The sequence below is a fragment of the Vigna umbellata genome, chromosome 2, assembly GCF_029865625.1.
Source record: "Vigna umbellata cultivar VRB3 chromosome 2, Vumbellata_1.0, whole genome shotgun sequence".
NCBI classification, from domain to species: domain Eukaryota; kingdom Viridiplantae; phylum Streptophyta; class Magnoliopsida; order Fabales; family Fabaceae; genus Vigna; species Vigna umbellata.
Genome location: NC_142166.1, coordinates 13,250,033 through 13,394,211, shown reverse-complemented (window position 1 = coordinate 13,394,211; position 144,179 = coordinate 13,250,033). Strand labels below are relative to the sequence as shown.

General features: G+C 32.7%; 8 protein-coding genes, 1 long non-coding RNA gene and 1 pseudogene across 15 annotated transcripts; 9 read left to right on the top strand and 1 right to left on the bottom strand.

Annotated features, from left to right (window-relative positions):
* Positions 1–605: 605 nt before the first annotated feature.
* LOC124841732 (putative alpha,alpha-trehalose-phosphate synthase [UDP-forming] 9) lies at positions 606–6,555 on the top strand. 5 transcript variants are annotated; one of them, XM_088106218.1, is made up of 5 exons: positions 606–958; positions 1,929–2,000; positions 3,056–5,099; positions 5,512–5,785; positions 5,862–6,555. In XM_088106218.1, the coding sequence occupies exons 3-5, from the start codon at positions 3,115–3,117 to the stop codon at positions 6,198–6,200; spliced, it is 2,598 nt and encodes an 865-aa protein (XP_087962344.1). In that variant the 5' UTR covers positions 606–958; positions 1,929–2,000; positions 3,056–3,114; the 3' UTR covers positions 6,201–6,555. The 5 variants fall into 5 exon arrangements, with proteins under 5 accessions (XP_087962344.1, XP_047174016.2, XP_087962345.1 ...); XM_047318060.2 differs by having other exon boundaries at positions 607–958; positions 3,016–5,099; XM_088106219.1 differs by lacking the exon at positions 606–958 and adding an exon at positions 1,050–1,165.
* Positions 6,556–22,161: 15,606 nt separating this feature from the next.
* On the top strand, positions 22,162–23,246 carry LOC124825028 (uncharacterized). Its single transcript, XM_047297565.2, has one exon. It carries the CDS (start codon positions 22,538–22,540, stop codon positions 23,066–23,068), a length of 531 nt encoding a protein of 176 aa, XP_047153521.1. The 5' UTR covers positions 22,162–22,537; the 3' UTR covers positions 23,069–23,246.
* Positions 23,247–34,657: 11,411 nt separating this feature from the next.
* LOC148203461 (uncharacterized) lies at positions 34,658–36,094 on the top strand. 2 transcript variants are annotated; one of them, XR_015784564.1, is made up of 4 exons: positions 34,658–34,968; positions 35,077–35,461; positions 35,544–35,624; positions 35,707–36,093. It is a non-coding gene; the product is annotated as an uncharacterized LOC148203461 (long non-coding RNA). The 2 variants fall into 2 exon arrangements; XR_015784563.1 differs by having other exon boundaries at positions 34,658–35,461; positions 35,707–36,094.
* A 5,551-nt stretch (positions 36,095–41,645) lies between these two features.
* LOC148203460 (uncharacterized) lies at positions 41,646–49,524 on the top strand. The gene is made up of 3 exons (XM_088107610.1): positions 41,646–43,844; positions 44,406–44,582; positions 49,180–49,524. Exons 1-3 carry the CDS (start codon positions 41,646–41,648, stop codon positions 49,522–49,524), a joined length of 2,721 nt encoding a protein of 906 aa, XP_087963736.1.
* Positions 49,525–54,649: 5,125 nt separating this feature from the next.
* On the bottom strand, positions 54,650–107,491 carry LOC148203458 (uncharacterized; annotated as a pseudogene).
* Positions 64,898–66,122, top strand: LOC124822209 (polygalacturonase inhibitor-like). Its single transcript, XM_047294190.2, has one exon. The coding sequence runs from the start codon at positions 64,921–64,923 to the stop codon at positions 66,001–66,003; it is 1,083 nt and encodes a 360-aa protein (XP_047150146.1). The 5' UTR covers positions 64,898–64,920; the 3' UTR covers positions 66,004–66,122.
* On the top strand, positions 72,599–73,881 carry LOC124822210 (polygalacturonase inhibitor-like). Its single transcript, XM_047294191.2, has one exon. It carries the CDS (start codon positions 72,615–72,617, stop codon positions 73,737–73,739), a length of 1,125 nt encoding a protein of 374 aa, XP_047150147.2. The 5' UTR covers positions 72,599–72,614; the 3' UTR covers positions 73,740–73,881.
* On the top strand, positions 75,907–78,510 carry LOC148203459 (uncharacterized). The gene has a single exon (XM_088106213.1). It carries the CDS (start codon positions 76,220–76,222, stop codon positions 76,889–76,891), a length of 672 nt encoding a protein of 223 aa, XP_087962339.1. The 5' UTR covers positions 75,907–76,219; the 3' UTR covers positions 76,892–78,510.
* On the top strand, positions 79,638–81,812 carry LOC124822208 (BURP domain protein RD22-like). Its single transcript, XM_088106212.1, has 3 exons — positions 79,638–79,799; positions 79,887–79,992; positions 80,717–81,812. The coding sequence occupies exons 1-3, from the start codon at positions 79,761–79,763 to the stop codon at positions 81,652–81,654; spliced, it is 1,083 nt and encodes a 360-aa protein (XP_087962338.1). The 5' UTR covers positions 79,638–79,760; the 3' UTR covers positions 81,655–81,812.
* Positions 107,492–113,614: 6,123 nt separating the features above from the next.
* Positions 113,615–117,649, top strand: LOC148203457 (uncharacterized). 2 transcript variants are annotated; one of them, XM_088106209.1, is made up of 4 exons: positions 113,615–113,678; positions 113,767–113,870; positions 115,000–115,105; positions 115,820–117,649. In XM_088106209.1, exons 1-4 carry the CDS (start codon positions 113,642–113,644, stop codon positions 117,529–117,531), a joined length of 1,959 nt encoding a protein of 652 aa, XP_087962335.1. In that variant the 5' UTR covers positions 113,615–113,641; the 3' UTR covers positions 117,532–117,649. The 2 variants fall into 2 exon arrangements, with proteins under 2 accessions (XP_087962335.1, XP_087962336.1); XM_088106210.1 differs by lacking the exons at positions 113,615–113,678; positions 113,767–113,870 and adding an exon at positions 114,352–114,912.
* The last annotated feature ends 26,530 nt before the right edge of the window (positions 117,650–144,179 follow it).

Sequence of the window (144,179 nt, the reverse complement as noted above, 5' to 3'; positions counted from 1 at the left end):
CATTATACTTTAAATTAATCAATTTGAAGTTATAAATAAGAATAAAAAAATTAAATTCAAATAATTACTTACTTAATTTTATATACGAATACATTAAATCACATAATCATAATCCGATAATTATCTACTAATGGTTACAACTTAAATATTCAGAGGCAACAATTACAATAACAGTAAACCCTATTGATGCACCCAATCAATTAAATTAAAAAGACATCATTACAATAGAATATTTTTGGTATAAATATTTATATAATAATTTAATGTACAAAATATCTAAAGAGTACACATAATAAATTTATTAAAAGTTTGAAATAATGAAAAATTAACAGCTTGCATAAGAATTTAATGCAAGGGCAGTTTGGGAAGAAAGAAAATGAGAGGAACTGGATGACAGTGCCAGCTTAAGACCACCTAGATTGAAATATATCAACTGTGGCGTTTCTTTCTGGCTCCATAATAATAATAATAATAATAATAATAAATTAAAATCTGTGTCCAACTATTTTGCTTCTATTTTCTGACTTTCTAATCGTTGTTTCTTTCCGACAGCGTCCTTTGTTGAACAAACACTTTCCAAGTTGACAAAATAGAGGCACCCGAACCAAAGGGAACTTGGCATACAAAATTCCCAACATTTTTTTTTTTCAATTTTAATCAAAACCATATCCTAATTAACACCTATTTTCATTATTAATTATATTTTCTTTTGGGGTCGGTTTAGATGTTAGAATCCGTAAAACTCCTACAAAATCTCACCAGCTTCGAACCTAACACACTTATCCCATATTTCATATTTATCTAGAAACTGGAAAGAAACAATCTTTTCACTGACAACAATTCTTTTCATTCTTTGCAACTTCCTTTCACAATTCAATTTCACACCTGTATATTCTGCTCCAGTTATTTCAGTACATATCCAAAGGTCTTGCTGGTTGTTGAGATAGCGAAGAAGAAGGTAAAATGACTATTTCAGATTTCATTGACTTGTTCTCTTTTCCTTTGAATTATCTTCTCCAGGATAAGACCCTTTGTTTCCATTTCATTAGCTTCCTCAGGAGATTGCGCGGACATTACTTTGTGAAACCTGCTTTGTTTTTCTTCTTCTCTCTCTGTTTTCTGTGTGTTATCCTTGTCTTGCTTGGATCAGTTTGATGCTATTAAGGTAAATGCATGTTCTGTCCCGTGTTCTTGATTCTGTTGTTATTTGCATGGGGTGGAGCTGATTGATTGGTGAAAGGTATTTTGCTCTGCAACAAATATGTATGAATGAAAAAAAATGCTGCCATTTGTTTCTTAGCTTGATGTTTTTAAATGTTGTAATAACACAAAATAAATTGTACTGCATTACGTTAAATTGTAAAATAAATCTTTTATAAGCCTGCTTAACAATTTAGCTTATCCTCATTAACTATTATCGGACCCTGCTTCAACTTCCCTTGTATGGTTTGCGGGGGGAAGTTTCCATCCTTCATCCTTTATCCCTTCACCATTGCATTAATTCAGCATTTTTTTTTCCTGTTTCTTTTATTAATTTCAGTTCTTATGCAGATGTTTTTTCCTGTTCTGATTTGTTTGGTAGTGAGACACTTTTATTTCCATTTTAGAGCAATTGGGTGAATTTATTTCCTTTCCTAATTGAGAGAAGAGATTGAGGGTTTTTCCCGAGTTTAATTGATATATATTTGAATGGAAGTGAAGAAATTGACACCTGCTTAGCAGTGTTGTACCTAGCCGTCCTAGAGTTAAATGCCTTCTAGTCCACAGGCTTCGTATGAGAGACAAGGTAAGATTGAGAAGCATGTTCTTGAGTGAAAATCCAATCTCGATATACTTACGAAAGTTTTTTTATATATTTTTGTATTGTGAGTAATCTCTTGTTTTTAGGTTTTTTGTTCTGTGTTTCTGATTAAAATGTGCTTCTGTAGATTTGGGTGATCAAAGTTCGGATTCGAAGAGACCTTCATGAGATTAATCGCCTGAGTCTGAGATAAATTAAGGTAAATGTGTGGTTTATGTTATATGCAATTTAATCTTTTGTAGCTTTTTGTTTTGCTCTGATGACTATGGATTTTTGGCTGAATCTGCTGAAAGTCTACTGTTGGACTGGACCCACTAAACCCACTTTTTTTTATCTATGGTTTTTGTCTTTTTTTTTTTTTCTGAAACAGAGAATTCAATTGATTTTATTTTGAAGATTGGAAGATTTAACAAAATGTTTGCAATTGAAAAGGTCATGATCTTAATTTTTCACTCCAGAATATATCCCTTAGAAGATATAGTGGTCTTTTGGTGGGCCAGAGATGTACTGTTATTTCCTTTGGACTTCCTACACAAAGCTAAAATCATAGTATAGATACATAAAGCGTGTATTTGGTTTCTGCCTCGTGTTGAAACTGTAGAATGTGTGTGAAAAACATGTAAAAGTTAGCCTTCCAGGAAGTTTCCTTATTACCAAGGCGAAAAAGAGCTTTTTTTTTTCTAAAAGTAGCATAGAACATACTGAAAATCTGGTGATCAAAGTTATCTAAGACTCAGTTTTCTACTTTTCATATTCTTTAGCTTTAGATCATAGTCATCTTGATTATTGTATTTAGTAACTGAAAATTAAGTTCATGTTTCTATTTCTTATGTAATGTACAGATTTCTTCTGCTAAATTAAATGGTTGCTAATTACTGAATAATGCTTGAAGAATTTGTAACTGAATTGCTGTGTCTAACATGCTGCTTATATGTTGGTAAGATTTAATGATTCTGCCACTTGTTGGACTTCTAATTTCAACAATCAATGATTCAACCATAGTAATTATAACTTTGCAAGTGTTTGTCTCATGTCTAAATAACATAAATTTGTTCCACACTTTCAAATCAATCCATGGAGCAAACACATGTACTGAAAGCAGTGAGATACTGAAAATTACTGAAGCACTGAACTTGTGGAGTATGAGTGTGTAATGTATTTATGTCCTATCCTACTGCATTGTGAGTAGATAATAATTGCTTCTTTTCTACCAGGTAACTGCATTTCTGTGGATTGATTTCAAGATCTTTTCAGGTGTAGATACCCGTTTCTAAATCACACTAGTTTATATCTTTAAATACTTTGAAGTAAAGATGGTGGCAAGGTCATGCTTAAATTTGCTAGACCTGGTATCAGGGGATATGCTAAATTTCCCTCAAACTCCCAGATCTCTTCCGCGAGTTATGACTGATCCAGTAATCGTTTCTCATGGAGATGGCAAACAAAGTAATGATGATGATTCAGGTGTTAATTCATCTGAACACCGTCGCAAGATAATTATAGTATCAAATTCTCTTCCAGTCAATGGGAAAAGGGATAAGGTATCTGGCAGATGGTGCTTCAGTTATGATGAGGATTCAATTTTTTGGCAGTTAAAAGATGGTCTTTCTCCTGATGCTGATGTGGTGTATGTGGGATCTCTGAAGGTTGATGTTGATGCAAGTGAGCAAGATAAAGTTTCCCTTCAGTTGATGGAGGAATTCAACTGCTTGCCTACTTTTATTCCTCCAGAACTCTACAAACAATTCCATGATGGATTCTGCAAGCAACATTTGTGGCCTCTATTCCATTACATGTTGCCCATGTATCCAGGCAATCGCCGCTTTGACAGGTCACAGTGGCAGGCTTATGTTTCTGCTAACAAGATATTTGCAGATAAAGTCATGGAGGTCCTTAATCCAGAAGATGATTATGTATGGGTTCATGATTATCATCTCATGGTACTTCCCACTTTTCTGCGAAAGCGTTGTAGTCGAGTCAAGCTTGGTTTTTTCCTCCACAGTCCATTTCCTTCATCAGAAATTTATAAAACTCTGCCTGTCAGAGGTGAAATTTTGAAAGCACTGCTTAATGCAGATTTAGTTGGTTTTCACACCTTTGATTATGCTCGCCATTTTCTCTCCTGCTGTAGGCGAATGCTAGGCTTGGAACATGAATCCAAGAGGGGTTACATTGGGCTTGAATACTCTGGTCGCACAGTATTCATTAAAATTTTGCCTGCTGGGATTCACATGGGTCGACTTCAATCTGCCTTAGAGCATCCTTCCTCTTCTGACAAAGTCAGAGAAATCCACCAACAATTTAAGGGAAAAAAACTTATTCTTGGTGTTGATGATATGGACATATTCAAAGGTGTCAGTTTAAAATTCTTGGCCATAGAACAACTCCTGCAACAATATCCAGAAATGCAAGGTGAAATAACACTGATCCAAATTTTAAACCCCCCAAATAGTGCTGACAAAGATGTTGAGAATGCAAAGGAGGAGGCTTACATTACTGCCAAAAAGATAAACGAAAGGTTTGGTTCGGAAAGTTATGAACCTATCATCATCATTGACCGCCATGTTCCTTTCTATGAGAAGGCAGCCTATTATGCTTTGGCAGAATGTTGCATTGTGAATGCAGTTCGGGATGGTTTGAATTTGGTTCCATACAAGTACACTGTTTGTAGGCAGGGAAGTTCTAAAGTGGATGAGGCCTTAGAAATTGCTTCTGACTCCCCGCGTGCAAGTGCACTTGTTGTTTCTGAGTTTATAGGTTGCTCACCATCTCTTAGTGGAGCAATAAGGGTAAACCCATGGGATATTGATGCAGTAGCCGAAGCACTAAATTTGGCAATCACAATGCCCGATGGAGAGAAGCAACTTCGACATGAGAAGCACTACAGATACGTTAGTTCACATGATGTGGCCTACTGGGCTCGAAGCTTTGAGCAAGATCTACTGTTTTCATGCAAGGATCACTATAGGAACCGTTGCTGGGGCATTGGCTTTGGTCTCAACTTCAGAATTTTGTCTCTGTCTCCTAGTTTCAGGAGGCTATCCATAGATCACATTGTCCCTGCATATAAAAGGAGCAGTTGCAGGGCAATCTTTTTGGATTATGATGGCACAGTTGTACCTCAAGCATCCATCGTGAAAGCCCCCAGTCCTGAAGTCATATCCGTGCTAAATAATCTTTGCAGCGATGTTAACAATACTGTGTTTATTGTTAGTGGCAGGGGAAAAACTTCATTGAGTGAATGGTTTGATCAGTGCGAGAATCTTGGTATAGCAGCTGAGCATGGTTATTTTATAAGGTAAGTGGTTTATAGTTTATGTCATATTCAACTATTAATCATAATGACTTCCCTGAAATGACTTCAACAGTACCTGAAGATACCCCTTAAAGGAAAAACAGAAAAAAAGTGAAAATGAAAGTGGCTTTTATCCAGGGCCTACAGCATTTGCTTATAATGTTATGTACTGTCAAAATTTGAACTCACCTTTTAGTACATCTTTATGTAGGTGTTTTAGCTTTTCATGAGTTTGTCTGGTTAGAATAGATGGTACTTATGTTTGATCTTTTCTGTAGAGAGTAAATTTGAATTCTCCTTGTAGTAATGTTCATATATATATATATGGGTGTTTCTGCTTCTTATGGCAAAGTGGTTATCATGTCACTGTCAAGTTCTTTAAGGTGATGTTATTCTTGTTTGATCTTTACTTCAGGTGGGGTAAGCATGCTAGTTGGCAAATGAGTCATGCAGATACAGATTTTGCATGGAAAAGGATTGCGGAACCTGTGATGAAATCTTATATGGAAGCCACAGATGGATCCTCTGTAGAGACCAAAGAGAGTGCCTTGGTATGGCATTACAGTGATGCAGATCCTGATTTTGGATCATGGCAAGCCATGGAGCTGTTGGATCACCTTGAAAATGTACTTGCAAATGAACCTGTTGCTGTAAAAAAAGGACAACATATTATAGAAGTCAAACCTCAGGTGCTCTACTTATCACTTCTCATCTCAAGTTATTATTTTTCTCAAAATCTAATATTGGCTAATCAATGCATTACAGGGCATTACAAAAGGGTTAGTTGCACAGGAAGTTCTTTCTACCCTAACAAAAAAGGGTAAATTGCCAGATTTTGTACTGTGCATTGGTGATGATAGGTCTGATGAGGATATGTTTGAGAGCATTTTAACCAGATCTTACAGTGCTACCTCCTCCTCAGCACCAGAAATCTTTGCATGCACTGTTGGACAAAAACCAAGCAAAGCTAGATACTACCTAGATGACACCATGGATGTGATGTCATTACTTGAGGGTCTTGGTGCTGCTTCAGTGCCTAAATCAAGATATTCTACAGAAACCCCTTTTGAGAAAAGAGAAGTATGTTTTGAGAATATCCTATAAAGTAAAGGTACACTTTAGCTGTGTAGACTCCAGCATAGGAAAAGGAAACAGTTTTGATTGGTTGTTTTTGGTATGATGTACAAAAGCAGGGTTTAAGGGGAAAAAACTTTGAATCTGACTTTTGATTATAGAAAATGTTGGTAGCAGCTTTAGGTCTCAAAAAATGAACACGGGATAGAGTGATTGGTTTTTTTGATTGGTAGGTGGGGACAAATGGGTGTATCTGTAGCTCTGAAAGGATACTGAATATGTTGATAGATACAGAATCTAGGCATTCTTCCCAGGAATTCATTGGTTGTATATTTGATGGGTTCTTTTATACATTAATGTCACTTTAGTATTTTTTGGAATTTCATAGGTTAATTGGAGATATATAATACTAAGGAAAACGTTTTTTTAACAATTTTTATTGACAATTTTTTTACAACTGCTAGTGTGGTACTTTGTGATTGGTCTGTTTTAAATAGATGGATCAATAAAATAGTGATATATAGTCTATTGTCAAAAAATTGTTAAAAAAAAGTTATTAACATATCATAGTCCTAATCTGAATGGAATTACGTAAAGAGATTAACCGCGATCGTTTTAACTTAAAATTTTAAAATAATGAGTTAATAGATTTTTATTTATATATAATATTTTTCTTTTATTTCTCTTGTGTACTTAGATTTATATTAAAATTTTTCACAAAACTTCTTTTTAAACATGCATTGCATTGAAATTTGGAGAATGTTTTTAAAACTAGGATTCACTAATTTATGTGAAAATGAAATAAGGAAGAAAATAAAAGAGAAAGAGAAATATTAGAAGGACGGATTAAAAGGGTTTAGGTGAAAATGAAAACAAGGTTTGACCTAGCTTGTGGAGAGGTGCAGGTAACGAAAAATTAATTTTTTTCTCCCTAAATTCATGGACTGTAGCTGGGCTGACCTATAATTGCATCAGAGGTGGTTAGTGGTTGAACCAGAGCGACCTGAAACATGGACTAAAGGTGAAGATGCCTCAAAAGCCTGCAACCTTTGAAGAGAGCCAATTTGTGACCAAACAGAGACCCAATTGAAGAACATTGGCTCATTGGAAAGGGAAGTGCATTAGGATCTAGTTAGTTTTCTTTTTCTTTCCTTATATAATGAACAAAGTTTGAACATGTTTAGCAAGGAGAGCCCTTGAGTGCAAAGTAACCAGGGGAGACTTGAATCTGCTGTACGAGGCTAGGATTGCTTTATAGGCTCTTGTGAGTACAAAGATACCTCATGAATCTGTAATCTCCTTGTACCAATTTCTTCTTGAATTCCATGCAACTGGGTTGATTTTTCTATTATCTGATTTCAATTATGTAATTTATAGAATTTATATTTGTCAGTTCTTCAAGTATCAGGGTTATTTCTTCATAATATTATTCTCTAAATCTCATATTCGTTTATATTTGCTCATATAATATTATAATTGATATTATAAACGACGTTCAAACCTTATTTAAGTCCAAAATTTATTGATACTAAGAATAATCCTCATTAAATCGTTAATAACTTAATATCTTAACTAACTAAAAATATAACATTTAATGATCCAATCATTATCTTATTCATAAACATCTAATCAAAATATAATATTAAACTCAATATTTAGATTTATACACTTATTTTCATTCTAGAAAAGCTTTACCTTTTCATATAAAATATTAAAATATTTGGTGTTACAATTCCAATAATGATCCCTTCTATCATAACAAAGTATGTTCACTTATAGCTTAAAAAAATAGAATCCATGACTCTAAAATCAATTATAAACATCCTTCTCTCTTCCTTACCTAGACTCCATGCATGGAGTTCATGGAAGCATAGATGAATCACATGCTAAGAGAAAAGAAAAACATAAATTGAATTCTTAGAAACAAAAAGACTTACTCTATTATTGATTGTGATAGGTAAGATATATACAGAGCTCTCTACAGTAATTCCAATGCAAAACTTTTATGAGAAAATGAACAAGATATGAAGAAAATACCAAAAAGAAAATAAAAAAGTTGTTTCTAGAAAAGAAATGCTCTTTGGAAAAGAAAATGATACTGTGCGAGTGTTGGGTTTTCTTAACAGAAAGTCTACAAATCTTTCTTCCTTAGGTTAAAAAAAGGTTTAATTGCTTCCTTTGTCCCCAGTTTGGTTGAATTGTGTCAAATTCATCCTCATTTTTAAAAAAGTTTCATTGTCGTCCTCACGTGGTATAAAAGTGTCAATTGAATCCAAACATAGAAAAAATTTGTGTCAAAGTAGTCATTTTTCCTATATATCTGTGTCTTCCTTTCATATGTCACTTCTCTGGAGCTATGAAAAGCCTTAAATTGGATAAGGTAAAATGAATATCTGTACTTGATTGTATGAAAGGAAGACACAGAGATATAGGAAAAATGACTACTTTGACACAAATTTTTTCTATGTTTGGATTCAATTGACACTTTTACACCACGTGAGGACGACAATGAAACTTTTACACCACGTGAGGACGACAATGAAACTTTTTTAAAAATGAGGATGAATTTGACACAATTCAACCAAACTGGGGACAAAGGAAGCAATTAAACCTTAAAAAAAAACTCAACTTTTGAGGGTTCTCACAAGTTTATAAGATAAATTTACATTAACTTGTCATAAAAGTTTTCTTTCTAGTAAAGAATCCGGATTTGAAAAATTCTATATATATCTATATATATTCTTAGTATCTAATCAGATAAAAGTATTTTTTATTTTGTCAATAATTAATTTTCTTGGGAAAATAATTAAATTTTTTAATGAGACATTTTATTCAAATTATTATTTAAGTAAGGAAAGTGAAGATATTTGTCATAATACATTTTATACTAATGAAAATATCATGGTCTCATTCTTTATACTATTTTTGTGATAATCAATGAAATATTTATGAATTAATTTTTCTATTTTTAAGCAATGATCAAAGCATTTTTAAGATAACAATAATAATTTAAGGAAAAACAATGGATGTTAAATGGTTTATAAAGCTAAAATTACACACTTTTCTTTTGATAAGTTAACATGTCCAGAAATAATTTAAGATTTGAGTTTGTAGAATAACTTCTTCCACAGATAAAATAAGCTTATAATGATTTATTTTATAAAAAGAATATTTTACATATAAAAAAAGTTTGTTTTTGGAGCTTTTATAAGGGAATTTTAGAAGTTTTCAGTCATTTGAATGTTTTTTTATAATTTCAATGTCTGGTCCTATGCTTGAAGGTATCAAATGTTTGATTTAGTTTCTTTAGTTGAAATTGCTCAAATACATTTTTTATATTTCAAAAATTAATGCAACTTAAGATAAATAGTGGTGATCAAATAGGTCAAACTAGATAATTAACTTCCAATAAACTAAAAAGATAATAATGATACACATGACATTTTTAGTTGACTAGTTTCTAAAATAATTGTTATAATTTAAAAATAAAATAAAAGTAATATCATTTTATTAAAATTTATAAAGTTTAAAATTAATTTAGCTTCATGTGATTTAAATTTTAAAAATATATTTTATTTTTTGCATTTTGAAATTAAGTTAAAATTATCTATTAGCTTGAGATAAGGATGTGTCAAACCTAAAAGTTTTAATTCATTTCACAAATAACTTATATAAATATATAAGTATGTTTTACAGTTTTTTTTAATGAGATACAATGAAAAACTAGCATGTAAATAACTCATTATGTACTTTAATAAATAGTTAATTAATTAGCATTTTTAAATTTATAAATAGTTTTACCTAAATTTATATATATATATATATATATATATATATATATATATATATATATATATATATATATTAAATTTTATTATGTACAGTGGGTAGGAATTTACTCCTATTAATCAATCGTGTTCCTTTCACGTGAGACACATGGACATTGTGAAACTCATTCCTTTCACGTGAGCACCCTCCTTCAAGTTGATCTACTTCATCAGCCGTACACTGCAGGGGGCGGAGGAACGATATTCTCGAATCGAGAAGCTCGCCTTGGCCCTTCTCAACGCCTCTCGACGACTTCGCCCGTACCTCCAGAGCCATCAGGTGGTAGTCCGTACGGATCATCCCATAGCCAAGATCCTCCGCAAGCCAGATTTGGCAGGGAGAATGGTTGCCTGGTCCGTGGAACTATCCGAATTCGGACTCCGTTACGAGCCACGCGGATCCATCAAGGGTCAGCATCTGGCAGATTTCGCAGCTGACCTCACATCTACACCGGCCGACTCCCCTACCACATGGCTACTCAGTGTCGATGGTTCCTCCGACAAGAGGGGAGGTGGAGCCGGGATCGTTCTAGAAGGCCCGGACGGTGTGGTCGTAGAGCAAGCCATCATATTTAAATTCCCTGCCAGCAACAACCAAGCCGAATACGAAGCCTTGGTTGCAGGCTTATCTTTAGCCCGAGAATTCTCAGTCGATCATTTAGAGTGTCGGATGGACTCAAAGTTAGTAGTCAGCCACGTCAACGGCACCTATCAAGTCAAGGATAACCAACTGCTGCGATACTTCCACAAGGTTCAAACCTTACTACAGGGTTTCGTCACAGTTAATATCATCCATGTACCCAGGGAACAAAACGCAAGGGCTGATCTATTGTCTAAGTTAACTCATTCTAAGGAGCGAGCACAGCTATCATCTGTTATTAGAATGACCCTCGACCATCCTGGGGTAGAAACTTTCGCCACCGATGTGTCGGCGCCCGTAACCGACTGGCGACAGAAAGTCAAAGATCTTATGGAGCAGCAGGACAAAGGAGGTAAAATTACGGCAGCCGACTCCAAGAGAATCGCGCGTTTTGTATGTATAGGCGACGACCTATATCGTCGTGGTTTTAGCTATCCTCTATTGAAGTGTATATCCGCGGAGGAGGCAGACTATGTGATACGTGAACTACACACCGGGATATGTGGATTTCACTCTGGCAAGCGGACCCTGAGAGGCCGTGTTCTCCGTGCTGGATATTACTGGCCCACTCTCGACCACGACTGTGAGACATTCGTCAAGAAATGCATCTCCTGTCAAGCACATGGCCACGATATCCGTGCACCTCCCGAAGACTTGCACAATATTGTCTCTCCTTGGCCATTCGCCCAGTGGGGTCTCGACATAGTGGGACCACTGCCAGTCGCCAAAGCACAAAACAAATTTCTCCTCGTGGCGGTCGACTACTTCACAAAATGGATCGAGGCGGAGCCCTTATCCATCATCAGTGCGCAACGAGTGCAGAAATTCATTTGGCGCCTGATCTGTCGGTTCGGTCTCCCTAAAAAGATCATTACCGACAACGGTCGCCAATTTATTGAACGCAAGTTAGAGGATTTTCTCAGCAGTTTGGGCATTAAGCATGTCACGTCATCAGTCGAACACCCTCAAACAAACGGCCAAGCCGAGGCCGCGAATAAAGCCATCCTGACAGAATTAAAAAAGCGACTCGGCGAAGCCAAAAGTTTATGGGTAGAGGAGTTGCCAGAGGTCCTGTGGGCATACAGATGCACGCCCCACGGATCTACAGGTGACACGCCATTCAACTTAACATACGGCACCGATGCCATGCTCCCGGTCGAGATAGGCGAACCCTCATTAAGACGACAAATCACTGATATGTCACTTAATGAAGAGCAATTACGGACAAACCTCGACGTACTTCCTGAACGTCGAGAGGTTGCCACCATCCGCGCAGAGGCCCAGAAACGCATACTATCTCGAAGATACAACACGAAAGTCAAACCCAGAGCCTTCAAAAACGGCGATCTGGTATGGCGAAAGCGGGGAGAGGCTCGGAAGAATCGAGCCCATGGCAAGCTTGCAGCTAACTGGGAAGGACCCTTTCGGGTTACAGAAGACATGTCGAACGGTGCATATCGCCTCCAACAGCTTGATGGACAACCAGTCCCCAATACCTGGAACGCCACTCATCTTAAATATTATTTTAGCTAATATCCGTTTATTATTCATTTCTTTTCACAACTTTATCAAGTTCAGTTATCAAATAAAGATTACATTTCATCATGTTTATTGTCTCGATTCATTTATCAATGTCATGATGTCGAGTCCCAAGGCTGTCGTACAGGATACTTCCACCTATAAAGGATTTAAGAGCAGACCCATTAATCGATGTTCGCCCTTGAACATCCAACACATGTGGAATACACTCCCATTAATCGATGTTCGCCCTTGAACATCCAACACACGTGGAATACACTCCCATTACTCGATGTTCGCCCTTGAACATCCAACATATGTGGAATACACTCCCATTAATCGATGTTCGCCCTTGAACATCCCACACACGTGGAACACATTCCCATTAGTCGATGTTCATCCTCGAACACTCAGTATTTTCTCCACTCAACCATCAGTCTCAACTGTCACACGACATGCTATCAACACACCCGACACTCACACTTAGCGATCACTACAGCAGATACATTGCAGAATCAGCTAAGTTAAAAAGCAAACCGTAAAGTCACCAAACATACAAGTCGAGCATTCATAAAATTATCAAAGTTTAGCATTCACAGTCGTCAACCAAATATTCAAGTAAGTATGTATCTACAGACCTTCCCTACATCCTAATCTATTACAATCTTAGACGAGTCGCCTTCAACAGCCTCAGCATTCTCCTTGGCGGGCTCGTCTACTTCCATCGCCCCTTCGGGCTCGTTGTTGATGGCCACCTCTTCATCCTCTTCCCCCTCCAGGACAGCATCCTCTGGTATTTCTTTCAAAGGCTTCAGGTGGCCTTCATGCACGTCCTTACGGACGTCAAATTCAACTCCTTTGGTAGATACTTGAAGCAAGTGCCCAACTTGCCTCAAGGCTTTCCTGAAGCCCTTCCTATGTTCATCCATAATCGCATCTTTCAGCTCCTCAATCAACTCCTTATGTCCAAAGGCCTCTACCTTCAGCGCGTTCCTCTCTCGAGCCACTACCAGCATGGAATTCTTTGCTTGCTCCAGGTCCCGCGCCATCTGCTCGCGTTCTTGTTGGAAGGCCACATCAGCTTCCTTCAAACGTATCTCGCCCTCCTTCAAACGTTCTTCCATACGCTTCTGCCTAACCTCACAGCCAGCATGGACCTCGCCTAGTTCTTTCAGTTGGGCGCGCACCTTTTCCAACTCGGACCGCATCTGACCCCTATCCGAAGCATACGCCAAATGCCAAGCCAACGCTTGCGCTCGCGTATTCATCTCTAGCAAGCCATCAGCAATTTGTTGCTCGCTCATATTCTCGAGCACCTTCTTTTCCGAAGCATCCAGATTGAGGTCCACCCTATGGCCTGGTATGAAGGCACGATCCCATATTCCCAGCGGAAGGGGCCGTTCAGTGTCCTCACCCACCTCCACCTCCTTACCTTTCTTTGACGCCTCGCGTTTATTGTCGGCTGCCTTGGCCTTCCTTTTGCGCACGAGGGACACCTCAGCTTGCGTTGTTTCCTCAGCTGACGCCACTACAACTGCAGGTACCCCAACTGGTGGCACCTGGGGGCGTTGTTGCCCAACAGACGACCCCGGACCGGCGCTTTCATCCCTCTCGTCGTCAATGGTTTGAAACCAGTTGCGACCACTTCCTTTCCTCCCCATTATCTCTGCAAACACCGAAACACATACAAAATGGTCAGCAACAACATAGCGATTTTCAAAAGTAAAAAGCAAAGACACATACCAAACACCCTCGCCCCCGCGTCATCGAACTCGAGACATTCAATAATCTGACGAGAAGAGAAGGGGCGTGGCAACGAGGTCAACACACTCAAAGCCTCCAACTCTTCGATCGTCATCTTATCTTCTGACCACGATGTAAATCTTAGAGGATCTTGGGTCCAGTATAAAGGAAACCTGGGATTCCCCTCACCATCGAAAAAGAATTGTCGACCCACATCGTTGATCGACACCTTGAAAAACTTTTCCTTAAAACCCCTATAGGATTGCAAGTACAGCTCTAGGAGTGCATTACCCGGGTCAGAAATTAGTGATACCCACCCTTTCGTGGCCAACGGTCGACACCTAAAGAAATACAAAAACAAACTTACAGTGGGCCTAATGTCTAACGCCCGACATACTACGGCAAAAGCCTGCATATACCCCCAGCTATTAGGATGCAATTGACTCGGTGCAACATTTAGGGTACGCAGAACATCCATTTGGAATGTGGTAAACGGCAACCTCACATACAAATCGTAAAACAAGGCAGCATAACAATAGAAGAAATCATCAGAGGCATTTTCCCTACCATAGCATACCCTTTCGTCATCTCGACAAGCTTTCAACTTTATACATGTTTGATACTCTAGGGTTCTTAACAGGCAACTATCCTCAATCCAGTTTGTTAATATAGCCTTACTCCTAAATTGACTCCTAAGCTCTTTCACCTCACGCGCAGCCCACGCGTACTCATCTCCGCTAATCAGAGATATTGCACGACCCCCGGGGTCCTCACCGCACACATTTCCGTATATAAAGGCCTCTTCCCCATGAGGTATGGTGGTAACCTCAGGGTATCCCGCCGTAGATGACGGCCCCGGCATATCGCCACCAGTATCCTGACCCTCTCTTTCCATTATCAATAGTAAGCACACTAAGACAAAAGAGATTCTAGGGTTACCTGGTTGTTTCTCGTAGTAGTGAAGGCAACGAAATTGACGAAGAAACAATCTCTTTCGCAGTATACACTCTCAGTATTTGCTCTTCTGCCAAAGTGAATAACCCTCTTTTGAGTCGTGTTGAAGAAGCCAAACCGTTTAATTATCAGATGCCGTAGGATTATTTTTAATCTAACGGCTCCTAGCTAGCGTCCCCTCCTTTCTCTAAAGGAGCGGGAAAACCCTAAAATTCGTAACGCCGCGCACAGCTGTCATCCACATCTCCTCGTTCCTTCCACGTCTCCTCGTTTCCTCCACGTCACCTCGATTCTTCCAACAATACTCAAAAGCCCTTCGTAACTCGGTCCCCTATTTACTCGGACTTGGGGGGCATGTACTGTAGGATACTTAATTCCCCACAGGTCAATCAACAGCCCGACAACAGTCGATCACCAATAGCCCGACAACAGTCGATCACTGTACTATGGGACACCCAATCCCCCAAAGGTCGACCAATAGCCCGCCAATAGCCCGACGACAGTCGATCACAGAGCATGGTCGACCGCTTAGTACCCGACAACCAACATCGCGACAATTAACAGTCACACGACACACGACATGTCGCCTAGCCATGTCGACACACAGTATGTCCGACATACAGGACGCAATGTCATAGAGGGCAGCTACAAATAAGCAGTTACACATGCTACACATAATTAGCTAACCAACACCATGAATCACGGAGGTAGTTGACTCGGTATCAATACACAATCTGGCAGTTACAACTCCGAGGCAGTCAGCTTCGGTAACTGACCGGATTGCCAGGTAACGGTTTACTATTACTGTTTTAAATACACAGAACATCTCAGAAAAAAGGTACGTTTTTCCCCTAAGAAGAAAGATATTCTTAATTTTCAGACAACACCCTTGTTGACTTGAGCGTCGGAGTATCTTTGCAGGTACCCAGCCGGCCTTGTTCAAAGGAGACAGAAAAAAGGTAACACTGTGAAAGCAGCATAGAGAGACAGCGCAGAGCAAGTTTGTTAGGTTCGTATCTCGTTCTCCACATCCCTACAGAAACAAGATATTTTTGTGTACTACACATTGCATATCTAGAATAATTTATACTTCAAGTAATTATTTATATTTTTATAAAATAATCATAATTTTTTATATAAAAGCAAATCAGTATTTTCTTAGGGGAAAACAAATATAAATGATGTTTGTTGACTGTGTGACATATATTAAGTTATTTTATAATTTATATATTTTTATCTGTTTTTCCTTTTCTGGATGCGGGCCATGGTTTTCTTATTGACTAATGCGGCTCCTCATCATGTGTCCACATTGAATGCTCGTTTTATTAATAAATGAATACTAAACTAGGTGATATAGTATTATGCTATATTAACTATTAATTTTTTATTTTATTTTAAATATATTATTTTTAAAATTATATATTTAAATTTAGCAATTGTTGTCGTTCATAATAAGTGAGAGTAGACAAAAATTAGAATGCCAGTATATTTGTTTTCCAATAAAAATAAATGAATTCAGAAGAATATCTATCTATCTATATATCTATACATATATATATATATATATATATATATATCTCTCTCTCTATATATATATATATATAAATGTAAGAAACATCATTAACTTTAAAGTTAATTGTGAGGCATATATATGTTTTATAATATGATGTAAGTTTTAATTTTATGTCAAGCCTAGGCTCTAATGTCTTAATAAGAATAAATAATAGTATGTTTGGTGTATTTAACAAATATATCAATGTAAAAAAAAGTATTGGATAAATATAAACTAATGTGAGATGGTTTATTATAAAGCTTAGACAAAAACTTTGAAGTATAAATAAAATTGTCCGGCGCATAATAAGATAAGACGAAATCATCGTAACAATATGCTAATATATGCAATCTTCAATGTCTTATATAATACATCTTTAAAACGAAGCTTCAACATGTAAAATTATTAGCTAATGAATGCATGATACATAAAGATCTACGTAAAGAAAGTGAAAAGAAAATATCAAGTGTTAAGTAGAATGATAACCAATTTAAGAGAACTCATGTTTGTAAACTATTAATAACACTAAAACTCTATAAACAACGAGTATTTATTTGTAAATTTTAGTGAGAGTTTCCTTATATAAACACTAAACAACATATTATTATATAACATATTATTATATATCTTAAAGAAACTTTGTATATTTAGTATGTAGACTTAATAGTTATTTGGGATTAACATATATAATTTAGAGAGACATTATACACTCTTATAAGCCAAAAATGGCAGAGAATCATACTTGTAATATACGCTTAGGAAAAAAATCTATTCAAGGAGGAAAAAGTTCACTGTGAATTCTGTTGGAACTTCTGTTAATAATAATGTTGAGTAAGCAACGTCTCTTCACGTAGCGCATACCACCTCGTTGATCCAACTCCATATGAGACAACGTGTGAAGGATATAAAGCGGCAGGGAAAAAAGTCTCGACCATGTCATCTTTCGAACGCTCAACCAATAAATCTAAGAGTTAAGAGTTGTCTGATTCGATATGTGAACTTCACAGTCCAAACCTACGATTGTAAAACCATTAAAAAAACCTAGAATTACCGATGATTAATATCCATGGATGATAATAAGAATATAATGGTTAGAGCTATCAAATGAGCCTCTTTAATAAGATTTGGTCCTATTTCATGTGGGTTGGGATCAAAAAAGCCGACAGGACCAAAAGAATTCTTTATTAAAAAAGTTCACAAGGCTAAAAACCCTAAAGCCCTATAGGTCAGGACCAGGAGCTTTCCTTTTTATAAAATTTAACGTCCAGAAACATAATATCATCATACAAGTAATCACAAATCATGTGTATTTTTTATCCAGCTTTCATTCTATCTTTGTTAGTAATAACTTATAACCATAATTGATTCATGTGTAATTATATTTTTTTGCCAATAAAATTAATTTTCTACTTCATAATTGTTTCTATATTAATTAGTTTAATAATAATGCTTTTATACAATTATTCATTAATTTTCAATTTTTGTTTTGATAATTTTTTCATCTTAATTTTGGTTTGTAAATTTGACGGTTCAGAGATATCAACATAAAATAAGTTTAAAAGTTAAAAAATTTAATTTAATTTGTAAAATTTTGATGAACTAACGAATTTATTTATAGATGGCAATCTATTTTGTCACTAGTTTAAATCAATATCATTCGATTAAGATTTGTGATCAAAATTACATTATTTTTAATTGGTGTGAACATGTTAAAATTTTGACTTAATAACTTTTTAACATTTTAAATTTTCCAAATTTAATAAAATTAATATTTATTATTTATAAAGTTATATAATTCTTTTAAATTTTTTTTATGAAACGTATAATTTAGTCATTTACATCAATTTATATATTTTTGTATTATATTCATTTGTCTTTTTTATTAGTTTCTTATTAAGAGACATTGATGTAATTTATTTATTATTATAATTATTATAATTTTTATTTATTTTATATGTTAATAATTAAATACAATAATAATTTTAATTTTAGTGTTATAAATTATAACATTATATTTATTTAAAAATATTGTATCTATTATTTAATTATTATTATAATCGGTTCAATTATGATAAATAATTCAATAAAAACGATCTTTGTTGGATAAAGATAAGTCTGATTTTAAAATATTAATTTAATCTAAAAGGTTAAAAAAAATCTGATTTTATAACCACTAGGATTACATCTAGATCTTGTATACTAACATATATGATGTTTATAACAATTTTGCCTAACAAGCATTTTCACTAAAAAGTTACTTCTTTTATTACGTGAAATTAATTTTAAACTTTATAAAGTTTGTGGTTTAATTTTTTAATGTATATATATCTATACAAAACATTCAACAAAAGAATTTTATATGACAAACTATAAAAAATAAAAATTTTACACCGATATTAAAAATTCATCCAATCAGTAGATTTGAATTTAAAATCTATCCATAATTAATATTTCAAATATTTATATAGATATCAGAATTCGATTATTGAAAAATCGAATTTTCAACTGTGTTACTTTTATAATTTCTTTTTTGAATTTTTTTTCATTTTCTTTTAAATAAAAATAATAAAAATTTTCTTTTTTAACTTTCCAAAATAATAAAATTATATATTTAAAATATACTTATAATTAAAAAATTATTTTAAATAATTTTTTATAAAATCAATATTTATACATTTATATTTAATTAAAAATATATTAAATATCATGTAAAATTTGGAAATTATTGAACTTGTAAAGTAAATAAAAGAAATAACTAAAAAAACATTAAAAGTGAATTAATTTAGTTTGGGGGCTAGTCCCATCCTAAACCTACCCAACCCACTTTATGTGGGGCTTTAGGGGTTGGGGGGCTTTTAAAAAGCCCCCTATTAAGTGGGCTAGAAGATTGAGACTTGATTTTAGAAGGGGTCAGGGTCAACCCATGAGCCAAGGGCTCAAATGACACCTCTACTAACGGTAATGAATGTTTTTCAACGGATTGCTAATAAGCAAAATTCTATCGCAAATAGCATTGTCGAAATATTTATCGACAAATATTGACCATCTTATATGTCGATAATTATCGACGGTCAAAATCTATCGCTAAATATGTGAACAAATACGATGCATTACCCATAAATAAATTCATCCGTAAATATGATAATGGATTCAAGTGTAATAGACAATATTTTCTATCCCACCACAGTCAAACCTCGACATAAAACCAACCAAACATAAAATTAATCAAACAATGCACTAATAATCAAATCTATAACATTTATAGGCATAGAAACATGTCTATACATAGTGTCATTAATACAAATATAAAAGTTTTAAAGTAAATATTTATAAATTAATAAAGTCCTAATAATCAACATAGTCATTCAAATATTTTTCTTCTTCTCCATCGTGTTGTTGTTTTTATTGTGGAGATGACTGAACTCGGGTGGGCTCGATTGGAGAGGGTCATTGTTAGGACGATGTTGGACTGTACTGAGGCTGTGAAGTTTGTGCTAAAGAAATTGTTGCTTAATAGACCTTGTGATGGCCTGAGAAGCAACTCTAAAAGGAAAAAAAACCTAAACATGAATACAAAAAAGTTATCAAAATTAAGGCAAAGTAAAACAAGTTATGTAACAGAAATTAGTTATAAAAATGATTTGTTATTACCCTCGACCACAAAGTTCAATGATTGGTTGATCATGGAGAGGAGGGTTAACTCCATCAGTTGGTCAAGAAAGAACATATGATGGATGGATGGTGTATATCTAGAGATGATATTGAGGATAAGGTGGGTATAGAAGGAGTGTGATAAGTAGAGTGTGTGAGATCCATAGGAGGGTCTGGTCTAGGGACCAAAGTAGTGTGTGGTGCACGTGATGGCCCAACCTTATGTGGAGATAGGACAATTGTGGATGATAGTGTTGGATGAACCCTTAAAATGTTGCGAGGCTACCTCCTTGTTTTTGCTACCCCATTTCCTTTATCAGCACGAGATAAACGTTCTCCTAACATTATTGCAGTGAAACTATATAAAATAAAGCAAAACATTGTAGAGGATTAAGTAACGTATATATTTTGAAATCAAGTTAAACAAATATGTATATTTATAATCATAGAATCTAAAGTTTATCTATAAAACTTTCTACTTGCTATGGACTACATCTTTTTATTTCAATTTAAAGTTTGGCAAAACACAATGGATTTTCTAATTCAATCATCGTCATCATGATTTTCATCGTTGCTGGACTTGTAATTGTCATTATCATCATTAGCTAAAAAAAGCTAACATTTTATCCACCGCCTTTTCTTCTACTTATAATAAAGAGGCTTAATTAGTTATTTAGTTCTCTAATTTGTTGGTTTAAGTTCATTTTGGTCCCTTATTATTTTTGGACTCAATTTAGTCCTCTATTTTTTTTAAAAGTTTCAATTTGATCATTCATGTCAAGTTAATGTTAACACCGTGCCCATACATGTCATGTGTCAATTTGTGATTTTTTTTTAAATTTTCTTAATTTAAAAAATATAAACTGTCACTTGTTAGGTCATGGTCATGTCACATGCCAGTGACATTGTCGTGTGTTAGTGTTTTTGTCACATGACAATGGTTATTTTCAATTTAATCTCTGTTTAAAATTTTGATTTAATTTAGTTTCATTATTGTTTAAAACAATCTAATTTTATGCTCCCCAATTTGAGACTAAATTAATAATTAAGTTTAACTACAACTTAAATATACATGTTAAAATAATTTTTTAGAATTTATACATCAAATCACTATACCTAAATATTTAAATTATTTTATTTTTTATATTTTTTCACTTGTATATATTTAAAATTTTTACACTCATAAAAAATAAAATAATTTGAATATATAAGTTGTAAACTTATTTTAATATGTATATAAAATTATAATTAAGCTTAATTTTTGGTCTTAAATTAAAAAAAGGTAAAAATTGGTTCGTTTTGAAAAATAAATGACTAAATTAAATCAAAATTATAAATAAAATAATATAATTAAATTGAAAATAAACATTATAATGTGACACGACTTAATACATGATAATTTATTGTCTAAATAATTAAAAAATTAGAATTTTGAAAGTGACATATGACATATACATATACAACAATATAATGATTAAATTGAACATTTTTAAAAATTAAAAAACTAAATTAAATTAAAAAATAATAAAAATATAAAATGAACCAAACGAACAAATTCCTGAATTAAATTACTAAGCCTTAAAAAAAATTATTTAGCCTTTGCAATCTTAATTTACTTAAAATATTATATACTGTTTTGCCATTTTTTTATCACATTATTGATCGGCTGTAGATAAATTAATCAGTGAAATGAATTATTGGATGTCGGTTGACTCGTGTTCAGTACTTTTATTTCTCTTAGGATTCCCCGCGCAACAGACATATACATTTAGTATTCAACATCTATACAGATATTTAAAAGAAAATAAAAATACTTCTATAAAATAAAATAAAAGCACTTCTATAAAATAAAATAACACAACCAAAAAATAAAGAAAACATATTCCCTTAAACACGACTAATTGAAATTTATTCATTTCGTTAAATATTATTCTTTTCATTTAATAACTTTTACTTGATATTTTTTATACATTATCGTTAATTAATCATATTCTCAGTATGAAGTATTTACTGAATTTTTATTAACAACTAATATTGAATATTAATTTTTATAAATTTTGCAGTACTTCTCTTAATAATAGAAAATAAAATAAAGTAAAAAAGTTATATAAATAAAGTAATAATTGTGGATCCAGCTGTGAAGTGGATATGTATGAAAATTCGACCGAGACTCTGCCACCTAACAATAATATACGATCCAGCTCACGAGATGCTGTCAACGATACAGAGAAAGTCTTCAACTTCAACGGCTCCCACACCCTTTGAGATCCAATTACGAAAGTACCCTCACCAAACAACAATATAAAACAATCAGCAATTATAAATCTAACGTTCTAAAAGCCACACTTGTATTGTGGGCGCTGACCAAGTCGCTAATAGCGAATCATTGATTAGGTTAATCCATGTTGCAGTATATTAATTAGACACTCCTATTGCATTGGTATCACACTCTCACTGTAACGGCTATAGAACAGGTTCTAGTATGTCCAATTCGCAACCCTCGGAGCATGATTCAACCGGCGGCGGGGACGAGAGGTCCAACTCTCTCTTAGCCAACGCGCGCTGCAGCTTCTGCTTCACCTGTTGTTTCGGTTCCCGGCGCCCCTCGGCGGCCGTCGAATTCGCGTGGTGGGAGCGCGTGCGGGCCACCTCGTCGCTGTCCGAGTCGCACTCCGAACCGGCGACAGGAAGCCCCACTGCCCGGCGCTGGTGGTCGCCGGGTGCAACCGCCTTCATGAAGGTGCGCGAGTGGTCAGAGCTCGCAGCAGGGCCCCGGTGGAAGACCTTTATCCGGCGGTTCAACCGCAGCCGGAGTGGCGGTTCGCGCCACGCGCCAGGGAAATACCAGTACGACCCCTTGAGTTACGCCTTGAACTTCGACGAGGGGCGTAACGGGGATTTCGACGATGAAGGTTACGACGGGTTACGGAATTTCTCCACCCGTTACGCCGCGGCTCCTCCGTTAAAGTCTGTCCCCACGAATTCCAATCAAGACGTCGCCGTTTTGGGCTAGAGAAGCTGCACGGATTATGCCGTGTGGTGTCGATTTTTGGAATTTCACTTTGATAAGTTACAAGTGCAGTTTTGTATATTTTACTATAATATCATTAGTCATAGCGTCTTAGATTTTCTTACTGTATACTCCTTTACATTTTTTTAATTGATACCTTTTTAAAGCATTATTCTCCGTATATACTCGTTTCAATTTTCATTTTTGGTGGATATTTTTATATGTACAAACTCATAGTTATCCATTATCGATCAAGTCACACACGTTCTTTCTAATGGTTGATGACGTGTATGAGACGTCGTGTTGATAAACCAGCGTGAGTGCGATGTGCGCTCGGATTAATTACAAGGCTGTTTTTTTGGGAGTTTTTTATATTTTTTTTTAACAGAGAGATTCCTAGACATAATTTTTCTTTGAATTTAATAATACCGTTATACTATGTACTTTTAAATATGTTAATTAGAGTTGGGAAAAAAAGTCAATTTATAATTATTTGAATTTATGTTATTTTTAATTTATTTTAAAGAATTTATTTCAATTTAAATTCATATATTTTGGACTTTAATCCATTTAATTTTATTTGCATGTGATACATTTTTTCAGTTTTACAAATTTTAAATCAATTTTTTGTTTGAATCTATTATTAAATATTAAATTAAGTCAAACTAAATGAGAAATGATGATTGAATCCTAAGTTGAACTAGGTTGAAAGCATATCATATCAAGTTGGATTAAATAATAAACTTGTTAAGTCGAACTATACTGTAGTTAAGTTAAACAAAATTAGATTCAAGATAATTGATTCTAATCAAACTTAAGTTTGACTAAGTTAGGTACGTTCAACATTAAGTTAGGTAAGACTTATGTCAAGTTGGTTAGACAAACCTAAATTAGTTTTGGCCAAGTTAAAATTAAGTTAAATTAGTTTGTAGTAGAATAATGTCTAGTTGGTTAGCTTGAGTCCAAGCTAGGTTGGGTGGAGCTAGGCCATGTTAAGTTAGGCTCGGAACTATATTAAGTAGAGTCGAGCCCAAATCATGTCAAGTTGAGTCAAAGTTCGAACCGTGTCAAACTGAGTTGAAGCTTAAACCAACTCAAGTTGAGTCGATGTGAATCTAAGTTAGTTCAAGTCAGTAGAGCCTAGGTCAAGCTAAGTTTAAGTTGGATAAAATTGAGCCAAACTAACATTAATATATATCAGACCAAGTAAGCTCAATCCATGTTGGGTTGAGTCATCTTGAGTTAAGTGGATCCAAGATTGAATTGAGTCAATGTTGAATTAGTCAACCTTAGTATGCATCAAACCTAGGGAGAACTAAGTTAACCTAATTCATATCAAGCTTACATCAAGTCCAGACTAAGTCAACCCAAATAAGGACCAAATAAACAAAACTCATGTCGAGTAGAAATGAGTTGGATCCAACACTACAAGAAATTATGTATTTTATTCATTCATTTATAACTTTGTGTATTTTATGCATACCTATTTTATACATATATTTATAAATTTATTGTATATTAAAAACTATTTTTAGTTTTTAAATCACTTTCTTTTAAAGGTAATAAATTTGGTTCAATATAGAACTAATTTTCTTTTTTAGCTAATATAACATTTATTTACTATTTTGATCATAATTTTTTTTTGTAAATACTATTTTTGGTTGATTCTAGTTACATTGGATTCTAAATTTTTAGGGTTTCAAAATAGAAATATGCTTTTTTTTGGATTTTTAGTATTATGTTATTTTCTGTAATTTCTGTTGAAACAAACTTGTTGAATTTTAGTATATAAATATATGTAGATTCAATTTCTTTATTTTAGTTTAGATCTTTATAACTGAAATTATGAAACTAATTAGTTTTATCCTTTTATCTTTAAAAATTCCTTGTCATAAGAATCTCGTATGGAATTAATTCCATCACCACATCTAGCTTATAAAGGTTGGATGCAAGTTCTCCTAATTTCAATCAAGTAGGAAATTGTTAAAACAAAAAATACATCCAAAAACAATTTTAAATTGTAATGTGTAAATATAATTTCTTAAAAAGAGACCATTCATATATTTTTTATTTTTATATTTTATATATTAGTTACATACTTGATGTAAATTTCATCGATGTTAATCGAGAAAGACTTTGTACATTGAATTTTAACAAAGGGTTAAATATTTTTCTATCCTTATTTTTTTCGATATGAGAGTCCATTTTTTCAAGTGTTCAATGTGATATCAAATTTTGTAATTTATTTTTAATTTGGTCATTTTTTATGACGTCGTCTAAATTGTTAATGATAGATTGTACACGTTGACAATGTTTGAATGAGCTGTATGATTTTTGCGCACGTGGCCAACACAGGGTGTTGGATTTGATATGTTTTATTATTCGTAGCTCCTCCATCTTCATAAACTAATAAATCTGATAAGGATTCCATCAAACAGAGACTCCTCACACACACACCTAACTTCTACAACACATAATCATCTTCATCCAATTTATCTCCAACACAGTTAAATTCAAGCCACTTCCTAGACTTCAAACATTCATGAAATAATATAAAGCAATCCCCAAGAAAGCTTAAGAAGAAACTAGCCACATACACAATTTTTGAAGCCACAATCATGACATAAATCAAAAGCATAGAGGGTACCAAATAAAAAAGTCGAACCATCACCATTGGAGCCACCACGAACAACAATCAACCACAACACCATCTTCACCACCCATTCATGCAAACCATTTTTGAATCTGTAAAACCAACTCGCGAATCCACCTCATGATAACAATTCATTCCACCATTGAACCCTAATTCGCTAAGCCCAAATCATAGATATGCAAAATCATGAAAACCACCATTGAAACACAACCATAACCACCACTGTGCGAAATCTCTTCCACCACCACCACAAGACACAAATCAAAATTGTTGTTTATCCAACGCGCCACCCAAATCGCAAAACATGCATCAAAGCCCTAAATCACCACCACTGTTTTTGCACAAATCTGCAAAGTTGCAAAATGTAAGATTTAAAATGCACATATTAAGAATTTCAGTGATGATAAATCCCTTTGATTTTCAGTGAACGATGTCTAGGAAAACTAAGAAGACAATGACCTCCTCACGATTTTCACGAACATTCTAATAAAGCTGATTAATTAAATCAAATCCAACTCATACTATGTTAGACCGACCACATGTGCAAAAGTCATATAATGCATTCAAACATTGCCAATGTGTACAATCTTACGTTAACGATTTAGACGGTGTCATGAAAAAAATATTAAATTGAACATAACTTACGAAAATTGAAACCACAATAAATACTAAAAAATTAGTTCCACGTTAAATAAAATTGACCAAAATAGAAAAAAAAAGTATTTAAACCTTTTAACAAATGTAAAACTTGAAAGTAACTTAGAAAAGGAGAATTTGAAAAGAGACGATGAAAACACTTAATTTTAACTTTATGTGAATTTTAATATTTCTATGCATACAAAAACTATATATAATATATAATATTTAACATTTAAAACCTGTATAATTAAAAAACTTTGGAATTGGAGTTCTAAAAAGGAATATGCACACAAATTACATAAAACTAAAAGTAACAATAAATGACCTCCTAGCTAACTTGGTGTCTCTACCAACACCTGTATTATATATTACAGTATAAGTATGATCACTACATATGCAAGGTAGGTTAATTAATATTACAAGATTGAAAATTTACAAAAATATATAATACACACGCATCCAAATCATTTCAGTTTACAATTTAACATTCAATATTTTGGTCACACATTAGACATTATCAAAAGACTAATATAAACATGTTGGAACAAATACCAACAACATTTGATCCATTAAGATCGTATTGGAATATGCGTTCAACTCCATTATTACATAGTGGTGCATTGCATGTTAATGGTAAACACTCAGTCATGATATTCACAACATAAAAGGAACAAAAAGACCTAGAGCTTGGATCAAGAGCTTACAAGAGGTTTAAGCTCTTTTGGGCTTCTAATAGTCTTTATTAGACCTAAGATCATCTTTGAAGAGGTCCACTCTAGAGAACAATAAAATATACAAAAGTAATTATAAACATTTGAACTTTGTATTTGGGTTAAGTAGTCTTAGGTTGTTTGAGCTTGTAATTGGATCAAGTAGAGTTTTTGGTCCTGTAATCAGGCCTGAATAAGAATTTAAGCCCATATATGTTAGAAACAAATTTAAGCTTACAGGGACATTATGCAAGAAGTTTAGGACTGAATAAGAATCTTTTCTTTAAAAAATAAGAGTATTGGCTATGTAGGGAAGAGAGTATAGTCTTGAGTAGCTGCTAGAACCCTAACAACAAAAGACAAGGACTAATGCATAATATCATATGTTCACTCTATTGGGCTGGGAAGGAAATCAAAGCAGAAACACTAACAGAGCTACATCACTTTTATGACAACGAGCTCATTGTATTTGTGCTCTTTTTTTAATTACCCAATCTTTTACTAAACAATGTTAGTTGAACTTGGATTAGTAAACATAATGTTGTTGAGTCTGGAAAATCACTTGGCGTGTATGATGGTTCTGGAAGTTTTTAGATGTTTTATCTACTTTAACTAAGATAAACAATATTTGTACATACTAAATGTTCTGTTAAATATGTTTCATTCTTGATGATAAGAATAAAACAAAAATAAATTTGGAGGTATTCGTATGGCCAAACAGCTATTCAACGTTCGTATTTAGTGACTTTTCTTTCTTTTCCATTTAGTGAAAAGTAATTTTACATTGGGTTTTGTTCTGAAATTGTGGCACAAAAGGGATTAAAGTTAGCATACATGGATTCAGATGTCCACACTCAAACGTCATCTCATCCAATAAATGCAGTAAACTCAAGCACATGTTATGAATACATGAACAAGGATGCTGATGTAGTTTCTTCAATTGGAAAAGACGCACAATAAGTGTTATCAAAGAATAAAGCTATCAATATAACTTGCTAGAAAAAGTTGGAAGTGCAGTGCATAACAAGAATGCTTATTTCCATTTTACTGATTAAGTGAAAATTCAAAGCCCAAGGGGCTTTCCATCAATATGTTTCATGTCAAAAATAAAAATATTCACCACTTATCAAATTCAAAGAGTAAGGGGCTTTCCAACTACTATAATAGCAAAGCAATATTGACATTAAGTAATTTTAGAAGCTAAATAGCATAGCAAGTTACCTCTGAAGTCATAGCTAAAATTATTTGTAAATGATGTTGATTTGTAATTTTTTTGGCTTAGCTGGAGTTGACAGAGATTTGGGAATCCAACTGATATTATGTGAGATATTAATGGAGACTTGGTTGTTTAGAAATATTCAATTAAAATTTTACGGTTGAATTAGTTTAAAATTGTAAGAGAATCAAAGTTAACTTTTATCATTTAAATAAAACAAGTTTCATTTTTAACTTAACTGAAACCAAATCGCTTATGATTGAAATTTTAAAAAAAAATAAATTTAGACATTTTATGATTAAAACATATCGACGCAGGACTGTATTTTTTTTTTTAAAGAAAATGAAGTTAGATTATTTTTTTATTATATTATTGGCACGTGATATTATTCCTACGAATTATACAATAGCATTTGCATGGACAAATAACTATTTAATAACATTATTTTAAAAAAATTAAGTTATTTTAGAGATTATAAAATCATTTATGCTTTGAGCTGTATGTTTGGAACTGAAAACTAAAAAAAAAAACAGAAAAACATTATTTTTATGAATATAAAAAAGTTTACAATTTAATTATCTTATAATAGTTTGTATTGTATAGAGATTTTTTTTCACTTTTCAGAATAGTTAGAATTTAATGGGATTAAGGAAATAAATCCCACTGGCTGAATGTAAAGATGTTACAAGTTTAATGGGATTATTGTTATCAAAATATATAATATTATGTAACAAAGATTCACTAATAATTTTATTTTTATTGGAGGTTATTCGTTTATAATATATTTGAGATTTTATTATTCTGAACTAATTAGTTTGGAGGTTATTTGTTTATGGTATATTTGAGATTTTATTATTCCGAACTAATTAATCATTATTAGGATAACAACGGTCGAGTCGGATATCCGCAATTTGATATTTGATATGTAAAATGCAAATTTCATCTGCATTTTATCTGTTATCCGTGTGATACCCATTTCAAAAAAATTATTTGATTTTTTAAAACTTATAGATATATGCAGTTGGAAAATATTAAAAAATATATATTTTATAGATTTTTAAAATAAAATTACAATAAAATATATAAATTTTAATATAAATATAATAAAATATAAACTAAAATTTAATTTTAATTAAATCTAATATAATATGATATAAATTAATTTTATTTTAACGTTATCAGATATTTTTGTTGCAGCCTACTGATTTTCTTATTTTGTAATCATTCGTAAAGCTCTCTTACGAAAAGGTTAACCCATCCATAAAAGGTCCACGACAGAATTTACAGCAACGAAAGAGTGTGCTTCTGAACTATTGCTTCTGAACTATTGCTTCTTCCAATGCCTCTTCTTAAAACGAAGGTAATTTTCTAATGAACTGAACTATTTTTTATAAAGTTTTGGATTGTTCTGTCTAATTCCATTGACTTGTCATTGGTTTATAGAAGAATCATTGAATTCTGAATTCTATGAACTCCTGAATATACCCGTACGATATTGTTCGGTAGCTATCTCATTTTCTCCACTTGGATACTTTCCAGCAATGATCTCAACCACTGGTTTTAATCTAATGATTATTAAAATTTAGAGCGTGAAAAAATTGATTGTGTAAATAAGTGTGAAAGGTTATTATATTGTAGAAAAAGTGACACGGTCGAAAATTTGCAACATAATAATGACCCAATAGTAAAAAGTAAAAACACAAAAAAAAAAAAAAAACGGAATTTAAAGTACAGAAAACCTTGTCGCAGATGTGTAAAAAAAGCAACGAAAAAAGAGAACGGAATTCCTTATCTCTTTTTTCTTTTCAAGTAAACTTTAATCTTCACTTTGTTACTCGTATAAAATTAGGGGTTGCCAGTATCAATATCATTTAGTATATTTAAAACAGAAATTATTGTCATATCATTTAAATTTACTAATTTATTATTTTAATAATAACAATTACAACAATACAATCTAATTTTTATCGTAACTCATTAGGTAAAATTTGACTACCTTATTATTTTTATATATAAAATGAAAACAATTATTAACACAAAAAAACAAACATATAACTTAGTATATATATAAAACATAAAAGTAGAAGTTTGGTTTAAGCTCAATAGACTCGACAACAGAAAAACACTCAGACAGATTCAGTTTTAGTTCGACAAATTTGATAAATTTGGTTTCAACTCAAACTCATTAAGATCGGTAAGCTGCATTCCACAATAGAACTCGTTATCAATATAGACGATTTTAGTTCGAAAAATTATGAATTAAAATAATAATGAGTCAAGACAAATTAAAGTTATCACCACTTAAGATGATATTTATAAATTAAAAGTCATCATCACTTCTAATGACTTTCGTTTGACATGTTTACAAAGAAGTTATCATTTTTAATTTGAAAATTCTCGTAACTTCGTACAACTTATTTTTGTACTATAATTTTTAAGTCACTTATCTCATTTTTCTAACTTTTGAAGTAAACTACCCATTTTTATAAAATTTTATTTTAAATTCCACACCTAAAAAAATTAGGTTAAAGTATCTTTTTAGCTTTTCTTGTGTTCATTGCAGGAGGTAAAGTAGTTTAAATTAGACTCCTAGATATCATTTAAAAATTGCCGTGGTACATATTTCACAATGTATAAAGATTTTTCTTGAAAATTATAACAATAATTTTAATTTGGGTTAAATATGTTTTTAGTCCCTAAACTATTGGCCGTTTCTGGTTTTCGTCCCTCTTTCAAAGTAAGGTACAATTTGATCCTTATTCTTTTCGAAACGTTCGTTTTAGTCCTCGAAAACTAAACACTGTTTAAAAATTTGGTCCTCATTTAGCAACAAATGAGGACTAAAACCAAAATTCCGAGGACTAAAACGAACGTTTCGAAAAGAATGAGGACCAAATTGTACCTTACTTTGAAATAGGGACGAAAATCAAAAATGACCAATAGTTTAGGGACTAAAAACATATTTAACCCTTTTAATTTTAAACTATGAACAGTTAAATATAAACACTTGCTATAAACACTTCTTAAAAACACTTATTAAAAATAAAATTAAATCTGTTTTAGTTTCTTAATTTTTAATAAAAAATAGGTTTAAACCCTTGGATGGTCCTCGTATTTATATGGGAATCTCAGATGGGTCATCGTTTTTTTTTGTCTCAATTGAGTCATATTTTTTGTAAAAATGAGCCAATTTTATCCTAACCGTTAAATGCTTTCAGACGACGTTAAGTTTAGCTGAACTGTATTTTATATTTTGATGACGTGACATTGTTCATTAAAATTGAATGGCTGATGTGTTTTAAAATTGTTCACGTCACATCTCAAATCAACTTCTTTTTCTGTCTCACCACTTTCTCTCTCTCCCATCTCTTCCAACGCTCAAAAGCTGCAATCTTTCTTTGTTTTTTCCTCTTCTACTTCATCTTCCAACTTTTTCAGTCCTTTTCCATTGTTTTCCATTCTGCAATGACACCACATTGCAACAAAAACCATTTTGATATCAAAACAACAAAACCCAATTAAAACCCAAAATTCACGAGACATAAAAAACATTGTTATCTTTTTGAGAAAAATTGAAATTGGAATTGAATGGATTTGGAAACTACAGAGGCGCGAGAATGGCAGTTAGATCAAGACTAAAATTTCACAATTTTAGCTCAACTTGTCAGTCAAAGGGAAAAACTTCAGATTTCTTTATGATAAAAAACCCTGAAATTTCTCTCAAAGTTTTTCTTTTTAATCTGTGGCGCCACGTTTATAGGCGAGACGATGCTACGGCTCCTTCACAAGCAACCCTCTGATCAAATATCTGGCAGCAAAGCTAACAGTTGGAGATTCTGGAAATCTTAGAGGCTCACCAATTACATTGAACAGAGTTGCACGATTTGCAGGACCTTTGAATACCAAACAGAAGCTCATACAGGAATATCCCAAATGTCCACCAGTCCACAACACTTCCATGCCCTTCACCCTTGATGATCTATGGGGCCAAGTACTCGTGTGTTCCAACAAAGGACATTGATCTTGCATTTGTTGGCTCGACAATTAGCTCAGGAAGAGGGGTCACCTGGTTGTGCACATCATTCTTTGGTTTAGACTTTTTGTCTTTCTTGGATTTTCTGGATAGAAAGCGCAGTGTGAAGCACGCAGTGTGAAGCGCATAAACGGCGGAATCCTTGTGCGTCCACGGGAGGAGTCTGCATCAATGATTGGAGGAAGAAGAAGCACTGTAGCCACGGAGATCTGATGATTTTAAAATACATCACCTATTCAATTAAATTCAATTAAATGTATAATGCCACGTCATCAAAGCAAAAAATACATCTCAACTTAATTTAACGCTGTTTGGAACAACTTAACGGTTAGGGTAAAATTGGCTCATTTTTACAAAAAATATGACCTAATTGAGACCGAAATAAAAACGATGACCCATTTGAGATTTCCATATAAATACGAGGACCAACCGAGGGTTTAAACCTAAAAAATAAAATTAATTTTTTTCGAAACTTTAATCTAATTTAATTTTTTATTTTTATAACAATTTGAATTTTATTTCAACTTTCAAACATATTTTTTATTAATATTAAAAGACAATTATGTCAAATAATATAAACAATTCAAATAATATTAAAAAATATATTTAAAATATTAAATAAATTTCATAAAATTTGGTTAAAAAAAATTAAATACATCCATTCCTAAAATTGAAAGATTAAATTAAGTTAAAATTTTTGAAAAATACTAATTTTAAATTTCACTCAAAGTTAATTACCATAAATATATTTAATCCCAAAGAAAATACAGTTGTCGAATTTCTTTTTTATTAAATAATATTTTGTGTTTTTAAGTGCCTTTGCTTATATTTTATTTTTTTGGCGTGTATCTGCCAGCAGTAAGGGTGTGTTCACTTGGACGTAATTCACTGTTTATGTGTGTTAGCGGGCGATGGATTGCTGAGAAAGTCGTGTTCACTTCATGGAATTTGCAAGCGAGAAACCGGATTGAATTGCGGGATGTAGATGTTTTTTGTCACCTGCATACTTAAGAAGATTTGAAGGGATCCTAAGCTTAATTACTCGTATGCCCCCCACATTTAAAAAATTTCCAACTCAACTGTTGCATGGGAAAGTAATGTTTAATATAATATTTGCAAGTTCGAAGCTACTGTAACCTATGTTTTATATAATATTTGGAAGGTGCAAGGCACTGTGCAGTCACGCGACTAAACTCAAAGGCCTAATTTGCCTAATTTTAATAATAATTTATTTTACTAAATTATAATTGAATTAATTTTTATAAATTATTTTTAATAATTATTTTAAATTTTTTTCTATTAATAAACATATTTACAAATTAATATAACATAAACAAATATCATTTTATATCACCTAAATACCTAGGGGCATTTTGGTAATCTTAAATTTTTACCAATTAAACAAATTTTTTAAAACTGTCACATCAATCAAATTCTACACTAATTCTCACAAACTTTACTCCTAAATTCACTCTCAATCACCTTCAAATCCACTCAAATAAACACAAAAAAAAATTATCCTCAAATCCCCTCAAATCCATTCAATCACTCTCCCCCAAATCATCTCTCCCAATCAACTCAAGTGAACACACCCTAAATCACGGGCACTACTGTTGTGGGTAGTAAACCCCACAGGTGATTTTGATGTGTGATTGGCCACTAGGACTGGATATTATTTCCAATATGGAAAACATGAAATGACACTTGTCCTGCTCCGTTGCATCGTTCTTTAAAATGAGAGGAATCAAAAGCACGTCGATGTACCTCTACAACACAAGTTGTGACTTCACATTCATAAGCAAAATGCGAAACCGGTTAATGTTCACAGGACTATGCGTCCTAGTGTTGTCCCCATTTCCAGTTGCATTATCGGAGCGGTGCCACCCACAGGACACAAAGGTGCTCCTCCGCTTCAATAAGGAAATCAACAATCCTTACTTCCTAGCTTCTTGGGAACCAAAAGAAGATTGCTGTCACTGGTACTGCGTCAGGTGTGACGACGGAAATAACCGAATCTACAAAGTATTTCTAAAATCCTCAGTTCCAGACACCAATCTCACTGGCCCAATACCACCCTATGTGGGTGACCTCCCTTACCTCTAGTACCTTACCTTTCACAAGCTCACCAACCTCGTCGGCCTAATTCCGACAACCATCACCAAACTGAAGTCTCTCTCTACATTAGTGAAAAAATACCTTGACGACCGATTATGATGGATAAAAATTATCAATAAGACATATTATAACGCGGTGGCAAACTCGTAAATAAATTCAAAACGTATTATTACATAAATATGGATATCTGTCATAAGATTTTCCTCTCTCATTTTCCACATTTCCCTTTCCCTATCTCTAATTTGAGGTTCCCTCTCACTCCCGTTCCTCTCTTCCTCTCTTCCTCTTTTCCTCTCTAAACCCTCCTCCAAGAACAATGCTTCCTCTGCGCCCGTGCTTTTCTCGGCTCCCCCACCGCTAACGAAACCCCCTTAATCAAACTGCTCCAGCAATGAGTCCAGACCTTGGAGAGAGTGGTTGACGCTGCAATCACCGCTACCGCTCGCGTTTGCTCTAAGAAACGACAAGCCGAGGCCGCTCGAAACGTCGCTGAATCGCGTGCTCAAGAGCTCACCGCCGACCTTGAAAACACCACAAGTGTCATCATACTTTGTTTTTACTCTTCTCAATCATTACATTTCACAAGTTTGGAATGGTTCTGGTCTGTGATCCGCGAAGCTAATCGCTTCTTATTTCCTTTAATAGAGGTGTTTGAGTTGCACATGGAAGAGCTGCACATGGAAGAGCTGCGTGCGAAGCAAGGAGAAATCGAGAAGCGAGACGACGACATCAAGTTTCTCGAAGCTATAATTCGAAGATTTGGAGGAAAGGAATTCCCAACCCTTTCGACTCCAATTTTCTTTTCACCGGACAAGACCAAACCCTAACCCTTTCTTATTGTATGATATGAGATTGAGATGTAGTTTTCGTGTTAATTTGTAAATTCTTTCTGGTTTAGGTTAGATTGAGTTTCTTGAGTTTTAAATCGGAGAGATGAATCACCACCACAACAATAGAGCGAGGTACCCTCTCGGAATGGGGCTTGGGTGATTGAGATGTAGTTTTCTCTCGTCTTCATCTTCATCTTCAGGTTTCTACGTTTCCCATTATCATCTCATTCGTCGCTTTCTTCACGCACAATTCATTAATCTTTTATTTTTCTCATTTTTCAGGGCGTTTCTTCTTCTTCTCGTTTCTACCTTCACATTTGATTTTTCAATAATCTGCGGAAGAAGGACTCATCCTTTGATATGGTGCGTTGTCTTGTTTCTTTGTGTTTCAATTTGTTTATTAGTGAATTGTGAGAGAAGTTAGTAGTTTTCTGTTAATTGAAAGGTCTCCGACAAGAGCTGGTGGAAGAACTAGGAATGAGCTTGACTTCCGAAACCGAAGAGCGCTGGGAAAGGGTTTTTTCCATTCGCTCTCTCTGTTTAAGCTATTGGAATTTGCATATTAAAATTTACATGAAAAAGAAATTTCAAGCAATCTTCACCCCCATATTTCCTTTGCCCTTCCCATGCTGTATAGAGAATATACTATCATGGTATTTGAATTATTTTAATTGCCCTATTTTTGCTATTACATAATTTCTTTATGCAAACTGTGGTGTATATTGTTGCAAGTATCTTGTTCGTTGAGAATCCTTTTTCCATGTGCTTGTATTATTTTTTCTTTTTTGCAATAATACAGAAGTTATGGTCTGCAGAACCTCTCCAAATTCCTTCTCAGTTACATAATTTTGCATGTATCTCAGTATTTGAATTTGTTGGGGGACAGAGAGAGTTATTGTTAAAGAATGGAGGGTCTATGAGAGAAGAAAGGGAAAATAGAGGACTTAACTGCTAGTCAGTTAAGTGGGTTTGGGAAAGAGGCCTATATAAGGACCTCTTTGTTGTATCAGTTAGTTAGTTAGACATTTGTTGATTTGTTGACCGATCATAGCATCTGGTGAAGGAGGTTAAGCTCCTGGACTATTCTGTATTCTTGTTTCTTTCTTGTGAATACACACCCATTATTCATCCCATACTATGTGTTGTTTGTTTCTGTGAGCGTAAGAGTGTGAGTGAGTTAGATTTCTTACTTGAATCTCTAACAAAGTGGTCCGACCTGCCAGATCTGTGCGGAGGAGAGAGGGTGCTATGAAGGGAAGGATGAACGTTGTTGAGGGGCGATTGGAGCACATCGAGATGGCTGTGGATGGGATGAAAGCGGAATCAGCGACGAATCGACAAGAATCTATTGCCATACGCAAAGACATCCAAGAACTAATGCGGATGATGGGGGCTCGCACCAAAAAAGCTGATGACAATTCTGACGGGAGCCAAGGGTCCGTCAACGATCACGGGAGTGGCCGTCCCAATGATGGTGGAAGAGGAGGAGACGGGGAGCGTCCCGAAACGCTACCCAACTGGAGAAGAAGGGTGGAATTGCCCACCTTTGAAGGACCCGACCCTTTGAACTGGATTAGTAGGGCGGAGAAGTTTTTCGCTATCTAAAGAGTTGCGGAAGAGGAGAAAGTTGAGCTGGCGGACATTAGTATGGAGGGGAGCGTCGGATATTGGTTTACATTCTGGCAAGATAAGGCGAAGGATCAATCATCGGAGGGGCTGAAGGAAGCGTTGTTGATACGATTTGAGAGCCGGCACCATGGGGGAATTTTTGAGAGGATGGCGGCGATCCGACAAACGGCCATCGTGGAAGAATATGTCAAGGAATTCGAGGTGTTAGCGGGACAGACGAAGGAATTCTCTGATCACCAGCTGTTGGGATATTTTTTGGCGGGATTACGAGAGGAATTACGAGGTCAGATGAGGCCACACGACCCACGAGATCTGATGACTGTGATAAAGATCGCGCGTGACGTCGAAGAGGCTCTTCGGGGCCTAGGATTGATGGGATGGGCCAGAACCAAGAATCCATCTCCATGGGGGCAACCTTCCGGCGGAGGAGCGGTGGTGGCTAGGACCGAGCCATAGAGAAGCACTTCGGGAAGAACTAGTCCAGCCGAAAGTAGTGGGTAAGTGAGACAAGACAGACCGACGGGGAATGTGACGACGAGAAGCGAAAATGTTGGTGGAGGAGAGAACAGGGGAAGAAACACATGTAACCTACCTTACCCAGAGTTTCTGAAACGCCGGGAAGAAGGTCGGTGTTTTCGCTGTGGGGGACCTTTCAGCCCTGGCCATCAGTGTCCGGAGAAGAGTTTGAGGGTGGTGTTACTGGCCGAAGATGAAGAAGGTGAAGAAGAGGGGATGGAGGGCGAAACAGAAACCCCATGCATGGAGCTGTCGGGGGATTAACCCAGCCCAAGATGCTGAAACTGCAAGGTCGAGTGGGGAAGAAGGACGTTCTAATTCTGGTCGATAGTGGCGCCAGCCACAACTTCGTGAGTAGACGGTTGGTGGAGGAGCTGCAGCTTACACAGGAGGACACCCCTCCCTACCAGGTGAGTCTGGGAGACGGACGTAAGAGAAGGACCCGTGGATGTTGCCCGAAGGTAGTGGTCGACATGGGGGGAGTTGCGATAGAGGAAAAATTTTACTTGTTCGACCTGGGGGTGTCGACATGATCTTAGGAGTGGAGTGGTTGGCCAAGCTGGGCGAAATTACGCTCAACTAGAGGGAGTCCACCATGGCATTCAAACATGCAGGGAGAAGGGTGGTTGCTAAGGGCAATCCGAAGTTGGAAAAAAGGGTGGTCGGACCGGAGAAGTTGCTGAAGCTGAGTGAGGTGGAGGTTTGGGCGATGATCTGGAGTTTGGAGGGCTGGAAGGGGAGTGAGGAGAAGGTAGAAAAAGAAGAGTGGTCTGAAGAGCAGAAAGGGGACTTGGAGAGAGTTTTAACATGACATGCAGGGGTATTTCGGGAACCCATAGGTTTGCCACCTAATAAAAAAGAGAAACATCATATTACTTTAAAAGAAGGCACCAATCCCATAAACGTGCGTCCTTATCGTTACCCACACGCCATAAAGGAAGAGATCGAGAGACAGGTGTCGGAAATGCTGCATGCAGGGATTATCCGAGTATAAGTCCCTACTCAAGTCCGGTCATCCTCGTCAAGAAGAAGGATGAGAGTTGGCGGTTCTGTATCGACTACCGAGCTCTCAACCACGCCACTGTTCCCGACAAGTTCCCGATTCCGGTGATCGAAGAGCTGCTGGACGAGCTCCACGCGACGTGTAAGATCCTTGAAAATATTTGTAAGTTAAAATGTAAGATCCATGAAAAAAAAATATTTATAATAGTAAATTTTAACATTTTATTAGTAATAATAATTTTAATGGATAGAAAAATGTAAATTTTTGGATATAAAGTTATAGTAATTTTAGAGGGAGAGCTTCAAATTTTTGATAACTTATTTAGGATTTTTTTTTAGAAATGTGAATAGTAAATAGTAAATAGTAAATAGTGAATAGTGAATAGTGAATAGTTAAAAAAAAATATTAAAATAAATTATGGAAGAGAACACTCCACGTAAAATTAATCATTCAGAGATAAGAATGGTGAATAAAAAATAATTTTTGAATAGTAAAAATGAATAGTAAAAGTGAATAGTAAAAATGAATAGTAAAAATGAATAGTAAAATTTTTGGCTATAAATAGCCAAGGGGGGGAGGCTGAAGATTTACACCAAAATTCTAGAGAAATTGTGAGAGAAGAGAGTTAGAGGAAATTCTAGTTAAAGAGAGGAAATTCTGAAAGTTTCCGGAGAACGGTTTGAGAAGAGGAAACTAAGTCTGGAATAGAGGTAAGGGAAGCTAACTTTGAGTATTTCTTTTTGTATTATCTTGAGTCTTGAATATGCTATATTTTTCTTTTGTCTGATTTTAAATCTTAAATATGGAGTATTTTGTTTCTGTATGATTTTGAATTTTAAATGAGAATATGTTTTTTTTGTGTGTTAATATCCAAGTGTGATAGTTGTGAAATGTGATATTGATTATGTTATGTCAATTGTATGTTATTAGTGGTTTATTTTTGTATTTTGGAAGGATTAGAAATTGTCTAACCGGCTCTGCCAGATTCAATTTCTTGTTTTCCCAAACATTTTATTGTTTTCCTTATTTTTTTATTGTATTTTGGAAGGATTAGAAATTGTCTAACCGGCTCTGCCAGATTCAATTTCTTGTTTCCCCAAACATTTTATTGTTTTCCTTATTTTTTTTATTGTATTTTGGAAGGATTAGAAATTGTCTAACCGGCTCTGCCAGATTCAATTTCTTGATTCCCCAAACTTTTTATTTCCTTCCGTATTTATTTTATTACATTTTTGGAAGGATTAGAAGTTGTCTAACCGGCTCTGCCAGATTCAACTTCTTGTTTCCCCAAACTATTTATTTCTTTATTTATTTATTTTATTGCATTTTTGGAAGGATTAGAAGTTGTCTAACCGGCTTTGCCAGATTCAACTTCTTATTTCCCCAGACATGTATTGTTCTTGTTATTTAATTATAATGTATTGATGGATGGATTAGAAGTTGTCTAACCGGCTCTGCCAGATTCAACTTCTTGTTTCCCTATGAATTTTTATATTAAGATTATTTTTATGATTGTCAAATATTGTATTCTTCTATGACCATTTATAGTAATGTTTTATTATTGTTAATTGTTTATAATTATCTTGTATGAATTCTATTATGGATGTTTATTGTGATGATTTTATTGAATGAGTTTGTTGGCTGAAATTAATCTTGTTGGAAGGTTTGGAATAAGGGTTCTGTAATAGCTTGTATATGGGTATTAAATATATATACAGTGTTTGAGGTTGTTGTGAGAGGAAGTAAAATTAGGCATTTTAAGATTTAGAGCATAAGAAAACAAGGTAGATAAATTAAATAAACAAATTGTTAATTATTGAAGGCCTCCCTTTGTTGGTAGGATAGAGGAACCTTAAAAACCTGAGTTGGCACATCCCTGATCATAGAGCAGCCCTGGCCTGGTCCAGTCAGTTGTGACTAGTCATATGTGCTAGCGTCGAAGGTGAGTTTGATGCGTTCAGACATCTGGGTCCTCTCCGGTGACCAATTGGGGTAAAGAAAAATCTCTATTAGGATGAAAATAAAATAAAACAAGTTGATTGTAGATGCATAATATTATCATGGTAAAAATTTCATATATATTTTATTTATCATTACATTGAGCCCAGACTTTAATATGTAGTTCCTAAGATATGTTGATGTATTTTGGTTGATCCATGATCTTTGTTTGGTGAAAATATGTTGAGTTATACTCGTTATGGGCAAAATGAGTTTATAATATGAAGCATGATATCTGGCAATATGTTTAATTTATCGATACCAAAACGGGTTATTATGAATTCATGATTAAAGAATGAACAGGATTGAGTTAGGTGGATAAGAGGGTATGAATTGTTGGTTTTTATGAAATGTTGGAGTGGATATGAGAAATCATTACTTATGAAATGATGTTTACTACCGGGAGTAGTATGTTCGAGTTATACCATGAGAGTTTGGTATGAGCAAAGTAACACCTGAGGTTTATGGAAGCAGGCAGAGAGGGGTCTGACCATAAGGCTTCACAAAGTAAGACATAGTATGTAAGTGAGGCTTAAGGAAGCAGGCAGAGATCGGTCTGATCATAAGGCTTCATGAGTAAGCATGGTACACTTGTAAGATTTATGGAAATGAGAAAGATGATTTTGATAATGATGAATTAATGACATCGGAATAATGATATTTTATCAATTGCAGAAATACATGATTTTAATATTTTTGTTACAAGTTTAATGATTTTATGATATGGTTGGCTTACCCTTATTTGTTTGTACTATGATCATATAACTCATGTTATATGTGATTAGATAATGTTGCAGATGCGGTTGAAAAAGCTTAGAGATGAGAGAGATGCGGGGAAAAACTTTCAGGGATTTTTGTAAAAAGAATAAATTTGTATTGGGAAGATTATGTTGTGTAAAATTTATAAGTTGAAATTTCAATGGTGAAGACTATATTGTTTAAAGTTTGTAAGTTTGGTATTGTACTTTGGAGTAATTGAAATAAAGTTTGATTGTTTATATGAGATATCAAATTAATTTAGTCTCTACTATCAGTAATACCCTTTAAAATATTCGGGTGTTACATTATGGTATCAGAGCAATGGTTTTCGAAAGTATTTTGGGACTATGGGGAGTGAAATTATTATTCTTAGTAAAACTATTAATGGTTATGATGAAAATGACTATTTGGAGGAAATTGATATCATATGCTAAATTGTATTGTTATCTTTTTGAAGAAATCATTTAAACTCGACAAAGATGCAGCAACAAGTTGATCAAGTACCTCAAAATCATTCTAGCTTGAATGACTTCTTAAGGCATGATCCAACTAAATTTAATGGGGAGGCTACTCCTGATGAGGCTGACTCTTGGCTAAGGCAGAACGAGAAGATTTTTCGGGTAATAACTTGCTCAGAAGAACAAAAATTAACTTATGCATCATTTCTTTTGGTGGGTGAGGCTGAATATTGGTGGGAAAGTATGCAACAGTTGATGACGGTTCGTGGTGAGACTGTGAATTGGGAGAACTTTAAGATAAGGTTCTTGGAAAAATATTTTCCAAACAGTGCAAAATTTGCAAGGGAGGCGGAGTTTCTGACCTTACAACAAAGAAGGTTATCAGTACAAGAGTACGTAGTAAAATTTAATTATCTCTCGAGGTTTTATACTCAGAATATCACAGAAGAATGGAGATGTCGAAAATTCGAGGGAGGACTAAGGCATGAACTGAAGAAGGTACTTATGCCATTGGAAATACAAGAGTTTCCAGCATTGGTAGAGAAAGCCAGAATGATAGAATTATTGGAGTTTGATCCAAGTAGAGTTTCCAGACTTGCAAAGGGAGAATCTTCAATGAAATTCAACAAGAAACCTTATGAAAAACCACAATTATCATATCGAGGAACAGTGAAGTGTTTTGAGTGTGGAGGGGCACATTTCAGACGTGACTGCCCTAAACTTATTGGGGAAAGAGTTGAAGGGAAGATATGTTTCATCTGCAATGATCCGGGACACTTTGCTAATGTCTGTCCAAAGAAAAAGAAGGTGGGAGAACCACAACAACAAGATTCTACTGAAGTAAAGCCCCGGGCAACAGGAAGAGTATTCGCAATGTCTGCAGAAGAGGCTACTAAGCCAGGTACATTAATCTTACACACCTGTATGCTGTTAGGAGAATGCGTATATGTTTTGTTTGACTCTGGAGCCACACACTCCTTTATATCCCTAGCATGTTTAGAAAGACTCGGATTACCGATGCTTGATCTAGGGTGTGAATTAGTAGTTTCTACACCAGCATCGGGACCAGTTACGACCAGTTCAGTCTGTGTTGGATGCCCGATCCAAATTGCAGGACGCAAGTTCAAAGTGAACTTGATCTGCTTACCCCTTCAAAATCTAGACATTATTTTAGGAATGGATTGGTTGACTGCCAATCACGTTCTTATTGATTGTGGGAAACAAAAGATAGAGTTTCTAAATTTGAACAATTTAGAACTAAGCTCAACTCGAGTCGCGACGAAGGATATCAAAGATGGAGCTACCTGCTATGTGGTGTTAGCTCAGGAGAAAAGAGAGAATACTGAAGAACAAATCATCGGAATACCTGTGGTAGAAGAATATGTTGATGTTTTTCCAGAAGAAGTGCCAGGTTTACCACCTAGTCGAGAGATCGATTTCACAATAGATCTAGTGCCCGGAGCTGGCCCGGTTTCTATGGCTCCATACAGAATGGCTCCTGCCGAACTAGCAGAGTTGAAAAAGCAAATCGAAGATCTGTTGGAGAAGAAGTTTATCCGTCCAAGTGTGTCTCCATGGGGAGCTCCTGTATTGCTAGTGAAGAAGAAGGATGGAAGTTCAAGGTTGTGCGTGGATTATCGACAGTTGAACAAGGTTACAATAAAGAACAAATATCCTTTGCCAAGAATCGATGATCTATTAGATCAGTTGAGAGGAGCAGAGGTGTTTTCAAAAATTGATCTCAGATCTGGTTACCATCAGATTCTTGTCAAGACGGAAGATGTACAAAAGACGGCTTTCAGATCTCGCTATGGACACTTTGAGTACGTAGTAATGCCGTTTGGTGTGACGAATGCCCCAGCGATTTTTATGGACTACATGAACAGAATATTTCGGTCATGTTTAGATAAGTTCGTGGTAGTATTTATAGACGATATTCTTATCTATTCAGAGAATAAGGAAAAGCATGCAGAACACTTGAGGGTGGCGTTGGAAATTTTAAGAAAACATCAACTGTATGGGAAACTATCAAAGTGTGAGTTCTGGATAGAGAAAGTACAATTTTTGGGTCATGTGATTTCTGCTCAAGGAATCTCAGTGGATCCAGCAAAAGTGGAAGCTGTGCTAAAGTGGGAGCGGCCGAAAACTGTAACTGAAGTACGAAGTTTTGTAGGATTAGCCGGTTATTACCGACGTTTTGTCGAAGGGTTTTCCAAGATTGTAGGTCCTCTAACTCAGTTAACTCGTAAAGATCAACCATTTCTGTGGACTAACAAGTGCGAAGCCAGTTTTGAAAATATGAAGCAACGACTAACGTCAGCACCAGTATTAATCATTCCAGACTCTAGCAAATCTTTTGAGGTGTACTGCGATGCGTCATATCAAGGATTGGGGTGCGTTCTAATGCAAGGAAGGAGACCTGTAGCTTATGCATCTAGGCAGCTAAAAGCGCATGAGAAGAACTACCCAACGCATGACATCGAACTTGCAGCAGTAGTATTTGCATTAAAGACATGGAGACACTACCTCTATGGGGCAAGTTTCCAAGTTTTTAGTGACCATAAGAGTCTAAAGTATTTGTTCGATCAAAAGGAATTGAACATGCGACAAAGAAGATGGATGGAATATATGAAGGACTATGACTTCGAGCTTTTATATCACCCAGGAAAAGCCAATGTGGTGGCAGATGCATTGAGTAGGAGACAAGCTCAGATAACAACGATGATGGTGAAGGAATTAGAACTGTTAGAAAAGTTACGTGATATGAACTTGGGGTTGCAGTTAAACCCAGATCACATATGGTGTAGTCATTTAGTAATCACTAGTGACTTCTTAGAACAAGTAAAGGTTGAGCAGTCGATGGATCAAGAGTTGCAGCAAAAGATCAGGTTGTTGGACACCGATCAAGCTAAGGAGTTCGTTCTAAGTAAAGATGGCATACTTCGATTTAAAAACAGAGTGTGTATCCCTGCAAAGAGTGAATTAAAACATTTAATTTTAGACGAAGGCCATAAAAGTCGTCTTAGCATACATCCAGGTATGACTAAGATGTATAAGGACCTGAAAGAGTCATTTTGGTGGAATGGAATGAAGAGGGATGTGGCCGAGTTTGTAGCAGCCTGCTTGGTGTGTCAAAAGGCAAAAGTGGAGCATAAAAAACCGGGAGGGATGTTACGACAGTTAGACATTCCTCAATGGAAGTGGGACAGTATCTCGATGGACTTTGTAACACATTTACCAAAATTATCAAAAGGTCACGATTCTATCTGGGTTATCGTTGATAGACTAACCAAGAGCGCTCACTTTTTGCCTATTAATCAACGTATGTCACTAGAAAAGCTGACGGAGTTATACATCGGGGAAGTAGTGAGGTTGCATGGCATACCTACAAGCATTGTGTCAGACAGAGATCCAAGGTTTACTTCAAGGTTTTGGCAGACGCTACAGAAGGCTCTGGGAACACAGTTGAAGATGAGTTCGGCTTATCACCCTCAGACTGATGGTCAAACAGAAAGGACTATTCAATCTTTGGAGGATTTGCTGAGAACTTGTGTATTAGATCATCTTGGAAGTTGGAATGAGATACTACCATTAGTAGAATTTACTTACAACAACAGTTATCATTCCAGTATTGGTATGCCACCATATGAAGCTTTATATGGAAGAAGATGTAGAACACCGTTGTGTTGGTTTCAAGATGGGGAAGCACTGACAGTGGGACCCGAGCTATTACAACAAACCACAGAAAAAATAAAATTAGTCCAAGATCGGATGAAAGCAACTCAAAGTAGACAAAAGTCATATGCCGACAAAAGAAGAAGACCGTTAGAATTTGAAGAAGGAGATCATGTATTCTTACGAGTGACGCCAACTACAGGAGTCGGGAGAGCTATCAAGATGAGGAAACTGACACCAAAATTTCTCGGACCGTATCAAATTCTCAAAAAGATTGGGCCAGTGGCTTATGAGATAGCACTACCACCTCGATTGACATATTTGCATAACGTTTTTCATGTATCCCAACTAAGGAAGTATATTCCAGATCCAAAGCATGTGTTAGAAGTTGATGAAATTCAGGTCAAGGAAAATTTAACAATGGAAGTTGGCCCAGTGCGTATACTAGATGTTCAAATGAAAAAGTTAAGAGGGAAGGATATTCGCACGGTAAAGGTACTTTGGAATGAAGACACACAGGAAATGACTTGGGAAATTGGAAGAATTTATGATAAAGGAATATCCATATCTCTTTTGTAAGTAATTTTTTTTTTTGTTAAATAGTCTTTGTTTAAATAAATAATTTTCGAGGGCGAAAATAATTGTTGTTGGGGAGATTGTAAGATCCTTGAAAATATTTGTAAGTTAAAATGTAAGATCCATGAAAAAAAATATTTATAATAGTAAATTTTAACATTTTATTAGTAATAATAATTTTAATGGATAGAAAAATGTAAATTTTTGGATATAAAGTTATAGTAATTTTAGAGGGAGAGCTTCAAATTTTTGATAACTTATTTAGGATTTTTTTTTAGAAATGTGAATAGTAAATAGTAAATAGTAAATAGTGAATAGTGAATAGTGAATAGTTAAAAAAAAATATTAAAATAAATTATGGAAGAGAACACTCCACGTAGAATTAATCATTCAGAGATAAGAATGGTGAATAAAAAATAATTTTTGAATAGTAAAAATGAATAGTAAAAGTGAATAGTAAAAATGAATAGTAAAAATGAATAGTAAAATTTTTGGCTATAAATAGCCAAGGGGGGGAGGCTGAAGATTTACACCAAAATTCTAGAGAAATTGTGAGAGAAGAGAGTTAGAGGAAATTCTAGTTAAAGAGAGGAAATTCTGGAAGTTTCCGGAGAACGGTTTGAGAAGAGGAAACTAAGTCTGGAATAGAGGTAAGGGAAGCTAACTTTGAGTATTTCTTTTTGTATTATCTTGAGTCTTGAATATGCTATATTTTTCTTTTGTCTGATTTTAAATCTTAAATATGGAGTATTTTGTTTCTGTATGATTTTGAATTTTAAATGAGAATATGTTTTTTTTGTGTGTTAATATCCAAGTGTGATAGTTGTAAAATGTGATATTGATTATGTTATGTCAATTGTATGTTATTAGTGGTTTATTTTTGTATTTTGGAAGGATTAGAAATTGTCTAACCGGCTCTGCCAGATTCAATTTCTTGTTTCCCCAAACATTTTATTGTTTTCCTTATTTTTTTATTGTATTTTGGAAGGATTAGAAATTGTCTAACCGGCTCTGCCAGATTCAATTTCTTGTTTCCCCAAACATTTTATTGTTTTCCTTATTTTTTTTATTGTATTTTGGAAGGATTAGAAATTGTCTAACCGGCTCTGCCAGATTCAATTTCTTGATTCCCCAAACTTTTTATTTCCTTCCGTATTTATTTTATTACATTTTTGGAAGGATTAGAAGTTGTCTAACCGGCTCTGCCAGATTCAACTTCTTGTTTCCCCAAACTATTTATTTCTTTATTTATTTATTTTATTGCATTTTTGGAAGGATTAGAAGTTGTCTAACCGGCTTTGCCAGATTCAACTTCTTATTTCCCCAGACATGTATTGTTCTTGTTATTTAATTATAATGTATTGATGGATGGATTAGAAGTTGTCTAACCGGCTCTGCCAGATTCAACTTCTTGTTTCCCTATGAATTTTTATATTAAGATTATTTTTATGATTGTCAAATATTGTATTCTTCTATGACCATTTATAGTAATGTTTTATTATTGTTAATTGTTTATAATTATCTTGTATGAATTCTATTATGGATGTTTATTGTGATGATTTTATTGAATGAGTTTGTTGGCTGAAATTAATCTTGTTGGAAGGTTTGGAATAAGAGTTCTGTAATAGCTTGTATATGGGTATTAAATATATATACAGTGTTTGAGGTTGTTGTGAGAGGAAGTAAAATTAGGCATTTTAAGATTTAGAGCATAAGAAAACAAGGTAGATAAATTAAATAAACAAATTGTTAATTATTGAAGGCCTCCCTTTGTTGGTAGGATAGAGGAACCTTAAAAACCTGAGTTGGCACATCCCTGATCATAGAGCAGCCCTGGCCTGGTCCAGTCAGTTGTGACTAGTCATATGTGCTAGCGTCGAAGGTGAGTTTGATGCGTTCAGACATCTGGGTCCTCTCCGGTGACCAATTGGGGTAAAGAAAAATCTCTATTAGGATGAAAATAAAATAAAACAAGTTGATTGTAGATGCATAATATTATCATGGTAAAAATTTCATATATATTTTATTTATCATTACATTGAGCCCAGACTTTAATATGTAGTTCCTAAGATATGTTGATGTATTTTGGTTGATCCATGATCTTTGTTTGGTGAAAATATGTTGAGTTATACTCGTTATGGGCAAAATGAGTTTATAATATGAAGCATGATATCTGGCAATATGTTTAATTTATCGATACCAAAACGGGTTATTATGAATTCATGATTAAAGAATGAACATGATTGAGTTAGGTGGATAAGAGGGTATGAATTGTTGGTTTTTATGAAATGTTGGAGTGGATATGAGAAATCATTACTTATGAAATGATGTTTACTACCGGGAGTAGTATGTTCGAGTTATACCATGAGAGTTTGGTATGAGCAAAGTAACACCTGAGGTTTATGGAAGCAGGCAGAGAGGGGTCTGACCATAAGGCTTCACAAAGTAAGACATAGTATGTAAGTGAGGCTTAAGGAAGCAGGCAGAGATCGGTCTGATCATAAGGCTTCATGAGTAAGCATGGTACACTTGTAAGATTTATGGAAATGAGAAAGATGATTTTGATAATGATGAATTAATGACATCGGAATAATGATATTTTATCAATTGCAGAAATACATGATTTTAATATTTTTGTTACAAGTTTAATGATTTTATGATATGGTTGGCTTACCCTTATTTGTTTGTACTATGATCATATAACTCATGTTATATGTGATTAGATAATGTTGCAGATGCGGTTGAAAAAGCTTAGAGATGAGAGAGATGCGGGGAAAAACTTTCAGGGATTTTTGTAAAAAGAATAAATTTGTATTGGGAAGATTATGTTGTGTAAAATTTATAAGTTGAAATTTCAATGGTGAAGACTATATTGTTTAAAGTTTGTAAGTTTGGTATTGTACTTTGGAGTAATTGAAATAAAGTTTGATTGTTTATATGAGATATCAAATTAATTTAGTCTCTACTATCAGTAATACCCTTTAAAATATTCGGGTGTTACACGACGCGATATTTTTCGAAGGTGGACCTCAAGGCTAGGTGTCACTAGATTAGGATGAGTGAAGACGACGTGCAGAAAACGGCGTTCCGCACTCACTTGGGACATTACGAGTTTCTTGTGATGTCATTCGGCCTCACAAATGCCCCCTCAACTTTCCAGAGCGCCATGAACGATCTCCTCAGACCATACCTGCAAAGGTTTGTGCTCGTTTTTTTTGAAGACATACTCATCTACAGTGCGACCTGGGTCGAGCATTTGTAACACGTTGAGCAGGTGTTGAGCTGTTTACAACAACATCACTAGGTGGCCAATCAGAAGAAGAGTGAGTTCGGGAAGAAGACGATCAGATATTTGGGGCACGTCATCTCAGAGGAGGGGGTCCAGATGGATCAGGAGAAGATAAAATGGGTAGTCGCGTGGGAAGAACCAAAAACGCTAAAGGCGTTGAGGGGATTCTTGGGTCTCACTGGATATTACCGGCGATTCATCCGAAACTATGGGAAGATAGCCAAGCCCCTTACAGAGATGTTGAAAAAGGGGAACTTTGCTTGGACTGAGGCTGCCAAGGAAGCGATGGGAAGATTAAAAATAGCGGTGACCACAACATCGGTGTTGGCATTACCGAATTTCTCGCAACCCTTCAGGTAGAATGCGACGCGTCGGGAACGGGAATAAAGGCGGTGCTCACCCAGAAAAGGAGACCATAGCTTACTTCAGCAAAGCATTATCGAAGGTGACCTTAGGCAAGTTGATCTACGAGAAAGAGTTGATGGCGGTGGCCCTAGCGGTGCAACACTGGCGACCGTATTTGTTAGGCAAAAAATTCGTGGTGTATACGGATCAGAGAAGTCTAAAGTTTCTGTTGGAACAGAGGGTGACGACCCAAGCGGAGCAACACTGGATAGCCAAACTGCCCGGCTACGATTTTGACATAGTGTATAAAACGGGAGCCAGCAACCGGGTGGCTGATGCGCTGTCACGAAAAAGCAGCGAGGAGTTAGATGGCGAGGTTGAGATCGAAGGGGACGACGGGGGTGTTGAATTGATGGGGATAGTGGGGCCGTATTGGAAAGATTTCCAAGACGTGATGCGAGAAGTGGAGGAAGATGATGACTTGAATAAAATCAGAGAAGGTGTCACACAGGATCCCAACAAATATCCGGCTTACACCATTGAAAACGGATGGTTGCACTACAAGGGGAGGCTGGTTATTCCGACAAAGTCGGAGTGGGTACAGAAATTGTTGATCGAATTTCATACAACACTGACGGGGGGTCACTCGGGGGTTTATAGAACTTACAGGAGATTGGCACAGTCGCTATATTAGGTCGGGATGAAGAAATCAGTGACAGAGTATGTCAACCGCTATTTGGTGTGCCAGGAGCACAAATACATGACGGCGTCACCGTAGGTCCTGTTGCAACCACTACCCATTCCACAAGCTATCTGGGAGGACGTTAGCATGGACTTTATTGTGCGGCTACCGAAATCCAAAGGCCATGACGCTATACTGGTGGTTGTCGATCGACTGAGTAAATACGGGCACTTCATACCGCTCAGACATCCCTACACTGCTCGAACAGTAGCGGAAGTTTTTGTGAGAGAGGTAGTAAAGCTTCATGGGATTCCCAAGACCATAGTGAGTGATCTTGACCCATTGTTTCTCAAGCGCATTTTGGAGAGAAATGTTTAAGATGCAGGAAACAGAGGTGCTGAATCGAGTGCTGGAAGGATACTTATGATGCTTCTGTTCTGGGCAGCCCAAGACCTGGAACGTGGTCCTTCCATGGGCGAAGTACTGGTACAACACCAGTTACCAAGGAGCTGCCAAATGCATGTCGTTTGAAGCGATATATGGGAGAGCCCCGCCTTCGTTATCAAGGTTTATTCCGGGAGAAACAATGGTGGAAGCCGTGGCCCAAGAGTTACAAACACGTGATGAAGCGTTGCAGCAGTTGCGATATCACTTGTTGAGGGCACAAGATGCGATGGTGAAGCAAGCAAATCAAAAGAGGAGGCCAGTAACCATTAAGGTAGATGATTGAGTGTTTTTAAAGATAAGACCCCACCGACAAACCTCTATGTCGGTGAAGTTGCATCCGAAGTTAGCGGCTAGATATTATGGGCCGTTCAAGGTGATCCAGAAGATAGGGGAAGTGGCGTTCATATTAGAATTGCCCGCGAACGCCAGGATTCACCCTATTTTCCACGTGTCTCAACTAAAATTGGCGATTGGGACGAAGCAGGTGGAAGCTGAGCTGCCAACAGATTTACAAGTTGATGGACCTACGTGCTGGCCAGCCAAGGTGCTAAATAGAAGAGTCCAACAGCAAGAGGGGGAACAAGGTGAACAAGTGTTGATCGAGTGGCAAGATGGAAGGGCAGACAGTGCAACATGGAAGGATCGGAGGTTGATGCAGGAACAATTCCCCGAGTTCGACCTTGGAGACAAGGTCAGTTTTCAGGAGGGGAGTGATGTTAGAGAATGGAGGGTCTATGAGAGAAGAAAGGGAAAACAAAGGACTTAACTGCTAGTCAGTTAAGTGGGTTTGGAAAAGAGGCCTATATAAGGACCTCTTTGTTGTATCAGTTAGTTAGTTAGACATTTGTTGATTTGTTGACCGGTCATAGCACCTGGTGAAGGAGGTTAATCTGAATGTGCTGATGGAAGCTGCTTCCCTCTTATTTTGCAGCAAGGGATTAATTGCAAATGGATGAATGCGAGGGAAGTTCTTATTGTAAAACCTACTCGTTCTAATCGAGTTGATCCAGATTACTTGGAATATGAACGAAGACTTGAGAAGTGGTACTCTCTAAATCCATATGATGTAATCGTTGCCACATGATTTATTGCAAGCACACCTCAGAATATTCCTACTACTCTCAAGAGAGATGGAAGTGACTTTTCGGTAGCTATTATGGGTGCTCTCTTTAAGGCTTGCCAGGTCACAATTTGGATAGATGTAGACGTCATGTATAGTGCAGATCCCAGAAAAGGTTCACTCTGCTCCTTCACTATTGACACGGTAATGATAATTTTGTTTTGTTCTGTCTTATATTTGACAACCTTAGTGTTTTTCTTTATTTAAAAGGAAATAGGATCAATTAATCGCTCTAAGTATAGAATAAATTCTTTAAATAACAGTTTCAATTCATGTTTATAAAAATTAATAAGGGAACGTATTCTTATAAATGATTTTACACCAACTATTTTGTTTATATAACAATTTATCTTTATTCAAATTGTTGTTTTGATGGCTAAGATTTCTTTCATCTTGATTTTCATTCTTACCCTAATCATTTCAGGTATATATAACAATTTTAGAAATATTTTTAGAAAACATTACATTTCCTTGAGTTCTTTAAAGATATTACCACTTATACTGTCTTAGAATATTACACTGAGAAAAAGTTTATAAAGTATTTATTTAATTTTACTTTCTATGTTATTATATAGTTTCAGATAAACGCAACTGAGTAAATTTGTATGAGTTTTAAAGAGACATTCTTCTATTATTATATCATTTGACTTGCCAGCATATGAAGTCAAAACAAAGCCTTCTACTTGATTCTATAATTTTTATATCTGAAATTTAACTTGTATGTGATTTTTAATGAGAAGTTGCCTTTTCTTTCTCTTCCTTTTACATTTTCATACCTATTTCAAGAACAAGTGGAGCAAAGTCAGGAAAAAGATGTATGCGAGTATTGGATCCATATGCATGCATATACAATATTGTTTTAACTCTATTATTTTATTTGTAGATCTTTAATGATTCATCTCCCATGGAAGATGTAGACATTGAAGACATTACAAGAAACTAGCCTTCTTTTATTTTAAGTGTTAGTAGAAACTTAACTACAATTCAATAATGTATGTACATTAATGTAATATTTAAATTTAATATATAGTTTCATGTATAAATGATGTATTAAATATTATTAGACAATTTAATGTTTGAAATGAATTCTATTTTGTTAGTTCCATTGAATTTGTTCATTTGAAGTTATATTGATTATAAATTGATTGGATGAGATGATAATACAGGAATATGATTATAATTTCATTGGATGTCAATTGTAATAATCAATTTTTTTTTAAAAAATACATATATTATAACGTACTAAACAATGTACGTCATAATACGTTGATTCTGAATTCAACATATTATGATTGGTAAAAATATCTACGTCATAATACATCACATATTATAACGTACAAACAAATATATGTCATAATATCTCCTGCCATATTATAACGGACAAATAAAAATTTGTCATAATAAATTGCGCATATTATGACGGTCTTTAGAAACTACGTTATAATATGTTCAAGCTATTATGACGTAATTTTCTACTACGTTATAAAATGTGCAGACTTACTATAACACCCAGAACTATGTCTCCAATAACTACGTCATAATATATCATTTTTGTACGTCATAAAATATCATTTTTCCACTAGTGCTGACACCTATGTTGGAGGACCGAAGAATTGACGGATGCCAATAAATTTACCAATACTTCGAACACGTTCATAATGCTTTGGACGACCAATGGCAACTGTCAATATGTCCTCACGACCCTTGGGAGTAAATGTACCCTGTGTGCTTTGCTCCACCAACTCATCCTACAACCAAATATTTAAAGTTAAGTTAATCACATATGGGAGATCATATGTTGTTAATATATGGACTTACAATGCGCCTAGCTATGCTCGATGTTTCCTCAGATGTGTACTCCCAGATGGTCTTTGGCGAGCTCTCTTCCATGTAACATGGCGTGGAGGACGAGTTATGGTACTCGTATCGGAGGCCCCAATAGGATTAGAGGCAGATGCCTCTTTCATCATCTTCTGCTCCAATTTCTCATAACCCCCACGAGACAATATATGGGGGTGGACATTTTTCTTTGCGATCTCTTGTGCAGCTCTCCTCTTAGCCTATGACATCAGTGTATAGATAATTAATTATGTTAGCAATATGTTAACATAAATAGTTAAACTATGATATAAAATGAATTTACCTAAAAGGCAACATCTAATCGCTTCAACTTAAAGGCTTTTCATGTTTCCTCAACAAGAAATTGATAATTTTCATAAGGGCTTTTATCAGTTTTGGAACCATAAATATAATGACTTGTAAGCATAGTCTTGAAATTCTTCCATCTTTCCCCAGCATATGAAATCCATTTCGTCCTCAATGGATTAGTGTTTGGGACGTTATATGTGACCTATGCAATAACATTATAGTGTTTGGCTACTGCCTTCCTTCTGTGCCATAACATTTCTCATGGGATTAATCTACGTAAAACTCCAGTTTTGGATTAAAATTATTTATATATGTTAATGACACATTATATCAAAGTTAAGATTTCATACCAGGATGCTCTGCCATATTTGGTTCTTCACATTCTTTGGACATGATCCCAATCATCACAAAGACTGGATGTTTTGCTTCTACCGAGCAAGACTACATAATTGATGAATTTCTTACTATTTTCTCCTAAGGGTTTACAAGTTTGCATATCAAAATGAATGGGAAGCCTATGATCAGTGTTGCGGGTGGCTGCCAACTCTCTCAACCTATTCCCAGAGCTACCTTTTTTTCAGGTAGGCGTATGAATGTCATCCGCACCTTGTGAAGGTGGGAGGTCACCAAATTGTACGTCACCAGACATTTCCCTACATAAATCATTAAGTGTTAATAATAATTAATGGGTAAAATAACAAAGCAAAATATATAATACATCTAAAATTTTAATTTATACATTGTCAAGTTGCAATGTTTTCCCACAACCCTTCGTGGTGATCATCACGTATGGCATGGACGTCGTCTACTTCATTATCGACATCAAGGTTGGCATATTTGATGAGAAAGATGGAGTTTCACTAATATCAAGAACGGCTTCATCATTGTCATCAGTATAATGAATTGTTCTATCTTGGAGCACCACTGACCATCTATTGTGTTCAGAACCAGTGACATAAAACACTTGTTTTGCCTGAGATGCCATGATAAATGGCTCTTCAATATAACCTTCCTTTTCTAGGTCAACCAATGTAAAACCTAGATCATCGGTCCTCATGCCAGTATTACCATCAACCCACTTACATTTAAAAACAGGTACTTTGAAACTTGTGTAATTTATCACCCAAATATCTTCAATTACACCAAAGTAGCACATGGATGCCATCACAGGATTTTTGTCCTTTGAACTCGAGAAATGCATTGACTCGGCCACAACCATTACTCCACTATTTTGAGTGGTGCTTTTTTCATCTTCTTTTTGTGTATGAAATGTGTAGTTATTTATATCATACCCACTCCAACATATGACATCAAAGTTTGGCTCACTTGATAGCCAATTTAATGTATCAGAAGTTGTACGGTCAACTTGAACTTGTTGTTTGAACCACTTTAAAAAGGTTTTGTTGTGCTCATTAATGACCCACTTTTGAGGCATTCGTGGATTATTTCTCTTAACTATATCTTTATGAGCACTTAAGTAGGGGATTACTTCTTCAGTGTTATTCAATATATACATATGTGCTCGTAGAATTTCAGCTCTATTCAGGGTGACAACTTTTGCACTTCTAGTACCCTTACCGACACCTCTTCCATGATCACGAGACCTAGGTACCCCTATAGCTTTAACATATGATAAATAGTCTGCACAAAACTCAATAGCTTCCTCAACAATAAATCTTTCAACGTGATGCTTCAAGACGATATTGGTTCTTTACATAGCCTTTTAATATCTTCATGTATCGCTCAATAGGGTACATCCATCGTAAGAATACTGGACCACAAATTCTAACTTCTCTTACTAGATGAATAATCAAGTGCACCATAATATCAAAGATTGATGGAGGAAAATACATCTCTAACTGACACAATATGACCACAACCTCATTTTCTAATTGATCCAAATTCTCAATTTCAATAACTTTACTACATATTGCATTGAAAAGAAAGCACAATCTTGTTAATGTGTATCTAAGATTCTTAGGCAATATGCCCTGAATAGCCATTGGTAGAAGTTATTGCATTAATACATAACAATCATGAAATTTTAACCCAAGTAATTTATGATCTTTCGTGGATATAACTCCTTTAAAATTAGAAGAGTAACCCAGTGAAACTTTCACACCTTGTAAAAACTCACAAAAGTCATTTTCTCTTGTTTACACAATGTGTGGCATGCTGGAGGCAAGTATGTCCGCTTACCATGTGATATTGGAGCTAATTGTTCCCTTATACCCATTTCAACCAAGTCCAAGCGAGCATTGAGTCCATTTTTCGTTTTCCCTTGAATATTGAGGAGTGTTTCGATAATACTGTCACAAACATGTTTCTCTACATGCATAACATCTAAACAATGTCTGACATCAAGCACCCTCTAATATGGCAAAGAAAATGGACCTTTTCTTCCATATGTTGCTTGAAGTGCCTTTTTTTGCGTCTTTCCAAGAATAACCCCAATGTCTTTCACACGTTCATACACTTGTGATCCACTTAAAGCCATTGGAGCTAATTCATTTTCTTGACACCCATTAAATGCTTTCTTTAATTTACGATATGGATGGTTTGTACTAAGAAACCTCTGATGTCCAAGGTATACTATTTTCCTTCCATGTTGTAGTTGACGATAACATGTGCCTTCTTCACATATAGGGCATGCTTTGTGACCCTTAGTGCTATAGCCACTTAAATTACCATAAGCTGGAAACTCATTGATTGTACAAAATAGCATGACATGCAACTTGAATGAATCACCAGTGTACCCATCAAACATATCAACACCTTCCCCCATAACATTTTCAAATCTTCAACTAATTGAGCTAAATAAACATCAATATCGTTTCCTGGTTGTCTTGGACCCGAGATCATCAAGGATAACATCACATATTTGCGTTTCATGCACAACCACGAAGGTAAATTGTAAATCACTAACATCACAGGCCACGAGCTATGTTTACTGCTCAAGTTCCCATATGGATTCATTCCATCTATAGCAAGTCCAAATCTAATATTCCTTGAATCTTTACAGAAATTAGGGAACATGGAGTCAATATTCTTCCATTGCATTGCATATGCCGGATGCCTCAAATTCCCGTCTCTTATACGTCCATCTACATGTCATCTCATGAGTTTTGCATCGTTTGGGTTATTGAATAAGCGTTTCAACCGTGGAACAATAGGAAGATACCATAAGACTTTTGCAGGAGGACCCTTACTGTCACATTCAGTCTCACCCTCTCTTTGTTTGTATCGTGATACCCCACATTGTGGACGTTGATGTAACTTGGCAAACTCGCTCTTGTACAATATACAATCGTTTGGGCATGCATGAATTTTTTTATACTCCATACCCATGGGACACAATATCTTCTTCGCATCATAATTGCGTGTTGGCAATGTGTCACCTTCAGGAAGCATGTCACTCAACAACTCAAGCAACTGTGTGAAGCTTTTATCAGTTCACCCATTTCTTGCCTTCACATTGAACAATTTTAACACAATTGACAATCGAGAATACTTAGTGCATTCTGGATATAAAGGTTTTTCTGCGGCACTCTCATATTCATTTGTTGTGTGTATCAAATTTATCCAACTCCAATCCATTGTTATCTGGAAAAGCAACCACCTCTACAACAGTCAAAAGTAAAAATGCAAATTTTTTCTTTTTTCTTTTTTTCAAACGAAAGAGGTAAATAGAAAGAGGAATGGAGTTTTTGATTGGGAATAGTTATCCCATATAATAAGAGGGTGTTGATTGTTAACAACATTCTACAAGTCTAAAATATAAGTTCTCTCTAGTGTTAAAAATATGGAAAATATAGAAACATTGTTGGATTTGGTACATTGGATTAGGAGTAAAAAAAAGATGATTTGCCAATTTTGCAATGTTGAATTATATGACTATAAAAAGTATATTATTTAGACTTAGACTTCAGCAATTATCAATATGAGGAGAAAGTTTAAAAAAACAATTACTAGCATTTCTAAAATAAATTTATGGAACAATGTTATTGTCTAATTTTATGGAACAAAATTACCAAAATAGTCAGAAAAAACTATTTATAGAAGCATTGAAGATAGAACTAATCCATCTGATTGCATTACCTCAAGCCACACTGAGGTTGTTTCACTTCCAGTAAACAGGTATTGACCAATAAAAATAGTATCACCCTTCTTCACAGCCTGTAAAATTGTAGATACCTAACAACATGAGAAATAAGAAGCTAAATTTGTAAAATCACAAATTGTTATTATATAAGAATTTTAAAGTAAAATGGTCAAGATTAGAGCTACTGGAATTGTAAAATTTTGGAATAAAATTGTAAAATATATTTTTTATAAGCAACAATTAGAAAGTAGAAGAATAATTAGGAAAAACTGTAAAATATTTTCATTCGCCTTTTTGTGCACAGTTTCTGCTTCAGGTACAGCATTGCAGAACGTGTTCAACTTTACAGAGAAAAATAGTCAAATAAAGTTGCAGTTTTCGACCTTAAGTATGTACTACTTTTCTGAAAATTAAACAAAGTTTAATCAAATAATTTCAAAATGTACTCTATGAAAAGAAAATATTTTTTGAAAGTTACTTTTCAAAATTGTAGAATGTGTACTTTTCTATTTTCTACATACAATAGAAGGACAACCAAAACCAAAAAAAAAAAGCTTTTATACTTAGTAATTCAAGGTTTAATGTCTCGGTAGGTCCCTATTTTCGGCGTGAATCTCAAATAGGTCCCTTTTCTTTTCGGCGTCTCAATTGGGTCCCCATTTTTGTAAAATTGTAACAATTAGGGGTCTGCCGTCAAATTGAACAAACGGCCGTTTAATTGTTTGTTACGTGGCATGAACAGTGTTTTCAGTAATCACACGTGGCATGATTCCCATCTGACACGTAAGAAAAAATTAAACGGCCGTTTGTCCAATTTGACGGCAGACCCCTAATTGTTACAATTTTACAAAAATGGGGACCCAATTGAGACGTCGAAAAGAAAAGGGACCTATTTGAGATTCACGCCGAAAATAGGGACCTACCGAGACATTAAACCGTAATTCAATAAAAAAGCAAAGAAAGGGGAGTGTATATGGTAAACAAAAAACAGGTCCAACCTTCTCCTCTTGCATGGTTTCGAAAATGTTACTAAAAAAGGTTGCAATCTCATTTCTCCTAGTCAGATTCTAGATTTGACGATTAAGTGATTCTGATAACATTTCAAGAAATTTTATTTGTTGAATAAAAAAAAACATATATATACATATATACATACATATATGGGTTAAATATGTTTTTAGTCCCTAAACTATTGACCGTTTCTGGTTTTCGTCCCTCTTCCAAAGTAAGGTACAATTTAGTCCTCAATCTTTAAAAAACGTTCGTTTTAGTCGAAAAAACGAACGTTTTGAGGACTAAAACGAGGACTAAAAACAAAATTTTGAGGACTAAAACGAACGTTTTTCTAAAGAATGAGGACCAAATTGTACCTTACTTTGGAAGAGGGACGAAAACCAGAAACGGTCAATAGTTTAGGGACTAAAAACATATTTAACCCTACATATATATACATATACATACATATATATACATATACATACATATATATATATATACATATACATATATATATATACATACATATACATATACATAAATATACCTATACATACATATATATACACGCATACATATATATATATATGTATATATATACATACATATATATATCTATATATATACATACATATATATATATATATATACATACATATATACATACATATACATATATATATATACACACGCATACATACATAAATATATATATATACATACACATATATATATATATATATATACATACATATATACATACATATACATATATATATATACACACGCATACATACATAAATATATATATATATATATATATATATATATATATATATATATATATATATATATATATATATATATATATATATATATATATATATATATCCCTGGTAATCAGGTTCTATATCACATTAATATTTTTTTTATCAACATTTAGGTTTTATATATGGAAATTGAACACATGCAGCCACAATAATAAAGATAACATAATATCTTTCTATCAAATACACTAGATAACTACATATGAGATCAGGACTAAAGACTTTTAATATCTTTTCCAGAATCAAATCCTGTAAAATTAACACATAAGGAGATGCTTGAGATTCTTAGGCAAGCCCAATCTTCACCAAAAATACCAAAAAGATTATATATAAAAGGGAAACTTCTTACCAAGGCATAAACTAGTGAGAATTAGTTTCAGAACTTAGTCTTCAGAATTCACATTCAAGAGGTGAAGGTGTTATAGGCCTTTGAATTAGAAAGTAATTCATATTTATGGATCCGAGAATCATGGCTATGATCTAAAGTATTTAAAATTAAGATTTAGAAAGCATATCCTAAGGTAAATAAAGGGATGCACTGTGACTTTGTTTCAAAAAAAATGTTCAAGCCTAATAATATCTTAGGAATCAATTTGAACAGAAAGCATGGGCTAAGGAAAATTAAAATGAGGTACACCATCATAAGAAAGCTATAGAATATCTTTGTTATGTGTATTAAAAAGAGCTCATTTCAGAAACCATAAAAACTATGTCTGTCATGAGATTCTGGACTACTCCAAAATAAGCCAATACAAAAACATAAGCAGCAGATCACATGAAAACTTTGAATACAATGTGAAAACACATAAGACAGAAATAGTTGTTATGCATGCAGATTATCTCAAAACTGAAGGTTGTTGACGAGATCCCAAAAACAATGTCACTTCCAAAGTTACAAATTCTCCCTGCTTTCTATTTATAAATGACCAAACTAAGTACCAGGTAATTAAAAAAGGAAAAATGGTTTCTACAATCCTTAATTCCTTCCCAGATCAGAATTACCTCAAATTGAAGAAGGAAAAATCATAATTCAACCTCAACTTTGCAATTTGTTTTCGTAAAAGGTTCTTTACAATTGTTATGTTAATTTGGAAGACACACTTCAACAATCAGAGTGACGTGTGGAACCGTGGTGAGTCCATAACCCATAGGCCCTGGTTCGAAACTAGATTTCGATAAAAGCAGATAAGTTTCCACTAATTAATTTTTCAACTTTCTTCCAATTATTTGTGCAATAAAATGAAGGTTTCACTAAATCTACTGGTTTACATCTCAATAAGAATTTAGATTGAACTTCAACTGTACTCAATCAGTAAAGATATTTCCTATTGCATATTATACCGACACAGAACATTATGGTAAAAACGAGGAAGGTTTTCTTATCTGTTAATTATTACCTGTGGTGTGCTCCGATCATCAGTTCCTTCATATTTGCTTAGACACTCTTGTAAAAGAAGAATCTGCAACACCAAATGTTGATGAACTAAGTAAACGAAATCATCGGGTTGAATGTCTACACTGAAAGTATCATTTAGAGCTTATATATAACCAAATAGTAAATTAATGCTTCAATTCTTTGTACACCTCCTTGCTAAAAAACGAAATACTATTTTACTGAACAGTTTATTTATTATTTTTACTTTTGGGTTTGAAAATCAAACATAGATATTATGCCATGAAGTAAATAATGAAAGAAACTAAAATACAAAATGTTTGCCTCAAACCTTTAAGAGAACTTGATGGTTTAATCGATGCAAAACCCTGAAGGGACCAAAGAACCCTAGAATGGACTGATTGATAGGTGGAAAAGGGGTTTTAAATGGTGAAAAGGGATTATAATCGATAGAATGTGATTATAATTGGTGGAAGATGTAGATTGAAGGTGAAATGGTATTTAAAGAAAGTTTCAACCGGTCAAAGATGAGGAAATGAGGAAATACGGGAGAAACCCTAACCTGAAAGTAAGGAAGATACTCTTTGATGGTGAAGGATGAGCTCTCGAGCCACTGAAATCTCGAGGAAGACGAGAGAGAAAAAGAAGATGTTGCTTCGTTCATGAGTGAGTGAATGTAACATGTGAGGAACAACTTCAAACGTCGAACAAGAGCTTCACCTAACCACCTCAACACGACCCAACAGAGAACAATGGTAATCAGAATGAATTTTTGCACAGAAGAGAAAGTATTGCAAAAAAAAATGGAATATGTAAAATAATTCATACCTGTTATAATATTTAATCGCATCGTACAGCTTTTCATACCTGCTTTTATTGTAGCCGGTGTAAAAAAGTTCTTCATATTTACAAAATTGCCACCACACCACTTTTTATACCTGCTGAATTTTAATAGGTATAAAAAATCGCTATAAAAAATATATTTTTCCCTGGTGGTTAAGTAAGATTGTCTTGAATAAAAGACATTTATAGTTAATAGTTATAATCAATAGTTTTATAGAAAGTTATTAGGTTTATTAATTAGGAGTTTCATTGGAAAATATAATACTTATCAAGGTCTAAGTCTAATAATACAAACTTTTATACGGTGCTTCACTTATATTACTATACTCCTTCTCGAAGTCAAGTATTCTCGTATCACTTGTTAGGTTTATTGAGAAAGAAGATTCAGTGAAAAAACACAACACTAATAAAATACGAACCCAATCACATAAGAGATTGATATAATTTTCAATTCAAAATTTTAGGATAATGAATTAATAAATTTTATCTCTATATAGTGTTTCCCTTTTTCATTTTATTCCAATGTGACATTAACACTCATACTTGGATTTCCAACAAAAAAAAAACTCAAAAATAAGGAACAAGATATAGGCAATGTAAAGATAGAGAAAAAAAAAAAGGACAGGTCAAGCAAAAAAAAGTGTTTGGAATGAATTTGTTGTATTTAGGTTACTATAATCCATAAATGAAGAGGGACAATGATTCTAATAAGCATCATTGACCATTGAGAGGATTATATAATTCTTGTCACTTTAAGAGAGTATCTCTCCTTAAAGAAACTATTGTCTTTAAGTAAAGATAAAATTAGATTGGTTCACATTCTTTAACCATTCACGATGAGTTAACATTATTAATGCGGTGCCAAGCTAGCATAATTATCATCTTCTACTCATTCATACTACATAATTCATTATTCAATAGTTCCATTTCAAGGGTTCACTACTTTTGCCTATCCATATTGTCCTTGTTAAGAAAATAAGTATGATTTATTCAAGTTTGTAAATGAAACAATAATAAAAGTTTGACAGATTTAACATATTATTTAACTTCGTTACTTTAAATGAAATTCATACTAGATAAAAGTATAAATGATATGCAATTATAAATAAACTAGACACATATCAATATTTTATATGCTTTAATTGTAATACTTCTTTTAATATTGTTTTGCTTTTCAATGTGCTTTAAATTATCATTTTATTTTGTGGAATGATATTTCAATGTGCATTTTGGGTGCACAATATGGATATACTAGGATGGTCAGAAGTTGTTTTGTACATATAAGGATTTAGAAAAATAACAACTAAAAGCATGTTTGAATAAGTGATTAGATCACATTTATTAATTTCTTCAAAGAAAACAAATCTTAAGTGAAACTTAATCAGTAGTGTGGATGGTGATAGAAACCCATTTAAGAAACTAAATAGATATTCATCTAAGGAACATCAACTTAAGCTAAAGTTAAAAGAGTGGAAATATAAGAAGGACTTTCAAGCTTATTATTTCTTTCCCTCAAGCCTTAAAAGATATTGGACTTCTCAAAGAGCCATGATCAAAAGCATAGAAGAAGGAGAAGGAGCTTCAAGAACACTATTTTTATGGAGGATCACATTTTAAGTCTCTTCTTTTATCTTTAATATCTTTTGTAAATATGTAAAATAGTTTATTTAGGCTTTGTATTTGACCAAGACTCTTTGTCGAGCTTTGTTTTAAGTATGATGACTTTAGTTCAAAAAACTGTGCACTGAAGTTGTCATGAGTATAAATGAATTTGATTCAATTGAAAGTCCGAACCACTTTAAAGACATCGTACAAATTGAAAGTTGTGACCATTCCTAATAATTTTCATCCAACATGTTTTACAAATACGTCATTACCAATCCTAACTGATTACTTCACATTTTTAAAATTTTATGAAATAGTTATTCTTACTCACAACCATTTTAAGTTAGAAGTTGTCACGATTCCATAAACTTATCCTTGGACTATAAATTTTAACACCTACTCCATTTTTGTAATTTAAAGAGTAAGAAACTATCCATTTTTATAATTTTTTATTTTAGTCTGCACACCTGCAATTTAATATGTGTAAAAATAGATTAAAATATCATTTTCGTTTTTCTTTTACTTACATAGGTAAAGTAGTTTGAATTGGATCCCTATATATCATTTTAAAATTGCGTAATGTATATTTCAAAATGTATAAAGAGTTTTGTAGAAAATTATAACGACAATTTAAATTTTAAAGGGTTAAATATGTTTTTAGTCCCTAAACTATTGGCCGTTTCTGGTTTTCGTCCCTCTTTCAAAATAAAGTACAATTTGGTCCTCATTCTTTTCGAAACGTTCGTTTTAGTCCTCGAAACTTTGGTTTTAGTCCTCATTTTGATGACAAAATATGACCAAAATTTTAACGGTGTTAGTTTTCGAGGACTAAAAGGAACGTTTTCGAGAAGAATGAGAACCAAATTATACCTTATTTTTAGAGAGGGACGAAGACAAAAAACGATCAATAGTTTAGAGACTAAAAACATATTTAACCCAATTTTAAATTGTGAACCGTTGGAAACAACGTCATCCTATAACACTTATTAAAGAAAATACTTTTGCCGGAATTGTCTTTTTATTAAATAATGAATAGTAATTGTGTTTTAAAGTGGCTTTGTCTTTTACCTTTTTTTGCCGAGTATCTGTCAGAGTGAATAGAGAAAAGCTGTAAATAACGGGTACTGTTTGGCTAGGCAACCCCACATGGGTGATTTTGACGTGTGATGGCCACCAGCATCGGATACTATTTCCCATGCGGAAAACATGAAATGTCACTTGCCCTGCACCGTCGCCTCCTTGTTTAAAATGAGAGGAACGAGAAGCGTGTTGATGTACTTCCGGAACACAACAACTTGTGACTTCACATTCACAAGCAAAATGCGAAGCCTGTTAATGTTATTGGGACTATGCGTCCTAGTGTTGTTCCCTTTTCCAGTTGCATTATCAGAGCGGTGCCACCCACAGGACAAGAAGGTGCTCCTCCGCTTCAAAAAGGAACTCAACAACCCTTACTTCTTAGCTTCCTGGGACCCAAAAGAGGATTGCTGTGACTGGTACTGTGTCAAGTGTGACGACAGAAATAACCGTATCTACGAAGTATTTCTAGTATCCTCTTTTCCAGACCCCAATGTCACTGGCCAAATACCACCCTCTGTGGGTGACCTCCCTTACCTCGAGTACCTTGACTTTCACAAGCTCCCCAACCTCGTCGGCCCAATTCCGACAACCATCACGAAACTCACCAAACTGAAATCTCTCTCTATCACCAATACTGGTCTCTCAGGCCCGATCCCTGAATTTCTGGGCCAGATTAAGAGCCTCGAGTATATCGCCCTTTCCTTTAACAGCCTCTCGGGCTCCATTCCCAGCTCACTTTCCCAGCTGCCTAATCTCGGGTCTCTACAGTTGGACAGGAACAAATTGACGGGCCCAATCCCGGCCTCTTTCGGCTCCTTCAAGAAGCCCGGGCCAGATCTCAAACTCTCTCACAACCAACTTTCCGGGGCCCTTCCCCGTTCCTTGGGCAACCTAGACCCAGACAATATAGACTTGTCAAGGAACAACTTCGTAGGCGATGCTTCATTTCTTTTCGGGAGCAAGAAAAAGATTCAGGTACTTGACCTTTCCAGGAACGCCTTCTCCTTTGATCTGTCTCCTGTGACGTTTCCCAAGAAAACCTTGATTTGGTTGGATATCAATCACAATAAGATTTATGGAAGCCTTCCAGTGGCGTTGACCAAAGTGCAAAATTTGCAGCAGTTGAACGTCAGTTATAATCCTCAGTTGAAGGGCCAAATTCCACAGGGTGGTGAATTGCATAGATTCGATAAATATGCCTTCTTTCACACTAAGTTGTGTGGCTCTCCACTTCCGCCCTGCACCAAATAGATTAACTCATTCCTTCTACTTCCTTTAAAATAACCTTTCTATTTTCGCCCTCCATCTATAAGATTAAACAAGGAAATCGTTCCACTTTGAATAAAATAAGTTTTATATTTTTGCTCTCTGATTTCAAGTTTATGTATGAGCTTTTCAGGATATACAATGGTTTCAGGAAGATTGTCTTCGATAAAAGATATTTATAATCAATAGTTTTATAGAAAGTTCTTAGGTTTATCCACTAGAAGTTTCATTAAGAATATATAATATTAATTAAATGAGTATAATCAGGAACTTTTCTAGGATGTTTTACCTGTATTAGTCCACTTCTTCTCCAACTAAAACATTATTAAAGTACATGTTAAGTTTATTGAGAAAAACATTTAGTGGAAACACTATTAGTGAAATCTTAACTCAATCACGTCAGAAACTAGTATCACTCTAATCCAAAATTTTAAAATAATAGAAAAATAAATAAAATTAAAAAATTGTAAGATCTTTAACATAAAAACACACAAGAAAGAGAGTTGATCCGTATCATCTTAACTTTATATATATATATATATATATATATATATATATATATATATATATATATATATATATATAACAGTCCAGTTCGACCATACTTTACACAACTTTCAGACAAACTCTTCAAACCAAACAGCAAAATAATTTTACACACACAATAGGAATTGAACCTATAATCACCGATCCATAACAAAAAAACTCCAACCATTTACTTGTCTTCTATTATTTTATTTTAATTCGTGATGACCATGTCCACCACTTTTTTAGATAAATATTTTTTAAGTTTGACGAAAGCAACTTTTTATATTAATTATAACACTAAGTATAAAAAGTTATATTTTTTTTACGATTAATCTTAATCGATATAAAAAATTTATATCTGGCAGGATTTAGAACCCTAATCCAAAACATTCAAAGTTGTCTGCTTTGATGTCCAGTTGTAATGTCTTCTCTCTTCTCCTTGTCCAAGCCGCGGGAAAGGCTAACCGCAAAAGACACTCCGACACTCAAGTCAGTAACTTTGCGTAATAATCTTGTAATCAAGATTTAGTTATCAGAGCTCTAAGTTTCACTTCAAGTTCAAGTTACATGTCTTCCTTGTCAGACAAATATTTATAAATTATAATGAGCTTACCGTTACGTCTGACTCATTAACTACCAATGAATGACAATATTAACTGTCAATAAATGACAATTATTTTCATTAACTCCCCAACAGTTATTACTATTAATTACCTTAACGGCTGATTAACCGATCGGTTCATTGACACATCGGTCGGACGACTCTTCTGCACCTTTACCGTTCTGTTGGCTATGAGCCCATAGTAACAATATCATATACAAATTTAATCTTTTTTTAATAAATTCATTATATCGGTCTAAGAATCAAAATAAAAAGTAAACTTTTTATTTCAAAAATCAAATACTTCCTATATTTTTTGCTTTTATACTAATTTGCAAACTGGTATAAAAATCTTTTTAAGTGATATAAAAATATTTCTTTTTTACTTTTTTTGCAATAATGTGTCTTAAGTTTGACTTAAACACATTTATTTTAGATTTTCAAAATAAAAGATGTAGTTCAATTAAAATCCAACCCAAATCCTTGAATATAAAATTCAGAAATATAGATTTAAATCTAATTTTTTAAAATAAATATAAAGTAATATAAATTTAAATTATTATGAATTGAATTTTCAAATTTAAATTTCTTTTCATCCTTATTTAAGATCTGAACTGTGAAACAAATTTAAAAAGTCAGATTACACAATACTTTTTTAGGATACGGAAAACAAATGATGGTTAGTCCTTTTCAAGTTTGGAATAAGAAATTTACTAATGCAATGTTTGTAATGATTTGCGCACGTTTTTTATATTCTTTCACGAAGAGTGTTTTGGTACATTTGGATAAGAAAGTTGTGGTTGTCCACACGACAGTGTAAGGTTTTTGAGATTTCAATAAAATAATGTATCCAATATGTGTAAAGTGAATCCCTCCATGTCAGAGGTAGATTTCTTTTATTTACTTGTATCTCAGTTTGTTCTCTTCTTCATATTTGAGCTATCATTCAATTTAATTTTTCGTATTCAATCATTTATATTCATCTCTCAAATGAATTATTTTCACCATGTTTTTTATGTTGTATAAACATAATAACAAATATCTCATCTATGACTTTTATAACAAATTACAATTTAATATCATTAATGCTTTCTAGATATGATATTTGAAAATTAATTTTTCTTTTTCTTTTGAAAATAGCTCTTCAAGTAAAAGATAATAAAGTCAAAGTGGGCTAAAAATCATAAACCATAAATAATAAATTTTCAGAAAGAAGAAACCATAAACAATGTTTTCAAAAAATCAATACTTTACAAAAATAAATAAAGAACCTTAGTTGCAGAAAAATGCAAGATGAAAGATAAATACTAGTAGTAATTAATAATATAATTGGAATTAAAAATGTTGTTTTCTGGATCTTAACCATATATTTGCATGTTTACTCCCTATAAGTGATGAAAATCTTTTTATGTTGAATTTGTGTGGTGAAAACTAAACACAATAAAATTGTGTTTGAGAAAATTTCAAATTCAAAGAACACAAATTTTAATTTTCTGAAAATTTAAAGGGGAAATTTTACTTGAAACTCAGTTAAATTAAGCAAGGCTAGAATTTTGTTTTAGTTTAAACCAACTAAATTATTTCATGTTTTCTCTTGAAAACAGACCATTTAATTTCAATAAAAAATTATTTTTGAGTGAAACTAAAACAAAGCTAATAAAACTTTATAATATTTTGACAATATTTTTTTTAGCAATATTTTAATTTATGATTAGTTCATTTTAATGTTTATCATTATTATTATTAATTATAAAATAATTTTAAACCATTAATAATATTAAAATGTCATGAAAATATAATTATTCTAAAACTTTCCTACGAAACATTGTTGTTTTTTCAGTACTTCTTTGTCTCATTGTCTAGGAAAGTTGTGATGGTCCACACGACAAGCGTACTTATGATTTTGAAATTTTGATGTGACTGTTTGTTACCCATATGGGTAAAGTAGTTTAAATGGGATCTGATATCATTTCAAATTTGCGTGATCTCTCATCATTACAATGTTTAAAGAGTTTTCTAAAAATTATAAAGACAATTTTAATTTTAAAATTGTGGTCAGTTAGATACAGCTTCACCCCAATAACAATTACTTAAAGAGATATATCTTTTCGGAGTTTTATTTTATTTTTTCAATTTTAAATTAAAATCTTTAAATTCTAAATGATTATTCATAATAAAAATTCTATTTTTATTTTTTTTAAAATTTAAATAATTACTCATTATAAAAATTATATATGCTTTTATAATTTGTGACTATTTTTATAAATTTAAATAGTTATTTACATAGTATTTCTTATAATTTTTTTTGATTTCAATAACTAAATTTATTTTATTTATAGCCATGTCTAAAATTTTGTATTATAAATATTTATATATTCTGTGTTTTCTTTTTTTTTTTCAATTGTATCCTTTTAATTGTTATTTTTAAAATTTAAATAATTATTTATACCAATACACACAGAGGATATATCTCTATGATATCTACATATATTTTTCCAATTTATCTTTAATAATTATGTTTTCACTTTTATTTTCATATTTAAAATTTAAAAATTTGTGTCAACTCCTTTTGAAAATATCAGTTATTAAAAACAAAACTACATCAATAGATATTTTTCTCTCTCTCCATTCTATTTTGTTCCGCACACTGTTTTTTATGCTTTCTTTTTACAAGGTTTTCCTTCTATTTTTCTCAACCATTTATGTACTCTATGTGTATATTTATAAATATATATATTTCTCTCTTACTTATAGATGTTGTATTGGCTACTTGATTTTAATTTATTATAAATACATTAGAAGTGCCTTTTAGATTTAAGATTATTTAAATATGGTTTGCTTTCATAGAATTTAGAGGAAGATCGTGGCTAGGAGTTTACAGGTTGTTCAAGTATATAACGAAACGAAAACAATCATATATATATGAACAAGACTGGTATTTATGTATTAGTTTTATCAGATGATCCAATTACGATGTTTTTTTTATATATTTCAAAATTCCAGTATATATACTCATTACAATTAAAATATTTTGTTTACACTAGAATATCTGCTGCATAAACAATGTTATAATTATTTATTTAGTCTTTTGTACATTATATATTATTAATGTGTTATACACACATTACATAATTCTTTTTTCCAGTTCTTCAAAATAATAAATTTTGGGTTATATGTTCTGTACAGAAATATGGAGACTCTTTGGAGATAAATCATGCCTTCTTAATTAAATTTGTTTTTCTCAATTTATCCTCAATTTTTTAATTCAAAAATTAGAAATTACATTTCACACTCCGTTCTCAATTTAAACAATACGGTTGGTATGACAGCTAAGGATCTCTAAAACAATGTTTGTCAAATTTGACGATAATTTTTTAAAAATAAGGATTCAATTGAGACACCGAAGGGGACTTATCTGAGATTCTGGACAAAAAAAGTGACATACCGAAACATTAAACCTTAAATATATTAGAGTCATTATTTATCTGGTTAAAATTAGAGAGTGGTTTGTCAATATTAAAATTTATGATTAAGAAGATAATTGTGACAAAAAGTTATTGTATATATATATAATAATACAATGATTTGATGAGAGATTGAATTTAAATTATAAAAATATGAAATATCATTGATAGTAATTATAAAATGGGTTATGGTCTACATTTGTAGAAAATATAGTTTCTCTTCATCCCTATCATAAGAGAAAACAAAATCATTATTTGAGGTCCTATAATTTGGAATATCACATACTTATTGTTATTAATATCATTATCTACATCACTCAGAATGACAAATTGAGGTATGCTTCTGCATTCTATTTCATCATGAATTAGTATATGAGTTCATTAAGAATTAACATATATGATTGTACTATGAATTTTTTATCTATATATAAATAAAATTACTTGGTTAGACACAATTATTTTTTGACAGAAAATTCTCCTAATTATTATTAAGAGCAATCATACTCGATTCATGTGTGACTTTTGAAAATATTGAAATTTGGATTTCTTACGAATATACATATAATGCGGCTTAAAATTGGCGGTTTCAAAATTCATGATAAAAATTATTTTGGAAGTTTTTATCTTTTTTATTTTATTGTCACTTTTCTTTGAATTTGGTACATCAACCTGTAAAATTTGGAAACATAGAATTAAACGAGTTAGTTGAATCAAGAAGTCACCAAAGTGACCTCTCTTGAGTAGATTGTTCATAAGAATGTTAAATGTTTGTGTTTTTGTTTATCCATATGAGTATTGATCGATCCAAAGGAAGATTTATACTTGAGCAAATTGCATATACACATGTGATGTAAACTTGTGATAATTGTGACGTTTTGCTTCTCAATAATAAATCAATCTAAAGATAGATTTGTTGTTTGACATGTTTTATTATCAATGTTTGATCATTACAATACCATATTCCTAACAAATAATATTATTGTCCAAATATTTGATATTAATGGTGCATTAGTTAAGTATCTTGACATTGGTTATATTATTATTTGAATGTATTGTTGATTGAATTTTGTTTATGATGCGAGCATAACTACATTATTTATTTTGTTTTCAATTAAGTAACTATTGTTTCAATATCTACTAATCTGAATTTGATTTAGATTCTCAATGGAACAAATATTAAAGATTGAAAAGAGAACAAAGACTTTAATACGTCTGAATACAAAAAAAGTTATGAGACATGTGATCACTCAAATCACATAAGTTTTATGATCATTAAACACAACATTTCTAAAAAATTAAGGATAATATCTCTAAGAAGATAACAAGTACTAAATATTTTATTGTTAAAATTGAAAAGCAGTTTGCAAGAAGGCGGTAAGGCAAAAACAAATACTCTTATTTAGAGCTTGATTTCCTTGAATATAAAAGAATATTTTGATACATTAGGGATTAATACTGGTATAAGTATATACAAATAGTATGATATATGTACTGTCCTTCTAACACACGAATATAAAAATATTCATGTCCGTTACATTAGGATGTCTATTTATAATTTTTTATTTTAGTTTGTACACCTGCAATATAATATGTGTAAAAATAGATTAAAATATCATTTTCGTTTTTCTTTTACTTACATAGGTAAAGTAGTTTGAATTGGATCCCTATGTATCATTTTAAAATTGCGTTATGTATATTTCTAAAGAGTTTTGTAGAAAATTATAACGACAATTTAAATTTTAAATTGTGAACCGTTAGAAACAACGTCATCCTATAACACTTATTAAAGAAGATACTGCTGCCGGAATTGTCCTTTTATTAAATAATGAATAGTAATTGTGTTTTAAAGCGGCTTTGTCTTTTACCTTTTTTTGCCGAGTATCTGTCAGAGTGAATAGAGAAAAGCTGTAAATAACGGGTACTGTTTGGCTAGGCAACCCCACATTGGTGATTTTGACGTGTGATGGCCATCAGCATCGGATACTATTTCCAATGTGGAAAACATGAAATGTCACTTGCCCTGCACCGTCGCCTCCTTGGTTAAAATGAGAGGAACGAGAAGCGTGTCGATGTACTTCCGGAACACAACAACTTGTGACTTCACATTCACAAGCAAAATGCGAAGCCTGTTAATGTTATTGGGACTATGCGTCCTAGTGTTGTCCCCTTTTCCAGTTGCATTATCGGAGCGGTGCCACCCACAGGACAAGAAGGTGCTCCTCCGCTTCAAAAAGGAACTCAACAACCCTTACTTCTTAGCTTCCTGGGACCCAAAAGAGGACTGCTGTGACTGGTACTGTGTCAAGTGTGACGACAGAAATAACCGTATCTACACAATATTTCTAAGATCCGATGAGCCAGACCCCAATGTCACCGGCCAAATACCACCCTCTGTCGGTGACCTCCCTTACCTCCAGGGCCTCAGCTTCCACAACCTCCCCAACCTAGTCGGCCCAATTCAGCCCACCATCGCCAAACTCCACAAACTAACCGGTATCTTTTTCTCCAATACTGGTATCTCAGGCCCAATACCTGAATTTCTGGCCCAGATTAAGACCCTCCAGTATATCGAACTTTCCTCTAACAGACTCTCGGGCCCCATTCCCAGCTCTCTTTCCCAACTGCCTAATCTCATCTCTCTACAGCTGGACAGGAACAAATTGACGGGCCGAATCCCGGCCTCTTTTGGATCCTTCAAGAAGCCCGGGCCAGATCTCATCCTCTCTCACAACCAACTTTCCGGGCCCATTCCCGCTTCCTTGGGCAACCTAGACCCAGACAGGATAGACTTGTCAAGGAACAACTTGGTAGGCGATGCTTCATTTCTTTTCGGGAGCAAGAAAAAGACTCGGGTACTTGACCTTTCCAGGAACGCCTTCTCCTTTGATCTGTCTCGTTTGACGTTTCCCAAAGAAACCTTAACTTGGTTGGATATCAGTCACAATAATATCTATGGCAGCATTCCAATGGCGTTGACGAAAGTGCGATATTTCCAGCAATTGAACTTTAGTTTTAATCCTGGCTTGAAGGGTCAAATACCGCAGGGTGGGGGATTGCAAACATTCGATAAATATTCATATTTTCACACTAACTTGTGTGGCTCTCCACTTCCGCCCTGCACCAAATAGATTAACAGATTACTTCCACTTTCAATACCCACTAAGTTGTGTGTCTTTCTATTTCCGCCCTGCGCCACTAAGATTATGTAAGGGGTTCGTTTCAGTGTTGAGAAATTAAAGTATGTTTCTCGTAGTAATTTTATTCGTCTCAGCAAGATTGTCTTCGATAGAAGATATTTATAGTTAATAGTTATAATCAGTAGTTTTATGGAAAGGTTAGGGGCTCAAAACAAGGGGAAAAGATAAAGGAAATATAAAGACAGAGAAAAAACTTAAGGTCAACTGAAAAAGAAAACGTTTGGAATCATTAAAACTTAATTGAATTTGATATTTTGAACAATACTAATATATTAAGTAATTGCCGCAAATACGAATCTTATAAAATCAATTAAAAATTCTACTTGAATCACAGTACGATAAAATCATTTATTTAACGATATGATATATTATATTTACTTGACTTCTTTTATATTCAGTTGAATTTGAATATATATTAATAACTATTTTTTTCTGATAAAAATTGTAATTAAGTATTATTTATTAAATAAATAAAAATAAAATATTATTTAAAATTACATGGTGAATAAGTATTACAGTTAAAATAAGCCTAAAATGAATAATTTTATAAAACCAGCTTATTCATATAATTTACTTTAGCCTGTACTTTATTTTAAGGGTCGTCCACTCTAAAAAGCATGGTTTCCAAGTTTAGAATTATAAATTGATTTGTTTTTAAGCTTTTTAGCGTAAAATTATAACTATTTTTACAAATGTATATGACAGTTTTACCTGCCTCTCTTCCTCTAAAGCCATAAGCGATTTGCACACTTAAATTTTTTATATTTATTTAATATTTTCTTTTTATTTTTTATTATCTAATTTTTTGAAAAAATATAAAAATTTATATTTTTATGATCATTATTTTACGTTTGTATTTTGTATCAAATAAATGTAAAAGTGTCTCATGGTACCATTATTTCTATAAGTGTATTGGGTATCTGTCTCAAACTCATCTTCTCATCTCTAACCACTCTTCTTCGGCCATGGAGTTTCACTGGCTTCCATTACTTTTTTCTCTCAACGTGAGTCTTAACACTAATTTTATATTTCACTTCATTGCTATTTTGTAGAAAAACTAAGAAAATTTTGTTCATTATATATGTTTGAAAACTGGTTGTAGGTGATATTGATGACAACTTAAGCTGCCTTACCTCCAGAGCTTTACTGGCAAAAGATGCTTCCAAACACACCAATCCCCAAAGCAAGACCTTGCCAAGCTTGGTTAGTTACTCAGAAAATTAAGGACAAAAAAGTTTATGTTAAGGCCACTTTTACAGATCCAGAAATTTTAATGGTAGAACAGTCTTCGTATATATAAACAAGAAAAGTAGAAATGTTTTCTTTTTTCAATTTTTAACAGTACGTAACATTCAACAAAAAATAATGCTTAACTTGGTTACTGATTTGGTTACATTAGACCTGAAACCTTCTCTGGTTTGCAAAATAGGTTACTGATTTGGTTTCTCTAAATTGCTGCTGTATCCTTAAATAAAAAGTAGGCATGTGACCTACATTATTGTGTGTATCTATTGTGTTATTACTTTATGGAATAATGTAATATTGTTTTTTTAAGTATTTAGACAAATTTGGTATAGTAATTACGAAAATAGATAAATTTGAAAATTGGGGTATAATAATCTTGTTTGATTGATCTAAGATAAAGTACGTCTAGTTAAAAATTGACATTTATAAGTCACTTTAAGGTGATTTTCATGCTATATATTTTATGATGAGTCTATGTTTTGGTTATCAATATTAATAATTATTGTTGGATTTAATTATGATTAATATAATGAAATCATTTCAGTTCTATGTAATGATATAATTAATAGACAAAATTATTTAGTTATATCTAAGAAACATAATGACAAACTTTGAACTGAAAGAGTCTAACATTGTAATGTTACATATGTGACCAGAGATTGTTAAAATTTTTGCGTCACATATATTATTTAAATGTGATAAGGTCATTTGATTAATTAAAATTGTAAAGTGATATGTTAATGTTAAGTTTAACATTAAGTATAATTTTCATGAAAGGTTCTCCTATAAATACCTAAAATATTTTAATTTGATGAGGGGTTGAATTAAAATTATTAAAATCTAGAATGCGATTGACAATATTATGTAACATTATGATTCCCGTTTCCTTACAAGAAATGTTAAAATTACCGGCGGGTATTTATCGAAGGCCTATAGGCCATCGGTAATTTTTTTTTTATCGAAGGATCTTCCGAAGGATGTGGGCCGCCGGTAAAGGGCTCAAGAAATTGGATTAAAGGGTTTAGTTTCCCTCTTCGAATGAAACATTCCGTGAGCGTTTCCTCTTCTCTTCTTCCTTTTCCCCCATTTTCTTACTCTCATTCCCAACAACACCGTTTCCAAATACACAATCCTCCCCCAGCTTCCAGAGCTTTCTGCGTTTCCGAATGTCCACCGCACCGGCGCAGCCTCCGGTGAAGTCCCAGCCTCTGCACAAGTTCGCCCTTCCCTTCTTGAAATGGGGAGCCAGCGGCAAGAACCACCACACCAACGCAGTGCATCACCACCGCTGTCGCCGCCCCTCCTCCCACCCCTCCGATCACGCCTCCGAACCTGATTCCGACCTCGACTCCCGCCCCCACCGCCTTGGATCCAGGACCAATCGCAACCGATTCGCACTCCCTACCTGCTCCCTCAAGCCGCTAGCTCCACCACCACAACCACTTCAGGCGCCGTCGTGCAACGATGAAACTAACGACGAAGCTGCGAAGCGCGACATCGAGGACGCCGAGGAGGCTGTGCAAAAGCTGTGGAACTTGCGACCCCGCAAACCCGCGCTCCCCAAGTCTGCGCTCGAGATCGGAACTGGTCCTTCACGGAACCACGCCAACAACAGCGCTGGAAAGTTTCACGACGCCGTTTCGAACCACGGCGAGAACCCCGCTCCGAAGTCCCTCCGGCTACGAGGGTTCGCGGACACTCAGTGCGCCAAGAAGAAGGAGAAGAGGAAATTCTGGATCACTCATGCATCATCCAATAGTTTTTGGTGCCTTTGCCTTCTCCACCTTGTGAGTATAGTAGTTTGGTACCGCTTGAAGTATGGACAGGCACAAAGCTGACAGTTGGCCACTTTAAGATCTTTGAATCACTTGCCTATGTACACGTACCAGATCAGAGAAGATCAAAACTGTAGGATAAAAGTGAAGTAATGATATTTATTGGGTATCACTATAGGAGCTTATAAGCTCTTCGATCCAATTAAAGAAAAAAGTCATCTTGAGTAGAGATGTGATGATTCTAGAAGGTAAGAGTTGGAATTGGAAGCAGAGGCAAACTAGTTTGGCTAAAACTATAATACATGGAGAAACTGATAAATTCATATCAACTAAGCCAGAAGCAGCCTTTGGAAGTAGTGACAATTTGCACAATTCTGAGACATAGTCTGAATCTGTTAGGCCACGAAGACAACGTATGTTACCACAAAAACTTAGTGAATGTGAAGTGTACTCTCTGACACACAGATTGGTGATGAAGGTGACTTGGTTCACATGGCATTATTTGTAGGAGCAGAACCAATAGATAAGGATGAAGCGTTAAAGAAACCTGTGTGGAGAAATGCTATGATTGAAGAAATCAATTCCATTAAGAAAAATGGAACTTGGAAGTTAATTGATCTTCTAGCTGGGAAGAGAAGTGAAGTGGGTGTTCAAGCAGAAGCTTAAGCCAGATGGATCAGTATCTAAGCATAAAGCAAGATTGGTTGTAAAGGGGTTTCTTCAAAGACAAGGTTTGGATTTTTCAGAAGTGTTTGCACCAGTAGCTCGCATGGAAACAATTAGATTGGTAATTGTAGTGGCATGTGCACAAGGTTGGTCACTCTTCCAGCTTGATGTAAAGTCTGCGTTTCTTCATGGACCCTTGGAGGAAGAGGTCTATGTCCAACAGCCTCCTGATTTCGTTGAAAAGGGAAAAGAAACACAAGTCTATAGGCTGCATAAAACCTTATACGGGTTGAAGCAGGCTCCTAGAGCTTGGAACAAAAGGATTGACTCCTTTCTCATCAAACTCAAATTCACAAGGTGTGTTGTAGAGCATGAAGTTTATGTGAAGGGAGGCACAAGTGAGAATCTATTGATCATATGTTTGTATGTGGATGACTTACTCATGACAAGATCAAATGTTGACCATATAGAAGAGTTTAAACGCATCATGGCTTCTGAATTTGAGATGACAGACCTAGGAAGATTGAGTTATTTTCTAGGGATGGAGTTCGCCTATACTAATGCAGGTTTGATAATGCACCAGAAGAAGTATGCTAAAGATTTGCTAAAACGGTTCAACATGTCATCCTGCAATGCTGCAAGGAATCCAATGGAAGTAAATTTGAAATTATTGAGAGATGAATCAGAGGAGGGAACAGATGAAACTGGATTCAAGCAGATAGTAGGCTCGTTGCGGTTTCTTTGTAACAGCAGACTAGAGTTGACCTTTTGTATTGGCTTGATCAGTAGATTCATGGGGAGTCCGAAGAAATCTCACCTGTTGGCTGCTAAGAGAGTGTTAAGGTATATTCAAGGCACAATTGATCATGGAATACTATTCCCCATTGGAAGAAGGAAAGTTGAGTTAGAGTTGGTGGGATATACTGATTCGAATCATGGTGGTGATCCAGTAGAAAGGAAGAACACTTCTGGATACTTGTTTCTGTTGAATCATGCACCTATATCGTGGTGATCTAAAAAGCAATCGGTAGTTGCTTTATCCAGTTGTGAAGCAGAGTATATTGCGGGAAGCTTTGCAGCTTGCTAAGATGTGTGGCTAGAAGAATTATTAAAGGAGTTGGGGGTTCCTATGAAGTCTCCACTACAGCTAAGGATAAACAACATTTCAACCATAAATCTATCCAAGAATCCAGTAAGCCATGAAAGAAGCAAACATATAGAAATAAAGTATCACTATATAGAAATAAAGTATCACTTTATAAGGGATTTGGTGAGCAAAAGAAAAATTGCCCTAACATACTGGAGGACTAAAGAACAAATGGCTGACATCCTTACAAAGGCAATGAAGATTGAACGTTTTGAGTTGCTGAAGAAGAAGATTGGTGTTATCTCCCTGGATGCTTGTCTTATAAGGGAGTATTAGAGTATAAATGTTAAGACAAGACAGTTGTAACACTAACAGCCTTACATATGTTGGTTTCGGTTTTTCTTTTATAAAAACCCAACACCTGTCCATTCAATCTCATTCATCTTTATTCAAATCACCGGTAAAAGAAATTTAATTCATGTTTCCCTTCACTAATTTTCTTTTGTATTTAAAAGTTCTAATTAGAAAATTCACGTTTATTTTAATAATCGAACAACTTTTATAAAAGCAAATGGAAACGGTACTATCCAAATCCAATAACATTAGTTCTAATTAGAAAATTCACCTTTATTTTAATAATCTGGCTTTGATTTCTCTGTATGACACGGAATTAGACAGTTCCAAGAAAACTACAACGTATTCTGGCTTTGATTAACATATGGAGTAAAAAAATTAGCAACGCCAACTTTGCACGACTCTATACAAAAACAAATCCACACGACTAGTTGTAAATATCAACAAAATCAGGTAGAAACGTTAAATTTGAAGGAATCTGATACTAAGCAAACATATATCGATCACAGCAGAGGAAGAAACTTGGTGCCCAAATTTGTTGGTCCCCAGGCTAGCATCTATTATGTATGTATGTGTGTATAGGAAAATATTTTAATTTAGCTTCTCAACGTAAAAGGAGGATTTCCTCTTTAGGAAGGAAAAATAACTAGTTCCCCTTCCAAATATTCCTTTAAAATATGTATGATAAACTAAGGGAATGAGGACCTGAGACTAACATAATCAGGCGCCCACTTACAAAGTTTCTATCTCCTGTCTATAAATATCTCTTGAAGTTTATATGTTTCTTCGTATCAGCTTCTCACCATTAACCACTTTGCTTCTGCTATGGAGTTTCACTGCCTTGCATTGTTTTTTTCTCTCATTGTGAGATTTAACTTAGTTTTACATTTCTTCTCATTTCTATTATGTTTTTATATATTTAACTTAAGCTATGGATATTTGTATGAAAAGGTGATACTGATGGCTGCTCAGGCTGCCTTACCTCCAGAAGTTTACTGGGAAAGGATGCTTCCAAACACACCAATCCCCAAAGTAATCAGAGAACTTTCCAAGCTAGGTTAGTATACATTTTAAGGGCACTATAGTTCTTTTGAGAATTTTTGTTCATATTGAAATATATCTATCTTCTCTCTATATTTGAATATAGGACTCTTTAATTTTTTTTTTAAAATTTTGTTGTCCTTTAAAATTTCATTATCTTCCATTAAAAAGTTTATTATTAAAATATCCTTTATATTTATAAAAAAAACAACTAGTTCACCATTCTCTTCTATAGAGATCTTATCCTTATACATTCTTTTCTATTTTAGTTGCAAATCTATTGTTGTTTTCAGAAAAAATAAATTTGTAAATTTATTCTAACTTTTCAACCCGTAACAATTTTCAAACTAGTTAAATTATATAAACTATATGTATAATATATATTATTTTTATTTTTAGAAACACTGGAATATTATATTCTTTTAATATATGAAAATAAAATTTATACATTTTACTGATGGTCACTATGGATTTCCAAATAATCTCTCAAATTGTCATGTAAACTTTTACTCTCAACAATTTATGGAGTTTCGAACTAATTAGTTCATTTTAAAATTTCAAACAGCCAAGCTAAACTTTTCAAATAAAGACAATTATGGAAGACACGAATTTGATTTTGTCTAAGTTACTCATAATAAAATATGAACAAAAGATGTAAGTGAAACATAAAAGGAAATGTAATGAAATTAAAAAATTTCTCTATGCCTATGGTATTAAGATGTAAGTGTCTCAATTGCAAGATGGTGCCAAAGAGATTTCATCACAAGAGAAATTCCCTTACTTCTATACCTATGGTATTAAGAAAAAGGAATTACAAGATGGTGGAGAGATTTCATCACAAGAGAAATTCCCTTACTTCTATGGCTATGGTATTAAGAAAAATGAATTACAAGATGGTGTAAAGAAAAATCAGTTGCAAGATGATTCCAAAGAAATTCCATCGCAAGATGAGACACCTTATGACCCTCAATTGAAGGAAAATGCTGTTCTTCGAGGGATAGGCCCAGTTGCTAATCATCATCATCATGATCACTCGAAACCAAGTCTATTTTTCTTAGAAGAAGGATTGAGGCGGGGCACAAAATTGGATGTGCAGTTCCCTAAAAGAAAATTTGTAACCCCGTTGTTGCCCCGCGAAATTACAGAACACTTACCATTCTCATCAGAAAAGATAAATGAAATATTAGAGATTTTGGCTGTGAAGCCAGATTCTAAGAATGCTGAGAATGTGGAGGAAACTCTGAAGATCTGTGAAGAGCCTGCAATGAATGGTGAAGAAAAACATTGTGCAACTTCAGTAGAATCCATGGTAGACTTTGTCACTTCTAAACTTGGCAATAACGCCCATGTTACTTCTACAGAAATTGAAAGCAAGTCCCAAAAGTTCATAGTTAAAGATGGAGTGAAGATTTTAGCAGAAGAAGAGATAATTGCATGTCACCCAATGAATTACCCATATGTTGTGTTTTACTGCCATAAGATATCAAATAGCACTGCACATTTTATGCCATTGGAGGGAGAAGATGGAACAAGGGTTAAAGCTGTAGCAGTGTGCCACAAAGACACATCAGAATGGGATCCAAACAATATTGCATTCCAAGTTCTCAAAGTCAAGCCTGGGACCAGTTCTGTGTGTCATTTTTTCCCTGACGGTCATCTTATTTGGTATGCTAAATAGGGTTATAAGGCATGAATACTATCCTTAAATTAAATAAGGCATTTCTGGATAGTGTGATCATGTACTCTTTCAGCCTACAATATATTTCTCTTTGTTCGGAATTATGTAAGATATCATGAATGTAAAAATGATGATGATGTGATGTATGGTTTGTGTTAGTTTTATGGTGCTATTTGAATTTTGAAACTTCCTTTCACATAATTAGATAGTGATCCAGATATATGTGAGCTGCAAACAAAAGACACTAAAAGCATCACTATGCTAAAACTTAATTGAGTGTCTTAAATTGCTTTATTGGATATACGATACCACTTTAATTCCAACGATTGAATTTTAAGCAACTCTTAACATATAATAATAATTTTATATTCCCTTTATTTACACTTAATTTAGTAAGAAATTAAAATACTAATTTAATTATTTTAGTTCCTTTGTGTAAAACTTAAAAGTTCAAGGATGTGAAATTAACTTTGTATTCTGTATAATGAAACAATTCTTAATACAACCTTAACACATTCAATTTAAAAAATAAAATTGAAAAAAAAATGAGAAATGGCACTGCATGAGAAAAAACAAAAAACAAAACACTTCAGCACGTGCAACTTCCAACCCCATTTTGTGGTTGGTACTACTTAGTGTGTATCTATTCCTTTCGTTCAACTTTCATGGACCATTTTATAAATTTATTTATACCCTGTTGTTGAAACTATCAAATTAATATTACTTTTTAAGGCAACTTCGATATTGCTAAATTAGTTGTCAAGAAATTAGATAGGGTTAAAGTAATCTTAAGTCGTCTCCCAACGAATACGGAATTGTTTTTCAATATTTGAATCTTATGAATGTTATGTAATGGTCAAAAATAAAAGTGAGAAACTATGCTAATGGAATTAATGTTTGAAAAATGTTTGAAGAACAAAGAGGAAACTTAGAAACAATTATGATGAAATAGGCTAATTTCACTACTTTTCCAAGATTGATTCATCATTGGTTATCCACGTATCATTGTTCAATTGATTATTGTTCAAGTTTCCAGTTATTTAAAGTACATTCTGAATTAATTTGAGGGCGACCATGCAGTTAACCCAAGTAGATTCTCAATCAAATGCAAGACCATTCTAGATTATTCACAATGAATTCAACCAATTCTCAATCAAATTCTATTGTGTTTAATCATGTCTATTCTTAAATCTCCTAACCAAATTAAAAGTTAATTAATCAAAGTAAATTCTCAATTAATTATAGTTGAAATTATTACCACCAATCAAAATACATTCTCAATTGATCGAGAAAACCTGTTTAATCATATGAAAGTTCCTAAATTTAATCAAATTAGATTCTCAACCAAATCTAGAAACCTTTGAACTCATATGATCAATATGCATGTAGATTCAAACACCTTATGATGCAAAAACCATTACTTTCAATATGGTTGAGAGATGAAAGACATAGAAAGAGAGCAACTGAAATCAATACTCAAAAGAAACAATTACATTAACTCAACTTAACCTCAGAATCCATAATGAAATTACAGTGGAATAACCCTAGAAGCTTAGCCCTCCATGTATAGAGTAGAATACATGATGAAATAAAATGAGAGGAGTGATGAATGATGGCTTCCCGGTGGAGGGATCTGACAGAATGAATGAGTTCTGGTTTTTGCCTCCCTTGGGTTTCTTTATATAGGCTTGATTGGGCTTGGATTCTGAATCTTCTATTGATAAAATCTTTTATCTTATATCTAATATGTTCCAAATATTCAACAAATTTAATCAGTTTTTGAGAATAGATAATATCTTTTCTAGATTCAAACAAATTTGGCAAATATTATCTTTTGATATTTATTGATATAGTTAAATAAGATAATTATTTAACAATATCAAATAAAATATCTTAAGATATATTTTCTCTAAATTATCTTTTAAAATATCTGACAGATTTGAACTTGCCCAAAATTATATTTCAACCCTTTTTATTTTATTAAAAAATACATAGAAGTCCAAAATTTTTCTCCAATTGCACTTTAATCATCTCTTTCTTTTCAAAATTGCATAGAAGCCCTGAGTTGACCAGATTGGACCAGCTTTGACCATTCAATTTCATGCTTTAAATGAATAAACTTCTAACTTCAATTGCATAAATAAACATTAAAATATCCAAAATAATTTATGCAACTAAGAATCACATTTTAAGCATCTTTAATTCCCAAACCCATTAAATCCAATCGTTACAAATTTACTTTAAATCAATCATTTAAGCACAAGAATCTCATCAAAAATTTGAATTTTAAAACATAAATGTGGGCATAAATATGCACTCATCACACCCCCACACTTATCATTTTGCATTCCTTGGCAAAATTGATTAATTTCAAGACTTTGTTCTAAGTAATTTTATTTCATCTTTGCATTTGGATCAAAAGAATAATCAGCACTGGACATAGATCAATCATTTAGGCATCACTTTGTCGTGGACATACAAATGAAATCACCATATTCTTCACAAATGAAATCATCCTATTCTTCACACATGAGTTGATCTTTTGAATTTACTTAGAAAATCAAATATGAAAGATAAGACTCAAGCCAAAATGTATTTATTTCTCCTAAACTCTCTCAATTATTTTTGGCTTGTGTTTACACTTAAAATACCCATATAAGTAGACACCCTTGATATTTAGCAAGACTCTAACATTTACATACTTCAGAAAACATGTAACTATTGATCATGAAGACTTTTTAAAGGTTATATTGAGGCCAAGGCAAAGGTAGGAAATTTTTTGGAACTTTTGAGTTTTTGAAATTGATATAGAAAGAGTAATGACATTTGATTTCAAAAACAACTTTATTTCTTGCTCTTTTAAGGAAGATTTATTTTTCTTTCTCTATTTTTTTCTTTTTTTTCCTTTTCTTTTCTTTTTCCCTCTTTTTTTCTCTTTTTTCAAAACTCCAACTTTTCATCTTCCTTTTTGCCCTTTTTATTGTTTTGTGGGTGACACTTGTTCATCACTTACTTCTAACAGAATCAATTACTCCTTCTTCTTTCCTAAGGTAAGGAAGATATGATTTTTCTTCTTTTCTCATTTGACAATGACTGAAAACAAGAAAAATAGTCTTAAGGCTCAAAAGGGCTTCCAATGGATTAATGTTAGGACAAGTTTATTTGGCCAAGTAGCTAAAACAAGAATTGTCTCAATCACATCAAATCATGCATATTCACCTCAGTTGCACAACACAGAATCAAGCTAAATATTAGAGTATCAACAAAACATGGGCAAATCACTCAAGAAAAATAGGTATGTCATATGGTGGTCCATCCTTATCATTAGGCCCATAACTCGTGTGGTTCAAATTCCTTTCACAAGTCAACTCAATCAGCAAATCGTAAAAGCAATTCACTCATATCAACATGACTCTTTTTTCTTTCATGATCATCCTAGTTACTGATTCAAACTCTCACATCATTGCAAATATTTATTAAAAAAAAAAACTAAATAAGGAACATAGTTAATTGTTTCCCCACACCCCCACACTTAAACTATGCATTCACTAGTGCAAAAAAGACCTTTAAAGTCACCCTTTAGATGTTCGACCTCGAATATCCAATGTAAAAAATGACCGGTAGCATTTTCCGTAAATAAAACAATTATTTAGACGTATGTTATGGGGGACTCCGACTTCTAAAGCCATTTAAACGTCTATTATGGGGGGAACCGACTTCTAAATACTCAACCCAAAAATTTAAAAGGTCACTTTTTGACTCCATTTAGTCGTCTGATCCCGTCACTCCGACTTCTAAAGTCATTTAGACGTCTGTTATGGGGGGAACCGACTTCTAAATACTCAGCCTAGAAATTTAAAAAGTCATTTTTTCACTCCATTTAGACGTCTCATCCAGCCACTTCGACTTCTAAATCCATTTAGACATCTTTTATGGGGGAACCGACTTTTAAATACTCAGTCCAAAAAATTAAAAAGTCACTTTTTGACTCCATTTAGCTAACAACACTAGAATGGAGGAAATCCTAGTCACAAGGGCAAAGGTATCAAAATAATCTATGTTGGGTTTTTGAGTAAAACCTTTTGCTACTAATTTTGCCTTATAATTCTCTATAGATCCATCAGGATAATACTTTTTCTTAAAGATCCACTTACAACCAATGAGTTTTGCTTCTTTAGGCAATCTACTAAGGTCCGAGTATTATTTTTCTGAATTGATTCAATTTCAGTTTTAATGGCTTTATCCCACTGTTTTGCATCAGGAGCACTAATGGCTTCTACAAAGTTACTTGGATCATTATCAACTAGATAGGTATAGAAATCATTACCAAATGAAGTTTCCTTCCTTTGTCTTTTACTTCTTCTTAATTCCTCTCACAAGGCATCACTATTATTATTATTATTATCTACAGGTTGAGACGTCTCACTAACCTTTAAAGGAAAGACATGTTCAAAAAACTCAACATTTTTCGTCTCCATTATAGAATTTCTTTCAAGTATATCACTTTTAAGAACTAGAAACCTATAGGCAGCACTATGTTCAACATAGCCTAAGAACATAAAGTCATAGGTTTTAGAGCCTATTTTCCTTTTCTTAGGATCGGGTAACATCACCTTAGCTAGACACCCCCACACTCTTAGATATTTAAGGTTAGGTTGATAACCTCTCCATAGCTCATAGGGAGTTTTACCAGTTTTCTTATAAGGTGTTCTATTTTGTAAAAAACACACAGTAAGAAAGGCTTCTCCCCAAAGGTTATCAGGTGCACTAGAACTAATAAGCATAGCATTCATCATCTCCTTAAGAGTTCTATTCTTTCTCTCAACTACTCCATTAGACTCAAGTGAATATGGTGGAGTTACCTTATGGATGATACCTTCTTTAACACAAAAGTCATTAAGCAAAACATATTCACCACCTCTATCTGATATAATCCTTTTAATTTTCTTATTTAATAGATTTTCTATTTCTGCTTTATAGGTTAAAAACACATCAAAGGCTTCATCTTTATGTTTGATTAAGTATACTTTGGTGTATCTAGAATAATCATCTATAAAGGTCACAAAATAATTTTTACCTTATCTAAACATAGTTTGTTTCAAATCAGATAGACTAGTATGAATTAACCCTAACAGTTTGGTGTTCTATAGAAAAACATGTTTTCTTTGTTATTTTAGATTCTACACATATATCACATTTACTACTATGTTTATCATGCATATTAATTAATCCTAGTTGTTTTAATTTCATAACATAGGAAGAATTCAAATGTCCTAATCTAGCATGCCATATATCATATGAATCAACAATATTCTCATAAATGTTAAGTACAAAAAGACCTTGATCACAATATCCCTTCCCCAAAAAACATTATTTTTTGTTATTACAATCTTGTCAGACTCGAATGACACTTTAACCCCCACTTCTCCCAGTAGTGCTACAGAAATTAAATTAACTCTGATTAATGGCACATGTAGCACATCACTCAAGGCCAAAGTCTTTCCAGATGTGAGTTTGAGACTTTCCCTTTTCCCAGAACAAGAGTGGTCCTGGAATCACCGAGGTAGACCACTACAAAAAAGAAGGGCATTACCGAAGGCCAGAAGCCCTCGGAAACAGCCGAAAACCGTCGGTAAAAGGTAATTACCGAAGGCTTATCGACGGCCAAAGAGCCCTCGGTAAATCCCTTGTCGCTAACATTTACCGAGGGCTTTCGCCCTTCGGTAATTACCGAGGGCCAAAAGCCTTCGGTAATTACCGAAGGGCAAAAGCCTTCGGTAATTTCCAAAGGGCGAAAAAAAAAACAGGACGTTGGGCTGCTGCAGAATGTGATGCATATATATCTCCGCTGTTGTCCATGCTAGCCACAGGTACCTCTCGACCAAGTTTGACCATAATTGTTCCTTCATCATAGCCAATCACAACTCTGTTTGAACGCACTCAATAATTTTGGTTATGAAATATAATAAATAAAATTATGTTAATAACAGAAGCAAATGTCCATTGAAAAACAAATGGCAGTGTATCAAAGGCTCCAATGATATGTCAAACAAGTTTATCTCATCAATTTTGATGTGTACAAACACTTAGACAGCAAAGAATGATATAGCAGCAGCAAATCAGTAGTGCACTTCCCAATTGAGACAAATTTGATGTTTTAGGAAGTGCTTTGGCACAAAGGTGTAAAAATGACCAAATGAACAGTAAAGATGAACTTTGATGCACCAAATATATGTATAGAAACAACCAAACTGTGCCAAAATCTACTGAATCACAATATGACTTGTTGAGTTCCAAATTTCAAGCAAAAATGGGAAGTCAAACTATGATTTTGCATATTTAATGAAAATGGACCAAGGCAACAGTTAAAACAAGTTTCAAATGGTAAAATACACTTGTTCAAATGGTCACACTACACTGGAAAACACTGGTTCACCAAATCACTGTGATAGTAGCTCAAAATGCAGAAAAATAGTGAAAACTGCAGCAGTTTGGAAAACAAATACTGGAAGCAAAGCTGGCTTGCTCAAACAAGTGATTAAGAATTGCCTAAATCTAGATCTAGCTTCAAAAATTGAGCTAGGGAAAGTTAAATGTCCTATGATACAGCTAAAGAAATTCAGCACGGTGCATAGCTGGAATAATATAAAACAGTGGCAGAAACCAATTTTCACACAACTCAAACATTCATTTCTGACTTATGCACGTATCATGAGTTAGAATCATGTGAGAACTGATTATACACATCAAACAAACTTGTGCACAACTTCAGAATCAGAAAATTGAGCAAATACAGAATGCACCATATGAATCCAGAATTCAACTCTTGATGCAGATTTTGAAAATTGATTATGAAGAACTCAACCACTGTTTTTGCTTTTCTGTGATGCAGATGATTTGGAAATACTTTAGATACAGTTGAAATCACTAGACAAACTTGCACAAATCTTAAAACATAAAAACTCTGGATGAAAATCAAATGATATCAAATTAATCCAGAAATCATGTTTTATGCAGAGTTTGCTACTAGAATCAATATTTGCATAGCTATCAACTCAAATGATCAAAGCTGGACGTGATGCCATTGCTTTATATGATCAACATAGAGCTAGCAAATGCATTGGACAAAATCAAAACGAAAATTCCAAGCGAGAACAGATTTAAATCCTGATGACAGAAGTAAAACTGCAGTACTCTACACATGACTGAGACAAAACGGGAAATGAAAAATAAAAGCTGGAATAAACTGAAACAAATGATTTGCAGCGATTAAGTTGAAGAGAAAACACTAAAGAACAGTGAATGAAAGATTACAGCAATCAGAGACACGAATTAAACCAAAACAGAATGAAAAAAATTTGATGAAACAGTGACAAAGTGTGAACAGCACATGACAAAAATTTGCTCAATCTCAATCTCAATCTCAGACTCCAATTCCAAATTTTTACTTTTAACTCATACATATGCAAAGTCAATTTCATTTTTATTTCATAATTAATTATAACAAACCTACAGTTTCACAACCACACACTCTTGTCCCCTTCGCAGACCGGCAGAGCCACCACAAAAACAGCCGTAGCGCGTCTTGCTACCTCCATCACCATCGCAATGCTATTCGCTCCAGATCTACCAACCTTCAGTGAGACTGTCGTTGCCGCCGCGTTCCGGACATCTCCCACGAACCCCGAAACCTGCGTCAACGAACCCAGCCGCAAAACCCCCAAATCGGCGTCAACCAAACCAACCGCAAAACCACCAAACCGGCCTCAGCGAACCTAGGCTTAGAACCCCAAACCGTCATCTTCAATCCCAGCCAAAGAATCCCCAAACCAGTGTCAACGAACCAACCCTCACTTGTCCCAGAATCGCTCAATATTGGAGGGCACATTGGAGGGCACGAGCAGAATAGGGAAGGGAAGGGGGAAGCTTCAGAGAAGAGAACAAAGGGGAGGGAAATTGGAAAATTTGGAGAAAACGACGAAGCGTGAAGAAAATGAAACTGGGGAACGAAAATTCCAATCTGAGACTTAAATTAGAGAGAATGTTACCGAGGGCTCACAAGCCTTCGCTAATCATCTCAATACCGAAGGCTTCAAAGCCTTCGGTAATATGCCGTCTGTAAATTACGTTTTTCCAGTAGTGGACGTGTTCTTCTCTATCCCCTACACTAGTGTAAGAGGTAAAGGCACTTCTGTTTGCACAGATATGCCTAGTAGCACCAGAGTCTACCACCCACTTTCTCACATTGGTCATCCGATTTACTTGAGAAACAACCGCAACAATAATGTCATCCCCTTCGACTATACTGGCCTTAGAAGGATTGTCGTTTCTTGCTCCACGCCTGCACTGCGGTGCATGATGGCCTGGCTTCCCACATACGAAGCAATTTTCTTTCTTCTTAAAGGTGGGGTTAGATGCGTTGGGGCAATATTTTCGAAAATTATTTTTCTTATTGTGATCAGGTTTGTGTTCGTAACTTTTTCGAGCAGGTTTGTCTTCTACCATGTTTGCTTTTGCAGACAATGCTTTGGCCCTCACAGCAGCACATTCTTTCTGTTGGTATATTCAATAATTATGTGAGTGATCAGTTCTGAAAGTGATATTTACTTGTGCCTATGTTTTAGTTGTTGCTTGTAATCAGTCTAGGAAGGCGACAGTTTCTCGATCAGAAGCTCTGAAACAAACTCATCTAGTAGAAGAACGTTCTCCGCTTTGATATCTTCAAGCAACTTGTGGTACTCATTGATTTGTGACTTTATGTCCTTGTCTTCAACCATTTTCTAGCGATAGTAATTCCCAATGATGAATCTTTGTCTGACTATATCTTCAGCAGTGTATTTGAGAATCAACGAATCTCAAATGTCTTTCGCTTCCTTATAGGAAGCGTACACATCGAACAAATCGTTAGAGAGTGCACTAAGTAAAGTATGACGACATACCTTGTTTGGATGAACCTAATCTTCAACTTGTTTTTGAATTTGGAGGGAGACTGGAGTCGGGTTTTGAAGATGAAAGAGGAAAAGCGACTCTGTACATGTCTAAGAGGGTTGACACGCGTTCTTGCCAACGCCAAAAATTCTGACTAGAAAAGACTTCAATTTTTGATACATCCGGGAAATGTTTCGTGAAGACCGTCTGAGTTCCGGAAACAATATTCTGATTCTCCGGGATTAAGTTGTTGTTGTCAGCCATAATTCCTTAAGATTGTTGTATAAATTGACAATAAAGAACAAAGATCACGAACAAAGGATTTCTTGAGGCGTGTAAATCATCATCCTTAAGGACTTATCCGCGATGTATTGCGCAAGTTCCCGAATTGTTGACGATCTCAGAACTAGCAAGGATCTCTAAAAAGAGAATAAAATAAACCCAGAATATTTTTAGAGAAAGAATAAGAAAGAATGAAACTAAGAAAAGAGAAAATGAAAGAAAATTAGTTTATGATGAAATACTCTATTTATAGGATTGGTGAACCGGGTCCATGGTCCAAAAGATCCAAAATATCCAACAAAATATGTGCTAAAAATTGATTTTTTAATACAATAGAAACCTTGCAAATGAACGTTGCGAGCGTTAAAGTTTGGGAAATATCTCCAAATCAAAACGTTGGAAGCAAAAGCTTGCGATTCAAGCTCATAAAAAATCTTCCGCATTTTAATGCAACCGATGGCACAAAACTTTTGCAATATTATATTAAAAAATAATAACAATTTCTACATATCCGAAAAATTCTTAGTGAAAGATGGAGTGAAGATTCTAGCAGAAGAAAATATCATTGTATGTCATCCAATGAATTACCCATATGTTGTGTTTTACTGCCATAAGATATCAAACACTACTGCACGTTTTATGCCATTGAAGGAAGAAGATGAAACTAGGGTTAGAGCTGCAGCAGTGTGCCACAAAGACACATCAGAATGGGATCCAAATCACGGGTTTTTACAAGAACTTAAAGTTAAACCCGTAACAGTTCCAGTGTGTCATATATATCTTACCTGAGGGCGACCTTCTCTGGTTTGCAAAATAGGTTACTGATTTGGTTTCTCTAACTTGCTGCTGTATCCTTAAATAAGAAGGCATGTGACCTACATTACTGTGTGTATCTATGTGAAATTGTGTTATTCCTTTATGGAATAATGTAATATTGTTTTTTTAAGTATTTAGACAAATTTGGTATAATAATTACGAAAATTGATAAATTTGAAAAAAAAAATAAAAAAATAGACAAATCGTGAAATCTCCACTATTTTAAAATATATATTTTTCACCTGATTTTTGTTTTGACTGTTTTGGAAATGAAAGTCATCAGTCTCCAGTGATGTAATTAATTATAATATGTAATCAATTATATTACACTGAAATTATTAGGGCTTAGCGATTTTCAATCTCAATATAAAGTCTTACCAGGCAAGATGACTTCCCTGCAGATAAGTCACGCCAGCCAAATATTCGAACTCAAACCGCAACACGTCATATTAATACAGTCAAACAGTTTGACCAAAACTCACGGACCTATAGAGCTCGCAAGACTTTACAACCCGACCTGGCATGCTGGCGGCTGACTCACCTATTTCTTTATTTATCATTGAAAGTTGAATATCACATAGGAATAAGTTGAAAATTTTTATTTTTATATAAAAATGGGCTAATGACACGCTATCAGCTGATTTTGAGCTGAAAAAGACTAAAACATGCTATCATCTGGATTATTTCAGATTTTGGTTGAATTATATTAGATAAGACAAAAATTATAAAATGAAAACTCGTTTTAAAATCATTTTTTGTAAGATTGTTTAACAGCCAGTGTTTCTGATTTTTTTTCAGTTAGAACTACAGTAGGGATGACAGAGAAAATATTGGAGTGAGAGAGATGAAAGAGAAAGGGTTGAGAGGAATGAGGGAGGTAAGCAAGGGTTTGGGGTTTCTTTTTTTTAGTTTTGAGAATGAAAATTATTAAATTATTAAAAAAAGCAACCTCCCAATTACTTTGATCCCTTGAACTACTTATTGTTTTTATACACCTGAGCATAGGCCGTCATCAACAATTTATAACCTCCTCGAACCACACCGTAATGGGAGAGGCTAGGCTCTGATACCATTTGTAACGTCCCGGCAACTCACAGAGACCATCGACTGCCCCCACAGATCACCACGAGGCTTTCTAGTGTGCTTTGTCACCCATGGAGTTCTTATGAGTTAGGCTACCGAAAAGCAAATGCATTTTGGTGATATGAGTAGCTAAATCAATCCCTTTAAGTTATCCTTCAATTGTATAGTCCCATACCTATACAGTCTCCAGATCCCTCTCATTCCGGTGTATGTTCGATTCATCCATGTGTCCCTTCCACTCGAAGCCTGCCAGGAGTCGCTCCTTATCCGTGCCCCCTGCACCATGCCTCTTGCACCGGCGTCACTCGCCGTCCTCGTCTCAGTGCCCGGGTGTCACAATGTGATATAGGAAATCTCATCTAACTCAATCATATTTCTCATAATCAACCTTTACAACACTTTATTTGTTATTATTTTGTCTTCTTACTTCATCCACAACATCATTTACTACTATCACACTGTCAATCACTTATTTATCCTTTATAAATGGAAACCATGTTTGGTCTACTATTTTATATAGTACACTCTTCAGTCTTTTGGTAGGATTTTCTATGATCTTGTATTTACTACCCAGCATCGGTATAGGTTTATACTTTTCCAAACCTTAGGGATGACGATTATAAAAGATGTGTTACTTCCACTTAGGCATTTACCATTTGTATGAAAATTATGTATTACATTCAGTAAACCCACTTTGATAAGTTCCTTTACAAACTTCATGAATTTGAGAGACCTTCATGCATTCAGAAAGTTCTCTCTTCTAAGTGAACCACAATTCAGATATTTTTATTTTAGTTGATCCTATTTTGTCAAAAAAGTGGTAACATGGTTTCAGTTTGTCACCCTCTGTTTGAAGTTGTTTCCTGGTTAGGTCATGTAATCATTAGTCATAATGTTCTCTTATAGTTGTGCAGCTGACACTATGGCCCTTATATTAGTTTCTCTCAATCTTTTGTGTTTGAGTACTTATATTACTAATTATAATTTTTGCTCCAATGGTTTTGTGTAGATTAAAGTTTTGCATTCTTATCTTTTGCTTCGATGTGTAGTATTGACAAACAAGAACATCATCATCATGTTCTTTTCTTACTTTTCCTTTCCATTCAATTATAAAAATATATTGACCCAACAATTTTGTTTTTTGTTCAAGAAATCTTATATGGTGAAGTTGTTAAATCGTTTCAATAATGTAAATGCTTCAAGTAGTCAGCCATCTACACCTACCTCTACCTCCACTGCTAGATTTGTTCCACCACCATTACAAGTTCCTGGTTTGACACCTACTCCACCATCAATTCCACCTTCATTGGAAGTTCCTGCCTTCACACCTAGTCCACAACAATTTGCTGCTGATCAATGGAGATCACCCTCCCCCCATGTTGGTTCTAACCCAACAACTCCCTCCCCCCATGTTGGTTCTAACCCAGCAACTCCCACAAATATTGCATCACCACCTCCTATAGGGGATAACCCTCCACATTCAAGTTCAGCAACCAATGACTTTGAAGATGTTTCCAACAATCGTCCAATCATTACACCTATTGGAGGAGGGTAAGAAAACATCAATTTAATGTTCCAAGCATATATTGTATTATTCTAATATTTTACTTTTATTTTGGTATAGGTTTTATCCAACAAAAACAACATCCAAAGCAATCACAGCCACCATCAAGCAATAGTTTGACGAGCCATGGGTGACATGGGGACAAATACCTCAGACACAAAGAGATGTTTTCTTTGAGCGTTTTAAGGTACACTTGTGTTTATTTACATTATGTACTACAATTAATTTTAAATGTTAAGGTCCTCAATTATCTTATCTAATATTCATCTTTTTTGTCAACAGAGAAAGGTTTCATGGAGGTCTAACCATGAAGAAAAGGTGAAAAAAAATTTCCACACCAAAGCATCTCATAGATTATCTGAGATGTTTAAAAAATATCGAAGAGAAGGAAAAAAACCTAATTGGATGGGGGATATTGTTTGGAATGGTCTTTTGGAGAAGTGAACATGCCACTTTATAGACAAAAATGTGAAATGGCCAAAAAGAACAGGAGATCTGACAAGGGTGGTTGTTTGCACACTAGGGGATCCATTAGCGTGCATGAGCATGCTATTCGTCTGGTACATATAAATTTATTTTTACATTTCTACTCATCTTCTTTGCTTGCAGTCATAAGAGCTTGGTCGGTCAGTGCATGTTGATGAAATATTTCAGTAGACACATATTCGAGCATCAACAGGAGAATTTGTCGATGAAAGGTCTAGGCGGACACATGTTAGTTTCTACTAAGTCTATTATATTCTTTATTAGGTTCTAAATCTTAGGTCTATCTATTTAACGATAATCATGTATTCATTTAACAGGAAGAGTTTGAAGCAAAATTTTCTCAAATAAGATCTGAGACAGCATCTGTTGGTGCTTCAGCATGTGCTCCCCTAGACCTTGCAGATGAGGAAAGATTGAGGAACCAATGTTGGTTGGACATTGCTGGTGGAAGGTACAAAGGACGCGTATACGGCATTGGAAATGTCAGTGCTCAAGATGACTGTGTCGATAGTTACATACAACAGACACAGGCATCTTCTTCTCAGCAACCGATTGTAGAGGACATTTTTAACCTCCACACATGAGTATCAACCCATGATGACCAACTTCGAAAGATGAACTCTCAATTGCAAGGCTTTATTGGCGTCATAATGCAGTACCTTCCGCCTCCTGCAGTCGCAATTGCACAACAATTTTTTCAATCCCAAAATCAGCCACAAACTAATGTTCAACTGCAACAACCACAACAACCACATCAACCACAACAACCACAACAACCATAGCAACCACAACAACCAACAGATCAACCACAAGATGAAAATGTTTATGGAGATTACTAGTTATGTTTTTAGAAGTAGGGCATCTATGACTCAAACTTATTTCCTCAATAACTTATTTCATGTTATTTGAACTTATTATAATTAACAATTATGTAAATATTATGATTAATGTGAAATGCTTGTTTGTAGGTTTTAAGACTTAATTTATTTGTCAAATTTGTGAATGGATATAATGTGTAGGTCTTGTGAATTGTCTGTTTGGTATGGGCAGGTCTTGTAAATTGTCTATTTGGATATGAGCAGGTCTGGTATTCTATTGAAAATTGTTACTTATTTTGGAGAGATTAACAATTGGACGTAGGGTCTTTTGATTCGAACCAGTATAAAAGTTACCTGTGTAATTTTCCTCTTTCTTTCTCTCCTTTGTTTATTTGTCTTTATTCAAAGTAATTTTTCAATTTCATTACAGAAATTTTTAAAAGCAAAAATATGTTAAAAAGAAGCGATTTTCAATTTCATTACAGAAATTTTTAAAAGCAAAAATATGTTAAAAATATGTTGGGTGCTCCCTTTAAAAGATCAAGCACTACCTATAGATATCAAATGTCGAATGCTGAGTATTGAGTGTAATTTACTAGAGTATAGTGTCACCTACCGATACTTGACTACCATGTGCGAAGATCCATATACTTTCTCCCATTACCATGTACCATATACTACTCCCCCGAAAATATTGATGAATCATGTACTACATTACTTAGCCAAATTTGGCTAAGTCTGTTTCACCCTGCACCTTCAAAATCTCACTCTTCATCTCTAACTTTTTCAAAAATTTCATTTTTAACCTTAATAATACCTTATGTTTTCTTTTCTTTCTTATTAAAGGCAATTTGCACCACCTTAATAATAATCAAATTTTATTTAAAATTCAAATATTATTTAATATAATTTTATAATTACTAAAATATGATTTATATTATAATAATAGTTTATTAAAAAAATAAAAATAAAACAATTAAAATAAAAGATATATTAAATTATATTAAAATATTAAAATAAATTAAATAATTATTAAATTTAAAATAAAAAACAAAATTTTAAAAAAACTTTGTTTATCGTAAAATATGCTACCCGCTTTCAATATCCAATAAAGAAATAAAAAACTTTTGTTTTTATTTAAAATTTAATAATTATTTATTTTAATTTAAAATTATAATACTATTTATTGTATTTTTATATTTTAATAATTATTAAAATATGATTTATATTTTTATAAAAGTTTTATTAAAAAAATTAAAATAATAATACCTAAATTAAGAGTAATAATAATGAAAGTAAAATAATCAAAAATAAAAATAATATTTAAAATAACATTTAATGTATTTAAATATATTAAATTATATTCAAATATTAAATTAAATTTTATATTATAATTTTCTTTAATTTTTATTATTTTTAATTTTTACTTTCATTTTTAATATTTTTTTTTAAATATTTTTATTTTTTATTTTTTTAATATAATTATTATAATAATATAAATTGTATTTTAATAATTATTACAATATAAATGTATATTAAATAATATAAAAATATTAAATTAAATTATTTTTAAACGTAAAGTAATTTTAATAAGTTTAGAAAAAATAAAAAAATATTTATTAAAGTTAAAATTGTAATATTTTAAAAAGTTGGAGTGTAAGATGATAGGTTAAAGGTTTAAGATGAAACACCATTGGTTAACCATCACTTTAGATAAATGGATCATTAGATATCTGAGACTATCCAAACCCATTTAGAAAAGAATGAACAAATATTAAAATATTACTATAAATACAACCGTAATTAGGATTTAACTTTGTTGAGGAAGGAAAAATTAAAAGAGTCAGTGGTGTTAAAGTTTCTCTCCTATGTATCTCTTTGACTTTGTAATTACACTAAATATTTTATTATTATTATTTTTGTCATTATTATTATTTTTTATATTTACATAATCAATTAAATAATTTTTTATGTTTCTTTACTATAATACAATAACTAAAGATATAATTTTGTATTAAATTAATCTACATTAAACAAATAAAAAAAAATAAAAAATAGTGGAATAACAAAAAAAAGATTAAATCAAATTAGTATCTTTTGAAAAGTTGCGTACTGTATTTAACAAGATAAATAATTAAATAAAACTATTTAAATAATAGATAAAATAGAATTAATTAATTTAAATTTTGATATTTTGTAAATTAATATATTTCATTTTAAAATATACCCTTTTTATCTATTAAAATTTTGTAATATTTTTTATTTTAATCTAAATCATGATTTAACTCTAATTTATATTTTTAAAATATATATGTTTAAATAATTTTTAAAATTATATTTCAAAAGTCATCTCAATCAAATCAATTACAAACTTTTCATTCATTTATTTCTAACTTTTTTTATTTTTTTCTTTCAATTTTAATAGCTCAACTTTTTCATTTTGAATTTAGATTCTTTTTATTTATGTTTTTCTTTCAACCTAATATAAAATTAAAATCTACTCAGAAAATAAAAAATGATTTCTGCTTACGAAAAACATTGTCAAACTTTAATATGTTTCTTTGTGATTTTTTAATAATTTAAAATACCATAAAATTTAATTTAATTAATTATTTTACTAAGATTAGTACTTAAATTCATATTTCATATTTTATATTTTGGCTGATGTAATAAAAATATAAATTTATGAGAAATATTATTTTAACCATTAATATTTTTATAATAAAAATAAATAAATGAATGATAATATTTGTTTGATAAGATATTTGGTTTCAATTATTGTTTCACCTATTTCATATCATTTTCTATTCCAAATAGGAAACTCACATAATAAGAAAAAATAAATCATAAAACGACAACTTAAGGTTGCCGACACCTTCAAAAAGTAGTTGTCCTCAGAATTCTTTATCAATCATATCGTATTATATGTTTAAATTAAAATGATTTTCTAAAGTGTAAAAAGGATTTTGTAAAGGAAAAAAAAAACTATAAAAGAACTTGTGTTACACCAGAACCACTTTACTCATGATGTGGACGGGTCTAATGCCAAGGCAATCATGCAACTTCAATACTTTACGTGGATTAAAGAAAAAGTAAAAGAAAGATAAATATTGTGTGAATGAGAAAAAAGTAAAATATAAATAAAAGTTAGTATTAAATATAGTTAATGTAATTGAATAGTCTTTTTATATATTTAACACTTGTTGAAGTTAAATACTTTTAAATTAAAATAAAAATTTATTATCAAATAAAAATTTATCTCAAAAGAAACAATATATTAAAATAAATTATTTTAAAAAATATCTCGATTAAATTTATTTTATTTAAATTATTATAGTATAAATACTTACACTCCAAAATATATATATATATATATATATATATATATATATATATATTATTAAATGACATTTTTTATATAAAACATAGTAAAATAAATTATTTTAGAAAATATCTTGATTAGTTTTATTTTATTTAAATTATTATAATACATTGCGAGTCAAAATTGTTGTGGATAAATTTTATGAATGAAACAATACTTATAGGATCTTGATATCTATCTAGATCATATTCTTAGGTGCGATAATACAAGTGCAATTAATCATACTAATAATCTCATAATGTACTCTAAAATCAAAGACATTAATATTAGGCATCATTTTCTTAGAGATCAAGTTCAAAAAGGAGATTATGTTATAGAATATAGAGATACCTAGTACCAATTAATTGATAAATTCACCAAAGCATTGCCTAAGGAATAATTTTATTGTTAGAGCGGTGCAGTGGAATAGTTGTCAAGAACAACAAACCAAAACTAGGTGAATTGGTTTCTTATCGTAAATTGTACATTTAAATATTTTCTCTTGTAATTTAAATTCCTTTACGATAAATTAAAACAAATAACATAATAAGGAAGAAAGAAAATTGCATAGGTGATTTTATACTGGTTCACATTATAAGGATCCTAATTCCAATTGTTAATCTCAAATGAGAATTAACGATCCATTATCACAAAACCAACAAACTATTACAATCACAAGGAAGTAAAAAAGTTTAAGGTTTAGAACAATTCTCTTGTTACCTCAAGAGATGAAACTCACTTTCGCTGAAAGCCACAAGAGATGAACACCTCCTTTGAATACTTCATGAAGGATGAACACGTCCTTTGAATCTTCACAAAGGATGATAGACTTTAATTAAGCAACAACAAGAACATTCAATCACAACTCCTGTGAAAGTTCTCACTTTATGTCAACACGAAGTTCTCAAAGGCACAACATGAGGGTTACACAAACCCTAGAACACACTTATCACAACACATAACAAAACATATAAACTTTTCAAAATTAATGTATTTCGTATTTTAGAATGTGAGTCTCAATACAATATATAAAGATCTCACTCAAGGATACCTCCAAAAATCTGTTGTCAGATATTTAACGCATGATAATCGATTATCCAAATAAAGTAATCGATTATGTATTTAATGTATGCACAATTATTAAAAACATGAATGAAAACTCTCATAATTGCACGTGATAATCGATTATGGTAAGTCATAATCGGTTATGGGTAATTGAATATCATAAATTGTTAATCGATTATTCCAAGGAAAAATGAGTTTTTAAAAACTTTAAAACACACAATACATGTCATCAAGGATAAATAATACCTTATATATAAAACTACTAAATTACAAAAAACTTTAACAAAAAATAAGTTTTCATAAAGGTATTCTTGCAACTTGAGCACTTGAGACTTGATTTTGAGACATCATCAAAACTTCTAAACTTCATCTTTATGCTAACATTTATGAGCTTAGAAGGGATTTGGAGATATTAGAAATTTCCTAGAGGTTAATTTAAGTTCAAAACCATGTTTTTCAGAAATCCTCATGCAATAATCGATTATCATCTGGTGTAACCGATTAACACTAATTGCATCCCTTAGAAGTGCTTTAGGCTATGGAATTATCGATTATGAAAAGCCATAATCAATTATCATGCAATTTCTGGGTTTTAGTTTTTGAAACGATAATCGATTACCAGAAAAGATAGTCGTTATAATGCTAAAACATGGCTAGTTTTCTTATTTTATGCGAGTTGTGTGTTTGGTTACATAAATAGGAGTCATGTAATCGATTAGAACATCATTCTTAGTGTATTTTGTGCATCAAACTCCTTTCTTGGCTATCTTTCACACAACTCTTTCTATTTCTTTAAGCCATTTGTTCTGTAAATGACTCAATCATCCAAAAGAAAACTTCCCACCTTTTATTTCGTTTCGATTATGGTTAGTACTATATAATAGTAAAAAAAGGAAGTAGATGATATATACTCTATTTTGGGAATGAAAATATAAAATGAATGTTGAACAAAATAATGTGATTGAATTGTGTTGGTTGTTACTGAAACCACTTAGAATCTTTAATTTAAGTTAGTATTACGTGATACCTGTTTGGATAGAATGTGTCCTGAGCTAGAACCTCCCTTAATTTCTGTTGCTTATATGTATTGAACCATTGTCTCTATGGACTGCTTATACTGGTATGTCTATGATATTGACTACTACACAAAATCTGTCAAGTGAAATTACTCGTTTGACTATATTCTAGTTATGTTTGAGTTAATGTTAATGGATTGCTTATATTGGTATGTCTATAATCTATTACAGATCAATTATGTGTATTGTATGCATACTCAACTCGTAAAATTGGTAAAAGCAAGTCTGAAATTGGTTAATGGAAGAACTAGCCATAACTGTTTAAGTTATGTTAGAAATATTATATCTTTTATCTTTCAGTTTATCTTTCAGTTAGTTTGTTATTATTTATTATTTGTATTTTGGGCTTATCCCATATTTTTTTCTATTATAAATAAGAACCCTATGTGTGTTTAACACAAGGGAGATTAATCCCATATATAATTTTCACTATATTTAACATGGTATCAGAGCAGGTTTTCTGATCTCTTCCGGTGGTCTTTGCTGTCTGCCGGTGGCCGGCCGTCATGGCCACCGGCAGCCCCTAAAAATTTTGTAAGATTCATTTTCTCTTCTTCTTAAATCTCAGCACCCAAAATCAGAGACAAGTCTCCTGGGAACCACTGCCTCCTCTGAATCATCGGACCTCCCTCTCTCTGTTTAGACCTTCCGGAGCAGCCATTGCTGCCATCGACGTCTGTCTTCTTCTTGCCGCATGCTTCCACATCTTCGGACCTCCTTCTTCTTTCTGCGTAATTTGCCGTAGAGGGTTTCGCCTCTGTATTGCTGTTCTTGCCTTGTTCTTCCTTTCTTATTGTATTTGCCGCACAGATCTGCTGCGTTTATTGCATCCTTCTCCGCTGCTCTCCTTCATCCACTTCTGAAGTTGAAGTATTTATTGTCTCCTTCTCCGCTGCTCTCCTTCATCCACTTCTGAAGTTGAAGTGTTTATTGCCTCCTTCTCCGCTGCTCTCCTTCATCCACTTCTGAAGTTGAAGTGTTTATTGTCTCCTTCTCCGCTGCTCTCCTTCATCCACTTCTGAAGTTGAAGTGTTTATTGCCTCCTTCTCCATTATTCTCCTTCATCCACTTTTGAAGTTGAAGTTTCACAAGCTTGGTTCACACTTTTGAAGTTGAAGTTGAAGTGTTTATTGTCTCACTCTTGAAGAAAAATCATCTAGTTCAAAACCTAGTTTAGTTATTTCAAGCTTGGTTCATACAATTTGTATGCTCCAGCTAGAGGGGGAGTGTTAGAAATATTATATCTTTTATCTTTCAGTTTATCTTTAAGTTAGTTTGTTATTATTTATTATTTGTATTTTGGGCTTATCCCATATTTTTTTTTATTATAAATAGAGAACCCTATGTGTGTTTAACACAAGGGAGATTAATCCCATATATAATTTTCACTATATTTAACAAGTTATATACTTGCAAAATTGATGTATCGAATCTAAATGTTATTTTATTATTATTATTTTTGTCATTATTATTATTATTTATATTTACATAATCAATTAAATAATTTTTTATATTTCTTTACTATAATACAATAACTAAAGATATAATTTTGTATTACACTAATCTACATTAAACAAATAACAAAAATAAAAAATAGTGGAATTACAAAAAAATATTAAATCAAATTATTATTTTTTGAAAAGTTGCGTACTGTATTCTAACAAGATAAATAATTAAATAAAACTATTTAAATAATAGATAAAATAGAATTAATTAATTTAAATTTTGATATTTTGTAAATTAATATATTTCATTTTAAAATATACCCTTTTTATCTATTAAAATTTTGTAATATTTTTTATTTTAATCTAAATCATGATTTAACTCTAATTTATATTTTTAAAATATATATGTTTAAATAATTTTTAAAATTATATTTCAAAAGTCATCTCAATCAAATCAATTACAAACTTTTCATTCATTTATTTCTAACTTTTTTATTTTTTTTCTTTCAATTTTAATAGCTCAACTTTTTCATTTTGTATTTAGATTCTTTTTATTTATGTTTTTCTTTCAACCTAACATAAAATTAAAATCTACTCAGAAAATAAAAAATGATTTCTGCTTACGAAAAAATTGTCAAACTTTAATATGTTTTTTTTTGTGATTTTTTAATAATTTAAAATACCATAAAATTTAATTAATTATTTTATTAAGATTAGTACTTAAATTCATACTTTATATTTCATATTTTGGCTGATGTAATAAAGATATAAATTTATGAGAAATATTATTTTAACTATTAATATTTTTATATTAAAATTAAATAAATGAATGATAATAGTTGTTTGATAAGATCCACCTATTTCATATTTGAATGTAAATTTTGTTGTTGTTTATTTAAGTGAATTTGGAGATAAATAAGAGTAGATTTGGAAATAAATTTTTTTAATCTATCACGTCAATTAAATTCTACACTAATTCTCACAAATTTTATTTTTAAATTTACTCTCATTTATCTTTAAATCCACTCAAATAAACAACAACAAAAATTCAAATTCTCTTAAATTCCCTCAATATTTTTTTCCAAATTCATTCAAATGAACAAGTTTTAAGAGTTGCCGAAACCTTCGAAAAGCAGTTGTCCTCGTAATTCTTTATCAATCATATCTTATTGGTTTAATTGCTTGCATTGTCCACAGTTTGGCTGCAACGTGTCAAGTTAGTCCATCTTTTTAAAAAAGTTTCAATTACGTCCAAACTTGGTTTAAAAGTGTCAATTTTGTCCAAACGTATGTAAAATTTGCTTCAATCAAGTCCCTTCCGTTAAATCCACATAAACGGACGTTAATTTTTTTTCTCTCTCCTCTGCTTCTTTGCTCTGCTGCTCTGCTGCTATGCTCTGCTGCTCCTTTAGTAAAATGTTTTTCACTTATATTTAATATTTACATAAATTAAATCATGATCATGATGTAACTAAATGATTTTATCTAAATTATTATTCCACTTTTTTTTTACCAATATGCTACATATGATTTATTAATAGAGAATTGTGCCTATTAATTGAAAGAAAAAATTAAAGTTATACAGTATCTATTAATTAAAATATGTGTGTATTTTAAAGTAAAATAATTTTATTAATCTCAAATATAAATATCTATCTTATATTTTATTATCTTAAAACTATTTTAGTAAATAAATTAATTAATAAATTATTTTAAATATATATGATTTATCCTATTATCTTATATATATTTTTAATATACTTTTAATGACGATAAATTATATATATATAATTAACACAAAACGTATAATTCTTTTTTAAAGAAAATGAAAATATGTAGAAACAGTTCAACCAATATTATACCAAAATAAATAATTTTGTAAATACCTTTTTAGTTAAATAACAGAAAAATGAATTATTTGATTTTTAGATAATATTTTACTATGAATTATAATATTTTAATTATATTTATTGTTATTATTTTAATATAATATTTTACTACGAAAAGCAATTATCCAATGAAGCAGAAAATGGGTGTGAAAAGAATACTTTTTGTTTAGATTTAGTTTTCATGTTTTTGTAAGATAAACTAAAACCAAGTATTAATATATGAGAAATGAGAGTTTCATCCACAATCATTACTCTGTGCAGAAGTTCTGTATAACTTAGTCCACGTATACTGTTTTTTTCATTTAATATATATGCATAATATTTTCAAATTTTCTAATAATTGCTTAATGTATTATTTTATATTTTATATTTTATATTATCATTATATTATTTTATAATGTCCAGAGGAGCAGAGCAGAGAAGCAGAGGAGCAGAGGAGAGAGAACTAAAAAATTAACGTCCGTTTTGGTGAATTTAACGGAAGGGACTTGATTGAAGCAAATTCTACATACGTTTGGACGAAATTGACACTTTTAAACCAAGTTTGTACGTAATTGAATTTTTTTTAAAAAGATGGACTACTTTGACACGTTGCAGCCAAACTAGGGACAATGCAAACAATTAAACCTATCTTATTATATGTTTAAATTAAAATGATTTTCTAAAGTGTAAAAAGGATTTTGTAAAGGAAAAAAAAACTATAAAAGAACTTGTGTTACACGAGAACCACTTTACTCATGACGTGGACGGGTCTAATGCCAAGGCAATCATGCAACTTCAATACTTTATGTGGATTAAAGAAAAAGTAAAAGAAAGATAAATATTGTGTGAATGAGAAAAAAGTAAAATATAAATAAAAGTTAGTATTAAATATAGTTAATGTAATTGAACAATTTTTTTATATATTTAAAATTAATCGTTTTTAAAATAAATTTTAAAAACTTATTTGGTATACAAACACTTGTTGAAGTTAAATACTTTTAAATTAAAATAAAAAATTATTATCAAATAAAAATTTATCTCAAAAGAAACAATATATTAAAATAAATTATTTTAAAAAATATCTTGATTAATTTTATTTTATTTAAATTATTATAGTATAAATACTTACACTCCAAAATATAAATATATATATATATACACACATTATTAAATGAGATTTTTTATAGAAAAAAATATAGTAAAATAAATTATTTTAGAAAATATCTTGATTAGTTTTATTTTATTTAAATTATTATAATAAATTGTGAGTCGAAATTGTTGTGGATAAATTTTATGGATGAAACAATACTTAGAGGATCTTGATATCTATCTAGATCATATTCTTAGGTGCGATAATACAAGTGTAATTAATCATACTAATAATCTCATAATGTACTCTAAAATCAAACACATTGATATTAGGCATCATTTTCTTAGAGATCATGTTCAAAAGGGAGATTATGTTATAGAATATAGAGATACCTAGTACCAATTAGTTGATAAATTCACCAAAGCATTGCCTAAGGAATAATTTTATTGTTAGAGCAGTGCAGTGGAATAGTTGTCACGAACAACAAACCAAAAGTGGGTGAATTGGTTTCTTATCGTAAATTGTGCATTTAAATATTTTTTCTTTAATTTAAATTCTTTTACCATAAATTAAAACAAATAACATAATAAGGAAGAAAAAAAATTGCATAGGTGATTTTATATTGGTTGACATCATAAGGATCATAGTTCCAATTGTTAATCTCAAATGAGAATTAACGATCCATTATCACAAAATCAACAAACTATTACAATCACAAAGAAGTAAAAAAGTTTAAGGTTTAGAATAGTTCTCTTGTTACCTCAAGAGATGAAACTCACTTTCGCTGAAAGCCACAAGAGATGAACACCTCCTCTGATTATTTTAAGATTTGCAATCCAAATAATATTTAAACTTCAGATTCACCCAAAATAAGGACTCCTAGGATTTTTCTCCTGAAATAGGAGTTTAAAAGAGTGGTAAAAAAATCGTTCAAAAATAATAATGATAGCTATCAAAACCAAAAATCACATTAAATAGTTATATGCAGGATTATATTTTTGAGTTGTGGATACTTGGTTTTATGTGCAGGTTTGTTTCAGTGTTTCTGGGTTTATGTGATATTGAATGTTTACAGAAACAATCATTTTTTAAAAAAAAAAGCATACTTTAGACCGCGGTTCTAGTAAAAATCGAGGCAAAAAATGGTCTATTGCTTTGGTTCTAGATCCAACTGAGGCCATAGACCCTTTAATTAATCAATTTTAAGGGTCTACGACCTCGGTTAGAACCAGAACCAAGACAATAGACCCATTTTTTTTTGTTTATTGCTTTGGGTTTCTTAAATCGGGGCAAAATCATAACCTTTTTCCTTCGGTTTTTGAATCGAGGACAAAAGTCTTGACTTTTTACCTTGCCTAACTATACCTTGGTTCTACAAACGCTGTTATAAACCCAAAACAACCATTGTCCTATCCCTTTGTTGCACTAGTGAAGACACCATCGTTTGAGAATGCATGAATTTTTTTATCAGTCCACCCATTTCAGGAAGCATGTCACTAATAACTCAAACAATTCTATGAATCTTTTATCAGTCCACCCATTTCTTGCCTTCATATTGAACAATTTTAATATCGCTGACAATCGAATATGCTTAGTGCATTGTGGATACAAAGATTTTTCTGTGTCATTATACATGTTGTCATACACATGAGCGCGTTGGAAGGAATCATGTTCAACATCACGTATCATGTCTTTTAATCAATCACCCATCTTTAAATCAATTTCTTCTACTTCATCTTGAGACTTAGTTACGCTTGGCATGTCTATTAATTCACCATGTCATGTCCACTTTGTGTAGCTCTTTAGGAATCCATCATAATTAACATGCTCCCAAATAACTTTAGTTGGTAGCGTTCACTCATTCAAACAATTAAAACACGGGCAATAGAATCTTCTATTATTGTCTGGAACATTCATCTTGCAAATTCAAGAAATTGTTCTACTGCACTCTCATATTCGTTTGTTGTACATATAAAATTTATCCAATTCCGATCCATGGTTATTTGTAAAAACCAACACCTTTACTTTTAGGTTGAGCTAAGAAACAATTAAACACGTAGTCCAATATGTGAATTGAGCCCTACTACCAAACCACAACATAAGAAATTAATCAATGGATTTAGTTCAATATACCTCACTTCAAAGTATATGAGAGACTAATATCTCCTTCAATGAATTTAGAAATGTATATTATGTACTTGAAAATGTTCTATTTGAAATGTACATTTTGTTCTAGATAGTTTCTGATTTTGAGGCATTTGTTCATGCCAAAACCAATTTAATTTAGAAAACACACAAAAATTTACATCTCACTAAGCATTGTCAGATGTAAATTTACGTCTGACCATGTACAATTAAATGTAAATTTATCTTTGATTGTGTGTAGACAAATAAAAATTTGTGTTTTCTTTTCTTTAAATTGTTCTAAATTTAGGTTGGAGTGAGAAACTCTAACGTAAATTTAAATCGAGGTTATAGTAACAATTCTACATAAATTTAAATTGGAAAAATACTTCGACATTAATTTATGTCACTCACCATTACATCAAACCTATAATAGACGTAAAAACTTAAAATAACAAATGTAAAAAGTCTTGTGTTATTATATAAGAGTTTATTAACTTGATGTTAAGAATGTTACAATTTGATCGACATTTATATTTAGAAACTAAATTGATGTCTTTTATTTTTTTTATAGTGAATCATTTTATCAAGTTCTGTAAGTTTGCTTGTTTAGTTAAAACAACGACACCAATTCGATAATAACATAACTCATGATACTATAAAGTACTACAATTAATACAACTCGTTACGAGACAAAGTTTAACACATCCAAATAATTTGTTACTTTAATCATCGGTTGAGATTGTTATATCTAAAACATGTTGTAATGTCGTTTGGTCATCCGTTTAAATTCTTATATCTAAAACATGCATTAATGTGGATCATTAACAGTAATGTTCTGGAGATAGAAAAAATTATAAAAAAAATCTCTTTTAATATAACCAATTAATAGAAATAAAAATTCTTTAAAATGGCGAAGTTTCATTGTTTTGAAAAAAAAAATGGAAAAACGAGAGGTTATGTGATTTCACATGTTTGGAAGAAGAATGGAAAAATAAAGTTTTTTGTTTTTTATCAGCTAATGGAAAAAGGTTATGGACTAATATTTCATTAATTCGCCATTTGTATTATGAGTTGGCATTAACTTTTTTGTGCTTTAATTTATTCTACTTCAAATCATTTACAAGTTTATGTACAATATGAAGTATATCGATCGGAATTGATTGTCATTAAGCAATTACTAATAGGTCAGATTGCTTTACGCTCTATAAATATACGACATTAATGATTAATTATTGGGTTTGATTATCCAAAATATATTGCAGTAATGGTTAATACATGGATGTGTCTATCACAAGTCTTATAAGTAGACAACTGATGTCCAAGTACAATCATCCTTTTCTATCCTAATAAAATATAGACATCTATAGGAAACATATCTGACTTGAGCGTCGGAGTGTCTTCTGCAGGTCAACAACCCATTGGAGTGGATCACGTTTTCGGGAAGGATTGAAGATCAAAAGAGAGCATAGCAAAGAAGGACAACCGACCCTCGGACCAATTCAACCGAAACATTTTGGCGTCCACCGTGGGGCCAAGCGGCATCCCCATGAAGCCACGAAGAACCAGACGCGCGCTCGGTCTCGACATCGCTACTTCGGATCAACACCAGGTTTTGCAACAAGAGTAAAAATTTCCGTAATAATTCCTAAAGGCATGTCTTTTGTTTTGAGAACTTTCAGGAACCTTCAGTCCTACGTCCAACCTTGAGAGGTTCCCATTTTCATTATAATTTACAAAATATAATATATTTGTTTAACTCATATTTTTGTGAGTAAAAATATCCTGTACAGGAAGGTACAGAGATATGTTCAACCTTGTCAGGTTCTACCAACTCTTAAATTATAAAATATTATGCACAAGATAGTTCAGAGCTGCATTCAACCTTGTGAGGTTCTACTAACTCTTAATTTTAAATTATAAAATATTATGCACATGATGGTTTAGACCTGCGTTCAACCTTGTCAGGTTCTAGTGACTCTTAATTTTAAATTATAAAATATTATGCACAGATGGTTTAGAGTTGTGTTCAACCTTGTCAGATTTTACCAACTCTTAATTTTAAATTATAAAATATTATGCACAAGATGGTTCAAAGTTACGTTCAACCTTGTCAGGTTTTAACCACTCTTAATTTTAAATTATAAAATGTTATGCACAGGATGGATGGTTCAGAGTTGCGTTCAACCTTGTCAGGTTTTAACCACTCTTAATTTTAAATTATAAAATATTATGCACAGGATGATTCGGAGTTGCGTTCAACCTTATCAGGTTCTACTTACTCTTAATTTTAAGGGTTAAATATGTTTTTCGTCCATTAATTATCACACGGTTTTGGTTTTAGTCCCTACTCAAAACTTTGATTGCTTTTAGTCCTCATAGTTTTGAAACTGTTATAAATAGTCCCTAATTTTGGATGGCATTAATTTTTGTTTGACATGGCTAACGGCCAGCCCACGTCTGATGCCAAGTATGAGTTTATTCTCTCCCACGTTTTCTTTTCTTTTTATTCCAAATTTGCACACAACCCCCTAATTTCTTCAATGTTTACACTTCACATGGCAGATCCAAAGGTACCTCTGCCAATAAGTTTTCCTTTTTGCCACTGGTTTTTCATTGGGAAGGGTTTCGTCTTAGCAGGAAGGGAAAAGATAGCACGAGGTGAGACTATGGGAGCTCCAAGCCCAGCCCAAGGAGGCAAGGGTAAGGGATGGACAGAGTAAGGAAGAATGGTTTCCCGACGTGCCATTGAGGTGTCAAGGGATAAAATGGAGTGTATGGATGGAGAAGGAGAAGGAGAAGAAGGAGAATGGGTATTTTGGGGCTTTTGGGGTGTTTGGTGGGGCTTTTTCCCCGCGGGCTTTGATGGGGAGGAGAAAGGGTGGTATCAGTGCGCAGTGTTGATAAATCAAAGAAAGCAGGAGGTGGGTGCCCAGCTGAAGGGCCGGATGTTGGCATCTCTGGTGCGGACAAAATCATCGACAAAGCACAATTAAGAAATTCAATGAAAATGATTTGAATAACCGATATAGTACACGAGGAAACGGAAACTACAAATGAAACAACGAGTGTTGAAGTTGACAGAAGGAATTGAATTACATGCGCATTTGAAAACCAACGGGGAGGGTAAAATCGACGGCGGCATTGGGTTTGTCGACGGCAGCATTGGATTTCTCGGCGGCAGCATCTTTGGAGAAGGGTAAACGGGAGTCGATGGCTCTGGGCAAGGGTAACGGTTGAGGTCTGAAGGAGGGGGCGGAGGAACGATCGAAGGTGTTGGTGAAGCGCGACAAGGGGGGCGATGACGACGGCGTCTATGTCCTCCACGTGGCTCAGCTTCCTGGAGTGCGTTGACTAAGACATGACCTCGCCGTTTGCCACATCTACTAAAAGTTAACACCGTCCAATTTTAAGGATTAATAGTAAGAGTTTTAAAACTATGAGGACTAAAAACCATCAAAGTTTCGAGTAGGGACTAAACCCAAAATCGTGTGACACTTAAGGGACGAAAAACATATTTAACCCTAATTTTAAATTATAAAATATTATGCACAGATGGTTCAAAGTTACGTTCAACCTTGTCAGGTTCTATCGACTCTTAATTTTAAATTATAAAATATTATGCACAGATGGTTCAGAGTTGCGTTCAACCTTGTCAGGTTCTACCGACTCTTAATTTTAAATTATAAAATATTATGCAGAAGATGGTTTAGAGCTGCGTTCAACCTTGTCACGTTCTACCAACTCTTAATTTTAAATTATAAAATATTATGCACATGATGGTTCAGAGCTGCGTTCAACCTTGTCAGGTTCTACCAACTCTTAATTTTAAATTATAAAATATTATGCACAGGATAGTTCAGAGCTGCGTTCAACCTGTTAGGTTCTACCGACTCTTAATTTTAAATTATAAAATATTATGCACAGGATGGTTCAGAGCTGCGTTCAACCTTGTCAGGTTCTAATGACTCTTAATTTTAAATTATAAAATATTATGCACAGGATGGTTCAGAGCTGCGTTCAACCTTGTCAGGTTCTAATGACTCTTAATTTTAAATTATAAAATATTATGTGCAGGAAGGTTCAGACCTCAACTTGGTCAGTTTAGAATGCCCGCTCGGGGGAAGTCATAAAAATGACTTCGAAAATCCCCGCTCAACGTAGGAAGTCAGAAAAATGACTCTTGTCTTAAGATCGCTCGGGGAAAAATCAGAAAAACGACTTCAGAAATCCCCGCTCAACGCAGGAAGTCAGAAAAATGACTCCTGCCTTAGGACCGCTCTGGGGGAAGTCAGAAAAATGGCTTCAAAAATCTCTGTTCAACGTAAGAAGTCAGAAAAATGACTCATGTCTCAAGCCGCTAGGGGGAGTCAGAAAAATGGCTTCAGAAATGCCCGCTCAACGCAGGAAGTCAGAAAAATGACTCCTGCCTCAGGACCGCTCTGGGGGAAGTCAGAAAAATGGCTTCAAAAATCTCCGTTCAACGCAGGAAGTCAGAAAAATGACTCCTGTCTCAAGTCTCTCGGGGGAATCAGAAAAATGACTTCAGAAATCCCTGCTTAATGCAGGAAGTCAGAAAAATGACTCTTGCCTCAAGCCGCTCGAGGGAGTCAAAAAAATGTGCTTAAAAAGTCCCGCTGAACGCAGGAAGTTAGAAAAATGACTCCTACCTCAAGCCGCTCGGGGGAAGTCAGAAGAATGGCTTCAGAAATCCCCACTCAACGCAGGAAGTCAGATAAATGACTCCTGCCTCAAGCCGCTCGGGGGGAAGTCAGAAAAATGGCTTCAGAAATCCCCACTCAACGCAGGAAGTCAGAAAAATGACTCCTGGCTCAGGACCGCTCGGGGGGAGTCAGAAAAATGGCTTCAGAAATCCCCGCTCAACGCAGGAAGTCAGAAAAATGATTCCTGCCTCAAGCCGCTCGGGGGCAGTCAGAAAAATGGCTTCAGAAATCCCCACTCAACGTAGGAAGTCAGAAAAATGACTTATGCCTCAAGCCACTCGGGGGAAGTCAGAAAAATGACTCTTGCCTTAAGCCGCTTGGGGGGAAGTCAAAAAAATGGATTCAGAAATCCCCACTCAACGGAGGAAGTTCGAAAAAGAACTCTTATAAGTCAGCTACTCAATAGGTTCAGTTTTGTCAAGTTCGAATGCCTTTTCATTATAAAAATAAATATTGAAGCGTTTACTTTATTTAGAAGCATATTTTTTGGAGTGAAAATCTCTTACAGAGGAAAAAGTTTTCAAAGAGAACTCTTAGCATTTTTTGTTCAGTCTAAGGAATAGGTCCAAAGAGAACTCCTAGAGTTCGCCGTCGGTACATAGAGCAATGAAGACTTAAAGCATAGAAGATAGACTCCCTAAATACAACGTGAGCGACCTCTTTTAAAGCTCATAATAATCCCTAAAAACCTCTTTTAATAAGGAGCTTGCTCGGACTTGGGGGGCTTATGTACTATATGAAGTATACCGATCGGAATTGATTGTCATTAAGCAGGTACTAATATGTCAGATTGCCTTAAGCTCTACAAATATACGATATTAATGATTAATTATTGGATTTGATTACCCAAAATATATTGTACTAATAGTTAATCAATGGACGTGGCTATCACAAACCTTATAAGTAGACAACTGATGTCCAGGTACAATCATCCTTTTTTATCCTAATAAAATATAGACCTCTATATGAAACATATCTGACTTGAACGTCGGAGTGTCTTCTGCAGGTCAACAACCCATTGGAGTGGATCGCGTTCTCGAGGAGGATTGAAGATTAAAAGAGAGCATAGCAAATAAGGACAACCGACCCTCGGACCAATTCAACCGAAATAGTTTATACTAATATAGCAATTTAAAAATAAGCTCAATAAACTAAATACATAACAGTTTCTATCTCTTGTCTATAAATATCTCTTGAGGTTTATATGTTTCTTCGTATCAGCTTCGCACCATTATTAAGCACATTGCTTCTTATATGGAGTTTCACTTCCTTGCATTGTTTTTTTCTCTCAGTGTGAGATTTAACTTTAGGTTTACATTTCTTCTCATCTATTATGTTTTTATATATTTAAATTGATCTATGGATATTTGTATGAAAAGGTGATACTGATGGCTGCTCAGGCTGCCTTACCTCCAGAAGTTTACTGGGAAAGGATGCTTCCAAACACACCAATCCCCAAAGTAATCAGAGATTTTTCCAAGAGGTTAGCATACATTTTAAGGGCTTTTTGTGAATTTTTGTTCATATTGAAATATTTCTATCTTCTCTCTACATTTAAATATAGGACCCTTTAATTTTTTTTATTTTATTTTATTGTCCTTTAAAATTTCATTATCTTCCATTAAAAAGTTTATTATTAAAATATCCTTTATATTTATAAAAAAAACAACTAGTTCACCATTCTCTTCTATAGAGATCTTGTCCTTATACATTCTTTTCTATAGAGATCTGTACATTCAATCTCATTCATCTTTATTCAAATCACCGGTAAAAGAAATTTAATTCATGTTTCCCTTCACTAATTTTCTTTTGTATTTAAAAGTTCTAATTAGAAAATTCACGTTTATTTTAATAATCGAACAACTTTTATAAAAGCAAATGGAAACGGTACTATCCAAATCCAATAACATTAGTTCTAATTAGAAAATTCACCTTTATTTTAATAATCTGGCTTTGATTTCTCTGTATGACACGGAATTAGACAGTTCCAAGAAAACTACAACGTATTCTGGCTTTGATTAACATATGGAGTAAAAAAATTAGCAACGCCAACTTTGCACGACTCTATACAAAAACAAATCCACACGACTAGTTGTAAATATCAACAAAATCAGGTAGAAACGTTAAATTTGAAGGAATCTGATACTAAGCAAACATATATCGATCACAGCAGAGGAAGAAACTTGGTGCCCAAATTTGTTGGTCCCCAGGCTAGCATCTATTATGTATGTATGTGTGTATAGGAAAATATTTTAATTTAGCTTCTCAACGTAAAAGGAGGATTTCCTCTTTAGGAAGGAAAAATAACTAGTTCCCCTTCCAAATATTCCTTTAAAATATGTATGATAAACTAAGGGAATGAGGACCTGAGACTAACATAATCAGGCGCCCACTTACAAAGTTTCTATCTCCTGTCTATAAATATCTCTTGAAGTTTATATGTTTCTTCGTATCAGCTTCTCACCATTAACCACTTTGCTTCTGCTATGGAGTTTCACTGCCTTGCATTGTTTTTTTCTCTCATTGTGAGATTTAACTTAGTTTTACATTTCTTCTCATTTCTATTATGTTTTTATATATTTAACTTAAGCTATGGATATTTGTATGAAAAGGTGATACTGATGGCTGCTCAGGCTGCCTTACCTCCAGAAGTTTACTGGGAAAGGATGCTTCCAAACACACCAATCCCCAAAGTAATCAGAGAACTTTCCAAGCTAGGTTAGTATACATTTTAAGGGCACTATAGTTCTTTTGAGAATTTTTGTTCATATTGAAATATATCTATCTTCTCTCTATATTTGAATATAGGACTCTTTAATTTTTTTTTTAAAATTTTGTTGTCCTTTAAAATTTCATTATCTTCCATTAAAAAGTTTATTATTAAAATATCCTTTATATTTATAAAAAAAACAACTAGTTCACCATTCTCTTCTATAGAGATCTTATCCTTATACATTCTTTTCTATTTTAGTTGCAAATCTATTGTTGTTTTCAGAAAAAATAAATTTGTAAATTTATTCTAACTTTTCAACCCGTAACAATTTTCAAACTAGTTAAATTATATAAACTATATGTATAATATATATTATTTTTATTTTTAGAAACACTGGAATATTATATTCTTTTAATATATGAAAATAAAATTTATACATTTTACTGATGGTCACTATGGATTTCCAAATAATCTCTCAAATTGTCATGTAAACTTTTACTCTCAACAATTTATGGAGTTTCGAACTAATTAGTTCATTTTAAAATTTCAAACAGCCAAGCTAGACTTTTCAAATAAAAACAATATTATGGAAGACACGAATTTGATTGTCTAAGTTAGTCATGATAAAATATGAACAAAGATGTAAAACATAAAAGGAAATGTAGAGAAATTAAAGAAGGCAATTACACCACTATTGAATACTTTATATGAATTGCAAGATGGTGTGAAAAAGATTACATCACAAGACGGGTTCCTTCACTTCCGGTATGGTGATAAGAAAAATGAATTACAAGATGGTGTCAAAGAGATTTCAGAAGGGTTTCCTCTCTTTTATGGTGCTAAGAAAAATGAATTACAAGATGGTGTCGAAAAGATTTCAGAAGGGTTTCCTCTCTTTTATGGTGCTAAGAAAAATGAATTACAAGATGGTGTCGAAGAGATTTCAGAAGGGTTTCCTCTCTTTTATGGTGCTAAGAAAAATGAATTACAAGATGGTGTCGAAGAGATTTCAGAACGGTTTCCTCTCTTTTATGGTGCTAAGAAAAATGAATTACAAGATGGTGTCGAAGAGATTTCAGAACGGTTTCCTCTCTTTTATGGTGCTAAGAAAAATGAATTACAAGATGGTGTCGAAGAGATTTCAGAAGGGTTTCCTCTCTTTTATGGTGCTAAGAAAAATAAATTACAAGATGGTGTCGAAGAGATTTCAGAAGGGTTTCCTCTCTTTTATGGTGCTAAGAAAAATGAATTACAAGATGGTGTCGAAGAGATTTCAGAACGGTTTCCTCTCTTTTATGGTGATAAGAAAAATGAATTACAAGATGGTGTCAAAGAGATTTCAGAAGGGTTTCCTCTCTTTTATGGTGCTAAGAAAAATGAATTACAAGATGGTGTCGAAAAGATTTCAGAAGGGTTTCCTCTCTTTTATGGTGCTAAGAAAAATGAATTACAAGATGGTGTCGAAGAGATTTCAGAAGGGTTTCCTCTCTTTTATGGTGCTAAGAAAAATGAATTACAAGATGGTGTCGAAGAGATTTCAGAAGGGTTTCCTCTCTTTTATGGTGTTAAGAAAAATGAATTACAAGATGGTGTCGAAGAAATTTCATCACCAGATGGTACTAAAAAAAATGAATTGGAAGATGATGTCAAAAAGATTTCATCACAAGATGATTCCAAAGGAATTCCATCGGAAGATGAGACACCTTATGACCCTCAATCGAAGGAAAATGCTGTTCTTCGAGGGATAGGTCCAGTTGCTAATCATCATCATCATGATCACTCAAAACCAAATATATTTTTCTCAGAAGAAGGATTGAGGCGCGGCGCAAAATTGGATGTGGAGTTACCTAAAAGAAAATTTGTAACCCCGTTGTTGCCCCGCGAAATTACAGAACACTTACCATTCTCATCAGAAAAGATAAATGAAATATTAAAGATTTTGGCTGTGAAGCCAGATTCTAAGAATGCTGAGAATGTGGAGGAAACTCTGAAGATCTGTGAAGAGCCTGCAATGAATGGTGAAGAAAAACACTGTGCAACTTCAGTAGAATCCATGGTAGACTTTGTCACTTCTAAACTTGGCAATAACGCCCATGTTACTTCTACAGAAATTGAAAGCAAGTCCCAAAAGTTCATAGTTAAAGATGGAGTGAAGATTTTAGCAGAAGAAGAGATAATTGCATGTCACCCAATGAATTACCCATATGTTGTGTTTTACTGCCATAAGATATCAAATAGCACTGCACATTTTATGCCATTGGAGGGAGAAGATGGAAGTAGGGTTAAAGCTGTAGCAGTGTGCCACAAAGACACATCAAAATGGGATCCAAACTATATTGCATTCCAAATTCTCAAAGTCAAGCCTGGGACCAGTCCTGTGTGTCATTTGTTCCCTGACGGTCATCTTATTTGGTATGCTAAATCGGGTTAACTAAACCTATCATGCCAGGAATACTATCCTTAAATTAAATAAGGCATTTCTGGATTTATGTAAGATATCATGAATGTAAAAATGATGATGATGTGATGTATGGTTTGTGTTAGTTTTATGGTGCTATTTGAATTTTTAAACTTGCTTTCACATAATTGGATAGTGATCCAGATATATGTGAGCTGCAAACAAAAGACACTAAAAGCATCCACTATCCTAAAACTTAATTGAGTGTGTCTTAAATTGCTTTATTGGATGTACGACACCACTTTAATTCCAATGATTGAATTTTAAGCAACTCTTAACTTATAATATGATTTTATATTCCCTTTATTTACTCTTAAATTAATAAGAAATTAAAATACTAATTTAATTATTTTAGTTCCTTTGTATAACACTTAATAGTTCAAGGATGTGGAATTAACTTAGTATTCTGTATCATGAAACAATTCTTAATACACATTCAATTTAAAGAAAACAAAATTGAAAAAAAATGAGAAATAGCACTGTATAAGAAAAAACAAAAAAAGAAAACACTTCAGCACCTGCAACTTCCGACCCCGTTTGTGGTTGGTACTACTTACTGTATATCTATTCCTTTCGTTCAACTTTCATGGACCATTTTATAAACCCACCTTGAATAATGATAGTCATTATATAATCTATACCTAATATAAAGGGGATTTTTTTTATGTTCATATTTATTTTCCAATTTTATTTTTTAAATAAAATTTTTTAAAATTAAAATACTCATTTTATCAATTTTATTATTTAAGTGATTTTTTTTCTAAATTTAATTATTTTCTCAATTTAATCAGATTTTTAAATTTAATCATTTCTTAATTAAAAATTAGTTACAAAATACATAAAAATTATTTATAATAAAATTATAAAAATGATTCATGTTTAATTTTATAATTGTAATAATAACACTAATAACAATTTTATTATTCTTTTTATCATAAAAAAAAGGTTTAATACCTCTTTTGGTCCTTCGAAAAGGGACAAATGTTCAATTCGGTCCTACCTTTTTTTAGAAGTTCAATGTGGTCCTAAATTTTGTAAAAAGTGTGCAATCAAGTCCTTTTTGGAAACGGCGTTAATTTTTTAACGAAGCAGCTGACAGGGTGGACTGAAGTTTGCTACGTGGCTGTGTGAGGGTAATACGTGGTTTTCCTAATTCGAAAAATCCTAAATTTGAAAATTAGGAACCTAATTAAAATTAGAATTAAGAGGGAAAACTCCCAATCTGAAAGGATTATGAACCCTAAATTGGAAATCTCAATTTCTTTCTACCCTCTTCTTCTTATGTCTGCTTCGTCACGCTCATGTGAGGGAAAGATATAGTTTTCCCTTCTCTTCTTCTCCTTCGGCGCTGCTCTGCAACCATATGGCAGCTTCCTTTCTCTCACGTTGGGACAACTTGCGACAGCTTTGGGGTGGTCTGCGGCGGCGGAGCTTGTGAGCGACACAGCGGCAGAGGCGCGACCCTTGGGGTTTCGATGGTGGTTCGCGCGGTGGGTCTCGAGCGACAGGTTTGCGGAGATCAACGAAACTTCGCCGAGGTTGGCCGCTGGATCTCTGGGTTTTGGTTTTTGTTTTTGGTTCTGGTTTTCTGCAGGTGGAGGGCTGGCCTCGCGGTACTTTTCGAACACGACGAACACCCTTCAGAAGAAGTCATTCGTATCTCAAACACCAATTTCTCTCTAACTCAAACCCTAATTTCTTAACCTCAGTAATATTACCCTCTCACAGCCACGTATGACCCTCTCACAGCCACGTATTACCCACACACAGCCACGTAGCTAACTTCAGTCCACCATGTCAGCTGCTTCGTTAAAGCTGTAGCAGTGTGCCACAAAGACACATCAGAATGGGATCCAAACAATATTGCATTCCAAGTTCTCAAAGTCAAGCCTGGGACCAGTTCTGTGTGTCATTTTTTCCCTGACGGTCATCTTATTTGGTATGCTAAATAGGGTTATAAGGCATGAATACTATCCTTAAATTAAATAAGGCATTTCTGGATAGTGTGATCATGTACTCTTTCAGCCTACAATATATTTCTCTTTGTTCGGAATTATGTAAGATATCATGAATGTAAAAATGATGATGATGTGATGTATGGTTTGTGTTAGTTTTATGGTGCTATTTGAATTTTGAAACTTCCTTTCACATAATTAGATAGTGATCCAGATATATGTGAGCTGCAAACAAAAGACACTAAAAGCATCACTATGCTAAAACTTAATTGAGTGTCTTAAATTGCTTTATTGGATATACGATACCACTTTAATTCCAACGATTGAATTTTAAGCAACTCTTAACATATAATAATAATTTTATATTCCCTTTATTTACACTTAATTTAGTAAGAAATTAAAATACTAATTTAATTATTTTAGTTCCTTTGTGTAAAACTTAAAAGTTCAAGGATGTGAAATTAACTTTGTATTCTGTATAATGAAACAATTCTTAATACAACCTTAACACATTCAATTTAAAAAATAAAATTGAAAAAAAAATGAGAAATGGCACTGCATGAGAAAAAACAAAAAACAAAACACTTCAGCACGTGCAACTTCCAACCCCATTTTGTGGTTGGTACTACTTAGTGTGTATCTATTCCTTTCGTTCAACTTTCATGGACCATTTTATAAATTTATTTATACCCTGTTGTTGAAACTATCAAATTAATATTACTTTTTAAGGCAACTTCGATATTGCTAAATTAGTTGTCAAGAAATTAGATAGGGTTAAAGTAATCTTAAGTCGTCTCCCAACGAATACGGAATTGTTTTTCAATATTTGAATCTTATGAATGTTATGTAATGGTCAAAAATAAAAGTGAGAAACTATGCTAATGGAATTAATGTTTGAAAAATGTTTGAAGAACAAAGAGGAAACTTAGAAACAATTATGATGAAATAGGCTAATTTCACTACTTTTCCAAGATTGATTCATCATTGGTTATCCACGTATCATTGTTCAATTGATTATTGTTCAAGTTTCCAGTTATTTAAAGTACATTCTGAATTAATTTGAGGGCGACCATGCAGTTAACCCAAGTAGATTCTCAATCAAATGCAAGACCATTCTAGATTATTCACAATGAATTCAACCAATTCTCAATCAAATTCTATTGTGTTTAATCATGTCTATTCTTAAATCTCCTAACCAAATTAAAAGTTAATTAATCAAAGTAAATTCTCAATTAATTATAGTTGAAATTATTACCACCAATCAAAATACATTCTCAATTGATCGAGAAAACCTGTTTAATCATATGAAAGTTCCTAAATTTAATCAAATTAGATTCTCAACCAAATCTAGAAACCTTTGAACTCATATGATCAATATGCATGTAGATTCAAACACCTTATGATGCAAAAACCATTACTTTCAATATGGTTGAGAGATGAAAGACATAGAAAGAGAGCAACTGAAATCAATACTCAAAAGAAACAATTACATTAACTCAACTTAACCTCAGAATCCATAATGAAATTACAGTGGAATAACCCTAGAAGCTTAGCCCTCCATGTATAGAGTAGAATACATGATGAAATAAAATGAGAGGAGTGATGAATGATGGCTTCCCGGTGGAGGGATCTGACAGAATGAATGAGTTCTGGTTTTTGCCTCCCTTGGGTTTCTTTATATAGGCTTGATTGGGCTTGGATTCTGAATCTTCTATTGATAAAATCTTTTATCTTATATCTAATATGTTCCAAATATTCAACAAATTTAATCAGTTTTTTAGAATAGATAATATCTTTTCTAGATTCAAACAAATTTGGCAAATATTATCTTTTGATATTTATTGATATAGTTAAATAAGGTAATTATTTAACAATATCAAATAAAATATCTTAAGATATATTTTCTCTAAATTATCTTTTAAAATATCTGACAGATTTGAACTTGCCCAAAATTATATTTCAACCCTTTTTATTTTATTAAAAAATACATAGAAGTCCAAAATTTTTCTCCAATTGCACTTTAATCATCTCTTTCTTTTCAAAATTGCATAGAAGCCCTGAGTTGACCAGATTGGACCAGCTTTGACCATTCAATTTCATGCTTTAAATGAATAAACTTCTAACTTCAATTGCATAAATAAACATTAAAATATCCAAAATAATTTATGCAACTAAGAATCACATTTTAAGCATCTTTAATTCCCAAACCCATTAAATCCAATCGTTACAAATTTACTTTAAATCAATCATTTAAGCACAAGAATCTCATCAAAAATTTGAATTTTAAAACATAAATGTGGGCATAAATATGCACTCATCACACCCCCACACTTATCATTTTGCATTCCTTGGCAAAATTGATTAATTTCAAGACTTTGTTCTAAGTAATTTTATTTCATCTTTGCATTTGGATCAAAAGAATAATCAGCACTGGACATAGATCAATCATTTAGGCATCACTTTGTCGTGGACATACAAATGAAATCACCATATTCTTCACAAATGAAATCATCCTATTCTTCACACATGAGTTGATCTTTTGAATTTACTTAGAAAATCAAATATGAAAGATAAGACTCAAGCCAAAATGTATTTATTTCTCCTAAACTCTCTCAATTATTTTTGGCTTGTGTTTACACTTAAAATACCCATATAAGTAGACACCCTTGATATTTAGCAAGACTCTAACATTTACATACTTCAGAAAACATGTAACTATTGATCATGAAGACTTTTTAAAGGTTATATTGAGGCCAAGGCAAAGGTAGGAAATTTTTTGGAACTTTTGAGTTTTTGAAATTGATATAGAAAGAGTAATGACATTTGATTTCAAAAACAACTTTATTTCTTGCTCTTTTAAGGAAGATTTATTTTTCTTTCTCTATTTTTTTCTTTTTTTTCCTTTTCTTTTCTTTTTCCCTCTTTTTTTCTCTTTTTTCAAAACTCCAACTTTTCATCTTCCTTTTTGCCCTTTTTATTGTTTTGTGGGTGACACTTGTTCATCACTTACTTCTAACAGAATCAATTACTCCTTCTTCTTTCCTAAGGTAAGGAAGATATGATTTTTCTTCTTTTCTCATTTGACAATGACTGAAAACAAGAAAAATAGTCTTAAGGCTCAAAAGGGCTTCCAATGGATTAATGTTAGGACAAGTTTATTTGGCCAAGTAGCTAAAACAAGAATTGTCTCAATCACATCAAATCATGCATATTCACCTCAGTTGCACAACACAGAATCAAGCTAAATATTAGAGTATCAACAAAACATGGGCAAATCACTCAAGAAAAATAGGTATGTCATATGGTGGTCCATCCTTATCATTAGGCCCATAACTCGTGTGGTTCAAATTCCTTTCACAAGTCAACTCAATCAGCAAATCGTAAAAGCAATTCACTCATATCAACATGACTCTTTTTTCTTTCATGATCATCCTAGTTACTGATTCAAACTCTCACATCATTGCAAATATTTATTAAAAAAAAAACTAAATAAGGAACATAGTTAATTGTTTCCCCACACCCCCACACTTAAACTATGCATTCACTAGTGCAAAAAAGACCTTTAAAGTCACCCTTTAGATGTTCGACCTCGAATATCCAATGTAAAAAATGACCGGTAGCATTTTCCGTAAATAAAACAATTATTTAGACGTATGTTATGGGGGACTCCGACTTCTAAAGCCATTTAAACGTCTATTATGGGGGGAACCGACTTCTAAATACTCAACCCAAAAATTTAAAAGGTCACTTTTTGACTCCATTTAGTCGTCTGATCCCGTCACTCCGACTTCTAAAGTCATTTAGACGTCTGTTATGGGGGAACCGACTTCTAAATACTCAGCCTAGAAATTTAAAAAGTCATTTTTTCACTCCATTTAGACGTCTCATCCAGCCACTTCGACTTCTAAATCCATTTAGACATCTTTTATGGGGGAACCGACTTTTAAATACTCAGTCCAAAAAATTAAAAAATCACTTTTTGACTCCATTTAGCTAACAACACTAGAATGGAGGAAATCCTAGTCACAAGGGCAAAGGTATCAAAATAATCTATGTTGGGTTTTTGAGTAAAACCTTTTGCTACTAATTTTGCCTTATAATTCTCTATAGATCCATCAGGATAATACTTTTTCTTAAAGATCCACTTACAACCAATGAGTTTTGCTTCTTTAGGCAATCTACTAAGGTCCGAGTATTATTTTTCTGAATTGATTCAATTTCAGTTTTAATGGCTTTATCCCACTGTTTTGCATCAGGAGCACTAATGGCTTCTACAAAGTTACTTGGATCATTATCAACTAGATAGGTATAGAAATCATTACCAAATGAAGTTTCCTTCCTTTGTCTTTTACTTCTTCTTAATTCCTCTCACAAGGCATCACTATTATTATTATTATTATCTACAGGTTGAGACGTCTCACTAACCTTTAAAGGAAAGACATGTTCAAAAAACTCAACATTTTTCGTCTCCATTATAGAATTTCTTTCAAGTATATCACTTTTAAGAACTAGAAACCTATAGGCAGCACTATGTTCAACATAGCCTAAGAACATAAAGTCATAGGTTTTAGAGCCTATTTTCCTTTTCTTAGGATCGGGTAACATCACCTTAGCTAGACACCCCCACACTCTTAGATATTTAAGGTTAGGTTGATAACCTCTCCATAGCTCATAGGGAGTTTTACCAGTTTTCTTATAAGGTGTTCTATTTTGTAAAAAACACACAGTAAGAAAGGCTTCTCCCCAAAGGTTATCAGGTGCACTAGAACTAATAAGCATAGCATTCATCATCTCCTTAAGAGTTCTATTCTTTCTCTCAACTACTCCATTAGACTCAAGTGAATATGGTGGAGTTACCTTATGGATGATACCTTCTTTAACACAAAAGTCATTAAGCAAAACATATTCACCACCTCTATCTGATATAATCCTTTTAATTTTCTTATTTAATAGATTTTCTATTTCTGCTTTATAGGTTAAAAACACATCAAAGGCTTCATCTTTATGTTTGATTAAGTATACTTTGGTGTATCTAGAATAATCATCTATAAAGGTCACAAAATAATTTTTACCTTATCTAAACATAGTTTGTTTCAAATCAGATAGACCAGTATGAATTAACCCTAACAGTTTGGTGTTCTATAGAAAAACATGTTTTCTTTGTTATTTTAGATTCTACACATATATCACATTTACTACTATGTTTATCATGCATATTAATTAATCCTAGTTGTTTTAATTTCATAACATAGGAAGAATTCAAATGTCCTAATCTAGCATGCCATATATCATATGAATCAACAATATTCTCATAAATGTTAAGTACAAAAAGACCTTGATCACAATATCCCTTCCCCAAAAAACATTATTTTTTGTTATTACAATCTTGTCAGACTCGAATGACACTTTAACCCCCACTTCTCCCAGTAGTGCTACAGAAATTAAATTAACTCTGATTAATGGCACATGTAGCACATCACTCAAGGCCAAAGTCTTTCCAGATGTGAGTTTGAGACTTTCCCTTTTCCCAGAACAAGAGTGGTCCTGGAATCACCGAGGTAGACGTGTTCTTCTCTATCCCCTACACTAGTGTAAGAGGTAAAGGCACTTCTGTTTGCACAGATATGCCTAGTAGCACCAGAGTCTACCACCCACTTTCTCACATTGGTCATCCGATTTACTTGAGAAACAACCGCAACAATAATGTCATCCCCTTCGACTATACTGGCCTTAGAAGGATTGTCGTTTCTTGCTCCACGCCTGCACTGCGGTGCATGATGGCCTGGCTTCCCACATACGAAGCAATTTTCTTTCTTCTTAAAGGTGGGGTTAGATGCGTTGGGGCAATATTTTCGAAAATTATTTTTCTTATTGTGATCAGGTTTGTGTTCGTAACTTTTTCGAGCAGGTTTGTCTTCTACAATGTTTGCTTTTGCAGACAATGCTTTGGCCCTCACAGCAGCACATTCTTTCTGTTGGTATATTCAATAATTATGTGAGTGATCAGTTCTGAAAGTGATATTTACTTGTGCCTATGTTTTAGTTGTTGCTTGTAATCAGTCTAGGAAGGCGACAGTTTCTCGATCAGAAGCTCTGAAACAAACTCATCTAGTAGAAGAACGTTCTCCGCTTTGATATCTTCAAGCAACTTATGGTACTCATTGATTTGTGACTTTATGTCCTTGTCTTCAACCATTTTCTAGCGATAGTAATTCCCAATGATGAATCTTTGTCTGACTATATCTTCAGCAGTGTATTTGAGAATCAACGAATCTCAAATGTCTTTCGCTTCCTTATAGGAAGCGTACACATCGAACAAATCGTTAGAAAGTGCACTAAGTAAAGTATGACGACATACCTTGTTTGGATGAACCTAATCTTCAACTTGTTTTTGAATTTGGAGGGAGACTGGAGTCGGGTTTTGAAGATGAAAGAGGAAAAGCGACTCTGTACATGTCTAAGAGGGTTGACACGCGTTCTTGCCAACGCCAAAAATTCTGACTAGAAAAGACTTCAATTTTTGATACATCCGGGAAATGTTTCGTGAAGACCGTCTGAGTTCCGGAAACAATATTCTGATTCTCCGGGATTAAGTTGTTGTTGTCAGCCATAATTCCTTAAGATTGTTGTATAAATTGACAATAAAGAACAAAGATCACGAACAAAGGATTTCTTGAGGCGTGTAAATCATCATCCTTAAGGACTTATCCGCGGTGTATTGCGCAAGTTCCCGAATTGTTGACGATCTCAGAACTAGCAAGGATCTCTAAAAAGAGAATAAAATAAACCCAGAATATTTTTAGAGAAAGAATAAGAAAGAATGAAACTAAGAAAAGAGAAAATGAAAGAAAATTAGTTTATGATGAAATACTCTATTTATAGGATTGGTGAACCGGGTCCATGGTCCAAAAGATCCAAAACATCCAACAAAATATGTGCTAAAAATTGATTTTTTTAATACAATAGAAACCTTGCAAATGAACGTTGCGAGCGTTAAAGTTTGGGAAATATCTCCAAATCAAAACGTTGGAAGCAAAAGCTTGCGATTCAAGCTCATAAAAAATCTTCCGCATTTTAATGCAACCGATGGCACAAAACTTTTGCAATATTATATTAAAAAATAATAACAATTTCTACATATCCGAAAAATTCTTAGTGAAAGATGGAGTGAAGATTCTAGCAGAAGAAAATATCATTGTATGTCATCCAATGAATTACCCATATGTTGTGTTTTACTGCCATAAGATATCAAACACTACTGCACGTTTTATGCCATTGAAGGAAGAAGATGAAACTAGGGTTAGAGCTGCAGCAGTGTGCCACAAAGACACATCAGAATGGGATCCAAATCACGGGTTTTTACAAGAACTTAAAGTTAAACCCGTAACAGTTCCAGTGTGTCATATATATCTTACCTGAGGGCGACCTTCTCTGGTTTGCAAAATAGGTTACTGATTTGGTTTCTCTAACTTGCTGCTGTATCCTTAAATAAGAAGGCATGTGACCTACATTACTGTGTGTATCTATGTGAAATTGTGTTATTCCTTTATGGAATAATGTAATATTGTTTTTTTAAGTATTTAGACAAATTTGGTATAATAATTACGAAAATTGATAAATTTGAAAAAAAAAATAAAAAAATAGACAAATCGTGAAATCTCCACTATTTTAAAATATATATTTTTCACCTGATTTTTGTTTTGACTGTTTTGGAAATGAAAGTCATCAGTCTCCAGTGATGTAATTAATTATAATATGTAATCAATTATATTACACTGAAATTATTAGGGCTTAGCGATTTTCAATCTCAATATAAAGTCTTACCAGGCAAGATGACTTCCCTGCAGATAAGTCACGCCAGCCAAATATTCGAACTCAAACCGCAACACGTCATATTAATACAGTCAAACAGTTTGACCAAAACTCACGGACCTATAGAGCTCGCAAGACTTTACAACCCGACCTGGCATGCTGGCGGCTGACTCACCTATTTCTTTATTTATCATTGAAAGTTTAATATCACATAGGAATAAGTTGAAAATTTTTATTTTTATATAAAAATGGGCTAATGACACGCTATCAGCTGATTTTGAGCTGAAAAAGACTAAAACATGCTATCATCTGGATTATTTCAGATTTTGGTTGAATTATATTAGATAAGACAAAAATTATAAAATGAAAACTCGTTTTAAAATCATTTTTTGTAAGATTGTTTAACAGCCAGTGTTTCTGATTTTTTTTCAGTTAGAACTACAGTAGGGATGACAGAGAAAATATTGGAGTGAGAGAGATGAAAGAGAAAGGGTTGAGAGGAATGAGGGAGGTAAGCAAGGGTTTGGGGTTTCTTTTTTTTAGTTTTGAGAATGAAAATTATTAAATTATTAAAAAAAGCAACCTCCCAATTACTTTGATCCCTTGAACTACTTATTGTTTTTATACACCTGAGCATAGGCCGTCATCAACAATTTATAACCTCCTCGAACCACACCGTACTGGGAGAGGCTAGGTTCTGATACCATTTGTAACGTCCCGGCAACTCACAGAGACCATCGACTGCCCCCACAGATCACCACGAGGCTTTCTAGTGTGCTTTGTCACCCATGGAGTTCTTATGAGTTAGGCTACCGAAAAGCAAATGCATTTTGGTGATATGAGTAGCTAAATCAATCCCTTTAAGTTATCCTTCAATTGTATAGTCCCATACCTATACAGTCTCCAGATCCCTCTCATTCCGGTGTATGTTCGATTCATCCATGTGTCCCTTCCACTCGAAGCCTGCCAGGAGTCGCTCCTTATCCGTGCCCCCTGCACCATGCCTCTTGCACCGGCGTCACTCGCCGTCCTCGTCTCAGTGCCCGGGTGTCACAATGTGATATAGGAAATCTCATCTAACTCAATCATATTTCTCATAATCAACCTTTACAACACTTTATTTGTTATTATTTTGTCTTCTTACTTCATCCACAACATCATTTACTACTATCACACTGTCAATCACTTATTTATCCTTTATAAATGGAAACCATGTTTGGTCTACTATTTTATATAGTACACTCTTCAGTCTTTTGGTAGGATTTTCTATGATCTTGTATTTACTACCCAGCATCGGTATAGGTTTATACTTTTCCAAACCTTAGGGATGACGATTATAAAAGATGTGTTACTTCCACTTAGGCATTTACCACTTGTATGAAAATTATGTATTACATTCAGTAAACCCACTTTGATAAGTTCCTTTACAAACTTCATGAATTTGAGAGACCTTCATGCATTCAGAAAGTTCTCTCTTCTAAGTGAACCACAATTCAGATATTTTTATTTTAGTTGATCCTATTTTGTCAAAAAAGTGGTAACATGGTTTCAGTTTGTCACCCTCTGTTTGAAGTTGTTTCCTGGTTAGGTCATGTAATCATTAGTCATAATGTTCTCTTATAGTTGTGCAACTGACACTATGGCCCTTATATTAGTTTCTCTCAATCTTTTGTGTTTGAGTACTTATATTACTAATTATAATTTTTGCTCCAATGGTTTTGTGTAGATTAAAGTTTTGCATTCTTATCTTTTGCTTCGATGTGTAGTATTGACAAACAAGAACATCATCATCATGTTCTTTTCTTACTTTTCCTTTCCATTCAATTATAAAAATATATTGACCCAACAATTTTGTTTTTTGTTCAAGAAATCTTATATGGTGAAGTTGTTAAATCGTTTCAATAATGTAAATGCTTCAAGTAGTCAGCCATCTACACCTACCTCTACCTCCACTGCTAGATTTGTTCCACCACCATTACAAGTTCCTGGTTTGACACCTACTCCACCATCAATTCCACCTTCATTGGAAGTTCCTGCCTTCACACCTAGTCCACAACAATTTGCTGCTGATCAATGGAGATCACCCTCCCCCCATGTTGGTTCTAACCCAACAACTCCCTCCCCCCATGTTGGTTCTAACCCAGCAACTCCCACAAATATTGCATCACCACCTCCTATAGGGGATAACCCTCCACATTCAAGTTCAGCAACCAATGACTTTGAAGATGTTTCCAACAATCGTCCAATCATTACACCTATTGGAGGAGGGTAAGAAAACATCAATTTAATGTTCCAAGCATATATTGTATTATTCTAATATTTTACTTTTATTTTGGTATAGGTTTTATCCAACAAAAACAACATCCAAAGCAATCACAGCCACCATCAAGCAATAGTTTGACGAGCCATGGGTGACATGGGGACAAATACCTCAGACACAAAGAGATGTTTTCTTTGAGCGTTTTAAGGTACACTTGTGTTTATTTACATTATGTACTACAATTAATTTTAAATGTTAAGGTCCTCAATTATCTTATCTAATATTCATCTTTTTTGTCAACAGAGAAAGGTTTCATGGAGGTCTAACCATGAAGAAAAGGTGAAAAAAAATTTCCACACCAAAGCATCTCATAGATTATCTGAGATGTTTAAAAAATATCGAAGAGAAGGAAAAAAACCTAATTGGATGGGGGATATTGTTTGGAATGGTCTTTTGGAGAAGTGAACATGCCACTTTATAGACAAAAATGTGAAATGGCCAAAAAGAACAGGAGATCTGACAAGGGTGGTTGTTTGCACACTAGGGGATCCATTAGCGTGCATGAGCATGCTATTCGTCTGGTACATATAAATTTATTTTTACATTTCTACTCATCTTCTTTGCTTGCAGTCATAAGAGCTTGGTCGGTCAGTGCATGTTGATGAAATATTTCAGTAGACACATATTCGAGCATCAACAGGAGAATTTGTCGATGAAAGGTCTAGGCGGACACATGTTAGTTTCTACTAAGTCTATTATATTCTTTATTAGGTTCTAAATCTTAGGTCTATCTATTTAACGATAATCATGTATTCATTTAACAGGAAGAGTTTGAAGCAAAATTTTCTCAAATAAGATCTGAGACAGCATCTGTTGGTGCTTCAGCATGTGCTCCCCTAGACCTTGCAGATGAGGAAAGATTGAGGAACCAATGTTGGTTGGACATTGCTGGTGGAAGGTACAAAGGACGCGTATACGGCATTGGAAATGTCAGTGCTCAAGATGACTGTGTCGATAGTTACATACAACAGACACAGGCATCTTCTTCTCAGCAACCGATTGTAGAGGACATTTTTAACCTCCACACATGAGTATCAACCCATGATGACCAACTTCGAAAGATGAACTCTCAATTGCAAGGCTTTATTGGCGTCATAATGCAGTACCTTCCGCCTCCTGCAGTCGCAATTGCACAACAATTTTTTCAATCCCAAAATCAGCCACAAACTAATGTTCAACTGCAACAACCACAACAACCACATCAACCACAACAACCACAACAACCATAGCAACCACAACAACCAACAGATCAACCACAAGATGAAAATGTTTATGGAGATTACTAGTTATGTTTTTAGAAGTAGGGCATCTATGACTCAAACTTATTTCCTCAATAACTTATTTCATGTTATTTGAACTTATTATAATTAACAATTATGTAAATATTATGATTAATGTGAAATGCTTGTTTGTAGGTTTTAAGACTTAATTTATTTGTCAAATTTGTGAATGGATATAATGTGTAGGTCTTGTGAATTGTCTGTTTGGTATGGGCAGGTCTTGTAAATTGTCTATTTGGATATGAGCAGGTCTGGTATTCTATTGAAAATTGTTACTTATTTTGGAGAGATTAACAATTGGACGTAGGGTCTTTTGATTCGAACCAGTATAAAAGTTACCTGTGTAATTTTCCTCTTTCTTTCTCTCCTTTGTTTATTTGTCTTTATTCAAAGTAATTTTTCAATTTCATTACAGAAATTTTTAAAAGCAAAAATATGTTAAAAAGAAGCGATTTTCAATTTCATTACAGAAATTTTTAAAAGCAAAAATATGTTAAAAATATGTTGGGTGCTCCCTTTAAAAGATCAAGCACTACCTATAGATATCAAATGTCGAATGCTGAGTATTGAGTGTAATTTACTAGAGTATAGTGTCACCTACCGATACTTGACTACCATGTGCGAAGATCCATATACTTTCTCCCATTACCATGTACCATATACTACTCCCCCGAAAATATTGATGAATCATGTACTACATTACTTAGCCAAATTTGGCTAAGTCTGTTTCACCCTGCACCTTCAAAATCTCACTCTTCATCTCTAACTTTTTCAAAAATTTCATTTTTAACCTTAATAATACCTTATGTTTTCTTTTCTTTCTTATTAAAGGCAATTTGCACCACCTTAATAATAATCAAATTTTATTTAAAATTCAAATATTATTTAATATAATTTTATAATTACTAAAATATGATTTATATTATAATAATAGTTTATTAAAAAAATAAAAATAAAACAATTAAAATAAAAGATATATTAAATTATATTAAAATATTAAAATAAATTAAATAATTATTAAATTTAAAATAAAAAACAAAATTTTAAAAAAACTTTGTTTATCGTAAAATATGCTACCCGCTTTCAATATCCAATAAAGAAATAAAAAATTTTGTTTTTATTTAAAATTTAATAATTATTTATTTTAATTTAAAATTATAATACTATTTATTGTATTTTTATATTTTAATAATTATTAAAATATGATTTATATTTTTATAAAAGTTTTATTAAAAAAATTAAAATAATAATACCTAAATTAAGAGTAATAATAATGAAAGTAAAATAATCAAAAATAAAAATAATATTTAAAATAACATTTAATGTATTTAAATATATTAAATTATATTCAAATATTAAATTAAATTTTATATTATAATTTTCTTTAATTTTTATTATTTTTAATTTTTACTTTCATTTTTAATATTTTTTTTTAAATATTTTTATTTTTTATTTTTTTAATATAATTATTATAATAATATAAATTGTATTTTAATAATTATTACAATATAAATGTATATTAAATAATATAAAAATATTAAATTAAATTATTTTTAAACGTAAAGTAATTTTAATAAGTTTAGAAAAAATAAAAAAATATTTATTAAAGTTAAAATTGTAATATTTTAAAAAGTTGGAGTGTAAGATGATAGGTTAAAGGTTTAAGATGAAACACCATTGGTTAACCATCACTTTAGATAAATGGATCATTAGATATCTGAGACTATCCAAACCCATTTAGAAAAGAATGAACAAATATTAAAATATTACTATAAATACAACCGTAATTAGGATTTAACTTTGTTGAGGAAGGAAAAATTAAAAGAGTCAGTGGTGTTAAAGTTTCTCTCCTATGTATCTCTTTGACTTTGTAATTACACTAAATATTTTATTATTATTATTTTTGTCATTATTATTATTTTTTATATTTACATAATCAATTAAATAATTTTTTATGTTTCTTTACTATAATACAATAACTAAAGATATAATTTTGTATTAAATTAATCTACATTAAACAAATAAAAAAAAATAAAAAATAGTGGAATAACAAAAAAAAGATTAAATCAAATTAGTATCTTTTGAAAAGTTGCGTACTGTATTTAACAAGATAAATAATTAAATAAAACTATTTAAATAATAGATAAAATAGAATTAATTAATTTAAATTTTGATATTTTGTAAATTAATATATTTCATTTTAAAATATACCCTTTTTATCTATTAAAATTTTGTAATATTTTTTATTTTAATCTAAATCATGATTTAACTCTAATTTATATTTTTAAAATATATATGTTTAAATAATTTTTAAAATTATATTTCAAAAGTCATCTCAATCAAATCAATTACAAACTTTTCATTCATTTATTTCTAACTTTTTTTATTTTTTTCTTTCAATTTTAATAGCTCAACTTTTTCATTTTGAATTTAGATTCTTTTTATTTATGTTTTTCTTTCAACCTAATATAAAATTAAAATCTACTCAGAAAATAAAAAATGATTTCTGCTTACGAAAAACATTGTCAAACTTTAATATGTTTCTTTGTGATTTTTTAATAATTTAAAATACCATAAAATTTAATTTAATTAATTATTTTACTAAGATTAGTACTTAAATTCATATTTCATATTTTATATTTTGGCTGATGTAATAAAAATATAAATTTATGAGAAATATTATTTTAACCATTAATATTTTTATAATAAAAATAAATAAATGAATGATAATATTTGTTTGATAAGATATTTGGTTTCAATTATTGTTTCACCTATTTCATATCATTTTCTATTCCAAATAGGAAACTCACATAATAAGAAAAAATAAATCATAAAACGACAACTTAAGGTTGCCGACACCTTCAAAAAGTAGTTGTCCTCAGAATTCTTTATCAATCATATCGTATTATATGTTTAAATTAAAATGATTTTCTAAAGTGTAAAAAGGATTTTGTAAAGGAAAAAAAAAACTATAAAAGAACTTGTGTTACACCAGAACCACTTTACTCATGATGTGGACGGGTCTAATGCCAAGGCAATCATGCAACTTCAATACTTTACGTGGATTAAAGAAAAAGTAAAAGAAAGATAAATATTGTGTGAATGAGAAAAAAGTAAAATATAAATAAAAGTTAGTATTAAATATAGTTAATGTAATTGAATAGTCTTTTTATATATTTAACACTTGTTGAAGTTAAATACTTTTAAATTAAAATAAAAATTTATTATCAAATAAAAATTTATCTCAAAAGAAACAATATATTAAAATAAATTATTTTAAAAAATATCTCGATTAAATTTATTTTATTTAAATTATTATAGTATAAATACTTACACTCCAAAATATATATATATATATATATATATATATTATTAAATGACATTTTTTATATAAAACATAGTAAAATAAATTATTTTAGAAAATATCTTGATTAGTTTTATTTTATTTAAATTATTATAATACATTGCGAGTCAAAATTGTTGTGGATAAATTTTATGAATGAAACAATACTTATAGGATCTTGATATCTATCTAGATCATATTCTTAGGTGCGATAATACAAGTGCAATTAATCATACTAATAATCTCATAATGTACTCTAAAATCAAAGACATTAATATTAGGCATCATTTTCTTAGAGATCAAGTTCAAAAAGGAGATTATGTTATAGAATATAGAGATACCTAGTACCAATTAATTGATAAATTCACCAAAGCATTGCCTAAGGAATAATTTTATTGTTAGAGCGGTGCAGTGGAATAGTTGTCAAGAACAACAAACCAAAACTAGGTGAATTGGTTTCTTATCGTAAATTGTACATTTAAATATTTTCTCTTGTAATTTAAATTCCTTTACGATAAATTAAAACAAATAACATAATAAGGAAGAAAGAAAATTGCATAGGTGATTTTATACTGGTTCACATTATAAGGATCCTAATTCCAATTGTTAATCTCAAATGAGAATTAACGATCCATTATCACAAAACCAACAAACTATTACAATCACAAGGAAGTAAAAAAGTTTAAGGTTTAGAACAATTCTCTTGTTACCTCAAGAGATGAAACTCACTTTCGCTGAAAGCCACAAGAGATGAACACCTCCTTTGAATACTTCATGAAGGATGAACACGTCCTTTGAATCTTCACAAAGGATGATAGACTTTAATTAAGCAACAACAAGAACATTCAATCACAACTCCTGTGAAAGTTCTCACTTTATGTCAACACGAAGTTCTCAAAGGCACAACATGAGGGTTACACAAACCCTAGAACACACTTATCACAACACATAACAAAACATATAAACTTTTCAAAATTAATGTATTTCGTATTTTAGAATGTGAGTCTCAATACAATATATAAAGATCTCACTCAAGGATACCTCCAAAAATCTGTTGTCAGATATTTAACGCATGATAATCGATTATCCAAATAAAGTAATCGATTATGTATTTAATGTATGCACAATTATTAAAAACATGAATGAAAACTCTCATAATTGCACGTGATAATCGATTATGGTAAGTCATAATCGGTTATGGGTAATTGAATATCATAAATTGTTAATCGATTATTCCAAGGAAAAATGAGTTTTTAAAAACTTTAAAACACACAATACATGTCATCAAGGATAAATAATACCTTATATATAAAACTACTAAATTACAAAAAACTTTAACAAAAAATAAGTTTTCATAAAGGTATTCTTGCAACTTGAGCACTTGAGACTTGATTTTGAGACATCATCAAAACTTCTAAACTTCATCTTTATGCTAACATTTATGAGCTTAGAAGGGATTTGGAGATATTAGAAATTTCCTAGAGGTTAATTTAAGTTCAAAACCATGTTTTTCAGAAATCCTCATGCAATAATCGATTATCATCTGGTGTAACCGATTAACACTAATTGCATCCCTTAGAAGTGCTTTAGGCTATGGAATTATCGATTATGAAAAGCCATAATCAATTATCATGCAATTTCTGGGTTTTAGTTTTTGAAACGATAATCGATTACCAGAAAAGATAATCGATTATCTTAAGTGTCAAAACGTAAATTTTTTAAAAAATAGTCGTTATAATGCTAAAACATGGCTAGTTTTCTTATTTTATGCGAGTTGTGTGTTTGGTTACATAAATAGGAGTCATGTAATCGATTAGAACATCATTCTTAGTGTATTTTGTGCATCAAACTCCTTTCTTGGCTATCTTTCACACAACTCTTTCTATTTCTTTAAGCCATTTGTTCTGTAAATGACTCAATCATCCAAAAGAAAACTTCCCACCTTTTATTTCGTTTCGATTATGGTTAGTACTATATAATAGTAAAAAAAGGAAGTAGATGATATATACTCTATTTTGGGAATGAAAATATAAAATGAATGTTGAACAAAATAATGTGATTGAATTGTGTTGGTTGTTACTGAAACCACTTAGAATCTTTAATTTAAGTTTAGTATTACGTGATACCTGTTTGGATAGAATGTGTCCTGAGCTAGAACCTCCCTTAATTTCTGTTGCTTATATGTATTGAACCATTGTCTCTATGGACTGCTTATACTGGTATGTCTATGATATTGACTACTACACAAAATCTGTCAAGTGAAATTACTCGTTTGACTATATTCTAGTTATGTTTGAGTTAATGTTAATGGATTGCTTATATTGGTATGTCTATAATCTATTACAGATCAATTATGTGTATTGTATGCATACTCAACTCGTAAAATTGGTAAAAGCAAGTCTGAAATTGGTTAATGGAAGAACTAGCCATAACTGTTTAAGTTATGTTAGAAATATTATATCTTTTATCTTTCAGTTTATCTTTCAGTTAGTTTGTTATTATTTATTATTTGTATTTTGGGCTTATCCCATATTTTTTTCTATTATAAATAAGAACCCTATGTGTGTTTAACACAAGGGAGATTAATCCCATATATAATTTTCACTATATTTAACATGGTATCAGAGTAGGTTTTCTGATCTCTTCCGGTGGTCTTTGCTGTCTGCCGGTGGCCGGCCGTCATGGCCACCGGCAGCCCCTAAAAATTTTGTAAGATTCATTTTCTCTTCTTCTTAAATCTCAGCACCCAAAATCAGAGACAAGTCTCCTGGGAACCACTGCCTCCTCTGAATCATCGGACCTCCCTCTCTCTGTTTAGACCTTCCGGAGCAGCCATTGCTGCCATCGACGTCTGTCTTCTTCTTGCCGCATGCTTCCACATCTTCGGACCTCCTTCTTCTTTCTGCGTAATTTGCCGTAGAGGGTTTCGCCTCTGTATTGCTGTTCTTGCCTTGTTCTTCCTTTCTTATTGTATTTGTCGCACAGATCTGCTGCGTTTATTGCATCCTTCTCCGCTGCTCTCCTTCATCCACTTCTGAAGTTGAAGTATTTATTGTCTCCTTCTCCGCTGCTCTCCTTCATCCACTTCTGAAGTTGAAGTGTTTATTGCCTCCTTCTCCGCTGCTCTCCTTCATCCACTTCTGAAGTTGAAGTGTTTATTGTCTCCTTCTCCGCTGCTCTCCTTCATCCACTTCTGAAGTTGAAGTGTTTATTGCCTCCTTCTCCATTATTCTCCTTCATCCACTTTTGAAGTTGAAGTTTCACAAGCTTGGTTCACACTTTTGAAGTTGAAGTTGAAGTGTTTATTGTCTCACTCTTGAAGAAAAATCATCTAGTTCAAAACCTAGTTTAGTTATTTCAAGCTTGGTTCATACAATTTGTATGCTCCAGCTAGAGGGGGAGTGTTAGAAATATTATATCTTTTATCTTTCAGTTTATCTTTAAGTTAGTTTGTTATTATTTATTATTTGTATTTTGGGCTTATCCCATATTTTTTTTTATTATAAATAGAGAACCCTATGTGTGTTTAACACAAGGGAGATTAATCCCATATATAATTTTCACTATATTTAACAAGTTATATACTTGCAAAATTGATGTATCGAATCTAAATGTTATTTTATTATTATTATTTTTGTCATTATTATTATTATTTATATTTACATAATCAATTAAATAATTTTTTATATTTCTTTACTATAATACAATAACTAAAGATATAATTTTGTATTACACTAATCTACATTAAACAAATAACAAAAATAAAAAATAGTGGAATTACAAAAAAATATTAAATCAAATTATTATTTTTTGAAAAGTTGCGTACTGTATTCTAACAAGATAAATAATTAAATAAAACTATTTAAATAATAGATAAAATAGAATTAATTAATTTAAATTTTGATATTTTGTAAATTAATATATTTCATTTTAAAATATACCCTTTTTATCTATTAAAATTTTGTAATATTTTTTATTTTAATCTAAATCATGATTTAACTCTAATTTATATTTTTAAAATATATATGTTTAAATAATTTTTAAAATTATATTTCAAAAGTCATCTCAATCAAATCAATTACAAACTTTTCATTCATTTATTTCTAACTTTTTTATTTTTTTTCTTTCAATTTTAATAGCTCAACTTTTTCATTTTGTATTTAGATTCTTTTTATTTATGTTTTTCTTTCAACCTAACATAAAATTAAAATCTACTCAGAAAATAAAAAATGATTTCTGCTTACGAAAAAATTGTCAAACTTTAATATGTTTTTTTTTGTGATTTTTTAATAATTTAAAATACCATAAAATTTAATTAATTATTTTATTAAGATTAGTACTTAAATTCATACTTTATATTTCATATTTTGGCTGATGTAATAAAGATATAAATTTATGAGAAATATTATTTTAACTATTAATATTTTTATATTAAAATTAAATAAATGAATGATAATAGTTGTTTGATAAGATCCACCTATTTCATATTTGAATGTAAATTTTGTTGTTGTTTATTTAAGTGAATTTGGAGATAAATAAGAGTAGATTTGGAAATAAATTTTTTTAATCTATCACGTCAATTAAATTCTACACTAATTCTCACAAATTTTATTTTTAAATTTACTCTCATTTATCTTTAAATCCACTCAAATAAACAACAACAAAAATTCAAATTCTCTTAAATTCCCTCAATATTTTTTTCCAAATTCATTCAAATGAACAAGTTTTAAGAGTTGCCGAAACCTTCAAAAAGCAGTTGTCCTCGTAATTCTTTATCAATCATATCTTATTGGTTTAATTGCTTGCATTGTCCACAGTTTGGCTGCAACGTGTCAAGTTAGTCCATCTTTTTAAAAAAGTTTCAATTACGTCCAAACTTGGTTTAAAAGTGTCAATTTTGTCCAAACGTATGTAAAATTTGCTTCAATCAAGTCCCTCCCGTTAAATCCACATAAACGGACGTTAATTTTTTTTCTCTCTCCTCTGCTTCTTTGCTCTGCTGCTCTGCTGCTATGCTCTGCTGCTCCTTTAGTAAAATGTTTTTCACTTATATTTAATATTTACATAAATTAAATCATGATCATGATGTAACTAAATGATTTTATCTAAATTATTATTCCACTTTTTTTTTACCAATATGCTACATATGATTTATTAATAGAGAATTGTGCCTGTTAATTGAAAGAAAAAATTAAAGTTATATAGTATCTATTAATTAAAATATGTGTGTATTTTAAAGTAAAATAATTTTATTAATCTCAAATATAAATATCTATCTTATATTTTATTATCTTAAAACTATTTTAGTAAATAAATTAATTAATAAATTATTTTAAATATATATGATTTATCCTATTATCTTATATATATTTTTAATATACTTTTAATGACGATAAATTATATATATATAATTAACACAAAACGTATAATTCTTTTTTAAAGAAAATGAAAATATGTAGAAACAGTTCAACCAATATTATACCAAAATAAATAATTTTGTAAATACCTTTTTAGTTAAATAACAGAAAAATGAATTATTTGATTTTTAGATAATATTTTACTACGAATTATAATATTTTAATTATATTTATTGTTATTATTTTAATATAATATTTTACTACGAAAAGCAATTATCCAATGAAGCAGAAAATGGGTGTGAAAAGAATACTTTTTGTTTAGATTTAGTTTTCATGTTTTTGTAAGATAAACTAAAACCAAGTATTAATATATGAGAAATGAGAGTTTCATCCACAATCATTACTCTGTGCAGAAGTTCTGTATAACTTAGTCCACGTATACTGTTTTTTTCATTTAATATATATGCATAATATTTTCAAATTTTCTAATAATTGCTTAATGTATTATTTTATATTTTATATTTTATATTATCATTATATTATTTTATAATGTCCAGAGGAGCAGAGCAGAGAAGCAGAGGAGCAGAGGAGAGAGAACTAAAAAATTAACGTCCGTTTTGGTGAATTTAACGGAAGGGACTTGATTGAAGCAAATTTTACATACGTTTGGACGAAATTGACACTTTTAAACCAAGTTTGTGCGTAATTGAATTTTTTTAAAAAGATGGACTACTTTGACACGTTGCAGCCAAACTAGGGACAATGCAAACAATTAAACCTATCTTATTATATGTTTAAATTAAAATGATTTTCTAAAGTGTAAAAAGGATTTTGTAAAGGAAAAAAAAACTATAAAAGAACTTGTGTTACACGAGAACCACTTTACTCATGACGTGGACGGGTCTAATGCCAAGGCAATCATGCAACTTCAATACTTTATGTGGATTAAAGAAAAAGTAAAAGAAAGATAAATATTGTGTGAATGAGAAAAAAGTAAAATATAAATAAAAGTTAGTATTAAATATAGTTAATGTAATTGAACAATTTTTTTATATATTTAAAATTAATCGTTTTTAAAATAAATTTTAAAAACTTATTTGGTATACAAACACTTGTTGAAGTTAAATACTTTTAAATTAAAATAAAAAATTATTATCAAATAAAAATTTATCTCAAAAGAAACAATATATTAAAATAAATTATTTTAAAAAATATCTTGATTAATTTTATTTTATTTAAATTATTATAGTATAAATACTTACACTCCAAAATATAAATATATATATATATATACACACATTATTAAATGAGATTTTTTATAGAAAAAAATATAGTAAAATAAATTATTTTAGAAAATATCTTGATTAGTTTTATTTTATTTAAATTATTATACTAATAATCTCATAATGTACTCTAAAATCAAACACATTGATATTAGGCATCATTTTCTTAGAGATCATGTTCAAAAGGGAGATTATGTTATAGAATATAGAGATACCTAGTACCAATTAGTTGATAAATTCACCAAAGCATTGCCTAAGGAATAATTTTATTGTTAGAGCAGTGTAGTGGAATAGTTGTCACGAACAACAAACCAAAAGTGGGTGAATTGGTTTCTTATCGTAAATTGTGCATTTAAATATTTTTTCTTTAATTTAAATTCTTTTACCATAAATTAAAACAAATAACATAATAAGGAAGAAAGAAAATTGCATAGGTGATTTTATATTGGTTGACATCATAAGGATCATAGTTCCAATTGTTAATCTCAAATGAGAATTAACGATCCATTATCACAAAATCAACAAACTATTACAATCACAAAGAAGTAAAAAAGTTTAAGGTTTAGAATAGTTCTCTTGTTACCTCAAGAGATGAAACTCACTTTCGCTGAAAGCCACAAGAGATGAACACCTCCTCTGATTATTTTAAGATTTGCAATCCAAATAATATTTAAACTTCAGATTCACCCAAAATAAGGACTCCTAGGATTTTTCTCCTGAAATAGGAGTTTAAAAGAGTGGTAAAAAAATCGTTCAAAAATAATAATGATAGCTATCAAAACCAAAAATCACATTAAATAGTTATATGCAGGATTATATTTTTGAGTTGTGGATACTTGGTTTTATGTGCAGGTTTGTTTCAGTGTTTCTGGGTTTATGTGATATTGAATGTTTACAGAAACAATCATTTTTTAAAAAAAAAAGCATACTTTAGACCGCGGTTCTAGTAAAAATCGAGGCAAAAAATGGTCTATTGCTTTGGTTCTAGATCCAACTGAGGCCATAGACCTTTTAATTAATCAATTTTAAGGGTCTACGACCTCGGTTAGAACCAGAACCAAGACAATAGACCCATTTTTTTTGTTTATTGCTTTGGGTTTCTTAAATCGGGGCAAAATCATAACCTTTTTCCTTCGGTTTTTGAATCGAGGACAAAAGTCTTGACTTTTTACCTTGCCTAACTATACCTTGGTTCTACAAACGCTGTTATAAACCCAAAACAACCATTGTCCTATCCCTTTGTTGCACTAGTGAAGACACCATCGTTTGAGAATGCATGAATTTTTTTTATACTCCATTCCCATGGGACACAATATCTTTTTTGCATTATAATTTTGTTTTGGCAATGTGATACCTTCAGGAAGCATGTCACTAATAACTCAAACAATTCTATGAATCTTTTATCAGTCCACCCATTTCTTGCCTTCATATTGAACAATTTTAATATCGCTGACAATCGAATATGCTTAGTGCATTGTGGATACAAAGATTTTTCTGTGTCATTATACATGTTGTCATACACATGAGCGCGTTGGAAGGAATCATGTTCAACATCACGTATCATGTCTTTTAATCAATCACCCATCTTTAAATCAATTTCTTCTACTTCATCTTGAGACTTAGTTACGCTTGGCATGTCTATTAATTCACCATGTCATGTCCACTTTGTGTAGCTCTTTAGGAATCCATCATAATTAACATGCTCCCAAATAACTTTAGTTGGTAGCGTTCACTCATTCAAACAATTAAAACACGGGCAATAGAATCTTCTATTATTGTCTGGAACATTCATCTTGCAAATTCAAGAAATTGTTCTACTGCACTCTCATATTCGTTTGTTGTACATATAAAATTTATCCAATTCCGATCCATGGTTATTTGTAAAAACCAACACCTTTACTTTTAGGTTGAGCTAAGAAACAATTAAACACGTAGTCCAATATGTGAATTGAGCCCTACTACCAAACCACAACATAAGAAATTAATCAATGGATTTAGTTCAATATACCTCACTTCAAAGTATATGAGAGACTAATATCTCCTTCAATGAATTTAGAAATGTATATTATGTACTTGAAAATGTTCTATTTGAAATGTACATTTTGTTCTAGATAGTTTCTGATTTTGAGGCATTTGTTCATGCCAAAACCAATTTAATTTAGAAAACACACAAAAATTTACATCTCACTAAGCATTGTCAGATGTAAATTTACGTCTGACCATGTACAATTAAATGTAAATTTATCTTTGATTGTGTGTAGACAAATAAAAATTTGTGTTTTCTTTTCTTTAAATTGTTCTAAATTTAGGTTGGAGTGAGAAACTCTAACGTAAATTTAAATCGAGGTTATAGTAACAATTCTACATAAATTTAAATTGGAAAAATACTTCGACATTAATTTATGTCACTCACCATTACATCAAACCTATAATAGACGTAAAAACTTAAAATAACAAATGTAAAAAGTCTTGTGTTATTATATAAGAGTTTATTAATGTTACAATTTGATCGACATTTATATTTAGAAACTAAATTGATGTCTTTTATTTTTTTTATAGTGAATCATTTTATCAAGTTCTGTAAGTTTGCTTGTTTAGTTAAAACAACGACACCAATTCGATAATAACATAACTCATGATACTATAAAGTACTACAATTAATACAACTCGTTACGAGACAAAGTTTAACACATCCAAATAATTTGTTACTTTAATCATCGGTTGAGATTGTTATATCTAAAACATGTTGTAATGTCGTTTGGTCATCCGTTTAAATTCTTATATCTAAAACATGCATTAATGTGGATCATTAACAGTAATGTTCTGGAGATAGAAAAAATTATAAAAAAAATCTCTTTTAATATAACCAATTAATAGAAATAAAAATTCTTTAAAATGGCGAAGTTTCATTGTTTTGAAAAAAAAAATGGAAAAACGAGAGGTTATGTGATTTCACATGTTTGGAAGAAGAATGGAAAAATAAAGTTTTTTGTTTTTTATCAGCTAATGGAAAAAGGTTATGGACTAATATTTCATTAATTCGCCATTTGTATTATGAGTTGGCATTAACTTTTTTGTGCTTTAATTTATTCTACTTCAAATCATTTACAAGTTTATGTACAATATGAAGTATATCGATCGGAATTGATTGTCATTAAGCAATTACTAATAGGTCAGATTGTTTTACGCTCTATAAATATACGACATTAATGATTAATTATTGGGTTTGATTATCCAAAATATATTGCAGTAATGGTTAATACATGGATGT

Bases quoted from the DNA above. Each gene is read 5' to 3' on its own strand.
- LOC124822208 (XM_088106212.1), top strand. From the start codon at position 79,761: ATGGAGTTTCACTGCCTTGCATTGTTTTTTTCTCTCATT. The intron at 79,800-79,886 runs GTGAGATTTAAC...TTGTATGAAAAG, and splicing joins CATTGTTTTTTTCTCTCATT to GTGATACTGATGGCTGCTCA. The intron at 79,993-80,716 runs GTTAGTATACAT...CTCAATTGCAAG, and splicing joins CAGAGAACTTTCCAAGCTAG to ATGGTGCCAAAGAGATTTCA.
- LOC124822210 (XM_047294191.2), top strand. From the start codon at position 72,615: ATGAAATGTCACTTGCCCTGCACCGTCGCCTCCTTGGTTAAAATGAGA.
- LOC148203459 (XM_088106213.1), top strand. From the start codon at position 76,220: ATGTCCACCGCACCGGCGCAGCCTCCGGTGAAGTCCCAGCCTCTGCAC.
- LOC124822209 (XM_047294190.2), top strand. From the start codon at position 64,921: ATGAGAGGAACGAGAAGCGTGTTGATGTACTTCCGGAACACAACAACT.
- LOC148203457 (XM_088106209.1), top strand. From the start codon at position 113,642: ATGGAGTTTCACTTCCTTGCATTGTTTTTTTCTCTCA. The intron at 113,679-113,766 runs GTGTGAGATTTA...TTGTATGAAAAG, and splicing joins TGCATTGTTTTTTTCTCTCA to GTGATACTGATGGCTGCTCA. The intron at 113,871-114,999 runs GTTAGCATACAT...TTGTATGAAAAG, and splicing joins ATCAGAGATTTTTCCAAGAG to GTGATACTGATGGCTGCTCA.
- LOC124841732 (XM_088106218.1), top strand. From the start codon at position 3,115: ATGGTGGCAAGGTCATGCTTAAATTTGCTAGACCTGGTATCAGGGGAT. The intron at 5,100-5,511 runs GTAAGTGGTTTA...TCTTTACTTCAG, and splicing joins GAGCATGGTTATTTTATAAG to GTGGGGTAAGCATGCTAGTT. The intron at 5,786-5,861 runs GTGCTCTACTTA...AATGCATTACAG, and splicing joins TTATAGAAGTCAAACCTCAG to GGCATTACAAAAGGGTTAGT.
- LOC124825028 (XM_047297565.2), top strand. From the start codon at position 22,538: ATGTCCAATTCGCAACCCTCGGAGCATGATTCAACCGGCGGCGGGGAC.
- LOC148203460 (XM_088107610.1), top strand. From the start codon at position 41,646: ATGCAGCAACAAGTTGATCAAGTACCTCAAAATCATTCTAGCTTGAAT. The intron at 43,845-44,405 runs GTAGGTCCTCTA...TTGGGGTTGCAG, and splicing joins TCGAAGGGTTTTCCAAGATT to TTAAACCCAGATCACATATG. The intron at 44,583-49,179 runs GTGTGTATCCCT...CAACATCACTAG, and splicing joins TACTTCGATTTAAAAACAGA to GTGGCCAATCAGAAGAAGAG.